The sequence below is a fragment of the Nyctibius grandis genome, chromosome 18 (genome assembly GCF_013368605.1).
Source record: "Nyctibius grandis isolate bNycGra1 chromosome 18, bNycGra1.pri, whole genome shotgun sequence".
NCBI lineage: Eukaryota > Metazoa > Chordata > Aves > Nyctibiiformes > Nyctibiidae > Nyctibius > Nyctibius grandis.
In genome coordinates, this window is record NC_090675.1 from 4,738,435 (window position 1) to 4,860,330 (window position 121,896).

At 45.5% G+C, this 121,896-nt stretch overlaps 2 protein-coding genes across 10 annotated transcripts; both read left to right on the forward strand.

Moving 5' to 3' along the window:
* Nucleotides 1–4,085: 4,085 nt before the first annotated feature.
* On the forward strand, nt 4,086–46,049 carry GTF2IRD1 (GTF2I repeat domain containing 1). Its single transcript, XM_068415514.1, has 26 exons — nt 4,086–4,208; nt 6,235–6,376; nt 8,940–9,086; nt 12,780–12,963; nt 14,011–14,315; nt 15,301–15,390; nt 16,282–16,365; nt 17,318–17,501; nt 18,761–18,786; nt 21,373–21,493; nt 24,455–24,492; nt 25,593–25,673; nt 27,336–27,425; nt 27,978–28,031; nt 28,498–28,554; nt 29,431–29,614; nt 29,855–29,906; nt 30,108–30,162; nt 31,018–31,101; nt 32,090–32,273; nt 32,892–32,920; nt 41,708–41,785; nt 43,368–43,560; nt 44,052–44,089; nt 45,034–45,170; nt 45,877–46,049. Exons 1-26 carry the CDS (start codon nt 4,086–4,088, stop codon nt 45,949–45,951), a joined length of 2,835 nt encoding a protein of 944 aa, XP_068271615.1. The 3' UTR covers nt 45,952–46,049.
* An 11,233-nt stretch (nt 46,050–57,282) lies between these two features.
* Nucleotides 57,283–121,571, forward strand: GTF2I (general transcription factor IIi). 9 transcript variants are annotated; one of them, XM_068415974.1, is made up of 36 exons: nt 57,283–57,371; nt 62,097–62,147; nt 68,832–68,937; nt 70,347–70,485; nt 78,277–78,411; nt 78,828–79,011; nt 79,212–79,240; nt 80,417–80,465; nt 81,158–81,201; nt 82,590–82,667; nt 89,145–89,204; nt 89,979–90,035; nt 91,950–92,012; nt 93,713–93,814; nt 98,647–98,712; nt 101,695–101,878; nt 103,221–103,279; nt 103,571–103,642; nt 104,355–104,538; nt 104,866–104,924; nt 105,724–105,795; nt 106,294–106,477; nt 106,992–107,050; nt 107,794–107,877; nt 108,365–108,460; nt 109,020–109,085; nt 109,938–110,121; nt 110,721–110,773; nt 111,695–111,805; nt 112,515–112,598; nt 113,424–113,607; nt 114,742–114,770; nt 116,200–116,301; nt 117,634–117,672; nt 120,061–120,135; nt 120,490–121,571. In XM_068415974.1, the coding sequence occupies exons 3-35, from the start codon at nt 68,839–68,841 to the stop codon at nt 120,117–120,119; spliced, it is 3,069 nt and encodes a 1,022-aa protein (XP_068272075.1). In that variant the 5' UTR covers nt 57,283–57,371; nt 62,097–62,147; nt 68,832–68,838; the 3' UTR covers nt 120,120–120,135; nt 120,490–121,571. The 9 variants fall into 9 exon arrangements, with proteins under 9 accessions (XP_068272075.1, XP_068272073.1, XP_068272074.1 ...); XM_068415972.1 differs by lacking the exon at nt 62,097–62,147 and having other exon boundaries at nt 57,291–57,371; XM_068415973.1 differs by lacking the exon at nt 62,097–62,147 and having other exon boundaries at nt 57,291–57,371; nt 120,494–121,571.
* Nucleotides 121,572–121,896: the final 325 nt, after the last annotated feature.

Sequence of the window (121,896 nt, forward strand, 5' to 3'; positions counted from 1 at the left end):
CGGCAGTGGAGGTCCTTCTTCAAGCTCTGCCACGGCAGTGTGGAAACACCAGCTCGGCTTAATAAATAAGATGGTGTTGCTTCTGGTTGTGGCATGGGGCTGGAAATTGCCGTAAGGCTTGAAAAGATGAGCAGGAAGGAGGGGGACAAAAGTCAACACCACGAGCTTCCAGCACCCGTCTGCTGCGAACCGATCCCCGGCCCAGCAGGCGATGCCGGGGCTGCGCCATGCGAGCTGCTGGCTCGTGTAAACTCCCCTCTGTTTCTCCTAACTGAACCTGTTTATAATTTAAGGGATATAATAACACAGTTTTCTGCTTGGAAATTTCCTTTGGGGGGTTGTCGTTGGCTTGTTACTTTTTTTTCTTTAACTGTTTTGTTTGCTCCGAACACTTTGGAAACGGTGACGGGGCGCACGAGAGCAGGGGATGTTTATTTTGGGGAGAGGGGCTGCCCCGCGGCAGCGGCAGGGGGCTGGAGAGGGGACGGGCTGCCGCGGGCACAGGGTTGGGGGGTCCCGCGGCCGTTCTGCAGAGCTTTGGGAGCCTCCTCATGTGCCTGGTATTCCTTTGCTGCCGCCCAGGTGATTCACGAGTGAAACTCCCCCGGAGCCAAATTTATAATCTCTCCCAGGATTATAAAGGGAGGCGAGGAAGGAGGTGGCGTAAGAGCCGAGGAGGCGATGGCCCGCGCGGGCTGCCTGCCTGTGTCCCCTGCCGGCTGTAGCACGGCACCCCTGTCCCTGTGCTGCTCGTCCCATCCCCGCAGGACTAATTTGGGGCAGAGAGGAGAAACAATTAAATAATAATAAAATGAAATAATATTTTTTTTTAATATTAAAAAAAGAAAATCAATCTGCAAACGTTTGCTTTGGCCCCTTTGACAGCGGCGTGACGGTCCCTGAGTCACCCTGCGCCCCCGGGGATGGGACTCAGGGTGCGGAGGTGGGATGGGGCTGGGACCAGAGTTGAGCCCCCTCTCCCCACTGCAGGCTGGGAAGGGGAAATCAACTCCTTGGTGGGTGCCCCGGGGTGGGATTTCAGCAGGACGGGTGCGTGGAGCCCTGGGAAAGGGGTAGGATGCTCTGCACCCATCCTGCCCACCTCGCTCCCCGCCGCTGGCCCTAACTGCTGTAAGAATGGTTTACCCCAGTTTTCCTAAAGATTACTTTCCCTTTGATTAGGCAAACAACTTCAAGCCGTATGTCTTAATTTGATTTGAATAAGATGAGCGTTTGCAGTGAAGTTTTTTTCCTCCCTTTTATTCCCCCCTTTTCTAAATCCGCTGTCACTCCTCTTCGTGCCCATAACTGATTAAAAGCTTTACAGTAATATTGTCCCCCCTGTTCCTTAAAGTGCTGTTGTGTTACTTGGCTCATATTTTTATGCTGATTTTTTTTCTTGTTGAGTGATTCTCTCTTTTTCTTATTTAACTATCAGCCAGGTGAAAGGGATTATTTTTGTCCTGGTCTCCTGCAGAGCAGGGAGCAGGTAGGGAGGGGGTGCGGGGACCCTGCCCCACTTCCCACTGATGTTATCCCAGGCTTTCCCTTCGATTCCCCCTCTGGGGCCGGATCCAGCTCGTGGCTTCGCTCTCTGCAGCCAAGCGAGGAGCATCTCTTCCCCATAAGAGCCGCTTCCCGGGGGAGGCCGTGGCTGAACAGGTTGGTGCAGCTGGAACTCTCCGAGGGGCTGCGACCAGCCCCACCGAGGCAGGGACAGGCTCCAAAACGCTGCTGGAAGGCAACAAGAACATCCATGTCGTATTAGTCGTATTTAGTAATAATTAGGGCACTCAGAAATCCGTACGGGCATCAAAATAGGACTTTTTCCAAGCGAGTGCTTGTAGGGGGGTTAAGAAGGGAGAGATGCTCCTTGGACCAAGTCCTTTCCCGATGGAGCCCCCAGACAGCGGCTGGTCCCCAGACATGGGGTGCCCGGTGTCCTGCAGGCCGGGAGAGCGGCTCAGGGCTGGCATCGGCACCGCCAGCGCCTCGCTGCTCCCTGCCAGCTTCAACAAGGCACCTCTTATTAACACAGCGTCGATCAAAAGAAGGAATCTTGAATTCCCTGCGCCTGCAGGGCTGTGCGCAGGGAGCTGCGCGGGAGCTTGCCCGTGAAATGGTCCCTTGTCCATCTGTCTGTCCGTCCATCCATGCATGCCCGGGCTGGAGCAAGATGGGCCATTTCCTGCAACCCTTCGTGATGGTGAAGCTGGAGGTGCCGGGCAGAGCCCCGTCCCCAGCGTGGGGATGTCCACGGGGCTGTACCGGAGGGTGGTAGCGCCCAGGCTGCGGGACTGTGCGTTTGGTTTCCTGCTTTATTTTCCAAGCTGACACCTAGTTTTGTTTTTTTTTTTTCACCCAAGATTGTCCTGGGGGAGAGAAGCCGTCTGTCAGCTTTGTTAAGAAGTGTCGGCTGGGTGTCAGCGGGTTTTGCTGGGTGGCCATCACCGTGGCACAGCTGCGGCTGCGTCTCTCGCCGTCCAAAGGTGCCAGTGAGGCCCTGGCACAGCTCGCCCGCTGCCGTCAGCAGTGACACGGGGGGAGCTGGCCTGGAGGTCTCATCCAGAGCGATTTCTGAGATTCAGTCATTGTCGTTTATCTAACGGGGAGTTGTCTCCACTCTCCTTAGCTTGTTGCGTACCCAAATAACGGGGCTCGTTCCCAGCCCTGTGCGTGCTCAGGCACCTGCAGAGATGCCGGTGTGGGGGTGACTAGTCATTTTGGGCCAAAATCCACCATTTCCCTGGTTGCACGGGGTGGCGCGGCCCCACTTGGCGAGCAGATTCCTTCTGCTTGGACGTGGGTGCACACCGGGGCAAGAAGGTGGATTTGGGTTTTCGCTGTTGACTTTTAACCCTTGTTTTGAGCGGGGCCGAGCGGCTGCGGGTATCAGCTGGGCCGCAAATCGAGTTACGCGCAGGCAGCTTCATTCATATTCCCCAGCTCCTGCCCGTCTCGCCTCATTAGAAATTCTCCGGCCTCTTTTATCCGCTTACGGCTTCGAGCACATGATTTACGATCCGGTTCGAGTGGCTCCCGAGCGTTGCCGGCTAATTTGCCACCCTTTATTGGCAGGATTAAAGCTGGGTGGCGCGACGCTGCCCTGCGGATGGAGGGGTGATAGCTGGGAGGGACCGTGCTGGGGGGATGATGCTGGGTGCCCAGACGTGGGAGCGGGGCTATTTATGCAGGGTGAGCGCCTGCCTCAGTTTCCCCTGCAGCACCAGTGTCGCCATGGGTCATGGTGAGATGTGCGCACTGGGACACAGAGACCTGGTGCAGTTGCTGCACTTGTGGCCAGGCCCTGGCATTTTTCCCCCTTTTTTCCCCGTTTTGCAGTGTGGGATGGAGCTCCCGGGGCTCAGCTCCTTCTCGGGTGTGGGGTCCCTGCTCCTGCCTGCACGGTACCCTGGGAGCTGCGCGGCGGGATGATTTGATGATGGAGCCCCTTGCCATGAGCTGCCTCCCTTCCTCGAGATTAAGGCAGAGTATCCCGTGGCTTTGGCCCGTTTCGGTGGCACCTTTGGGTGCTGGGCTCTCCTCTTGCCCAGGGTATAGGGAGCGAGGTGCCGGAACAGCCAGCACGGTGTCCTCAGAGGGACGCATGTGTCACCCCTTGCTCACTGCTGCCCGCCGAGCTCGGGCACGGGAGCACTCCGCATCCGCTTCAGCATCGCATACTCTGGCTCGGCACGGCCGCAGCCTGCTCATCTGGCGTGTCCCACCACGTGGTCACTCCAGCGTGCCCCACGCAGTGGTGGCATCTCCCCGGGGGTGAGTCCCGAAGGCAGAGGTGACCTGGCCACTGCTGGGACGTGCAGCATCGGCCCCGAGGTTTGGTTATGGCTCAGCAGCGTCTGCAATTATGTGCCTTTAGCAGAGGAGACGTGGGGAACATGGAGCTCAGGCTGGCCCCGGCCTCTCTCCGTGCCTCAGTTTCCTCTGTGTATCCATGCCAGCATTGCGCCACAGCCCACGGCACACGCTGGTGGTGGGGCTGCACTGGCGATGCTCAGCGCCGGCTCTCCGGCAGTAACAGCGATGCATACCTCCTTTTTTTTTTTTTCTATTTTCAGGTGAATATGGCCCTGGCAGGGAAGCCTTTAGACGTGACTCTCAGCACCTCCAGAGCTGACCAGTGGAATATGGTTTTTCCCCAGAAAGACGAAATCATCACCAGCTTAGTGTCTGCCTTAGACTCCATGGTAAGAGGCTGGTGGCGTCCCCGTCCCCCTCCCTCGTTTCGCCTCCCTTTAATGGGGCTGGCTGGGAGCAGGGCTGAAGCAGGAGGGCTGTGGAGCTCGTCCCACTCCCCTCCGCTGCCAGAAAGCCCAGGGAGCTGGTGGAGCTGGGAAATAAAAATCCTCTCCCGCCCTGACAGCCGTAAGGATCATAAAGTCAGCCCAAGTTAATCTCAGATGTATATTGTTTTCCCATTAATATTTATGTTGGTATCAACCGAATGTAGAGTGGTTGGTTGTTTTTTTTTTCTTTATGTTTTACCAATGTTACCGTGAGCTTTTACACAACAGGAGAACAATGGCTTTTATCTCCGAGAACAAAGAAAATAACTTTCATATCTTTTGACGTAGAATTCCCAGTGGAAACCTTGCCTAAGTCAGCCGTGCTTACATAAACAAGATAACTGTCTGGATTAAGTCTCATGGACCAGAGCTAATCTTATTTTTAACTGTGAATGTGATCAAGAAGGGAAAGCAAGTGTGTAGTAACAAATGTCTAATGCAATGCAACCTGCTAAGTAGCCCTCCCTTTTTAAAGCCAAGTCGTATTTAATGTATTTATCTTGGATGCGTCCTCTCTACGCAGGTGGGTTTTTTTTTCACTAATACTAATTTCCTTCTCTTTAACCATCACCGCCCCGGTAAGGAGCAGGTTCCCCAGAGCTGACGCACCCCAAGCAGCTTTGATGATTTATATACATGCCATCCCATACAGCAAATCATATTATCATAGTTTGGCTTCTTAATGAATAGACATTATTCCACAGTCCTCGTTAGGTGCTGACACCAGGACCAGGGGCCCAGGCTGCTCCTGAAGTTCAGCCTTTCTCCCAGCGCTTCACCAGGACCAGGCTCCGCACCCGCCGAAGCTTAGGTGCCTGCGTGCGTGATTGATAAATAAACCACGGGGCCACATGCAAATCGCCAAAGGGGCTTAGGGTTTGCATTTGGTCTGCCTCCAAATCTCACATCCCATAGATTTTATATTCATTTTTTGAGTGTTGGGCTTTTTGAGCAAAAAACTGCCATTTGCTACTGGGTTCTTGAAAGGAGGTTTATTAAAAATATCTATTTTTGGGGATGTGATTCAATTCCTCCTTCTTGAAGAAGGTAAGCGGGAGGTAAAATGACCCAGTCTAGAGACTGGTTTAAGCCCACACAAATCAAACTTGCTGTAACTGCATGTGGGGAGCTGAAGGTAGCTGCGGGGGTTGGTCCATGGGCAGCTGCTTTCCCGATCCCTCCCCGGCTGCCAGCATCCTCCGGCCCCTCCACAGTGCCGGGGGTAGGCGACGTGTCTGACCGAGGCTGCTGATGGGAAACTGCCCCGTTTTACCCATTTCAGCCGTGACCTGGGGATAGTGTCTTCATAGCGTCGGTGCTGTAGTTATGGGAATATGTCTCAAGCTGCTGGCACTGCATTAACTATTATGATATAAAAAATAATACTAAAAACGCATATACGTGTGTATTATGTAGAGCAGGAAGCGCACGTTACGTAAACTGGATTAATGGAGGAAGTCTTTTCCATCTCTTTAATGTTTTGCATAACTGTACAAGAAGAATCGTTTGGCTAATCCAGACTTTGACCATATTAGTGTTCTGCAGCTGAAATAAGATTCCCGTGCTCCTTATTTCATTAGAGCTGGTGGAAAAAGATAAATTGTTGTTGATTGGTTTGGTCTTTTTTTTAAACAGGAATGTTTTCTTTTAAAGAAATACTATAAAATGTTTACTTTTAGGATAGGAAAAAGTGAAGTGAAATGATGGGTGAATAGTTGTTGTTTTCCAGCGAAGCATAGCTCAGCTGGATACCTTTCTGGAGCCGTAAAGTCGTCAAAGTGTTTAGAGGATGTCATCAAACCCGTGAAATTCTGACTCGAACCAGAACATTGCTTTTGATGGGAAGAAAAAAATCCCACTGGAAAATGTCAGGGGGTGCCAAGCGGGGACGCTCCCGCGGCCTCTCTGACCCGGTGCCTCCCCGCAGTGCTCGGCGCTCTCCAAGCTCAACGCGGAGGTGGCCTGCATCGCCGTCCACGAGGAGAGCGCCTTCGTGCTGGGCACCGAGAAGGGACGGGTCTTCCTCAGCGCCCGCAAGGAGCTGCAAGCCGACTTCCAGAAGTTTTGCAGTGAGTAGCCCCGTCGGCGTAGTCTTCCCCGGTGCCGAGGTTGGTTGTGGCAGCTGGGACCCCCACTGCGCACGGAGGGTTGTGGGTTGGGGGGGCACCGCGGCGCTGGCTGTCTGTGGGGCTGAGCGGTGTTTAAAGGGATGGAGGAAGCGGGTGGGAACCGTGGCTGGAGCCTCTCCTCTCCCATGGAGGGCACTGCGCACCCCGGCTCTCCTCTCCACGAGCATCGCTGGGGTGGCACGGGGCTGCATGGCTGCTCTGCTCCCCTGTGCAGAGCCCGTGGCAACACTGCCAGTGTGCTGGAGTGGCTTTTGAGGAATTAGCAGAAATGGTTTGTCCTAATGATCCCCCAGGAGCAGAGAGGCTTTCTTGGGCCAAGGCTTTTTCCCTGGTTTTGGAAAAACAGGGATGGATTTGGGAGCTGGGAGTGTTGGTTGTGGAGTTGCCTGGGTTTTTTTGAGGGGCTAACAGTGGTGAAAGGATGACTTGAGCAGGAGCTGTGGTCCCCCCGGTCTCAGATCAGAGTCACCAGGTATCGCAGGGAGGTGTGTGACTGGCAGCAGCCCTGTGCACGCTGAGGCTGGCACCCAGCCCTCTGTGCCGGCTCCCCAAAACCAGCCTGGGAGCTGAGAGGAAAGCGGGAGCTGTGCTGTGAATGGGCACCTCCATTTCTTGGACGGCACCATCCCTGGCACGCCAGCCTGCTGGGGCTGGTTGCCACACGTGTGCGGGGTGAGCCGGCACAGCTTTGCAGCAGCGGCTCCCTGCCAGGGCTCCGCTCTGCCCCTGCGTCCTGCCTGCCATGGGCAGCTGCCTGCCACCTCCACTGCACCACTCGCACCTGGGAGAGCTGCCGGTAGTTATCCTATGCTTTGGTACGTTGCATTTTGCAGGCCGGGAGATGTTTCGGGGATGTTTCCTGCGTTCACAGGCGACTGCCTCCCCTTCCCACCGGAGGTACCTGAGCCTTTAACAACAGCGGGGTGGCCAACAGGAGGGATCTCCCTCTTACGTATTAAATGCCAAATGTGCCTCCCTAGAGCTCACGATATCGATGACCATCTGCAAATCTCACTTTAAAAAATATATATACATATATCCTGGCTGGTGACCTACCGCTGTGCTGGGGCAAGGCACCCGACATTAGATCCTGATTCCCTTCTCCTTTGGTTTCATTTACACCTTTGTCAAAATGAAATGGTCACATCTGGTTGAAAGCACAAAATCTTCATGATGGGGTTCGGGCGAAGTGGCTGATGCTGGAGACAGGGTGAAACGTGATAACTCTGTCTTGAATTATAAATGGCCCAGGCTCAACTCCGCTCCATAAAGCTCTTACAACCGGCACGCAGTGGAAAGCATCCCTGGAAGTGCCTCTGATTTATGGTCGAGCTGCCCCCTTAGAAAGGATCTGAAATAATCTAAAGCAGACATCGCTGGGAGATGTAAGAAGCCTCTTATCTCTCTGGGCGCGCAGACCTCGCTTGAACACCCTACTTTATCTGAACCTCTGGCTCATCCTTTCCTGGTGCACAGGGGGACTTGACAGTGATCAGGATTAATGTCAACGGAGGAGAGTGAGCGCCCAGCCGGGAGGGAGGGTCAGGCGTAGGGCGGTGTGGATGCAGGGGGTTTTGGATGTAAAACACGCCAAAAAAGTTTTCCAGGGCCTGTTTCCCTGTGCCATGGGAGGCGTGTGGACCTTGCCAGGGGTTGCGCGGTGTTGGGTGGCTGTCCCCTTTCTTCTGTCTAGCTCTGTGGGTGCCCCGGGTGGCTCTCGCCCCCGTCCCGGTGATGTCCCAGCCACGGGCTGTTTCCACGGGAGGGATCCACAAGCTCCTCCTTGAGCACCCGGGCAGCATCCAGGGCCAGTCGCCAGCGGGAGCCTGTTGAGGATGATGAAGGAATTAGTCCTTCGCCGCCGAAAATCCCTTGCGAATCGCTTTGGATGGAACGGCAATAATGCACTTGTAGTGTTTAATTTTCTGTGCGTTTAGAGATGCAAGGAAGTCATTGCCGAAGATATGCTTTATTTGAGGTTTAATGGGGGAAATTAGCAGGAAATAGCTGGTATTACCGAGCTACGTGACGCTGAAGGGTAAAAAAGCCTCCAAGAAAGGCGGATTTTCTTTTCCTGAGAGATTGAAGGCTAAGCAGATTGAAACCAGAGAAAAGAAATGCGCTGCCCAATTAATCACAGCAGTTTTAGTGCAGCTGAGTGGGTAAAACCAGGGAAGAGGGAGACCGGCCCTGCTCCCGGCTGCGCTGCTGGCACCGCTGCCCCCGCCATGCAGGGGAAGGTGCTGGCGTGGGCACCCGGGGCACCCACCTGCCCAGGCAGAGGACTTTGCTGATGCTGTGGGGCTGACGAGGGGCCCGGCGCCCACAGGACCTCATCTTGCCTGGGGTTTGGTAGGCAGGGATGCATTCAGCCCTGGCTGAGGTTGGTGTAACCTGGCCGGCAGGATCGATTGCTTCGCAGCCGCTCGAAAGCATACATGGCATCGCCCATGAACCCTCTTCTCACCGCAGCGTCTCCCGTTTTCTCCTCTCCCCCCTGCAGGAGTCCAGCAGAGGAAGGAGCAGGACGTGGAGGCGCAGAAGAAGGCAAAGGAGTGCGGGCGAAGCGTGCTCAGGGTCTCCCCGGACCAGGGATCAGACGTGTACCTCCTCAGGAAGATGGTAGAGGAAGTGTTTGATGTGCTTTATAGTAAGAACCTTCACGCTTCCATTTGGGGATTTGGATTGCCCCCGGGGCTCGCTGAGCTGCCCGGCGCCGCCGCCGGATGCGGCTTTCGGCCCCAGCCCGGCTCCCCGGCGAGGGAGCAGGCGCCTGGCAGGGGCGACGTGGCGGGACATGCTCCTGCGTAGGGTTGGCGTTGCGTTGAGATGAGATCTGGCCACTGCTTCTTCACTTTCCAGTGCCCCAAACTGGGCAAAAAAAAAAATCCCCATGCTGGGGGGAGCATCCTTTGTCCCCCTAGACAGGGAAAGCCTCTGCCATGCCCTGAGGGTGATTCTTCAAGCAGACCTTTATCCCTGACACCGCGTCTACAGCACCTCTTTCACAAGCGCTGTGTCAGGGCTCTGCAGAGGCTCTCTCACCCCTTTCCCTGGCAAGTCTATTTAGAAGGAAAAAAGATGATTTTTCTAGCAGGCGGCCCCGCAGCCCCGGCTCCGAGAGACGAGCTGGTGCCGTTCCAGCACATGCATCATCCCCAGCAATAAAGCTTCTGCAATTAAAATGTAGATGACCATATGGCTGTTGATATGTAACCCAGTGGGTTGCAGAGCTCCCTCTGGGCCCAATCTGCGGAGGCTCGAGCGGCGGCAGCGCCTGCTTCTCGCTCGGGAGGTTCCCACTGGAGCCCCCACGGGGTGGCTGGAGGTGGCAGCCATGCTCCCGGCTCATCCCCCAGCAGCACCTACAGGGGTTGTGCTGGCTTGGGTAGGAAAAGCGAGGTTGTGTTGGGAAAACGGGGCGGTGAGCCCCAATATTCCCCCGTGCTGCTCAATGGGTTACATTAGCCCAGCGTGATGCTTTGGGGTGTTCAGGCCGTGTGGCCGGACCAGCTGCAGAACCAGGTGCTTCGCTTTCCTGGATGCGGCTCCCCGTCACCATTTGGGATTTGGAGTGAGGTACTGAGCCCTGCCGGGGCCATGCGGGTCTCCCTGAGCCCAAAGCGTGGGTGTTGCCCCTCTTTGAGTGCTGCGTTTGGGAGTGGGCCCTCCCCCACGATAGGAGGGGGATAGCGGGTGCTCCCACCAACTGCCCTGGGCTTGCGTGCAGGGTTTGCTGCTGCTGGCTGTCGTTCGGTGCTCGCCTTGCCAGCGCCTGCCACGGGCTTCACAGGCAGAAAGGGGAGATGGCATCCCTTCCCCCAGGGACAGACGGTCGCTGGGGTTTTCTGAAACCACTTAAAGGACTTGGAGGCGATATTCCCATTAACAGGGGTAATCAAATCCTCTCACTGCCTCCCAAAGGCTGCGCCTAAGTGGGAAGGAGGGAGCAGCGCAGATGAGCGAAGGGAACAGGGTGGGAGGGCATTTCAGCGCTGGCTGGATCCCCACTCTGAGCTGCAGGTCTTGTCCTGCTGCCGGGAGAGCACCTGGCTTTACAGGCCTCTTGGGAATGTGGGAATTATTCATATATGGCATACCATAAATACATAATTGCATAAAAATGCTTGAACAGGGTGCATCTGCGTGGAGGTGTGCGTACCACGCAGGCCCATCCGTTGGGATGAGTTTGGCCATGCTTTTTACCTTGTGTGTGTGGACAAGCTGGCCGGGTCCCCAGCTCAGGGTGGCCGGCATCACCACGGCCAGCGGTAGCAGCAGGAGGAGGTTGCGCATCACTGGGCTGGTGGTTTTGGCCTGGCATTGGGCATAATTCTGGCATTGGGTGTAATTCTGCGTTTGCAGCTGATTCAGTAGGATCAACTGTTTCCATCCCTGAGCTGCTGGATGGGGAAACCCGCCGGGCAGATGCTTCCCTCCCCGCGTGCCCGCCAGGAAGAGCCTCTCCTGGTTGAGTGAGGAGAAATACCACAGGAGATAGTAGGTGCCCCAGGGTGATTCTCTTCCCAACACAGAGAGGACTGTCAGAAATTAAGTTATCTTGCTTATGTTTTCTTGGGTTTTTTTATCCTTTCAGTCACTTCCCATCAACGGGGATTGGAAACAAAAAATCTTAGAAAATGCTCAGTCAAAAAGATCGCGTATTCCCTCCAGAGCCGGGTAATCTCTGCACCAACAGGATGACTGATTACCGCCGGCTTCTATTAAACAGGCATTAATGATGATTATTGTCTCTCTTTAGCTAAACCACGAGTCTCTGCACGGCAGTGCGGGGCTTGGTGAAGGTGACTTTGACAGTAACGCATTCCCCATAAAAATATGTTCGGGGAGTTGTTGAGTGTTGGGCTGATAAGGAGCCGCTGTGGGCATGGGGAGCTTCTCCGCATCATGAAGAGAGGTGATGGAGGGAAGTGGAAAGCTGCTAGAGCCGGTGCATTGGGGCAGGGAAACCATCGGTACCCTCCAGGCTTGCAGAAAATGTACTCATGGTGTTGTGGTTCAAAGGTTTGTTTTGAAAATTCTGTTATTGGCTTGATTAAAACGTTATCCATCCTGCCTATGAGGAACCTTGATGGCTCGTGCAAGTCACACGTCATTAGTTGTCACGCATTGCTTCAAAGAACATGTTGAAGAAATCACTTTTAATAAGGACGTGCTGACGGTGCCACAAGATTTCCAGGGTTTCTGTAAGACCTTTTGGTGGTGGTTTTTTTTTTAAGAAGAGATTAAAAAGAAAGGATTTTAAAGAAAATCAACAATATAAAACCCCACAGCTATTTAAAGGTCCCATAATCTCCTCTGCCTGCCCCTCAGCCTGGAGACAAAGGTCCAGACACCTTGCCATGCAGCCAGATGTTCTGCACCTGGACGCTGCCTTGCCAGACAGGTCACATTCCTGCATGGCTGTTTCTTCTGCTTCGTGCTTTCAGCACCAGCTTTATTGGTCACAGTGACTTGGGTTGGTTTCCAAAGTAATTTTTCCACAGCGAGCAGCTCATGCGTTTTGGCCATTCCTTGAAACCCTTCAGAGAGGGCTGGTTTTCCAATGGTGTCTTGCCTGGAGAGCACCATAACCATCCCTGGTTTGGGCATGTGGGCTCTTTAGGCTGGTTCAAAAAATCTCTGTGTAGCTGTGGTGCTCACTGGTTGTCTTCTGCTGCCGGGGAAGGGAAAGCAGTTTGCTCCCAACTCCTGGGGGAGTTTTTGGTGTCAGAGGTACAACAGAGCCAGCCCTGTGCAGTGGGGACACGAGGGGATTGTGCAGTCAAATGTATCAATGTTGGAGCTGCCTGTGAATGGTGGGATGGAGGGTTTTTTTCCTGTCTTTCAAAGTGCATCGAGGCTGCCTGACAGCAAGAGCAATCAAAGTACTTTCCATTCTTCCAGGAGGTAAAATAACCGACTGAAAATAAGGTTCCCAGAATATCTCAGTAAACATGAGATAAAAATCAGCGCGAGCCCTTCAGCCTCCTTTGTCGGCTCTCGGCTCCCTCCCGGCTTGCCGGCAGCCGCAGCCCTCCCTGGCACGCAGCCGGGCGCTCCCGGGGGGTGGGCTTGTGCCAAGTGACCCCAACTGAGGATTTTACTGTGCAACCCAAAAGATGAGACATCTGCTTATTGGCTTGTGTGAGCTTTTTATTAATTAACGCTTTTAGAAAGGGCTCGGAAGGCCTTGCATGCTAAGTGCAGAGGTAGGAAGCGGTTTTCTTCTCATAACGTTTCCGTTGGGATCTCTTGCTCTTGCATTTAGTCCCCAGCCCGGCTCGGCTGCGGTCAGGGATGCAGGGGTGTCCGTTGGTGTGTGACTCTGTCCTCTCCCCAGGTGAAGCCGTGGGGAAGAGCAGTGTGGTCCCTTTGCCGTACGAGAGGTTCCTGAAAGAGCCGGGCTCGCTGGCGGTGGCTGGCTTGCCCGAGGGGATCAGCTTTAAGAAACCCATGGAGTATGACGTGAAGTCCCTGATGGCCATCTTAGAGCACAGCCACAGCATCCGCTTCAGGCTAAAAAGGTAATTTTAGGGATTCCCAAGGGGCAGGAGGGCAGCGAGCCCGTGGGATGGCGGCTTTTATAACACCAGCGGGTCGCAGAGATTTCATGCGGAGCAGGCAGGAGGTCCCCTCCCATGTCCCAGCTTCTCCCCCAGACCCAGAAACCTGGGTCCAGCCATGCCAAACCCAGCCCCGTACACAGGTTCATCGATGTCAAGTGGCTCGAGACCATTTCGGACTCGCTCCTATAATAAGCACGTGTAAACATGCACATTTACTGCATCGCTTTGTGTCTGCGCCAAAATTTCCACTGCGGTAAGCTAAGTGCTTTTCTGTCTCCAGAGAGGTTTCCAGTGTAAATGCTTCAAGCTTCTTCCTAGGCTGAAATGGGGTTTTTAACACCAGACAAGGGGCAAACTCCCCATTTTGGCCATGTTTTTGCAAGGGGCTCGTCAGTTTTGGGTGTGTTTCCTCTGCGTTTGTCTGGCTGGCGGCACCTCAGATCCATTCAGAGAAATGCTGAGCGCTACCCAATACCTCCTCTGAAGACTCAGCACTTCTGGAAAATCAGGCTGAGAGAGCTAAAAGTAGGACACGCAGAATTCGAGCCGTCTGTGAGCTGCAGCCGCCTGTCTCATGAAGCACGTGGGCTTCCTCGGTCTGAAGCTCATCCTTGGGTTGACTGAGGTCCTCCTTGAACGTGCCATGGGTCCTGCGGGCTGGGACAGGCAATGGAGTCAAGTGGTTATAGTCACACAAATTGGTTTACTCCTTAAACACACCAGGCAGCTTTGCCCTAGCTCATATAAACATTTTGAACTACCCTAACACCAACCTGCTCCACTTAAAGAAGAAGAAAATGGTGCAGGTGCCTGAAGAAGCTGGAGGAGGTTGGGTGATGGCTGTAATTTCTGAAACAAAGAGCCTGGCAGCCGGTGGTGCAGCCTGTCCCACCCTCCTGGGCACAGCTCTCCTTCCCCCTCACATCCATGCTTGTCCCGGCTTAGCAGTGCCATGGACCCAAAGGAACCTGTTTTTCCCTCCTCTTCTCCCTTCCTTCCCCTCAGGCCGGCGGACGAGCCCAGCCGAGAGGCGAACCCCAGCGTCGAGTTGACTTGTACCTCCCTCACCTCCAAGGGCGGCCGAGACTCTGGTGCCAACGGCCCCATGGCCAAACCCGCCAGCCAGGAGGCCCCCTCTGCCGTCACCAATTTCTTATACGGCGTCTCGCTGCCGACCCCGATCACCGTCGACCTAAAGCAAGAGGTGTCCTCAGGCCTGCCCGGGCCGAACACAGGCGGCGAGGCGCTGCTGCCCAGGCCGGCGGGAGAGCTGAAGGTGCCTTCCTCACAGGAGTACAGCGACTGCTGTGGTAATAGCCTGGAGTTTGCTCTCAGCCGAGGGCCTGGGGCAAAGCCCACCCTGCCCCGGCGCTGGCAGGGGACAGGCCCGGGTGTTTTGGTGGTCCTCGGAGGAAAATGGCACCTTGAATACTTCAGTGTGCAGTTTTGAGCCCCTCGCTGCGAGACAGACATTGAGGTGCTGGAGCGAGTCCAGAGAAGGGCAACGAAGCTGGTGAAGGGTCTGGAGCACAAGTGTGATGAGGAGCGGCTGAGGGACCTGGGGGTGTTTAGTCTGGAGAAAAGGAGGCTGAGGGGAGACCTTATCACTCTCTACAACCGCCTGAAAGGAGGGTGTAGTGAGGTGGGGTCGGTCTCTTCTCCCAGGTAACAAGTAACAGGACGAGAGGAAACAGTGTCAAGTTGCACCAGGGAAGGTTTAGATTGGAGATCAGGAACAATTTCTTCACTGAAAGGATTATTTGGCATTGGAACAGGCTGCCCAGGGCAGTGGTGGAGTCACCATCCCTGGGGGGATTTAAAAGCCGTGTAGATGTGGTGCTGAGGGACGTGGGTTAGCGGTGGCCTTGACAGTGCTGGGTTAACGGTTGGACTCGATGATCTTAGAGGTCCTTTCCAACCAAAATGATTCTGTGATTCTGGTGCAAAGCTTGGCCCGTACGGAGATGAGTGGACCCTCCCCGCCCCGCCATGCCGCGCCACGCCGGCCCTTCTCCAGGTGCCCTCGGGGTGCTGACGGGGTGCACCTCCATTTTTGCCCTGAAACGCTGGGTGCTGTGCTGCGAGGCTGGAGGGGCAGACAGGGGGGATGATGGGGGCTCAGTCTGGCCAGGACCCTGCTGGGCTGTCACAGGTCAGGGTGCACAGAGGAGAGCCAGTGGGGTCTGGTCGGGTCGGCATCACTGGTGGCACACAGCATCCAGGGGCTTTTTCGGGTGCCCGAAGCACCAGTCAGGCTCTCATCAGCCCTTTCGCCTTGTCTCCCCTCTTGTCCAGGACAGAAATCATCGGTCTCCGGAGGTCCCCTCATCCAGAACGTGCACTCGTCCAAGCGCATCCTCTTCTCCATTGTCCACGACAAAACAGGTCTGTGTCCCACTCTGGTGTTGGAGGTGGCTGGCAGCCACCTCTTAAGGAGAGGTTTCCCCCCAGCCCCGTCTCTCCCAGCCATCCCTGTGCTCTGCGGGGACCTGGCAGTGCTGGGGGATTTTTTCCCTTTACTTGCTGCAACATCTCAGTGTCACAGCTTCACCCCCACTGGGGTCCATCTCCACGACACTCAGTCCTCGAGCAGTGCCAGCCAACTGAGAAACCCCATCCCCGCTCCGTGCATGGGGAACCGAGGCACGGCTTTGGGTGAGGCCGTTTGCCCTAGCTGCAAACAGCAAATACCTGCCGAAAGCTTGGCGTTATTGCAGAATAACTGAAACCCACTAACCCCGGTGTGATTCCGCAGCGGTGCCTGGGGGGGATCAGCAATGGGGAGGAGACTCTGCCATTTCCCCACCTCCACCCCGCCCAAGGGATATGCAACCTAAAAATGCTGACATGTTTACATCAAAACCCTCGCCTGATTGCATTACAAAAAAGAAAAAAATATGGATGGGAAAGTTGGGAAAAAGGAGCAGATGAAAAAGCTCCTTTGTGAAATGGCCGTGCCTTTCAAAGGTTCGTTCCAGGTTGAGTTTGCTCTGTCCCGGAGGGTCTTTCATTTCAGGGTTGAGAAGTTTTATGGGGTCATTTCTTAGGAATCTGCTTTGCACATGCACGGCTGCAGAGGAGGTTGCTTGGGGCTGGGGCTGGGGAAGCCCAGACCTTATGTGCCAGCCTGGCAAAATCTTCTCAGGAAGAAGGAAATCACCATTTTTAAAGCACTGAAGTCTTGTTCCTGCTTCCCAGCACTTCGCGAGAGAAAATTACATCTGCTGTGTACGAACCATATGGAAGTTCCTTATTTCTTATATTTTGTTTTGATAGATAAGTGGGACAGTTTTATAAAAGAAACTGAAGATATCAACACCCTTAGGGAGTGCGTGCAAATTCTGTTTAACAGCAGATATGGTGAGTAGGAGTTAATATCCCATTATGCATCTGCAGCGCTTGTGGTTTGCATATCATTATATAGCAATCATTTTTGTTCCCTAACACAGCAGCAGAAGCCATATGCTAGAGCTCCCTTCTCTTCCTAACACATTTAGCCCAGCAACTCCCAGTCTCTGGGTGCCTGCTGAAGGTTATGTCAATATTTCCATTTGGAGCCCCCCCGTCACTGTCGGGGAATTTATAACAGGGCTGTAAAACAGCCCTGGTTTGAAGGGTGGCACGGCGGGTCAGAGCACCCGGGCACCGCCAGCGCTGGCGGGCAAGGGGGAGCGGTGGCATGTGGCCACTTTAAATTAACACGGCAGGAAAAAAGAAGGTTGTCGTTATTGCAGCTGCTTTTTTTCACCTGTATGGTTTATGGGCATCTTTGGTGCTCCCCTTGCCACGGGCAGTGATTTTGGGTTAGTTCCTGGGCGTTTGGGCAGCTGTAAGCTCAGGGAATGGGCTGATGGGCTGGAGGTTGTCACCTGTACCATCCTCATCAGGCTGTGTGATTCCTGAGTTCTAGATGGGCTATAGGCAGGTGGGGTTGTAGATGGGCTATAGATGAGCTCTGTAACTTATAACCTGTATATGTGCTATGCAACTCGTGAGTGATACAGCTCAGCAACCTGCTGCCATCACGGGGAGGTTGGGGACGGCACATGGGCCAGCTTGTCTCTGCTTCGAGCAGCACTGGCTGCGTTTGAGTGTTTTGGAGGATGCCATCGGCTGTGTTGGCTGCTGCGTTGTCTCTCCATTGTCCCACGTCCCAGCGGTGAGCTGCTCCCGGGGCTTGCCTTTGGGAACGAGCAAAGGAGAAGAGGGCAGGAGGCACTCCTGCCTTGAGTTCAAGCCTTTACACCTTCGTTTTATCATCTGTAAAAGAAAAAACGCGTGTTTGAGTGAAAACCATGTGTTCACCTTTCAGCTGAAGCCTTGGGGTTAGACCACATGGTCCCCGTCCCGTACCGGAAAATTGCCTGCGACCCCGAGGCGGTGGAAATCATCGGCATTCCGGACAAAATACCCTTCAAAAGACCTTGCACCTATGGCGTCCCCAAACTTAAGCGGATACTGGAGGAGAGGCACAACATCCATTTCGTCATCAAAAGGTGGGTGGCGAGGAGGGCAAGGAAGAGTGTACGGCCTCGAGGGGACTTGGGGATTTAAGCTCTGTTCCCTCCATGCTCACAGGGTTTGTTTTGACACCCAAAACTCATTTTACCCTTGTTTTATGGAAAAGAGCTAAACAGCTCTTTTTTTTTCCCCCCAAACCTCTGTTTCCCATCTCTCTTCTCCCTTTTTATGAGGATGTGGCAGGACTGGCCGTGGCGTGGTCACGCCTGAACCCCGCAGCCCTGTTGTAAGTCCATGCAGACATTGCCGGGGCCACCCTAAAAGGGGACCCTCCGATCGCAGCACAGTGCTCTCTGATGGCATGTGGCGGATGGGAGCGGTGCCTCCAGCTGCGAGGAGGAGCACCCATATTCATGCCACGCGGGGATTCCCCTCCACCTTGGTTTTCGGTGATCACTTATGGGCATCCTATATATACGATGATGAGGATGTATCGCCTGCGGGCAGGGCGTTGTGTCTTGGTGTCTGCATTTGTGCTGGAGTAGGAGGAGTGAACGCTTTCCTGGTTATCTCTGTGCCGTGCAACCCCTCTTTTCTTATCCATCAGGAAAATCTGCTTTATAATATATTTATTTATTCGGTCCCTGCCTGTGCAGCGCTCATGTTGTTCCCCTGCTAGAGGTGTGAAACTACAGTGCAGAAAAACCCTGGCTAAGCCTCCCCAAGGGGGCTAAAATCACGAGCGTCAATAGGACTCGGGCATCCTAAAAGGAATTAGCTTTCCAGATAGCAGCCGGTGGAGAAGCCGCTTTGTCCCGCTCCATTCGGGCAGCACCAGGCTGGATCAGGCCCCAGGACATGCCCCTGAACACACTTTGCTCCCATGAGCAGAGTTGTGGGTGGCATCAAAAGATGCTATTCTGGAGACAGGTGACATCTGGTCAGTCGTCTATGTCATGAAGTGAAGGTCCAGCAACAGCTAATTCAGTCCCACTGTTTGTTTTGGTAAAGCCAGCCTATAGCAGCCTCATTTAATAAGTTAATTAAATTAAGAGAATGACTTATAAGCAGATTTAAAGGTGCTTTAGTTAAAAGGCATGTGCTGTAAGATTGATTGGTTGCACAACAGGCTAAAAGGCTTTTTTTTTTTTTAGCTGAAAAATTCATTCCCTTTTTTTTAGAGAATGAATAAAATTACTATTTTGACTTGGTTTAATGCTGTTCATTAATAAAACCTAAAATTCAGTCATTAGAAGCACCTATTTCTAATCCCTTTTTTTTCCTTTCCTCCTAGGATGTTTGACGAGAGAATTTTCACAGGTACGTTCTCCGTGTCCTTTGATTTATTGCCCACAAAATTGAAAGATTATCCGGAGAAGTAGAGTTGAAATAATGTCACCTGTAAGCAGCAAAAGTGCAGGACGTGTGGTTATGCTCAGGGAGGAGAAGCCTTGTCTGTCCCCTACACCCGGGCACGCTGAGATTGCCTTTGCCTGGGGTTGGTGCAAGCACTGTGCGCCCCTAAATAGTGTTTTGAAGGTTTAAGCGAGAATTCCCCGGTGCGTGAGGCTGGGCTGGCTCCCTGCGTTGGGCTGAGCTGCAGCTACAGGCAACACATGGCATGTTTCTGTGCTTTAAGAAGGAAGAAAAATCACTGCTGGGTTCCTCACTGGTAAATTATTCTTTTTTTTTTTTTTTGGCTGGGAGTTGGCAGTCATCATCCAGCCACCGTTTTTAAAAGAAGAACAACAAAAATCCATTTTTTCAGTGACAAAACCCTGGGGAGGGGGTTTCTTTGGCTTTCTTTGCCCTGTGTTTTTACTCCTTTGAGCTGGAGAAGCCAGGCTAAGTGCTTCTTGGCAAATAAACAGAGACAGGTACTGGTGCTGTCTGACCCAGCCCTCGCTCCGGCAGCTGCCCCTGTCCCACTGCCCCGATACTCGCCTGAAATACGCCACTGCACCCCAATTTATCACCGCCCAGCCCCGCTCCTGGATCACCTGGGCTTGGCTCACAAATAAAGATGTATTCTGGGGTTGTTGGGTTTTTTTTGACCCAAGCCACCAACCCTGCATGCTGGTGGCTTTCCAGACACCTTCTCCTCAGGTATCTCCACCAGCCAAATTAAGCCCTGTGGCCCCACGACCCCAAGGGTGCTCCCTGGGGATAATGATGCCAGAGCTCCTCAAAGGGGACCTCCAGCAGAGCCTGGAGGGGTCTCACCTCTATGGCGGGGGATTTCTTTATCTCCAGCCCCACTAATGGCTTTTTTTTTTCTAAAGAAAAGGATTGTTTAAGCTCTAACCCACCCCCAAGGGACGGAGCATGGAACTGTGTCTTGGGATGCTTGGATTTTCCTTGCAATTCCATCATGGTTGAACAGTATCTGGGAGGGAGGCATTGCATATGTCTGTACATGGTTGGACTTGATGATCTTAAGGGTCCTTTCCGACCAAAATGGTTCTATGATTCAAGAGCTGCTGATGGAAAGCACTGTGCTCCGAGCTCGGGGGTTACCTGGCAGGGAGGTGCAAGGGGAAATTAGGAGATGAGGAAGCAAACCCAGCAGGACTGGGGCAGATGACAGTTCCCCCTCCCCTGCCTGGTCCCTGCAGGGCTACCAGAAGCAAAACACATTAAACCTGGCTTTTTGTGATTTGCGTCAGCACAACTGACTGTGCAAAAAAAAAAGCATCTGCTGAGTCAGGAGGTGCCATTTTTGCAAAGACACTATTTTCTGAGTGGAGCTGTATTTTAAGTTGCCGACTGCAAAGTATCCCAAAGCTTCCCTGTACAGTTTTGCTCACCCTTTAATTAAAATACCCACCACTGCTAGGAAACCTATTTTTGCTGTTCCCCTGGGTAGCAGCTTCAGGCAGGCTTCGCTGCTGCAAGAACAAGATTTGGTCCATAGAAAGCACAAATTAAAAGGAGCCTTTTGGACTGTCAGTAGATAAATAGTGTCTTTAAGGCTCTATATTGCTGCTGGTCCCATTGCCAGAGCCCTGCCCTTCCTCGCAGGCTGGGGCCGAAGGGAAAAAGGCATCATGTTCCCACGGACGGGATGTGTTTTGGAAAGGGTGGGGATGTCGCGATGGCGCTTTGAGACCAGCGAAGGGCCTTTGGCAGCAGCTATTTAACAAGACACCTACGTGGTTTCTACAGCCTCGCAGCGTAATTTCATTCCCTCCTTCCCCCAGCACTAATCCTGCAGCTCTTTGCTTACCTTCCCTGCCCGATTTTCATTTCCTACCCGGCCTTCAGATCTCTCTTTTTCATCTCCAAGGTCATTGCTGAGGCTTTGTTTCAGCTCCTTTCAGGTTGCTGAGGAACAGGGAAAGAAGAGAGGAGGTTTTTCATGGTGACAGGATGCTTTTGTCCCCCTCTGCATCACTGCAGCAGAGATTTCTCCCGCTGTGTGCCGGGCTCGGAGCTGCAGGACGGGGCTCCCTGTGGCACTGCTGCTCGAGGCTTTGCCAAGCTCCTGTCCCCTCCCTTGGGACAGGGCTCTCCCCGCTTTGGGGCCTCCTCCTGCAGCACTGGTCGATGGCCCTGGCCATGCCTGGGTTTCCCGACCCTGGTCCCAACCTCTTGGCACCCTGTCTCAGCAGCCAGCCCTTTCCAGAGGTGCTCGATCCCTGGCAGGGCTTCCCAGCGCACTCTTAGTTACGCAGAGGTTTAAGGAAGTATCTTGCTATTATTTTTATGTATAAACTCAACTAAATCTGCCCCCTTCTCTTTGCAAGCAGGTTACTGTAGGAAAACCTGTCCCCCACCCCAGCCTCAGCTCTGGGACTGGGGCGGGGGGGAACAAATGGAGGTGAAAAAGCTGCATCATTGGTGTCTCTGGTTGCTAATTCTGGTTTTGTTTTTCCTTCCAAACCCACCCTGCGCACCTGGCACCAGGAAGCAAATTTACCAAAGATCCAACCAAGCTGGAGCCCTCCAGCCCCCCCGGGGAGATCTCTCCCGAGCCGCACCGCGGGGCCGTGCTGGACCTGGTGGGGACCTCTCAGGCCAACAGCAGGTAAGTGGCACTCCTGTTCCCTGGCCATCACCAAGTGACATCCCTCGGAGAGTTATTTCGGAGGCGTTAACATGCCCAGCGGGTTATTGCTGTGCTGCTGTAAGGGCGTTGCTTTCCTGCCTCTAAAAACCCACTGCGATGGTACCGCTCGCCGGCACAGGATGAGACTGAACATCCCCATGCTTTTGCGAGCCAAAATAGTGAAGTTTGGACTCATTGATTTTGTACAAAACTGATGAAATCGGGGCCGTGCCCGGGCAGGCTGGGATTATCTGCAGGAGCGATCTCCTGTGTTAAAGCGTGGCCTGAGGATTCACCCTCAGCCAGCACCGTAATGCAACATCCTGCTAATTGGATGTTACTTGTTTGTAAAGCTCACAGGGAGACTAATAGCGGATTAACAGATGTTTTAATAAAGGTGGGGTTATAGAGTTCAGCAGGGCAGGAGGCTTTTTGTGAGAGTACCTGTTTCTGGTACAACCATGCCACGAGCTAGACTGGTCTGTACCACGCTGGAAGGGCTTATGGAGTGTATAGCCCTGCTTTCCAACCCGTGCTGGGAGATCTAGAAGGTATTTTCCTCTGTGTAGTCTGTTTCCTTCATTTTTGCTTCAGCTGGTCAGAAGCAAGGTAATATTTAGCCCCAATATTTACCTTTAAAATCACTTTAAATAAGAGAAGCAGAGCAGTGTTCGTAGCAGTGTAACTGGTGCTCACGGGTGAGGCTGTGCTGCAGGGAAAGGAGCCTTTTCCCAGCCTTGCCCCGCACAAACGGCTCGGTGGTGGGTGGGTGTCCTGGTTTCACTGGGATTTGGTTTCAGTTTGTGGCCAGCCATGGTGATCAAGGCCCTCAGCAGATAAATCCAGGGCAGCTGACCCAGGCTGGCCCACAGGTGTATTCTATAGCATTGACATCAAGCTCACTATAAAAGAGAGGGTTTGCTGGGAGGAGGTGGGGTTTTTCCCTGCTCTCCTTACTTCTCCCTCTTCCTTGGTGTGATTTCTGGAACAACTTGCCAGTGCTCTGTAGATAAGTATACTTTTGTCTGTTTTGTGTTGTTGTTTATATTGATTTCTTCATTTCATTAAATCTGGTTAACTTCATCCTACAAGTATGCCTCTCCTTTTCCCAATTCCCTTCCTCATTTGGGGAAGGGACATTGGGTGAGAGAAAAACTGCTATTGTTTAGCCCTGGGTGTGGGCTAAATGAAGACATTAGGTTTACAAGCAGCAAAATGAACTTTGCTGGGATGTCCATCCTCACAGCCGTGCTGGAGGTCACTGGCTGCGGGGAGGCTCAGGAGCAGGGCTGTAGGAGCGAGGGCTCCTCAGCCTCTCCGGCACAAAGTCTTACTGCCTGGTGCTGACACCTCCACCAGCTGGGGCTGCGGACCGTGTTATGGGGTTGGTAACTTCTGCTAGTCAGGATGGGGAGATGAAACCTGGCTTGGGGATTCTCATTTTCCTGTTCATTTATTAACATTTGCAATTAGGATACCTTCAATTTTTGCAATAGAACATGCCCCTGTGCAGTTAAATTGATGTGACTGGAAACAAGGAGGTGGAAGGATGGGATATTAGGGATGTTGAGCTGGTTTCTGCAAAGCAATAGGTAGAAAACCAGCCACTCTGTGTCTGTGGGAGCATGTGGGCAGGGTGGGAGCTGAGGTTTGCTGCTGCAGAGCTCTGAGGGTGGCTGGAGGCTCGTGGTCCCCATACTGCTCTTACCAGTGCTGCACCATCCCCGTCTCACCTGCTGTGCTCCTGCTGTGGGCCAGGTAGAGGCTGCATGGTGCAACCTTCTTTAGGGTCTTTAGAGTCTTCTAAAGACGACCCTACAGGGAAAAATGGGGGTTTTAGGGGTGGTTTGTACCCAGCCGGATTCGGATCACTCTTCCCATGGTGGTGTTGTGACGAGGACCCACCTTCCACTGGTGTAAATCTGGCACAGCCTGAAGCCCCCCTCCCAGATTTCCCTAGGGAAAGGTTGACTTTGACCCAAAGTGGGAGAGTTTAAAACCCTTCCCAAGACTCCTAGGTACTATATACAGTTCTTTCTAGACCAGGGAACCTTTTTACCCATACCACATTTAGGAAGAACATTTCAAGAGCACTCCTGGCTTCCTTCGCGTTGCCTGTAGTTTGTTCTGCTGACGCTGCTGAGTGGATTTAGGCGAGCGAGAAGCGCTTTTGAACATCCCCCCCTGAGCCAAGAGGGATGTGGTGCTGGCTCAGAAGGGTTTTCCTTCCCTCTGAAGGACCAGCATTGTCAAGGAGTGTGTTTTCCAGTGCCGATCCTTAGATCATTTACTGCCAAAGTGCCGTGGTTGTTCTTGTTTAAGAAAGAGAGAGCCAGAAAGCAAACGTGTCCTGAGAATGCAAAGTAATCTCATTTGGATGCTGAACACCTTGGGTAAATTCCTGAGCATGCGAAGTTAACTGTAGACACAAGTTTGGGATAGCGCCCAGTTTTCAGGGGAGAAAAGCTTTGGGCAGAATAAATATTTACCAAATCAATTGCCTTTTTTTCCTTTCTCCCTATTTGCTTTAGCTCTGTGAGTAACCACGTTGTAATGATGCTTTATGCACTGCTCTCTGCCGCAAAGGGATGGAGTCGACCGGGTTTCGAGCTTAAAACCCCTCTTGCTTTCAGGAGCTCTCTGCTGCGGTTACATCCACCAGTGTCTAGCGGCAGGGCTGATACTGGGGGAGAGGTTGGGAGCAGGGCTTGGTTGCAGAGAAACCCGCAGACCATGGCTTTCCCTTGCAGCCACGCTGTGCTGCTGCTGGGACCGTGGGCGCAGTGTCCCTGGGGATCCCTCCGCAGCCCTCGCCTGGCATCGCAGGGGGCTGCGGTGTTTCTCTCTCCTGCCAGGATCAGTCCTACACACACAGCGGGGTTTTAAGGTCTCTCCTTGGCTGCTCTGTTACCACCTCTCTTGTCTGCCTTTCCCTTCCAGGTCCGAGAAGTGTAGTGTTTCTGAAAGCTGTGAACCAGGTGAGGAATAATTCATTTTCTCTTGCAAAATAGTGATATTGGGAGGGGGGCACTAGAGAAAGCTGCCTGCAAAGTAACTTGGGCACGTGGCACCAGTTACCTGGTTGCCCTGTGGGGCAGTTCTCTTAGGATTTTATCCCTATTTGATAGATGCAGAGATGAAGGGTCTTACCCTGTGACCCTCCAGTTGGGTCCCAAAAGTGCATAAATTGAAATAATGAGACTTAAGCACATGCTTAAATGCAATGCTAAAGGAAGTCTTCAGCCTTGGAGTTCCCTTCTCCCTAAAAGCTGCCACGATCAGGTCACCAAAAAATCAGCAGTGATGGTGCTCTGAGCACTGCAAATGAGAAGGAAACACTTTTCCCCAGGTTTAGGGGCTTGGACCCATTAAATCGCCACTGAATAGGTGAAGCTCTGCTAAGCCCCACTGTCCTGCCTGCCCAAGCTGCAAGCTGTGACTCAGCCCTTTGCAGTGAATCAGTCCCACCCTAAATGAGGAATTGATCTGGGGATAAGAGGCAGCTGGGCTGAGCACCATGTGCAGCATCGTCCTGAGGCAGGCTCTGCAGGATGGCCAGGCCAGCACGGGCTCCATGCCTGTCGGAGGTTCAAACCATGCTGTGTTTTGCCAGGGTTCAGCTGGTCATACCCTGGTGTGATGCGGCTGCGGTTGGCCGTCCCAGAGCACGGGTCTGTAGAGGGGTTTGTCCCAAACATGAGTTTGGGAGCATAAAAAATGCCAGGAGTGCCCACTGGAGACAGCTCCTCCTGCGTCCCCACCAACGCTTGTTGGTGACCCAGTTCATTTTAAGTGAAGAAAGCCAGGAAACGAGCATGTAATGAGGGCTGGTGGCCAGTTTGAGGGCACCAACAGCTCCTGCCAGCCGAGCTGTTTGCAGGGGCTATGGACACCCTTTGGGTACCTCCGTGCCATGCGCTCAATGCCACTGGGCCACTTGGCTGAAGCCTCATTGCTGCGGGATGCTCAGCTGGCACTGAAGTCATGGCTGACCATGGTTTCCCTGCCTGCGTTGGTGGACAGATGTAGCATCTCTGGTTCCTGTTGGTGATTGCCTTTTGTTGCCTTTCCCCGGTAGGTACCTCAGGAGAGCTGGGTGGGATCAGGCAGATCAAAATTGAGCCAGACGAGCTGGACATCATCCAGATCACGGTGCCAGGTAGGCGCTGGGGTACCGGCTGCTGCTGTGCAGGCAGGGCTGCTGCGTGGCATCTCGGCGTGGTGCTTTGAGAAGAGGCGTTTGTGGGGTATCTCTGGCGCGGAAGGTCCCTCCTGTGCACTGGTCTTTCTTCACTGAAAGTGATTTTAAGGGTCATATCAGGAATCAGTGGGTTTCCTGGGGGTAGTGCAGGGTGGTTTAGGGCTTGCTCTTGTTTCTCTCTCTCTCCTTCATTGCTTTTCTATGTTCCTTTCCCCTGGAGAAAGCGAGCCTGGTTTGCTGCTTTCCTTCCTGCACAGGCTTGGAGGATCCCAGGTATTGAGCATGGGATGCTTTGGATGAGGTTCTTAATTTAGAAAACCAGCCTGGTTAGGAAGGGTTCCTAAGAACAGGTTTAATATTAAGCACGTGCTGAAGACGTGTTGGAATCGGTGATGCTGATGTGTTGCCCCATGTTTCTGCCCAGAGAGGTCAGTGGCGATGGGTGGTGATGGAGATGAGCGGTTGGGTGCTGGGAGAGAGGATTTCCACTTACCTGACCTGAATAGCACACCAAACGGTAGGATGATCCTCAGGGTTTAATGAGTGGATAGTTAGCATTTTCAGTGTGCTTTACAAACATTAATTAATAATCTCACCAGAATGAGGGCAGCGACAGGGCTCCTGACATGCTCGAGGGTGAGTGATGCTGGGGACAGCAGTGAAACCTGGCCCCGCAGCCCCCTTAATACAGTTATATTTGGGGAGTCAGTCCAGAGTGGACTTAATGCATGGTTAATTTAGGGGGAGGAGGAGGAACAAGGTATAGCGGGAGATCAGACATTTTAATTTTCAACTTGGCAGCTAATGGAAGAGAAGAAAGCTAATATGTGGTGAGCTGGCAGAGTGTGTGAGGAGGAGGAGGTGTTATCACTTCTCCAGTGCCGGGTAGATCATACTTGAAGTCCAGAGCCCACCTTTTCTTACCTTGTTTGATCAGGTTCAATCAGAGGGAGTACAGCTGAGGGCAGGGAGGAGGATTAATAGCAAAGAGGTGTTCACCTGTGGGGAGAAATTGATGAAATTTGGATTATTTATCCTGCGAGGTGATGATTAAGAAGTGACCTGACTGAAGTATTTAAACCAGCTGAAGGTTTATTTAAAGCTAAATTTGGATAGCTCTTTGAGAGCTTTGGAGAGCCCAGCATTAGGGGAGACAGGTTTAAATGAAGAGGGCACACAGATTACATAAGGAGGTGTGATTTTTATAGAATCCTAGAATTTTGGAGAGGAAGGCAGCCTTAGTGCAATAATTTTACCACAGTGCAGTAGCTAAGTCAAGCAACATTAACTTTTTAAGCCAAAATTGAGTGTCTAGATGGAATTAAGCCAAGTAAATCGTTTTGAACTATTTTTGCTCTTCACTTTCCGCAGAGGTTAGGAAGAAACTTCTGCTTCTTTCCCTCGGGCTGAGAGATGGGGTGTTTCGGGGACAAGCTCTGGGTGGTCCCGGGCAGATGCACCCCGGAGCAGCTCCTGGTGCAGGGCTGTGGTGTGCGGGGCTCCCGGGAGCAGGGGACCCTTCGCTCAGCCCTTGCTGATGGGCCACGACCCTCTGAACTCTGTTTTGGGGATGGTGCCCCCATGATTGACACAAAAGCTGCCCACGGGTTTTGTCTGCAGACCGATCGCCCAGTTCAGATGAGATGCACGACCCGGTGCCCACGCACATGGCCTCGGAGGAGTCGGCCTACATCCTAGACACAGTGGCAGGTACCAGAAATGAAGCATCCAGGAGACTGCATGGGGGCACAGGAGCTCGTGTGTGTGTCAGAAATGAGTAAATACCATTTATAAGCCAAGGGGATGGAGTTGGGACCTGCTTCCAGAGTCGTGGCCTCAATCAGGTCAGCTGGGAGCTCTGAGAGACAAACTCTGGTGGCTTTTCCAGCACCCCCGCTCCTTCCCAGCCCTTCTCCAGCCCCAGCTTGCTGCAAACCCTGGCTCACGACTGGGGTGTACCCTGGGTGATTTGTGCCAGCACTGTGGCTGCCCTCACTCATGCCGAGTGCTGGGTCTGGCCTCTCCCAGGAGGCCCACGCCGAACCGGGCAGACCTCTTGGTGTAGGCGATGGGTTTGTTCCACTCATGCAGCTCCTGGCATGATGCTGCCAGCCTCAGCCTGTGCTGGGATGTGTGCTCAGAGCTTCATGAGGGGAGGGGGCGATTGGGTGACTGCAGGGGACCCGGAGACCTCCTGCTCACATCTGGTCTGTTTTTGCTGACACTGGCCACCACCAACCCTCCTCTTCCTCGCAGGGACAGAGAAAGGGTCCAGCGAGGAGTCGCAACACGAGGACAAGCAGATGGAGGGATCAGGTGAGTGTGCGATGAATCCCGAGCATCACCTGATCATTGCAAGTTTTTGGAAGGATGGATGAACACAGATATATTTCGGGTTGGATTTCCTGGGCTTCCTACCTTACCAGCAAAGCATTCAGCCTCGGAAAAGCTCAGCGCAGAAGAGCACAGCTGTGTTCCTGGGCTCTGTCCTCCTCTGTCTTGCCCGGATTTACCTTTTCCCCTATTTTTTTTCCTCATTGCTGCTAGCACAGCTCTGTGGCAGGCAAGTCACTGCCCTTCCTTGCTTGGCGATGAGCTTGCAGGCAGCTGCCAGAGGACTGGCACCAGTTTGGGAGGCATGAAGAGCGTGTGGCCAGCTCTGCCAGGGCTCAGGGGCTGCTCGCCTGCCCTGTGCATTGCTTGCCCCGGAGGCAGCTGATTTCTAAGAGCATTTCTCTTTTTCTTTTTCTTTCTTTATTTTTTTTTTTTGCAGATGGTATAGGGGACGTTTTAAGTCATTTGAGGAAACAAGTTGAAATTTTGTTCAACGCGAGATACGGTAAGATGGTCATTAACACATGTTCATCATACCGAGTGCCGGCCTCTGCTGTGGGGAGCTCCTAATTGCTCAGAAATGTCACCTACCATTTCCAAACCAGCAGCTGAGTAAAGGTGCAATCTAATTTGTTCATTTGCTGTCTGCTGGGCTTACAAATGCATTTGAAATCTCCCCGGGCCTTGTTATTGCAGCTCTTCCCCTTGGTTTCCTTGATGCCTTTTTGCTGGCTGCAGCCCAGGGATTTTTGCCGTGACCTCCAGCCTTCCTCCTGCAGAGGGAAGGACCAAAGTGTTTCCCCCCATCACTTGTATGAAATATCAGAGAGGGTTTTCCACCCAAGGTGGTCGTGGCACGGCCCAGGAAACCTGGTGGGACCCCAGTGCCAGGGGCTGGCACTCAGCGTGCTCTGCTCACCCCTTATTAGAAAGGTTATTTAACCCAGAAAAAACACCTGAGGTCACACGTGCCTTATTGGCAATATTTAGCAGAGCGAAGGGAGCCTTCACTGTGCTGGGTTGTACAGGCTGGTAGGGCACCCCCAGGCACATTCCCTGTCCCCTCATCTGGCAGAGGGATGTCCATGGAGGTCTGAACATGGGGTCCCATTGCCTCACAGAGAGGCTCTTGCAGCCTTTATAGGAAGCACTTTTGATGGTGCCACCGAAAAGCAGGCTGTGTTAATGCAGCACATGCAAAAACCAGCTCCCGGCAGCTCCCTTGGTTTGTGCCTGCCAGCATCAGGGACATCACCACCAGGCACACAGTGACAACAAACTCTCCAAAAACCTCTCCATCTCCCCACCAACTTCCTGCCTCGCTGCTGCTTTGTCCCATTGTGGAGGTCCAGCAAACTAATGAGATTTGGTCCCCACGCAGCCAAAGCCATAGGAATATCAGAGCCGGTCAAAGTTCCCTACTCCAAGTTCCTGATGTACCCCGAGGACCTGTTTGTTGTGGGCTTGCCGGAGGGCATCCTGCTACGGCGTCCCAACTGCTTTGGGATTGCAAAGCTGAAGAAGATCCTGCAAGCGAGCAACAACATCCAGTTTGTCATTAAAAGGTAAGGTGGGCAGAGTGGCCGTCCCCTTGAGGAGGATGTTCCTGCTCACTAAAGAGTCTGTCAGCATGAAAATTACTTCCAAAGTTCCCCCCTGCGTTGCAGGAGCTTTAAAATTGCGTGAGGCAGACACAGCGAGTGAGTTGTGGCTGTAGGAGTGTTGTCCTCGGGGATGCTGGAGCAGCGGGGTATTGCTGGCCGGGGAGCTCACTCGCGTACCCTCTGCTTCTCGCTATTTTCCAGACCGGAGCTGCTGGCGGAGGGCATAAAGGAGCCGGCGTCGGACAGCCCGGCAGCCAAAGGTAGGCTGCGAGACGCCCGGCAGCCGGGCCGTTAAGGGCTAGGTAGGAGAGGAGTGAGAGCGTTTTCCTACAGCGCATCTCTTGCCTTCCCTCCCCACCTTGTTTTTTGGCTGGAAACCCCCTCCTGCGTGTCCCCCCTGGCGGCACCGTGAATCCTAATTCCTCTTATGTCCCCTGTGTCAGCCGCTGGTGAGAGGGACTCGAGCGAGGCGCTGCTGGAGGACGCTGTGAAGAGACAGAGCTTCCAAGGTGAGGGCCTGGAGGCATCTGGAGGGAGTTTGAGGCAGAGCGCCTGGCCCATTGCGGGGGCTGCATAGAGCAAACAGATGTGGGAAGGGAGCGGCTGCAGGGCGTCAGGGCTCGGGGGGTTGGCAGAGGAGCAAGGCAAGGATGGGAGGGAGGAGAGGAGAGAAGGAGGTGGGGTGAGAGGATGGGAAGGACAGACAACCAGAAAACAAGACGTGCAGCTGGGGCGGGCAGTCCCGTAGGCCCAAGGAAGAGGCTCGAAGCACTCTGGATGCTCCCCTAATTAACCGGCTTTGCTTATCTCGCCGTCTAACCTTGTGGGATGCATAATTAAGTCTTCCAAGCCTCGGAGTTTGCCTTTTCTGGGGCTTTTTCCACCTGTGCGATGTTTGCACAAGCACCTCTCCTGTCCGGTGCGCACCAGCAGCCAGCACAGCGGCTCCGTGGGGGGAAGGAGCAATGGTGAGAAGGTCACGGGCTCGGGGACAAGCGCCGCCCCACTGGAGCATCCCTTTCCTTGGGCCACGGGGCCTGTGAGGGTTTGCAGAGAGGGACGGAGGCTTTTCAAAGGCTTTGGCTTTTCAGAGAGGCTTTGGAGTGCGTTTTATTTTAACGCCGGTAATTATCTCAACTGAATCTTCGATTTCATGCAGCTTTTATTCTTAGCAAACAGGCGGGGAAAAAAAAAAACATATTTCTGTTTAGATTATTTTTTAAGGACTTTGAATGGCCCACTCCAGAGATTAGCTAATTGCAAGATAAGGACTTTCCTATAATTAGAAAATGGCATTACTTAAAAGTCACAGAGTGCCTTTTAATTTACCAGCAGAAGTCCATAATTGTTTCTTTATTTTACAGAAAATTATGATGCCAGGCTTTCCAGAATAGACATTGCTAACACGCTGCGGGAACAAGTCCAGGACCTGTTCAATAAGAAATACGGTGAGAAACCAGGGTGGGAGCTGGTTTTATTCCCCCTTATCCCTCCTGAATTTTTTGCTCCCTATCCCTCTCCTCCCGATTCCTCCTTGCCAGGTACTTTCTCTCGTGTCCCCCTCAAGTGCCCGGCACCTTGTGGGGCCGGGGAGGGGCCAGTGGCTCTGGGAATTGGTGCTCTTTGCTGCGGGCGCTTGCTGTGTAGGTGGCTCCTGTGCAGCACAGGGCAGCCCATGATGGAGAGCGTGCCACAGCCCTTCCTGCTGCTGGCCCTCCCTGGCCACGGTTTGGTTTTTCTTTTAACCCTCCCTCCATGAAGAGCAACGATGGTAAATTCATTAGCAGAGAATTGCGGAGCAGTGGGAGCGCAGGGGGTGGCGGGAGGTTGGGGAAGGAATAAGGAGGGGCCATAGTGAGCACTCGCAGGAGTGTTGGGAGTTGAGATCATGTTTCTCCTGTCCCCAGGGCACCTACCCGGGCTCTCCAGGGCACCCCCATAGACTGCCTGCCCCAGCATCTGTTCTTTATCAAGCAAGGCACAGAAATGCTGTTATCCCCGCTTTCTAGGCAGGGATAAGACTTGTGCAGGTTCCCAGGCACCTGCAAGAGCAGTTATTTGCAAGGAAATGTGTAGCCTTGGTTCTGCAGCCAGACCTCAGAGAGGGAACGTGCCCATGGAGTTGTCTCCAAATAATGAAACAAAGAGCAGCGGCTGTCCAGCCCTTCCACTGCACCACATGGGCATCATCGTACGGGACAGTGCCTCTCCTCGGCCCCACAGCTCTGCTGCGTGCTCGTGGCTGTCTTGGGACCCCTCCACTCCCGTTGTGGAGGTGGCCTGAAAATGTTGGTCCTTGATCTAACGTTTGACGTGCTGCCTTGAGCAGCCTGCCCACGCCGCGCCGTGCTTTGGCGGGGCCAGGGATGGAGCCAGAGCCGCGGTAGAAATGGCATCCCTGGCATCCCTCTGGCTTACTGCTTGCTTCTCTCCCAGGTGAGGCCTTGGGGATTAAATACCCCGTGCAAGTGCCATACAAGCGGATCAAGAGCAATCCGGGGTCGGTGATTATAGAGGGGCTGCCCCCCGGGATCCCCTTCAGGAAGCCGTGCACCTTCGGCTCGCAGAACCTGGAGAGGATATTGGCCGTGGCCGATAAAATCAAATTCACCGTGACGAGGTACGTGGCAAGAGGTGTCAGCCACCCTGCCAAGCAAGAGGGGGAGAGGAGGGAGCCGACCTAAATGCACCCCCGGCTCTGCCAGCCCCATTGGGGCAGGGCTGTCAATACTGTAAATGCCTCCAGCCCCTGAGACAGCAATTAAGGGTGGCAGCTAATGGTTCGACAGAAAGGAGGGGACCGTCAAATAGAGACTCCTGCTCTTTCCTCCTGTCCACTGCCTGGGGAGGTGGTGAGGAAGGTGCTGGCAGGAGAAAACGGTGCTCGGTGCGATGGTTGTGTGGGCAGAGAAATCCCAGCCCCTTTTCTAGGAGGCTTGAGACAGGAGAAACGTTGAGTGGTTTATTGGTGGTGAAAGGCAGCACTGGGGGTCCCGCGGCGCTCGGAGAGGTGCCGGGCACCGGCCATTTGTGAGGGGCCCTGCGGGTTTTGCAGTCAAAGGGGATGGACACAAGCGCAGAGCTCCTGCCGCTCCCTCCCGAGTTGTGGCACAGCGTGCGAAGGCCAGGCTGATCCCTAACGCTCCCTGGGCTGCGGGAGGGTGCTTGGTCCAGGTGTGTTGGCTTCCCCGTGGCCAGTCTTGGAAAATCAATCTCCTTTTTTCCTTATTTTTTACAGGCCTTTTCAAGGACTCATCCCCAAACCCGGTAAGAGATTATGCCTTTTTGCCTAAGCAGTGCATTGGCCAAGTGTTTGGTGGTGGTCAGGGGGTTGTAACCCATGGATGGTGCGCAATAACTTTATCAGCTGGAGGAAGGTTGCCCCTCACTTTACTTTCCTGGGCTTCCCACTTCGGTTTTGTTGTTGTTTGGTGCATTTGCTGCAGTTCCCCTGACCGAGACAGCTGGCCTCAGCATCACCCATCGGTGCTGCCGCTGTTGCCTTGAAATGACGGTGTTTTTCAAGAGCTAATCTAGGGCAGGGATCTGCGTTCTGTATTTAAGAAAGCACCTGCTTTCTTAAGTGTTTTCTTAAAATAAATAAGTGTTGCAATGAGCTGGCTGGTTCGGTGGTGAGGGAGGGTCACGGGAAGGGGGTGGTTAACTACAGGGTCTGCATCGGGCTGCAGCAGCGTGGCAGTGAATGCCCTCTCCGGCCTGTGGGCATCCTGCGTGCGGATATACGGGGGGAGACGTGGGAGAGGGGAGGACGGGGTGTCTGGGCTGCGCTCTGCACCCAGCTGCAGAAATCCCCATCACGGAGCCGCGTCCTTCCCCGTGCATCGCTGTGGCAGCTCTGTTGCTTCTAGGCTGCCCAGAAAAGAGAGCTGCCCTCAGAAACGTGGGTAAAAACCTGTCTCGGTTTTAAATGTCTGTAATTACAACTGTTGGAAGAGCACAGATGGGTGCAAAAAACATTGTCGTCTTTATTGATGGCTTCCCATTTTCTTGGCTAGCCTCCATGGGGATGGCACAATTTAGGGAAGACAAATATGACAGAGAGGAAAACATTTATGTGCCCTTATTGGGAACAGCAAAAAGGTGGTAGACGCCCGAGAGGGCTCTGACAAAAGGCGAGCTGGCTGAGGAATTCAACCCAGGGCACGGTCCCTGTCTTGATCCTCTGCATCCCCGTGTATGGCCCAGCCGAGTTGATGGGGAGGTCTCACAAGAGGTCCGCAGGCTTTGGGATTACACTTCCAGTCTTTCAGTCCTAAGCAGCAAGGTGCTGGCTCGACCTTACACGAGCCTTGGGTGAAATGCAGGTTTTGCAGAACTCTGGGTTTCCAGAGTTACATGGCTGTAATGCCGGAGCGAGCCGAGGATGTATCCGCTCCTCCAGCCGCATCTTGTCTTCCCGTTCCTCCGCCGTAATCGGTGTAATTACGTTAAGAGACGCTGATCTGACACAAATCACACCATTAACAAAGGAGCACATCAGAAGGCAAATACTTCACCCTGCCAGCTGGCTTGGAAACGCAGCCTGATAGATAGAGATGTAGAGGAAATTGATTTTCTTTTCGATGCACAATGTTTTTTTTTCCTCCCTTCTCCAGCTGAACGCTCCCACCACGGGCTAGCCCGTGCTAGCACAAACCCAAAGGCATATTTTATTCTGTTTATTGTGGTACCCGAGCGGGCTCGGGAGGAGGTCGCAGCATCCCTGCCAGCCTCGGGGCTTCGTGCCCTCTCCTCTCACAGGAGTTTTAAATGAGAGCAGTCGCAGGTGAGGGGTTTTCTTACTTGACATCTCAATTTGTTATGGGCTATTTCATATATTTGCTAAATCTTCGGAGACAATTACAGGATTTAGAATTATTTCCTAGTAGTTAGACTACCACCGGAATGTCTTCTTGAGAAAAAGGCTGTTTGTATTTTGCCCCCCAAAAAAATCCCTGTTGACAGCAATTAACCTCTCCTCTGCTTTTCCACCCCATTACACCAAAGCGGATGGTGGTAACACAGCGGTACGTTCACTGCCTTGGCTTTGATCGCTTTTCATCTGCCTTAACAAAATTAATGATTTCCAACTAGCCATAGATCATTAAAAATTTAAATTTAAGAGTGTTCTCTTTACCTCAGTCTTGTGTAGTAAAATGCCACGTAAAATGAAGGGCAGCAGCAGAAGTGCGTGCTTGGCATTAAAACAAAATCGATGAAAATCACTTTTATTTCGCAGAGGAGCGTTAAAATGAAAGCAATAGTTACTCCCAAGCAGGATGGCATTGCAAAGGTGTCTAAAAGCTGGAAAGCCTAGGAGATGACTGTATAAATATATGGGAGCTTATGTTTTTTGTGGATCATTTAGGTCAAAAATTATATGAAAAGTACACGTTTTAAGGGAAAAATGGAAATTTAACATTCTTTTTTTTCTTTTAAATCATATTGGGGTGATTTTAGTTGCTTTTAGGTTAAATTATGGGGTTTAATTTGCTTTAAACAAGTTGTGCACCTCCTGCATTGCAAAGAGCATCCCAGATAACTGCAGGACCATGGAGGACCGGCCTCCTTACCTCTCTCTTTGGGGGACACCCATTTCTTTAAGTGCGACAGAAACAGATAAAAGGATTTCAATATAATCTGAGCACCAAGTGTGCTTTTTTTCTCAAGATTATCTGTAATTTCTCTGTTGAGATGGTCTCTCCCCACAATGGGTCGCAGTGGAGGGAGGGGGAGGCTGCCAGTGCAGAGGTGGCTGGGGGGCATGCGTGCCTGCAGGGATGCTGTTTGCAGAAGAAGGTGGGTTTTTTTGGGGGCAATGAGGCTGTTTTTGGAAAAACAAAGCCAGTGGTGCTCCCCAGTGCCCGGAGGAGGTCAGTGGCAGCAACCCCCTTCTGCCTTTGCAGCCTTTCGATGGTGGGACATGGCCCTGAGGTCACTGGTGCCTCTGCCAGCGCTTCACTGGCGTGGCTCCCCGGGGGCTTGGACCCAGGAGCACAACCCTCCTGGCATCCAGAGATTTTCCTTTTGATTTCCAATTTTTTTTGTCCCCACCGCTGGTATCTGCTCTGCGACAAACACCTTCAAACCCCCTTTTTCAAAGCAGAACAATCTCTCAGCATTAAAACAGAAGTGAGCGAGCAGGGGTGAAGCTCCAGCGCTATAAACACAGCACTTATCCTTTCTTGTTCTTTTCCTGAGGCACAGAGCTACAAAACAGGCTTAATTTGAGCCTTTGAAAAAAAAAAAAAATATCCAGCAGAAGTAATGTAGCACACACACACAAAATCTTTCTGTATGTTAATTTTTATGTGCTTTGATTGAAAATGTACACCAGCTCCATCTGTCCTATTCCCCAAACTCCCTACCACCCTGATAGATTATTTCCCATACTCCAATTAATAAAGTAGGGCAGGCAGTGTTCTTTAATTAAAAAAACCACACATCCAGGCATCCTTTTTATATATGTATTTTTTTAAATCACAAGAGCACAATCCTCCTCAAGACTTTGATGAGATGTGCCTCGCCTTGGAAACTCCTAGCAAGAAAAAAAAGAAAAGAGAGAAGTGCTTGATGGGGCGGTGATGGGAGCTGAGCACATCATGCTCCATCACCAGGTTGCTTTTCACAGTCCGTGCCCCTCTCCCTTCACCCCCCAGCCCTGACTTTTAACCCCCACGGGAGCAGCTGGATTATTTTTCCTTCTGATCCGTCTTCCTGTTATCCGGGTTGAATTATTTTTTAGTGTTCAGCTGGTCAGCGTTTCTAGTCTGAAGGTGAGAATTCAAGCAGGTAGTGTGAATAGCTGTGGAGCTTCAAAGCCTGTTTATAAGCATCTCCATGATTCCAGTCACCTTTTTCTTTGTCTATTTTGTGTCTCCTTTTCCCTTTCGCCTGCGTGCGTGGCGTCCTCGTGCTGATGAGAAGACAGAACCGTTGCCCAGCTCATCCCAGCCCTTGTGTTTGCTTTGCCCTTGCCTCCCTCCTGCTCCCTGCCAGCCTCATATCCCGCTGTGTCCTTCAGAGACCCCAAAACCCCCTGTTTTTCAGGGTGCTCAGCACATGGTGAGGTGGGTGCCGTTCCATCCCGGCTGTGGTCCGGCACTTTGGGATGCGCTCTGTACCTCGCAGCGCAGCGGCCAGGAGCCTGGTGGGATGCCTGCCGTGGTTAAGGCTGAGCAGCACATGTGGGTTACCAGGACAAAAAACTTTAATTATCTTTCTTAATCAGTGTGATTTCGTAATGGCACCTTGAAATCTTCACCTGAAATATTGAAAATGCCTTTGAGTTGCTGCCCACCAAATGAAATGCTTCTGAAACCTTTTCTGATCCATATGGGGAAGATGCTGCTGTGGGCTCCTCTCCCTCGCTGCCTGCCTGCGCTCCTGCCCATGCTCCTGCCTGCGTTCCTCCTTGACGGGAGCTATGCCAGGACCTCGTTCCCTCCTGCCTTGGACTCTAGCTTGGCTTTCCCTGCACCGACGTGACCCCTCTGCATCTCTCCTCCTTTACATTGTATATTTGCCTAAACATTTGGTGTGGTGGGTGCTGCCCGCAGGGTGCCCACGGGGGCAGGGTGTGTGTCACCCTGCGATTTGGGGGACCAGGTGATGGGCAGCATCACTTATTTCCCGGCTGGGTCTGGCAGGGAGCGGCCGTACTGCAGCCGCCAGCCGCTTATGGCAGGATCTGACGCCTGCAGCCCCGGCGGCTCAGCACCCCGGCTCACCGCGGTCTGCACAGAAACGAGGGCACCTGCAGCTGCCCTGGGCAAAACCCTGTGTTTTTCTCTTTTTCTGTTCCTTTGGTGCTGCTGAATCGAAGGGTTTCTGCTTTCCTGAGCCCGCTTGAGATGTTTGATGCGTATTTTGAGCTCCTTCAGATTGCTCGTATCTCTGCTCAGCAGATCTGGACGCACACCCCTGCCCTCGCCCCCCAGCCCCTCCCATTTGCTGGTGCCCATGTGCTGCAGTTTGGCAGAAAGAGCCTCCCCACTGAGCCCCTTCCTCACCCTGGTGCCATGACCCGCAGCCCCCGTTCCCCACCCCGCCGGCTCTCCCCGGGGCTCCTGGCTTCGGCGTGATGAGCCGCCTCATTTCTCCTCTGGCCCATTGTGCACATCCTGGCCCTAGCCCTGTCGCTGCTGCTTTTCCCCAGGAAATTCGTTTCTTTTTGATATCGCTCATCAGTTTGGAGTCGGTGGCAAGTGCCAGCCTCTCCTTCGGGATCCCTTTTTCTCGTGTTTTCCCCCGTTGCTGCAGAACTGACACAATTTCCCTGTTTGCTTTTCATCTGCTTTAACCTCAGGTTTTTTTTTTTTTTTACTCCTCCGGCACAGCCACGCAGCACAACTGCTGCTGCTTTGCCACGTGCCGTAAACGCTGCAATTCGGCCTCGCATCCCTGGGCACGTGTGGACCTTGAGCTGCTCAGGAGCGTGGCAGAGCTCAAGGGATGCTCGCGGGCTCAGGCATATCCCAACACAGGTCCCTGGTGTGCCCGCTCAGCTCACCGGGCAGTTATTTAGCTACTGAAAGCATCTCTGTGCCAAGGGGCCTCGGGACCGGAGGAATTTTAAGCTGCTAGGGACAGCGTTATCCTGGGTTTTGCTTTTGTTTGTGACCAAGAAACCAAGCTGCAGCACTCATGGCTCTCTTTTTCTTTCTCTCTCTCTTTTTTTTTTTGTCTTCCGTTAACTTGCGCTGTAGCCCCTAGACGGATAACATCATTGGAAAAAGCCTACGCTGCCTTGAATGGTACGTAGCTCAGTTGATGCATCGTAGATGGTAGCAGACAAGAAATGCACTTGCGTTTTAATATGGGAATGAAAATGTCTTAAACCCCCAAATTTCAGGTATTTTTTTTTTCCTCTCTGCTCTCTTTCCCTGTGATACCAAGAACTGAATGATGCAGGATGTGTTTAACAGTATTTTATTGTTGTTATTAATCCTCTCTGCATTTCCAAGCACCGTTGCTGCAGTCCCTGAGCATCAGTGCTGGTTCTGCTCCAAACAAACCAACCTGCCACATTATCCTCAGCTCATTCGTGTGTCATTGTCCATTCACAAGGAGAGCTTGCACAGATTTGGGTTCGGGGTTTTTTGCTTTGCTTTAACACATGCTCTGGGCCAGGGTTGGTGTGTAGTCATGTAGGCTCCAGGGATTTAACATATATACTAATTTCCAGGAGTAAAGAAGAGCTCTCCTGCCTGTGTCTGCAGCAGGGCACAGCGTTATCTCCGGCAGATCCAGCTTTGTTCCCATCAGCTGGGATTCTGGCTGCATGTCTAGATGTTAATTGCCTGCTCCCGCAAGTTTATAGCTCCGCTTTGAAAACATGCATATGTTGAGCTAATTCTAACTGTATTTAAACCTGAGTTACTGTGGAACAGCCTGAGTACAGTCAGTGGTTTACTCCGGATTTACGCAAGGGTGTAACTGAATTGCACCCATTGAAGCTGGAAGGCGAGGAGGTGTGTGTTTATCCTCTTAAGCTTCAGGGCCAGATCCTGCCCGCTGTAAGCACGCCGATTGCCTGGCTGAGCATTTCTTTGACACGACGGGGATTGCCTGAAGAAGGGACCTGAGCTGCTTTCCCGGCGGGATGTGTTGGGTGGTGGCTGTTTCCACAATGGAACAGGCATCATGCTGGGTGTTTGGATAACGGGAGGTTGTCACTCCAAGCGTGGTGGCCGGGCGGAGGACATGCATTGCCTGGAGCAGCACCCCGGGATGTGGCACGGGGAGGAGGAAGGCTCCACTGGGTACCCTGCCCGGCCATGCCGCAGCTATGCACGTGGCATCGTGAACCCAGACAAGCCATTCCTTATCCATGGGACACCTTGGATTTGGTTTCGTTGTGGTTTTTTGAAGTTACTAGAAGAATAGGCGGTGTTTTGGATTGTGTTGCCCAACAACAGACACCTGAACCCCCTTTTTAGTAACAACTAGATATGACTTGGTGGTTCTAAAAGAAACATTGAGCTCTGACAAGTCCTATTGGAAAAGAGCAAATAGTGCTTTAAAAATACAACCACTTTGTATGTAAGTGGCCATGGAGAGAGTGGGGCTCCTCGCTTCGCACAAGCAGGATTGGGCAAAAAAATAAGTCAATCGAGTGGCTATTTTTTTTAATTTAAAAATATATATACAATTGATAGCACAGAGCTGAAGCCAGCTGCATGCATAAACCTGCTTTATGGGAAGGACTCAGCACACCCCTGGGGTGTCAGTGGCTTCCTTTCAATTATTTCCCAAACCCAGACATCTAAATTCAAAGGTAGATGGAGATCCCTCTTGGCCGGAGCTGCCTGGGGACAGAGGGCCAGGTCCCTGGGGAGCGGTGCCACCAGCCAGAGCCTCCTCTCTGGCTTCTCTGTTATGCATGCTCAGTTCCAGGTTTTTCATGGCATTTGTTGGTGTCCTTGGATGGGAATTTGTGAGCCCTGCCCACCGCAAAGTGGAAAGAAACCCCTTGGGATCTTGTTTCTTGCACTCGGGTCGCTCGGGGCATGAGTGGAAAGGAAAGAGCTGCTGCGGTTTTTAGTCCCAGAGAATTAAATGAGTGAGAACACTTAATTTTGGTGTTTCTTTGTCTGCTACCATCTACACATCCATATGGGTGTGTATATACAGCCCAGAAACTGAGCATCGATGACAAGGAAGTCACAGAGGGAGCCCACAGGGTTTGCCCCCACCGGCCTGCCGCAGCCTCGGGAGCGGCACCGCGAGGCAGGGTCTTGGGTCTTGAAATCAGAGCTCCTTGGTGACATTTCTTTGATTTTCTCCTATTTTATTTTGGTTTTGCATCCCTTTCAGGCTGCTTTGTTGCTATTTCTGGATTTGAAGCGCGACGTGGCCCTGAGGTTCCTTCACAGAAATTTCTCCCTTTTTTTTTTCCTAGTTATATCCAGACAAAACTGTTGTTTCCCAGGTGGAGAAGAGGGTTTTTTGAGGCCGTAGCCTGCAGTAGTAGGGTGCAGAGATTTAAGGGTGGCAGCTTCTCTCCAGCACCCTTGGCAGCAGGGCGGCCCAAGGTGTGTGATCTCTGCTGGAGGTGCTGAGCGCCAGGCTCTGGGCCCCGTGCAGGGAGGCAGGGACTCGCATCAGGTTTTCAGCTTGGGTTTAAAACAAAAAGTACAAGCCACGTGGTTGTGTAAAACCAAAATCGAAATCATGTGATTGCTCAAAATCAGATTAAATAGCTGCAGACCAGGGGCAGAGGATGCTGGGGTCCCTCCTGCTGACGTTTGCAGAGCTCACCTTGATGTTTTAAAGAACCATCCTGGATTCCCACCCTGTGGCGTGGCAGCCTGGATGAAAAAGCGTGCCTTGAGTACGGTGAGGCTCATGGTGGTGATGCCTCTGTGCACGGCAGAGGAGGCCCCACCGAGCCAGCCCCGTGCTGGAGGGGTGATCCCGGCGAGAGGCAGATAAGGTTCGTTTACTCAGTGCTTTATACCTGCGGGGTGAAAAAGCATCAAAGGGGGCTGGTACTGACCCCAGTTGTTTTTCCTGGAGCCCCCTGAGGATGCTGAATAGCTGAGGGAAAAATCTACTGACATAGGCACGTTGTTTGAAATGAGAGAACGGAGGAGAAACTGTTTGGCACGATGAGGATAATTAAAAAAGCTAGTAAAGCCAAGCTGATTATATGGCATATTATAAAACAATACTGTACTTAGGAGCCCAGCTATAAAAGTGCTATCTCATTCCTTGATATCACTTGTGGGAGCATTCGTGGCACTGAGGGCCTGAGTCTCTGTTGCTTTGCATATTTTGCAGTCATTTACAGCACCGCAAAGTGGATGTAAAATGCTCTCAGCCATGGCAGCGTGTGGAAAATGCAGATTTGGCAGCATTTTATAGCTACTTTGCACGGTTCCAAAATGCGACGCAAGGTGCAAGCTCAGAGCAGCCGCCTCTGAGGTGTCCCCACACTGCGCTGGGGCAGGAGGACAGAGACACTGTCACACGTTGTGACAGTGGGATGGGTTTGCCAGGGGCTCAGAAAGAAACGGGGTATTTTATTCCTTGTCCTTTTTTGCTTTGCAGATGAGGACGATGCCAACAGGCTCGGAGAGAAGGTGATTCTCCGAGAGCAAGTGAAAGAGCTTTTCAATGAAAAATACGGTGAGTCTCTCGTCTGCACGCCTCGCCAGGCGGGTTTGTTTTTGCTGACAGCAGCCGTAGTTAAAATTAATTCGACTGAAGGCCTCTATTTATAGGCCGAGCGCCGGCAGTCTGCTGCAGCACAGGTTTCGTCCCACTGCTTCACGTTACAGCCTGTCCCCAGGGACGTTGCCATGTCTCGCTCCTGGCAGGTGGGACCGTGACCTTCTTGTTGACAGCTCATCCTTGGCGAGGGGAGGGAGGTTGGAAAAAGGCAGCCGAGGAGCAGGATTTGTTCACTCTGGCATCAGCTTTTGATGCATTTTTAACACGTCCTGAGCCAGCGTGAGCTGTGGTGTGTGCGCTCAGCGTGCCTGCCCTGTGCCCTGCTCTGCCTGCCGGGCTGGCAGCAAGGCTGGAGCCGCAGCCCAACACGGGACACGGCTGGGGAAAAGCTTACTGGAGCCACAGTGGAAAAGGAGGCCAGGAGACTGAAGAAGATTGGAAAATGCCATTTGCTGGCTCCTTGTGCTGGCCAGCAAACCTGACCTTCCCCCCGTTGCTGGGAAAAGGCACAGCAGGAATAACAGGCAGGTGGGGGGATGCCGCAGGATGCACGGCAGGATGCACGGCTGTGTGCTGCCTTGGGGGTGGATTTACCCCCTCGGAGGTGCCAGCGTATGGGCACAGCTCCCCGGGGAGGCTGGTGCCCGTGCTTTGAGCATCCCCATCTGCCCCGGCTCAGCAGCCCTCACCCCATGGCGGGGCTGAGCCCACAGGAGATCCCTAAATCCCTGTGTTCCCATGGACCTGGCACGGTTTATGGAGCACAAGATGTCAGGTGGGCTCTAGGGATGAACTCCCTGCAAGGAATGCCAGAAATGTGTCTGAGGGATGGCTCACACCTTCAGGTTTGGGGGCTGCAGAGGCACGAGGCGAGGGCAGGCTCTTACAATCAGGACCAGCACAGGAGGGAGGGATGTTCACACCTCCCCACTGTGCAGGAACTAAAGGGGTACCCAGAGAGGTGGGCAGCAGGTTTAAATTGTGCAGAAGGAAGTACTTTTAATGCAGCAAGGGATTAAAATGTGGTATTTCACTGCTATAGGATGTGGTATTTCACTGCTATAGGATGTTGTGGAGGCCAAAGGGATAAAGTGATTAAAAACCGGGCAGGAGCAATGTGGTGACCCCCAAAACTGCTGACAGCCAGAGCCGAGAGGAGACAGGCAAATCTCTCCCATTTGCCCTCTCTCCTGGGCTTCCTCCCACGCTGCTGCTGCTGGCCCAGCCGCGGGCTGGTACAAGCGTGGTGATGGGTATGCTCTGCACGGAGCAGAGGTGGGTGTGCCAGTGCTGGTGCTGTGAAACAGCCCTCACCTGAGGCTCCTGGCAGGATTCTAAATGAAGGCTAACAGAGCAGGCAATAAACTGGGCAGGCAGACATGTAATGGGCTGGGTGGGACATGGCTGCAGCAAAGGTCGGGCATCATGGCAGCTGTGGCTTCCCCAAGTCCTCCCAGGGCTCTTGGTCCTTCAGTTGGTTGGATCCGGAGCTCTGCGGGGTAAAGCCGGTGCGTTGTCCTCTGCTCTGCTGTTACAGGGGAGGCTCTGGGCTTGAACCGGCCCGTCATGGTGCCCTATAAACTCATCAGGGACAGTCCTGATGCTGTGGAGGTTACCGGGCTGCCAGATGATATCCCGTTCAGAAACCCCAATACCTACGACATCCATCGGCTGGAGAAGATCCTGAAGGCACGGGAGAGCATCCGGATGGTGATTATAAACCAGCTCCAGTAAGTTCCCCCAGCTCTGCGACCGTGGAAGGTTTCTGTTCATTAAGCGTTGCCCTTGCTTCTCCAGCCGCGAGCGGGGTAAGTCACCGCGGGGCCACCGGAGTGGGGCCATGCCACCACGTACCCGCAGAGGACCCGCTCCATCCCCAGCATCCACTGTCCTGTGCTGCAGGGAGGTGTTTGGCCACGAGTGGGCACAGCGAAGCCTCAGTAGGGCTGGTTTATCCCCTCTTCCTTGTGCAGTTTGAGATGATGATGCTGGGAAGGGACACGGCATGGGGCAGATAACAGGATGGCTGAGAAACCCAGCTGAGTTATTTGGGGTTGCTTCCCTCTGGGGAGCGGTGGGGAGGCTCCGTGTCCTATCTCCGCACAGGTGGGTGTTGGAGGAGGCAGCTCGGGGTCAGGGTGTGGGCTGTGTCCCAGCACAGGCACGTCGGGGAGAAACGCTGGGGTCCCGCCGGCTCTGACCCTGCTTGTCTCTTACACAGGCCGTTTGCCGAAATCTGCACTGAGGCCAAACAGACAGGTAAGGGGAGGGCTAAGAAATAACCGAGGCTTTCCCTGCCCTGCGGCAGGGAGAACATAGGGGCAAAACGGATGGGCATCGTGGGGAGGCCTTCGAACCTCCCACGTCCCCCAGGGGAGGTGGGGGAGCAGATCCTGCCTGGGGAAAGTCAGGCTCAGCATCTGTTCAGGAGCAAACCATCCTCTTAGAGGGCTGCACTTCTGAGAGCTGGGGAGAGACTGGGCTGTTAGACTCAAACTTTCAGCCTGTTCTGGAGGATCTGATTATCCCTTTCCCGTTAGCAATTTACTCACCATGAGTAATTTATTCACTGCTTAAAGCCCTTAATTTGAGCCATCGTTTAGCAGTTGAGCTTCTAAGGAAACAAGGTTTCTGTGATCGCTGCGAATGCGTTTCTCTTTCTGTCCCATTCTCCCCAATAAATATCATCCAGTTTTAATCAAATGTGTCAGAATTAGCAGTCCCAGAGATAATTAAGATCCTATTAGTTTTATGGAAATAGGTGGCTGGGTAGAGGAGAGAGATACGGCAAGCAAGAGCATCCTGCAACCTGATGTAAAGAGAGATGCATGAGAAACTTCATATATGCAGATATATATGGGTACATCATATGTGCAGATATATATGGACATATCCTCATCAGAGCTGGCACCTTCACAGCCCCAAAGCATCCAGCATGGACACAAGTCTGTAGGATATCAGGCTCTGCAAGTGCTGGAGTTTGGGATTTGCCTGTTTTGAGGATTTTCATGGCCGGTGCCTGAGGAAAGCTAGGAGCTCCACGCCAGGTCGTGGAGGCCAAGCCCGCGTCACCAACGGTGGCACAGGGGATCACCACGGGGGGATGCTGAGCGGGGGCAAGGTCGGAGTGGCAGGATGGGTCCCCGCATTTAGGGGCCACTCGCAGGGCTCAGACACCTCATGGCTTCCCTCTCTCCCTGCAGAGAAAGACACCAGCGTTCCCAAAAGGAAGCGGAAGAGGATCTCTGAAGGGAACTCGGTATCTTCCTCTTCCTCATCTTCCTCTTCCTCCTCTTCCAATATGGAGTCTACATCATCAACAAATCAGATCTCACTTGTGGTAAAGCCTTCCAAATATTAGGGGGGTTACTGCCTACCTATCTTTCTGCTTCAGGATGCTGCTCTCCTCGAACCGCCACCACCTCCCTCCGCCTGACAAACACTATAAAGTGTGATGTAAAATGGCACCAGCAGGTTTGGCGAAGGAGGGGACGCACCTTTGGGGCTCCCTTTTTCCTGCCGGGTTTGTCTGGAGGAGGTCAGCGGAGCAAAGCACCCGCCGCCCCTCTGGGCTCTCCCGCATCCATCCTGCCGAGTGCCTCGGGGGGATGCTCAGCGTTACTGGGAGCCGCACCTGAGACAGGCTCGAGCAAATCCCCCGACCCCACTGGGTTAAAACATGGGTGCTCCGGCATCGCCTTGGCCCCATGGTGCCTCTCAGCAGGACCCGGTGGTTCCCCTGTGATCTGGGCTGTGCCGGGCTCTGCTCCGGCTCCGTCCCGGGAGCGATGCGGAGCTCCGGCATGCAGCGAAACTGCAAAAATAGGAAACGAAATCAGGGAGATGCATCCAACTGTGCTCCCTCAGGGCCTGGCTTTGGTTGTGGATGATACCAAATGCTTTTTAGAAAAAAAAAAAAAAAAAGGCAAGAGAAATATAAACGTAGAAGGTTTTTTTCATAACATGTCAGAGATCTGATGTGTGCATGGTTTTGTGTTGTGTCCTAACAGAGACTTTTGCCTTCTTTTTCTCTCCCTCTCTTTCAGCAATGGCCCATGAACATGTACATGTTAGACTATGGTGGTCTAAACGTCCAGATCCCAGGACCTATTAACTATTAGACCTCAATACCGAATAAGAACCTCAAATGAAAGAATAAATAAATAAATGTAATTTATGTAAAAAGTGTATATTCCAATATGTATCAATGCCTTTTAGTTTTTCCAATGATTTTTACACTATATTCCTGCCATCAAGGCCTTTTTAAATAAAAATAAAAAGTGTTGCCTTGCTCTTAAAAGTACTTATTTTATTACGTATATTATTGATAAATAGCATTTATAGCTAAGAGTAAGTGCAGGAGGGCACCCCCAGACAGATCTTGTCATGCTTTGGCTGCTCAATAAAATCCTTAGTGTCACCAGTGCTTGAAACCAAGAGGTTTGACACGTTTTAATACTTCATTTAATTTAGATCAAAGGTGTAAAAATTTATGGGCAGAGCTGCAGGAGGAGTGGTACCAAACTGCAGCGGTGACAGACAAGGGAACCGGCCCTTACGAGCACCGGAGACCTGCGCCCGCGAGTCCCGTTGGCTCTGGAGCAGAAGCGGGTTTGGATTAAGCAGGAAGGAGGTTTCAGGCCCCCAAGAAGCGAGATCCCCCCAAGCCCTCTCGGGTCCGGCCGCCTGCCACCCCAGAGCTGGAAAGGCACAGGAGCAATTTCGGTTGCCTGCGTTTAACCAGCTTCTGAACCAGGAAAAGATTTTCATCCGGTGAAGTTCTTCCCTGTTTCTGATTTTCTAAGAGGCTTTTGCCTTATTGGGGGGAAGGTCCCACAGTAAGTACGGGCTGATCCCACCGCTGCTCCACAGGTTCCACAGTGCTGGGCCAAGAGCTGCGAGTGTCATCGCTGAGAGCGTCCAGGGGAGCCCCTGGGCTTCTCCGCGTGCCCTGGGCAGCTTCGCCCCATGTAAGAAGCAACCCAGTACATTGAGGGATATTATTTGAAATTCCTGCGGTTTTACTTCCATTCCACTTGTAGAGTTTGGCAGCAGAAGCTGATGGTGCCGACCACTATTTCCAACCACCACACGTATTTGTGCTCTGTGTCCGCTGAGAGCCGCGCACGGGTGAGACGCAGCGGGAGCTAATGCCAGCGTGAGGGCAGCGTGAGAAGCCAATGAGAAGAAACATCCTGGCTTGTGTGTAGGTAAATGCAGCCCAGCAGGAACCACCCGTGAATCAACATGCCCTGGGGCTTGTGGCTTTGGTGTCATCCCAAGCAGCAACACCCAATGTCACTGTGGAGTGACCATGCTGAGTGCCCCTCCAGGCTGCGGGAAGGGTCACAGGCTTTTCATGGAGCAAACCTGCCCCAAAAGCAGCAGCCGTGGTCTGCTGGAGCGGGGACGGTAGCAGACACAGGATCCAAGTCACTCGTGACAGCGTTTCCGAGTGCAATGTGCTGCTTTCTTTTTTTTACAGGTTTTGGTCCTTGTCTTTTCAGGCCACAGGAGGGTTTTGATGGTGGGTAGAAGTGTTTCAAGGGAGCTGCAGTTTTATTTCCTGGCTCTGGACTTGCATTTGCTGTGGAGTTAGATGCAAATGATCACGTGAGATAATAAAAGCCCAAACAAATGTAGGAGATGGCACAAAGGCGGCAGCAGAAAGAAGGGCAAGGATCTGTCTCAGTGACCCCAATTAGAAATACAGTTTGACATCTGAGCAGTTGGCATCAAAATCTGAAGTCTTTCATGTTTCTGCCTGATGCTCAATCCTGTGGCATCTCCAATTAGGAAACAAAGAAACAGGATTCAAAGGTAAAAATACAATTTTCTCTTCACAAATGTCCGAAAGGGGCTTATTCACAGATCAAACCCCCTTGAGTAGGTGTCTCCTAAGTGGGCACACTCATTATAGTTTGACTTTTCTCTTTTTTTGCCGTAAAAAAAATAAAGGTCTGATGCCGTGGCATTGAAGGCAGCGGCACAGTTCAGTAATGAGGGGAGATGTCTGAGGCTGCCCCAGCTCTGCTGCCGGTCCCGGCGTCCCACGAACATGCCGGCGGTGGCGGGGAGGTTGCTCGCAGGGTGCAGGGCTGGAGCGCCGCGCCCTGCACGGGGCCCTAATTACTGCTGCTGAAAGGCGGGGGTGAAGGCAGGCAGTGGAGGTAAATTAGGGCACGGGAGCTACGCTGGGGACTAAGGATTTGGTTCAGAAAGCCAAATGTGATTGCGAAGGCTGTAAATGCGAAGAGGGAATGGAAGCTGAGCAAGGGGGCAGCGTAGGGCGCTTTCCCTGCCCTGCCTCTCCCCCAGCCGGCATCCCCGGCTCAGAGCTGGTTAGCAACGTGGGCCAGGGGAAGGCTGGCTGTGCCCTGGGCTCAGGTTTTCTTCCCCAAGTTTCTTGATCCGTGAATTGGAGCTCTGCGTGCCCCCAGCCCCGCGCACCAAAGGGCAGCTCATGCCCTGCGCCGTCTGCTCGGCCGGGAAGCTCCGCGGCTGCCTGGCACCTCCAGTATCCCCAGGCTGGGTTTTGAGGCTGCTGGGTTCTGGTAAAAGATACATTTTGGGGAGTGAACAGCAGTAATTCCAGCTGTAATTTCAGGGAGTTTCAGGGCGACGACATCCACTTTTCATTTTCTGTGGCTGGGGTGGGAAACTCCCACCCTCGGTGCCTGCATCTGCTCGTGACCCAGGAGCGCTGACCCTTCCCACCGTGGAAAAATGACAGGTCTTGCTTCGTTACTGTTTTCCCTCAGCTGTAATTCTCGCAGCTTCCCTAATCTCGATCCTGCAGTTGCAGGGTATTTTTATACCCAGTTTTTGTGTATAACATGATTATCTGCTGAATGGGATCCGCTCCATTACAATTAGATGAGTGAAGATGCAGATCTTAACACTTGAGCCATGTTCCTCATTTATTACTTTTCAAAGACTTTGGTGGGGGTTTTTTTGTTGTTTATGTGTTTACAAATCCAATAACAATCCTCATTAAGAGTTGCAAAACATGAAGCCATTTTGATCCCAGGCAGATGGCAGCTAAATGGAGTTTAATTAAAGAATGAGAGCTTTGATTCAAATCATTTTTAAAAAATATAGTGCACCGAGATGCTGGAGAACAGCATAAACAGCATCTGGGCTTTTGTTCAGAAGCCCGAAGGCATTTGCGAGGAAACACTTTGCAAACCCTTTCGGAGCAATCACGGGTTGTTGGCAGTGGCTCGACAGGCCGGCGCGGTTGGCTGGGTGCGTGTGGGAGCCTCCTTCCCCTGATGCCACAGCCAGGCTGGGAAACTAATAATGCAGCCAAGCGCCAGGTCTTGCTTCCTTCTTTGGGTGTTTTTTTAATTTTTATTGGCTGATGCCAAAGTAAGACTTGATTTGAGATACAATCAAGTTTCGGGCTGTTCTCCAGCAGTCGTTACACCCCACCCCTCCCCGCAGTAACCAGCCCCTTCCAGCAGCGTGGCTAGTGTATACATTACCTATAGTCCTTTGTAGCCTATACAGTTTATAGCATGTTGCTTATCAAAGGCTAAAGCTAATGAAATGGGAGGTGTCGTGGGAGGCTCCGTCCCGGGGGTGCCAAGGCTCGACTGCCCCAGGAGCTCCCGGGAGGCTCCGGCTGGGGCTCAGCGCATTCCCGCAGGTCAAACCCCATGTGCCTGCCCCGCTGTAGCAGGGTTTAAAGCCCATTGTGTGCCGGTGTGCTGGACGGTGCGAGGGAGCAGACTGCCTGGCGGATGCTTTTCCGTACCGGAATTTTCTGTGGTCCCAGTAAGGAGCAGACACAGGTTTCTGTGTGGGCTCTTTCTCCAGCACCGCGGGCACCGGAGCCTTCCCAGTGGTGGCAGCCTCTTGACAGCGCAGTGACTTTTATTTATTTCGTGTGTCTGCAAGTTGTGTCACCTTCAGCCATGGTTTTCCTTCCCCCATATATCGTGTGTGTGTGTGTATATATATATATATATATATATATAAAACTTGTATCTCTCTCCTCCCCATATAACTTGTATCTAACATATAACTTGGGCTTTGCCATTTCTTGGATTATGTTCTCTGGTTAACGGCTCAAACCCCTTTCAGTTTAAATTTGTAATCCTATTGATTAGGATTACCTAATCCAGAGAAAGAAACTCCACTGATGTGCCTGTGCTGCTGGACGGGAGAGCTGTGGGCAGCGATGACGCTGGAGGCTCCGGGGTCAATCGGGGGGATGGAGCCGTGGTGCTGTAATTCATGAAGACACTGCCAGTGGAGTAGCTCAGTCTTTTGTTAAACGAACGTATTAAACAGCTGTCTTAGACTCAGATGAACAGGTCCGTGGGGTATAAAGGCAGATTGATGTAGCTGAACTGAACTGGCGCGCTCTCAAGCGAAGATTAACGTCTTTTCATGAGTGGGGTTTTTTGAGGGGTGATGTTTAAGTGGAATGAATCTCTGTAAGCCATCGTTAAAGTTATTTATTATTTTTTTCCCCGATAAGATTATGAAATGGGCACTCCTAGAAGGGACGGGCTGAATCCCCAGCAAGACCATTCATCTTACTAAAATGGCTTCATGTTCCTCATGGCAGGGGCTGGGATTTCATCGCTGCCTGCGGGATTTGGAGACACAGGGCTGCGGCACATGCGCTGCTGTCGGCAGGCTCAGCGAGCAGGCAGCTCTGCTGCTTCACCCTATTCTGCTAGTGGCAAATGGTGGCAGAGAAGACTGATGGACATCTGCCCTGGTAGCAGCTGTGTGGTCACAGGAGGGTAACGAGGCTCCTCATTAACCTGCACATTAACACCTCTGAGAAGGGCCTGGCAGGAGGTTTTTAAGGGAAAAAGGAAGAGGGGAAGGGTGCTGGGAATGGTTCATCAAGGATCAGGGAGGCATCTGTGCAGCAGGATGCCGTGGAAATTTGTGTGGGCTGAAGGAGAGGCTGGAGAAGTAACTTGGAAGGAAGATCTGTTGAGGGCTACCAAGCTGGCAAATGCCATCAAGTGTGGGAACCTCCCCAAAATAGCTGGTGTCTGGGTGAGTACTTGGGGAAAGCGTTGCCTGTGCTTGTCCTGTTCCCTTCTCAGGCCACCTGTGCACAACCACAGTAGCGTCCACCTCTGCTGTGACCCAGCCCCGCAGCCTGAGCGAGCATGGCCGTGCCTGTGTAACCCAGGGCTTGCTCTGGGGAAGTGCTCTTGGTAGGGAGGCATGTTTCATGGAGGCTTCCTGCTCTTCTTGGTGCTCTGGACACACAGCTGTGAAAGTATGTGCAGATCTGCCCCATGATTCTGTTCCTGGGGTTTGGAAGAGCTGGGAGGTCGCAGGTGACCTGTGCTGGGGAAAGCAGTGAGGACTCCTTCGGTCTTGCCTTTCAGCTCTCATTTGGTTTTCTCTGACAAAATCAACACAACTGATTTCCAAACAGGTGAGGAGAACGAGGAACAACCACCACTGCCGCATGCAGCACCATCGCTGCTTTGCTATGTGGTGGCACAGGATTTCTTCTCTCTCATAAAGATACTCCATTGGCTTGCCAGCTTGGAAACCTCCAGCCCTAGGATAGACCTTGGCAGTGCTGGTGTCAGTCTGTGGAGAGCTGGCTGCAGGCTCAAGGTCTTATAAAGGATTAAAAAATCCTCAGGACAGAGGTGCATCTGACTTGTTGATGGGAGAGAGCTTCCTCGCAGTTGCTCTACTGATTTTAATGGCTCATTTTAAGCTGCTGGTTATGTTGCTGATGTCTGCATCAGTAAATCTGTCTTCTGTTGCAACCGGGACAAAAACAGACCCTCTTCTTCACACCCAAATGTCGATAGACCTGAGCGCAGAATAATTGGAGATAAGGATGTAATCGGCTGATTATGTTTAGAAGTGCTAATAGATCTGCAGGCGTATAAGTGATAGTGACAGCCGACTGTGTTCAGCCAAAAATAAATAAGGAGGCCCGGTGTTTGCCTCGGAAAGCCTCTGCGGAGGATGGCACTGATGTGTGAGAAAGCTCCTGTGTGGAGCGCTGACATGCCAGGCACCTCCCTGGGAATGTCACCTCTCGGGGATGGACGGTGGTTTTGTTGGGATTTTTTTACTTTTTTATAACCCCCTTTTTTTCAGTTTAGCTGCCAATGAAATTGTTCTGTAACGTAAAGCAAAAACACTCCCAAACTCCTTTCTTCTAGAAATGTGGGTTGAGTAGAAAGGTCTGTCTTCTTTAATTGCAGACAAGAATCCCTTTTCAGCCTCCAGTGTTGTGGGTATTCGTATCAAATATGTAGCTGCCCAAATTGCTGGTCTGTTTGTCAATGGCTTGATGTAGGCTCCGTAAATTACGCTGGCAAAGATGTCTTGGTGAGGAGCATGGAAGGGGGGAAGAAAACCCCCCCCAGAAAAAAACAACCCAAAAACCCCCTCTTGGATGATAAAGAATCGCTGGCAAACTCCCAATCTAATTTCCTCCTAATAGCAAAAAAATAGTTTAAGTGTATTTGAGGGATTGGCTGAATGCACAAGGCACAAGCACTGCTGGCTTCTGCATCACTCGGAGATCTTTGTTATAGAGCTGAATTAACTTGCAGTGCTCTCACACTAGACCTGAACCATCGCGGCTCGTGTTTGCTCGCTCCGTCCTCTCTGCGGCCCCGCTCTGTTTGCAGTGCCGGGCTGGAGCGGCCCCAGGAGCGCCCGATGGGATGCTGGCACCTCTCCTGCTCTGCCATCTTGTGCACAACCCTCTCGGCTTTCATCTTAGAAACGCTCGGTCCCCGGCTGGTACGGCTGGGAGGAAAACTTGGGAAGCACAAGCTGACGCAGCAATGTCTGTAGGAGCCTGCGAGTGCAGCGACTGTTTTGAGACATGAATAATTACTCAGCAGCCACTGATACATTTAATGTCCCCATTAACGATGCTCATTGAGCTCATCGAGCATCTTATTGCACAGATTTACCGGGCCTTTTCAAAGCGTCAACTTCTTTTGTGCTGTGAGTAGATGCGTTTAGGGGTCCCCATGACCTATTGCTGGCACCCGCAATTTTGGCTAGCATGTCGAGTTGGGTTTTTTTATTCCTGATCTTTGGAAAAATGCATATTTACTGTCACTGTAACCTTCTGTCACAAAAGGTGAATTATTTTTAAATGCTTCCTTCTTCTTTTGAAGAGTTACAGTACACAAGCCAGTGCAGAATTCCTGCCTGCTCTACAGTCTTGAAAAATGATGGTAATAGAAAGCTCTTGATTTAAGATCCTCACTCTGGGAGGATGTGGAGGGGAGAGCCGAGGCATTGTCATATATCCTTCCTTGCTAAACTTCTCAGAACATCCTTAACAGAGGGCAGAGCAGTAAATGACAGGAGAAAACAGTGCCTGTGCTTTTACTAGCCAAATATTTGTACTGCTTATGTGTTCACCAGCCTTATCACATGCGCCGTGTTCAAAGGAAAAATACAGGATGTCCTTATTTACTATTTAACGGAAAAGGAGCTTTGTGAAAGCAAACTGCAGAGGAATCTAGACAACCAGAGCAAAGGAAAACTGGTAAAGGAGCATGAAATAAGCTTATCTGTGCTGGAAAAATGTGGACTGCTGTAGTCTTGTTCTGGTCCATCATCACTACTGTTCTCTGACACAAAGAGCATGTTGCTCTTTGGGCTGTAGTGGGCTGTACTGGTTTGGGAGTTGCAATTAAAAAAATAATTTGGGAGAAGGAAGGAGATTATATTTACGTATAAAAGACATGGTGCCCAGTGGGGAACTATGAACCCTGCGCTCTGAGGGTCTGACAGATTTGCACATAGCTTCCAGACACTGCAGGCTGACTTCTGCACAACATATAAAAGACAATATAATTCTGCGTTATTTGTTTGGTTTTTTTTTTTCTGAGAGGTTGTGGCTTCCTCCCTCCTCTCCCTCTGCACTCACCCTCTAGTCAAAGTTGTATATGTGAATCCTGGAACTAAACCACTTTTTGAGAAAGAGATGGTGAAACACCAAGTAAAGGCTGGCAAGCTGAGGCATGTATCCTGTGCTGGACAAAGATAAGGCAATAGTGGGGGGAAGAATCAGGATTGGATCCGACACCCCCCCCCCCCCGACATGTGAAGTTTTGCAGGGGTTTTGAAGTTTTCCTGCCGGGAAAAGCAGGTGTACGGTGATCAGCGTAACACCGGTTGGTTTCTACTCGCCCTCACCCCTTCATGTATTTTTATATTTCAACAGGCGTACGCTAAGGTTTTCAGACTCTCAGATGTTAGATGGAAGTTGTCAAGGATATTTTGATTTACCCATAGAAACTTCAAGGGCAAGTTGCCTGAAATCCCCTATGCTGTGCTTAGCTTGAGGTTAACTTTGTAAGGTCTGGCATGTAGTGAAGCAAAGCCTTCTGATAAAGACAGCCTAGCACTTGTGAGCGCTAAAGAGAATAATGCATGTTGCTGGGGTTGAAACAGAATAATTCCCCAAACTAATGAGTAAGTAAAAAAAAAAAAATATTGTATGTATTGGTCTCAATTTCTTTTCAGAAGACTACGAGCTTGAAATGGAATTTATCTTTTTTTTTTTAAATGATGATAAAAATACCTCTGAATTCAACTCCCCTCTTCCAACATTTTTGGTTTCACAGTCATTTCTCTTCTTAAACCAGAGAGCCAGTTTTCTTGTCTTGTAGTCTTGTGAAAATCTTGTTCAGTCTGTAGTTGATGCCCAGCTGGTTAACTAGTAGAGGGAAAAGCAAAGTGATACAAAATACTTTAAACCAAGGAATTTAGATCAAAATATTTTCTGCCAGAAGATTGATTCTTGAATTTTAAACCTAGAAAGAATATCAAGATTAACTGGTCAGATGTTACATAGAACAGTCAGTTCAGGAATCTGCTGGTAAAAGTCCACCGAGGCTGTGCATTATCTAGAAGGAAAGCTGTTTGAGTTTCCAGGCTCTGAGCTGATGGAGACGTTCTCGTGGTCTACGGTAATATGTTACAGTTGTTAATTACTCTAGCTACTAAACCCATGCAAGTTATTTCCAGTCTGAGCATTTATTTACAACACCCAGCGAATGTCTCCGATGGATTTAGAAGCCTTAAGGAACTAATTTTTCAGTTAGTCATCTTGTAACCACAATGGGTAAACATTATTCCACATGAAGCATGACTTAAGTTCGCTCTCTGACTTCAGTTAACTCCTAGGTTTTATCCAGCTCCAGAGCTCACGTGGCTGGACCAGGTAGTAAAGAGGGATACATAAGAGTGGGAAGAATCTTGTCCCAGACAAATACCGAATTTCTGCTCTTCCGAAGACCCCCGTGGTAGCAAATGAGCCACGGCAACAACGGCCCTACCAGCAGGAAGCAGCTGCCACGTATGACTCTCAAAATAAATTGTGACGTGATGCTGTGTAACCAAAAGGCATCTTCTCTGCGACCAGGAATAGCCTGTACCTGCAGGACAAGGGTCTGGATGCAGCCTCCAAACGATGTCCTGGCAATGAGCTTCCATTTCTGAGGCAGGTAAAACTCCTCCCATCTTCCAGGAGGATTTACTTGAGGAATTTTTGGATGGTGTGTACTTAGGACATCTAAATCTGTATGAACTGGTCAGTACGGGCTGTGTGTGCAGTAAGGAACAGCTGACAGATGACAGCATGCCGGTACCATGGAGTGATGCCTTCCACTAAAAATGCCATCTAAACAGCAAAGGGAGCTGACACATTGAGAAATAGTTGTGGCCATGTAGGAAGATTTGGTGTCCCCTGTGCTGCAGTCCTTCACCAGAGGTTATGCCTTGCCCTGCACAGGCTTTGCAAGAAGGAACCACCCAAGTGCCGCAGGGTGAAACCCTCTGGTTTAGGTTAAGGTGGTGATTAAAGTGGGTGGTGGCTTTTTTTTTTTTTTTTGGTCTGTTGGGTTTTTTGGAGTGTTTTAGTGGTGTTTTTTTGGTGTTTTTTTTTGCTAGGCCACTGTGGAATGCTTCTGTCTCCTTTCCCACAGTGTAAATGATGAGAACAGTCACGTCCAGCTAAACACCGGCAAGCAACCACCAAGAGCCGCAACATCTTGAATCACTCTGACCATTTGCTCGGGGGATGCTGGTCAGCGTTGGCAGATGGGTGGTTTTGGCACAAAGTCCGTAGCCTCAACAGCGATGGTATGGGAATGGCCAAAGCGTCTCCCACAGGGTCCTTTCCCAGCAGAGAGCTTCTGAGCTTTGTTCCTGGCTTTGATTTCTATTTATTGCACCTAGGAGGAAGCAGAATGCTTTCAACTAAGCACGCTTCTGTTTCCTTTACAAATGAGATTTACTTGCAATCAAGGAGTTCGGTGGTTCCTCTTGACCAACTCTCAACACACCCTTAGCATTTTTAAAATACCACAAAGAAGTTTATATACATTGTAACAATCCTATACACACTATAAACAAAATGTTGATCTTTATAAAAATGATCGTTTGATTTAAAAACTAGCTATTTTAACAGCACTCAGTTTTTTGATTTGGAGCAAATTTTAACATGCAACTTTTCCCTTTGAATGGAAAGTTTTCTATCCATATTTACCGCATTGAACCTAAATTCAAAGGAAAATAACAGTGATGTCAACTAAAACCGATGCGTTCCTGTGTGACATGATCTAGGCAATCCTGCTCCGGCAGGGGGATTGGACTAGATGATCTTTCGAGGTCCCTTCCAATCCCTGACATTCTGTGATTCTGGGATTTGCCTGGTTATGCTCAGGGAAATAGATCTCATAGATGGTATCCATTAGGCCGAGCACCTTTGGGGAAAAGCAATAACCTGACTTGCAGCAACAGGTAGATTATTTTGCTATGAAGTTCTTTATTAAACCAAAAGCAGTGTTGCTGCTCGCGGGAGGCAGTTGCCTCCAATGTTGGTTCTGCAGAACCTGGGAGCAGCTCTGGGTGTTAAACCTGGCTGATTTTTGGAGAAAGGGAAGGAACGCGGCAGAGGCCGAGGGCTCTGCGAGGGCCCAGCCGGCCGGGCAGCACCGCGCTCCGCAGCCGCACCGGCGCCGGGTGGAAGCACCCGCTGGCTCCGACCTCCGGAGGCGTTTTCGGGGCTTTGCTGATCCGGCGAGTGCGGCGGCCCCTCCGCCGCGGAAGGGCGAGCTGAGGCGGGGAGGCTCCGCGGGGCAGCCGGGAGCTCCCCTCGCTCCCCCACTCAGCACAGGGCTCCGGCCACCCCTCCCGGCGCGGGGCCCGGCGGGAGCCGCAGTCCGCCGTCATCCCCTCGGCCCGGCCCGGCCGCCGCCATCGAACTACAGTTCCCGGCGGCCCCCGCGAGGGTGGCGCCTGCGCGGCCGGGGCTCCCCGAACAAAAAGCCTCCCCCGGCCCGGCCCGGCCCTGCCTTCCCCGGCGCGGCGCTGGGCTCGGCCCGACACCGCGAGGGGGACCACGGGGTCGCGCGGCGGCCGGGCCCACCGCCCCGCCAGCCGCTGAGAGGCCGCGGGGAAACCGCCTCCCGGCAGCGGGGCTCTGCCGCAGCCCGGCCTTCCCCCGCGGCGCCTCCTCGTCTCCAGCCAGCGGGACCGGGCTGTCCGCGCCCGGCGGCGGGTGAGTAGGAGGGCGGGAGGGGGCCTCGCCGGTACGAGGGACGGGACTGTTATCCCGCGGATCCCTGAGGGGAGGGCTCGCCCTCCCTCAGCCTGGGACGGCTGTGGGGCGGAGGGGCCGCAGCCCCCGGGCCGCAGGGGAGCTCCCGCCGCCAGGCCGCGGGCGGAGCCGGCGTCCGGCTGTCCCGGGGGGAGGGGGCGCCCCCTCCTCAGCGCCGCGCGCGGGGGGGCGGGACTCAGCGCCCTTCACCGCCGCCTCCCCCGGGACCCCGCCAGATCAGAGGAAGAGGGGGAGCGGGGGAGGGCGCTGCCACTGTGCCGTCGACTCCTATTGGCTGGCGGGGCGGTGCGCACGTGCCGGAGCCCTGCACGTGGCGGCGGCGATTGGGCGCGGGCGGGGAGGGGCGGGGCGGGGTATGCAAAGGAGCGGCGGGGGCGGGGGGGCACCCCCGGGGCGGGGGTTTCCTGTGCCGTGAGGGGGTCGTGGCCGGCCGGGGGGACGCGGCTCCTGCCGCCATGGCGGGGCCGGGCTTCCCTCGGGGCGGGGGGCTGGTGAGCGTTTGGGATGGGAAGCGTCCCCGGGGACGGTGCAGAGCTGTGTAGGCCGCGGTGCCCGAGCCCTGAGGGGAGAGCAGGCGGCAGAGCTCAGGTGAGGAGCGCCTGAGGGGACGGAGTGTCCAGAGAAGGGCAGCGGAGCTGGTGAAGGGTCTGGAGCACGAGTGTGATGAGGAGAGGCTGAGGGACCTGGGGGTGTTTAGCCTGGAGAAAAGGAGGCTGAGGGGAGACCTTATCGCTCTCTACAACTGCCTGAAAGGAGGGTGTAGCGAGGTGGGGTCGGTCTCTTCTCCCAGGTAACAAGTGACAGAACGAGAGGAAACGGCCTCAAGTTGTGCCAGGGAAGGTTTAGATTGGAGATCAGGAAAAATTTATTCACTTGAAGGGGTTGTCAAGCCTTGGAACAGGCTGCCCAGGGCAGTGGTGGAGTCCCCATCCCTGGAGGGATTTAAAAGCCGTGTAGATGTGGTGCTGAGGGACATGGGTTAGTGGTGGGCTTGACAGTGCTGGGTTAACGGTTGGACTCGATGATCTTAAAGGTCCTTTCCAACCAAAACGATTCTGTGATTCTATGACAGGCAGTCAGCAGAATGATTGTTATTTGTTTTTGTAAAATCTAGAGGTGTTTAGATATTTTCACCTTCTATACACAAGGCAGCTGAACTGTGAATTCAGTCTATCGCTTCAGTGTCACCCCGCAGGTGTCAAATCTGCACCCCGTCAGCTGTCAGGGGAGCAGCGATAGGGGAGCAGAGCTCAGCAGCGAGACCCGGGAGCACGCCGCTGCAAAGCGCTTGGTTCGGGCAGGGATTCAGCAAAGGTGGGTTTGTGCACAGTAAAGCAGCTGGCAGTGAAGAATTGTTACAGAAGTCTCTCAGCCTGATGTTTAAGGGAGGTTGACATAAAATCATACACCTGTCTGGGTGTGTAACATAACCTCTCTCTCTTGGATTCATGACAATGTTTTTAATCATCACAATGTTTTGGGTATCACCTGTTGTGTTTCCACTTCTTTATTTGCAGGCTGCTTTGGCCAAAGGCTTTGTGTGTAAGTTGCTTGAGAGAAACATCTGCGCAGTGGTTGTTTAATGAGTGCAACCATCCCCTTGTAAGCTAATCATGTGGCTGAATTGTTGTCAGTATGTACAAATCTGTGGGTTAATATCTCACACTAAGGAGCAACTTTTAGACTATGTTTTTAAACGTACCTAATATTTGTTTTTGCTTGTCTAATTCTGCAATTAAAATATCAAAACCCTATAACACGTATTAAAAAAAAACAAAAACCAAAAACAAAAAGCAAGGCTTGTAAATCCATTAGGTAAATTAGATGGCATAAATGTTTTCCCCTATATGGCTTGGTAAGAGGCTACTGGCAGCTCTTTGTCTTACCCATCAGGACATGACAGGCTTTTCGGAGAAGTTTGATTGAAACTCATGTTCCTCTGGAAAGGCTGTAAATTCCTAATTTTTCAACAAAAAGTTACTGACACATTCCCCAGCTCTTGCTTATGGAATTGACTCTTACATCATCTCAGATCCTGTCTGGAAAGAAGCTTTTAATAGGATTGACATAAATGCTTTGATTCACGGAAAAACACATGTAATTGATTCCATGGAAATCGGTGTTCTGGTTCATTTGGTTAAATGCAATAATAGGAATGAGGGAGAGCGATGCAGAGAGAATTAAGTGACCAAATGGAGGGGACTGATGACTGCTGCAGAGTGATGGGGTGATTAGTTTCTCGGGTTTCATGGGGTGCTCTGATGTGTGCAGTGGTGGGCAGCAGCACGCTGGTGCGGACCCAGGGCAGTTCACTGCATGAAGCTACTGTGCAAAGGTGTGCGCTTCAGATACCAGCTATAAACCAACTGGATGTTTTTTTTCAAGGTGTGAAAACACTACTGAGTGTTTAGTGTCAGTTTAGATCTTTGTGGGAACCCTGGAGCGATTAAAGGGGTTTTGTTTGCCCTTAAATTGATTTGAGGCTTTTGTTTCCTGTGATCATTGCAGTATGACATAGAAATCCAAAGGACCATCTTGCACTAGCAAGGACAGCAATTTCTCACTCTGGAAAATGTGCCAGCACTAGTTTTGTTATAATTAAATAAATACCAGTAGAGTTTAGACTAATTCACTTCTCAAATATTATGTGCAAGTGTTGATGGACACACAGAACTAAAGTAATTGTTACTCAACATGATCATCATGTTGACTAAGTAAATATAATTACGTTGGTAAAGACAGAAGTTATCAGATGGTCAGGACTGTTGTGATTAATATTTCATTTTGTTTACATGGTTTCACTGTAATTCACAGTGCTAGGTGCTGCAGTAGGACGCTGTGTACTTAAAAACTAAAAAACTAAGTGAATTGTTCTGCGAGTCTGTCTGGCTCTAATACAGAAATGGAGTTTCTAATGGTTTCTTAACTACTCCAAACTGGGTAATATGTGCACTTTTGTATAATTGCCCTGTGAGGTATATAGTTACATACTGCGTTTTCATTTTATGTAAAATTTTGTGATTATATGTTGGTCTATACTGGATCTTTAAAAATAGTGAAAATCAAATTTAAATACCTGTTTGCAAACATTATGCAGACTTATGAATGAGAGAAATCAGATGTGCTTTTAAAATAATAGTTTTTGGAATCGTGTTTTACTTTTTTAATGGTTCTTAAGAGTGGCAGAGGTAGTTGGCGTCTAGGCTGGCTAAAAAGTCATCGAATGTTGCTAAGTATCATAAAAGTACGTAGAAAAATGGGAAATAATCATTACTGGTTTTAGGGGGGGTCTCACAGCTGTGTAATGAACCATGCCACCCTGCCCCCAGCAAAATGCTGCTGGTTTCGTGTAACTTTGTGCTGCCTAGGTGCTATTGGGTGTGCTGAGCACCAGGTGTTTCCCCTTGGAGCTTGGTTTGTTAGGGGCCCTTGCTCTCTTTCCCGACTGCCTTTGGTTGCTGACCTTCTGCTCGGCTGCCCTTGGAGAAAAAAAAATGGAAGCTTGAATCAGTGAGCACTACAGTAGGGATTTGGGGCACTGTGTTGGTTTACAGCGAGATCGTATTCCTCCATGGCGTGATTCTCGGAATGGCTTCATTAATTAGAGTGGGACGTGGTGCCGTAAGTAGTGCTGCTCGTGTGTTTTGTTGGGGTAAGCCCTGATGTGAAACACTCGGTGCTGCGTCTTGTTGATTCTGCTGCTGCGAGTCAAATCCCTGTGGTGGGAGTTGGACTGAAATGGCGACAGCAAACGTCCCAGCTGCCGTGTGTAATGGGTCACTGTTGCTGCGCTTGTAATGGTGTCGGGTGTGAATGGCAAGAGCGTGCTTGCCAGGGGACCCGCTCCACGGTGAAACTGGTGAGTGCCGTGTCTGTATTCCTGGTGTCTCGGACTAGAAAGCGATAGAGCATCAGATTAAGGAGATAAACACAATTTTTAGTGACAAAGGAGCAAGAAGGTTGACTTTGATCATGACGTGCACTTTTGCTGAATCAGCTGCTCTGCTGCTCCAGGTAAGAGGCTGGAAAAAAGGCAACAGGGATACTTCAGGGTGTATGTGTGGAGGGGAGAGGGGCAGAGCCTCCCTGGTACGTTAAGGCTTCTTCAGGGCTACTCTGCTGTCCTTGAGAGTTATTTTTATTCATTTTTAGGGGGGAGTTGTATCCTGGGTTCAGTCTTAGCTAAGAGCTGACCTTGTATATGTACATGACGCTGCTCTCTAGTTAATGAGTCCAGGTTTGTACCTCCAAAGGAGCCAACTTCTGTCTGGAAGAGCTGACAGTAATCAGAAGAGATAAACCCAAATGGGTTTGAGTTGACTAAATGCACTCTTGTGTCTCCACATTGTTTTTCCTTCCTGTTCGTGATGTCGGGAAGCTTCACCTTCTTGGTTTTGGTGTAGGCGGTAAGCAGAGTAAAACTCTGCCAGACCTGCCTCTGCATCTTTGCTTTGGATTGAGCTGGCTCTGAACATCTAGAGCTGCTTTTGCTTGGTGTGGTCCAGCAGTGTTTGTGTTTCAGAACAGGCTGGTCCTCCACACAGGTAACATGGAGGTTGCTCATCCGAATTGATTCGTAATCCACATGCACCAGATGCAGATGGTGAAGAACTAGCAATGTTTTTGTGCAGGAACTCCCAGATCCTTTGCTTCTGTTTCTCTTAGGCTATGGCTGGTGAAAATACTTCCTTTCAAAAGAGTTGCATTTATCTGAAGGTAGGGATGTCACCCAGTTTGAGCACCCTTGCTGTTAAGCTTGTGTTTCCGCTATGCATGAGCAGTCTGTTGGTTGGAAAGAGCTGAAAATTGTTGCTTATAGAGTATTTGTATAATTTTACGATGAACAATGACATGTCATAACAAGGAAAATAGATCATCCGAACGGGATTGCATAGGTCAGCTATGAACAGACGCCGGAGGGTGAAGGTGAGAATCTCCCAACCCTGTGTGCACTGCGGCTAGGGTGGATGTGTTACAGAAAAAACAGTGGTGGTAGGTTTGCATCCCAACAGGGTTTCTGTGCTAGGTTAGCTAAGAACCGTCAGACTTGGCTTCCTCTGAAACACAGGATCACTGAACCAAACTGTCGGAAAAATAACAGATTTTTTTAGCCAAGATCTGTTTAAAAATATTCATTTGCACTTAACAGCTTGTGAGTATTAATCTGTACAGTTTGGAAAGAACCAACTTCTGTCCTTTGTCAGAAGGCCAATATTTGGGCAGAGTTCAATATGCTGAAATTGTGTCTTTGCCCAGAAGGCAAGGAAGCCAAGGGGTGAAAGCTGCAACAGCCGAGCAGCAGTCTAGCTTCATTAGATTTTTTTTTTTTTTAATGGTATATTTTGTTATGTTCCTTCTTGTTCCAGCTTTGTAATGAAATGCGTGCTTTTGTACTCTGCTAGAATAACTTTTTCCCCCCAGATCTCAAAAGTGGCCCATGGGGATCTAGCAGGAGCTGGACTTCTTTCCCTTAGGGAGCAGCAAATCTTCAGTGGTGTGTAAGGATGAGCTCACACAAACTCATTCCCAGCTGTGTGGTGGCGTTCTCGGGAGTCACGTTCTTTTTCGTCAGGGTGGCAGGATTTGTTTTAGTGTTTGTAATGCTAGGTGAGGGGTTAGCAGAGAGAAGTATGCTTTGGCATTGTCACAGTTTAAAGCTGGGCCAGCTATTAAACCTGTGGCAGATGCTCTCTGTTATCCCCCCCTCCCCCCAAAGGGAAAGGGAAAGGGAAAAGGGAGAGAGACTTCCGGGTTGGAAAGTTAAAACAGTTTTAATAAACTATAATAATGAAAAAGAGTATAATAACAATAATAGAAATAATCAAATATATACAAATATATATACAAAACCAAGATTGAGCTCCCCTGAAGTCAGCCACGTCACCACCGGCACTGCAGGGCAGGCTCCGGGAAGGCCCAGGCTGGGCCTAGCGACGGTTGAGAGCTGGATTCAGGGATGCACGGATCGGGATCGGGGGCAGCAGGAAAACAGTCGGAGTCCTCCTTGGACACCGGCCATAGCAGAAAGAGAGCGAGACCCTCGTGATCCCCCCCCTTTATACCGAGAATGACGTGTATGGGATGGAATACCTTCATTGGTCAATTTTGGGTCACCTGTCCTGTCCGCTCCCCCCTGCAGCTGCGACCCCCCTTCGGCTCTTCACTTGTAAGCAGTGAGGAATTCAGCAGTGACCTTGGTTTCTCTAAGAACGAGTACAGCAGGAGCCTTTCTGCACAACATCCCTACTGGTGCCTCAGCGATAACTACAAACTTCGAGCGTTATCAGTCCTGGAAGCAGACACTGTCTGCAAAACATGCAGTTAGTTTCAGAAAGTGCAGTTACTTAGAGGAGACTTAGCTGAAAGTAAAAATCACTGAAAGGAAAAATTGGCCTGGTTTAGGCCAAACCAGGACAGGCATCCACAGCTGCTTTTCTGGAGAGCAACAGACAATGGTTAGATGCATCATTTTGGGAATACCTGCTGGCATTACGTCTGCTGAAGAAGTTTTAAAAACGTATTGCTATTGCTTATTAAGACTCTTCTCTAAGAAATGTATATTCCATTATTTTTCCCCCTAATTTTCCGTGTGTATTCTTTACATGCTTAAATAACAGTTTTTCTTCATAAAGTGTAATTATTTTTTTGCATTTGCTTTTTTGTGTGTCTGACAAGCAACTACTAGAGAGAGTATCCGTTACTGGTGGATTATCAAGATTGGCATGTCTGCCCCTGTACTGAGTGCAGGGGAGGTGGCAAGTAACTGTGTCTTGTGGTTTTGTTCTCTCTTACCTTGAGTATTTCTATTTTTTGGTTCTTAGAAGTCAGCAAGAAACACGTGGAGTGAGATACATGTCGGTTTGATTTGGCTTTCTGAAAAGCTACTGGTTTTGGTCTTTTTTTTCCCTTGTAAAATGAAAATCCAGAGGGTTTTTAGCTCTGAAATTTTTTTCTCTCCCCCATCCCAGTGGGGAGTAGTGAGCGAGCGACTGTGTGGGGTTTAGTTGCCAGCTGGGGTTAAACCACAGCCAGGAATGGCTAAATGCCACCTCCTCAGTACTCTACCAGTGTATTTTGCAAGGCTTTGTTCATTGTTACAAGCCTTTGCTTGGGCAGAGAGTCATCTTGGCACAGTTAAACTGAAGGATTTATAGGTAATTATAACTAATATTAACTGATCTGGAAGTTCTTTTTTAGCAATATGTGATTAAGATTAATAGATATAAGTGGTACTCTGGCAGCCAGCTTATAATTGTTCCAAGGATGGTTTTTAAATTGGCCTTTTTGTGTAGCACATTGGTAATGGGTAAGGTGTTACACTTTATTCAAGGCTTTGCACTGGGGATTTACATTGGGCAGTGGTGTTGTCATGCGCTTTCTAAGGGCTGGATCTTGGAAAGGCAGCCAGGTTCGTTAGATCCACTGAACCATAGCCTGCTCTTTCCAATAATAAACACTGTCCCAGTGGTATAGATAAGGGTAGTGGAGAAAACTGTTGTTTGAAAGGGAGAAACTGGTGAAATGTAGGGGGTGGGAAATCTTTCCTGTCTGACTTTGCTGTCAGTCGGGTAGGAAAAAATATTCTTGTACTGCAATGGTGCAACAGGATGTCTCTTGAATCTGTGTTAAACACTGACCTGACACCATGCCAACTGGTTAAAGAATGGGTATCCTAAAAATACAAGGCACTATGACTTTATACTTTGGAAAGACTCTTCCAAATGTTATTAGAAGAGTAGTCCAGTGATAACCTAACCCAACTCCTGATCCCAATTCTGAGATATTGAGGCTGTGGCCTCATGTGCAGCAGCAAGGTAGCTTAGGATGTGCTGTCCTCTCCGTTAGCCAGGACAGCTGTTTGTGGTTTGTGCAGTGAATTGAACTGGGACCTGGTCCAGTTGAAACGGTTGAGGGCCCCAAGAACAAAGAGGATGTTGTAAATACCTTAGACATTCGACTAACCTAGTTATATAAATAAACAAAGGGAGCCTTTTTTTAAATTTAGATGGGTATATCTCACTTCAGACAACTGGGCCTTGAAAAGATAGTTTCTAATTAGGATGGCTGTATTTCACTTCAGACAACTTGGCCTTGGGACAACAGAGGCACAGAAACCTAAAGATAAGGGAGTTGCAACAGCTGCCTTGAAGGACACAGCCTACGTGACCTACGTGATCCCTGGACTGAGTTTGCGCAGAAGCAGGGGTCAGTTAGCGAACACAGCGAGGAAGACTATAAGCCTTCATCTGAAGACCCCTGACGACCACCAGAGAAAACGACTGCGCATGCGGAACGGACATTTACATATATTAATGAGTTCCAGGAAATCTCATGACTATGCAAATGAGTTATTGGGAATCTTATGACTATGTATAACTTTATGGTATATAATCTCTGAAAATCTGCAAAATCGGCGGAGCACTCATGGTGGATAATCCCCAGTGCTGCCCAGCGCTGCAATAAAGAATGCCTGCTTAATAACACACTCTGGTGTTACTGAGTTTTCTTTCGGACTCCTTACCCAGCCGCACCTAGCTTCCCACTTCGGTGAGGAAAGTTAGAAAGCGAGGGGGTTTGGAGATCTCCGATTTTTTTTTTGTATCACAGTGGAGCACTTCTCCTTCCCGTTCCCTCGACAAGCTCCCTGACTTGATTCGCTGTGTGCCTGTGGATCAGAAATCACCTTCCAGGGACGTGAGCGACTCTGCATGGGGGAGACAGCGTGAGCTGGCACTGCTCTGATGTGCTTGTGCATCTACAGCCTTCAAATGTTCGCTAGAATTTCCTTGGTCTGTTTTCTGGACAAGGTACCTCTGCAAAATAGAAAACAAATTTACTCGTTTTCACATAGCCTGATTTTTCACCTAGAATGGGGGTAGGTGTGTATGTTTGTGCCACTGCTAGCCTGGGAGGTGTTGAACAGATGCAGAACTGTATCAGACAGTGAGTAGAGACATGGGAGAAAGGCAAAATGTGTAGTTATATTCTCTTTAATCATTAATATTGGATTGTTAAGGTTTTGTTTTAAAAAGTCTGAAAGCTGTCATGTTTAAAATCACTGTCAGCATCTCAATGCTAAACGAGTTCCAAAGATGAGCTGGAGAACTCTATTAGGTATCAAAAATCATGGCTTAATGAAGATTGATTTATTTACGTCACATCATAATCTCCCTTTTCCCTCTGGTATTCCACAAGCAATAAAATGCCCCTCTTCATCTGGAGGATAACCCCATCAGCCTCTGCCTCCCCATCCCCAGCTGATCCTCTCTCAGTTCACTGAAGCAGTCAACATCATTCAACAGTTGTTATTGCTTTACATTCGCTCTTGAAGTTTACTTCATCTCCTTTTCCAGACCCAACGCAGGACCTGTTTGCCTGCTCAGTGTAGCAGGTGCCGATGTTCAAACCTCTCATTACTGGCATCCTCAAACAGATGGTGACGATGCCACTGCCACTTAATCCATAACACCAGTTTAAAGCTGTTTAAACCTTGCTGCCCTATGTCTGGAGAGCCAGAAAGCTGCTGTGGGTCTGTTGTGAGCTTGCAGTGTTGCTAGCTTTTTTTTCCCCCCCTCCCCTCCAATTTGCAAGTCTGAAGTGCTCTAAGTCCTATCAAAAGAACAACACAGTGGTATTTTTTCCAATGTAAGCATGTATTAATACATGCGATGGTTATTTGTGCTGCCCTGACTCGTCTGCACATCTAATGGGATACACGTCACCTTTGAAAACTTGAGCCACGTCGTGTGTCCAGGTTCTACACGGAGCAGCAAGCTGTCTCATCGAGCTGTTGTGAAATGTCTCGTTTATCTGAGCTATCTTGACTTTTAGGTGATTTTTCTCAAGACCTGCGCATGGAGCTGTAACAGCTAAATCTCTACCAGTTCTTTCTTCCTCCAGGCATATCAGGTTATTGCTTTAGATACGTGTAAACTTAACAAGTTGCAACACTCCAATACAAAAATGTGCTCTTAGCAGCTGCTGAAACTTCATTCTCAATGTATTCATTCTTGTATAGACAATTCTGCCAGCAGAAGCATAAACAAGTCCTGATTATTTCTTATGTCTTAAATAAGCTGAAAGTCTCCTGAATGACATACAGAAAATAGGTTTAAATCTCTTTTTTTGTGTCACTGCTGAAATTCAGTTTTTAATTTTAGCACCTTAATTAGGACTACTTAGCTTTGGAGTTAATCCTACGACTGAAGAATACGTGAAACGGTGAGGGGGGCCCCAAGAGCAAGGGGGATGTTGTAGATACCTTAATTACTCAACTATGTGGGTGCTCAACTAAACAAAGGGAAGCCTTTACAATTTGGAGAGTGGTAATGGCTGTAAGATAAGGAGGCTCCAGGATGTTCTCACTTCAGATGGCTGGGCCTTGGGATGGGCGGATGCACAGGAAGATGGAGATAAAGGAATTGCAACAGCCACCTCAAAGGACGTGGCCTACGTGATCCCCGGGCAGAGTGTGCGCAGAAGCAGGGGTCAGTCAGCGAACACAGCGAGGAAGACTACTGGCCTTCATCTGAAGACCCCTGACGACCACCAGGGAAAACGACTGCACATGCGAACGGACACTTGCATATCTCATGGCTATGTAAATGAGTTCTCGGAAATCCTATGACTATGTATAACTTTATGGTATGTATTCTCTGAAAATTTGCCAAACCGGTGGAGCACTCATGGTGGATAATCCCCAGTGCTGCCCAGCGCTGCAATAAAGAATGCCTGCTTCATGACACACTCTGGTGTTACTGAGTTTTCTTTCGGACTCCTTCCCAGCCGCACTGAGCTTCCCACTTCGGTGAGGAAAGTTAGAAAGCAAGGGGGTTTGGAGAGCTCCGATTTTTGTATCATATGTGAATAAAAATGTCATGTTCTGGTTACTGATACTGTAGTCTCTGAGGCCATGATTTTGGGGCAGGGTGGTGGTGGTTTGTTTTGAGCTAGGCCATGATAATTACAGGAAGGATTGTTCTAATATTAGTGTCATAACTATGATTTGCCATCTCTTTTCTGTACATTAATGCCAGTGTTTTTTGCTGTGTTTATCAAGACTGCTGGAGTTGCAAACATGCTTAAAAAGAAAAATTGATGTAAATTCAGCTAATCAATTCATATGCATCTTTCTAGGCACAAAGGGTTTGTGGTCTAGTCAGGGCACAACATTTTAACTTTTGCACATTTAGCTCCAGCTTTGGATGAAACAGCAGGAAGCATGAAAGAAGAGTGAGCACTTCCTCCTGTTACTTTACCTGTATGTTTGCTTGCTTGTGTGTGTGGTGGGGTGTGTTGTGGTTTCTTGAATATTTCTTTTTCTTTGCTTGCGTAAGAGAGGTTTTAATTTTCTTGCACTGTTGTGTGTATCTGAACAGGTTTTTTTATTTCATTTTATAGGAGGAAAATGGCCCAAACTACTGCACCAGCAACGTCCGTCCATGATGAGGACTCCTCTGAAAGCAGAATGGTGGTTTCGTTCCTCATGTCAGCACTTGAGTCAATGGTTAGTAGAGAAGTTAAGCAACTGCGTCAACTCCCTCTTGGCACGTGCAAGATTACACCGATATCTTGCCTGCTTCTGGGGAGCAGGAAAGGTGTAATGTTATATCTTTACCTTATCGTGTGCTGTCCAACCTGCTGTGACTCTGTCTCTTTCCTTGTGGAAAATCATGGTAACAGTCTTCTTAACAGTCATCTTGTTTCTTCTTGTGGTGTGGTTATTTTATAAATTATTTTGTCAAATAAACAAATGGGAAATATTTTTTGATTGCTCAGGTAGAGCATGGTAGAAAGGCAAGAGTATGTTCTGGTCTTTGTCATCTGTAATATAGAGTGAATAAACGGTCTTGAGGCTAATGCCTTGTCCTCAGCTGCTGTAGCAATTCAACAAAACTTGTTCAGATGATATTTTACTTTTTTTAAGTTGGCATATCACCTGTTCTGTAGAAGTTATTTAATCATTGTGTGGTGGGGTTTAAGGTGGGACAGGGCTGTGAGTGGAAATGCCTGTCCCGTTTCCTTAAAGTTGAGGCACTGTCAAAGATTTGATTCTTTAAAATTGTTTTCTTAAATGATAAGCAAAACCAAAAATTTTCTTTTTAGCAAAGAAACTTTGAATGGGATGGCTATATGATAATTGATTGCAAACCTTTTTTCCCAATGGGTATATTTGGTTCCTAAAGGCTTTGTGTCACTTTTTCCTGGCATGCTGCAGTTGTCGGTGTCTTTAGAGGTTGTGGCAAACTCTGATCTGAGTTTCTAGGAGAAAATTGACTTTTTGTGATCACTTCTTGATGATCTCACTGATTTTCTTAGGATCTTTGCTCTCTCCTTGCACCGCAGGCTTCCTGCCTTACTTCTTTGCCAGAAATTTCTCCCAGCAGAACACACATAGGTGTTCACAAGGAAGGTACAGTCCTTCCGCTCGGGAGGAATTCACCGGAGCCAGAGCACAGCAGGCAGGATGAGGCAGACTGCAGGCAGCCTTCCTGCTTGCAACCACACCTTTCTGAACAGAACAAGATGTGTGAGAAGTGTGCTGTGAATGAACAAAACTCCTGTACTCTGTTGAAAGTTGGAGTAAGACACTCAACATGATTATCTAACAGGGAAGTGATAATTTCACATGGATTGATGTCATAAATAATTTTAATTAAAAACAGTGAAATCTGAGTCTAGACAAGGCCTTAATTTCACTAATGCATCTACAATGCCTTTAAGATTACTGATGAAAAGCACTCCAGATGTATAAATTATCCTTTACTAATGGCTGATGTTATGTTACTCGCAGTACCTTCTGAAGGGTTGATGCTGGCAGCAGAAGTAATAACTATTTTACATGATACCACATACATTTCTATTCACTGTACTCTTAACTATGGTAATAAAAGCTTTTTGTTTTTCTTTTTATAGTGTAAAGAACTGGCCAAGTCCAAGGCGGAAGTTGCCTGTATTGCTGTATATGAAACAGATGTGTTTGTAGTTGGAACTGAGAGAGGAAGAGCCTTTGTCAATTCTAGGAAAGATTTTCAGAAGGATTTTGTTAAATACTGTAAGTTTCAATGTTGTATTTTTGTATTTCACAAGCTGCTTAATGTGATTGCATAATCCTAATAACTTTGGACAGCAAAGTTCTGTATGTCATGGCTACATGCTAAAATTATATTGACTGTGGCAAAACTAGCTGTTTAAGAACTTAAAAATGATCAGTAACAGTGGTCTTGTTTGGAGTGTTATTTCAACTGTGGCTGGAAATGTTCATTTTTTCTTTACGTGACAAACTAGTACAATAAGAAGTATTAGACTGTCCACCCTCACAATATCCTGCATTTCCTAGTGCATGTTAATTTCTTTGTATCCTCTCCTCCAAGCCTTTTTTCCATTCATGAAGGCTGTGCAAGACATGGAACGGGTAGTGGACTACTTCTGTCAGCTCAGATGGTCCTGGTTCTTCAGATCACTTTGTGCCTTACTAAAGCAGATGCACGTTTTTGACAAGATAGTGTTTTTTATGTAGCTTTTTTATATCACTTATTTAGTAGACAGAAATATGTATCTATACCATAATGACTTAAAATTACATCTGCATGTCACGGTTTAAAGCTGGGCTGGCGATTAAACCTGTGGCAGATGCCCTCTGTTATCCCCCCCCCCCTCCCCCCAGAGGGAAAGGGAAAAGGGAGAGAGACTTCTGGGTTGGAAAATTAAAACAGTTTTAATAAACTATAATAATGAAAAAAAAAGTATAATAATAATAATAGAAATAATCAAATATATACAAATATATATACAAAACCAAGATTGAGCTCCCCTGAAGTCAGCCACGTCACCACCGGCACTGCAGGGCAGGCTCCGGGAAGGCCCAGCCTGGGCCTAGCGACGGTCGAGAGCTGGATTCAGGAACGCACGGATCGGGATCGGGGGCAGCAGGAAAACAGACGGAGTCCTCCCTGGACACCGGCCATAGCAGAAAGAGAGCGAGACCCTCGTGATCCCCCCCCTTTATACCAAGAATGACATGTATGGGATGGAATACCCTCGTTGGTCAATTTTGGGTCACCTGCCCTGTCCGCTCCCCTCTGCAGCTGCGACCCCCCCTTCGGCTCTTCACTCGTAAGCAATGAGGAATTCAGCAGTGACCTTGGTTTCTCTCAAGAATAAGTACAGCAAGAGCCTTTCTGCACAACATCCCTACCGGTGCCTCAGTGATAACTACAAACTTCGAGCGTTATCAGTCCTGGAAGCAGACACTGTCTGCAAAAACATGCAGTTAGTTAGAGGAGACTTAGCTGAAAGTAAAAATCACTGAAAGGAAAATCGGCCTGGTTTAGGCCAAACCAGGACACTGCATTACTTTGGTACTCCTTTAAGTACATCTAGAGTATGGGTTTAGTTTAATTTAATTTTTATAGTAAAACAGTGGAACTTTTGTGTTCATAAAACATGATCCATTGAGTACAGGACAGTATTTTTAGGAGTTAGGTTCCAAAGATTCAGTGACACTCTGGGGGAATGTTGATGTGCTCATTTAGGAAAGCTTTGTTGATGGAAACTGCTTAATCAATAACGAAATGTACCTTTACCTGCTAAGGGAAAGGGAGAAGATGCAGGTCAAAAGCAGGGTATGAGAAGAATCAGTCTGGAGGGGAGTTTAAAAGCAACAGCTGTAAAATGTTCTGGCTTGACTAGTTAAATACTACTTGGAAAGCAACTAAGTTTAATCTGTAGCAGAAACATTTGCTCCTAAAAGTGCTTTTGCTGCTAGCTAAAATTCTCATGGAGGTTTTGTTTTGAGGTCATTTGTTTGTGGTGGGGCTCTGTATTTTTGCCACTGTCCTACTCGCTTAGACAGTGACTCTCTCTGCGCACAAGTATATTTACTCTAAGAAAAGTCACCACAATGTTGCATTGTAACAGATAACTGGTCTCAAAATGCAGAATTACAAACCTCACGGAGGAATCAAGTATAAGATGAACCAATTCCTTTTTGTTTTTTTACAGAGGCAGTCTTCTGATACTGGTATTTATGAAAACTGTTAGCTGAAAAAGGGGGGGGCAGAGTTCAGTTTTTCATCTGATTTCTTTTTTTTTGTTGTTGTTGTTCTTAAACGACTTAGGAGGTCCTAGATACTTTCTTTTATTGCCAGTACAGTGGTATCATGGGCCCTGATATACTGGAGACTTTGTATACTGGGCACACCTATTGGTAGGGAGGTTGAAATAACTGGGATTTGATGTTTGATCTCCCTGGCTGGGTCTGTATTTCTGTTTCTGTACCGTGGGAAGCACTGGCTCCTTATCCATGCTTGTGTTCGACTGTATCGGACGTGGTTTCTATAGGTATGTGCATGTGTTTAAATCTTGCATTAGTTCTGATAATCCTGATCCTTTGCTTTATTCCAACATAATGAATAAAGCAGGAGCATAATTTAGTGGGCTAAATTGATGGAATGTATATGTGAGGTTTATGAAGGAAGTAGCATGTACGCTTTCAAGCAGTATAGGGCTGATAAACGTGACAGCGGTTCAGTGAAAGCAGCGCTGACGTTTGGGTTTCCTGTGGCTTTCATTCATAACGACTTTCACCAACATGGGCTCCCTAATGCCTAGCTGCAGGGGAAGGAGGAGCCCTGCGCATATCTCATATACCCTATTACCTTAAGAAAACGTATTAGAAACAGATTATAGCAATGCTTTTTTTAATGGTTGTGTGGTAAGTGTTGGAGAACCAGTCAACAGGCATTAATTATTTAAAATTGGGTCAGATAATATATTCTTCTGAACTGTGCTTAATTAAGGCTGTAAGCCCTGTGTTACAGTGAAATGGTATGTTTCAGTTGATGTAGAACTGCACGTGCTTGTACACGTTAACATGTAACTTGGGTAACCTGCAGCGTCAGTTATTCTAAGCCTGTGTAAATTTGTGTTGTACATGAGAAGAATATATTCTTTGAGTGCCTGCTTGTATTCAGAATACGGACAAGCATGGATACCTGTGCGCTGTAAGCAATCAAAGTCATACATGTCTTGCCCTGCCAGTATATCTTTGTTTTAGTTGCTGTTCCCTGCTGAAGTGTATTGTGTGGTCCTCAGTTCCTCTTGGATGGCCTTGGCACGATGAAGTGCCTCTTTGCTCTCTGGATTGCTGTGGAGTTGTGGGTTATCAGCCATCCTGAACAGACTTATTCCTGGGGTGTCTCAAGAATGCTGTTCCCTTCATGTATTCATCTTTGCCATCTTGGCAGTTTCCCCTGAGGTTTGGTCAAGGTTTAGTATCAGCTCTGTGGAATTCATTCCCATTTGAGTGGAGATGGAGGTGGTTTATAAAACAAACAAACAAGAAACCCAGAAGAGGCCTCATCATCGCCAGGTTGTATTTGCCTGTTGGAAGTGAACTTTCAGAAGAGCTTCCTGACTCAAACACCTTTTTGGTCATCTGCTCTGGACTTTGAAAGAGATTTACCCAGCATTGTGTGTTCCATCCCATCTGCCAAGGAGCTGGTTGTTCTCCAAGAATCTCAGTTGTCTCTGCTAGCATTTCCACGGGTACCGGCTGTTGCACCATCGGTATGTAGGTCGCACGGAAGCATAATCCTGCTAGTTCTGCAACTTTCTGTCAGCTCTCCCAGTCATGCTGCTTTTTCTTTCTTTGGTGCCAGGGCTTTGGGCTCACTTGCCTGAGGTGGGGCCATCTTGCATCTGCGGATGGTTCATCTTGGATGATAGGTCCTTTATTTTTAGGAGCCTTTGTTTTCCTTCTGGTGGCCTCAAGTTTCCACACTGATCTTAATAATGCATCTGGTATGGGCCAGAGTTTACCTTCAAGTCCTGCTAGAGACTTTGGCCCAGCGTCTTTCATTCTTCTTGCCTGTACCTCCATGTCTATCCAGCCACAGGTTGCAAGAACTCCTTGTAGCTTCAAGAATGCTCAGAATTTGAGTGTTTTTAATGGGCACAGCTGTTCCTCCTGCTCGTGGTGAATGAATGACACACAATGCTCCAAAGACCTCATGGGAAAGATAGCTCAGCTTTGGCTCCTCAGTATCTTTGCTACATGGATTACTGTTCCTTTTTGGATATCCTCCATCATCTGCAGGCAAGTAAAATGAGTCTTCCCATAAACTAGGCTACTGTGGACCTGCTTGCAGATCTGTGGCTAGGCTTCTGTCTCATTGAATCCTTCTGGTGTTTGAGTGAATAGAAATGTCAGGTTTTCTGGGGAGTTCTCCTTCTGACATTGTGCTCCCTCATCTCTTTGACTTTGTAACTAATTTAATGCTTCAGCAGTTTAGAGGGGGGTGGAAAAAGCAAACTATGCATTTTCAAAGCCTCTGCTACGCAGTTAGACACAAGTTATTTTTAAAGAGTTTTATAAGATCACTTTCTGCCCCCCTTCCTTAGGGGTGCTTCCTTTGCTTCCATCGTCTGCCCCTCTGGCTCCATGGATGTGTCAGGAACGGAGACTCTTGCAGGTCGTGTGCCAGTCCGGATGCCTGTTCTTTCCAGCACCATTAGCTTTAGCCGTGCCTTGCCTAGCTCAGAGCTCCATGCTATTTTTCTGGGTTTATTTCAGATTTGGGTAACTGGCCTCTTTTACAGCCTTATTAGAGATAGGTTGCTTGGCTTGATTGTTAGAAACCTTTCCTGTTCTGTCTCTGCCTAGCCCGTTAAGGGGTATAAAGCTGACAGCTAGTTTAAAAAACTTGCTAAGAAAGTTCAGTCACATTTCGGTGGGGACCACCCATCTTGTTCCCTCAGAGTCACAAACAAAAAGAAAATTACTGTAGATAGCTGATCTTTTTGAAATTCCCTGGCTTCTAAATTCTGCCTCAGGTGATTTGCTTTTCTTGTGGTTTAAGTGATCCTTTGATAATCATAAAATGATTTTTCTTTAATTTGAGGTTATTGTCCAATTTCCTGAACTGTAAAACTTGATGGCCTTAAAAAGGTCACAGATGAACTGGGCGGATGCATCATAAAACAAAGCAAGACGCTTTTAACTACACATGCATTTACTTTCCCTCTTTCATTGCTCATAGTTATTTTCAGAGAGTAATTTTCCTTAAGCACAAATGATAAAATATATGTACGTGAGTGTTGACACACAGTAATAGTTGCTGTTAAGTTGCCTCTCAGAGTGTCTGCATAGGGGTGACATTCATACTTTTATAATTACTTCTTAGCTTTCTGTACCTGGGGGATTAAAAACCACCTGATAAAAAAACCTTCTGCTGTTGTTAAGATGCCTTATGTACCATGGGACAGCTCTTTTGCTAGAGCAGTGTTGAGCTCCATCAGCTTCAGATACTGAATCCCCCCAGCTTTTCTCTGTTGTTTGTGTAGCATCTCATCTTCAGGTCACATTTGAGATGTGGACAGTGCTGGTTTTGTCACTTGGCTGCAGCGTGACCCAGCGGAGCGTGCTCTGCTCCGCAGGTGAAATGCAGCCTGCCTCCTCCAAACAGCAGCTTTCCCCTTCCCTCTGAGTCGGCTGCTTTGAAGACAGACGCGCTTTATGGCCTGTTTTACTCTGCTGCACTCAGACCATGCTTCAGAATAGGTGTTGTGTAACTCTGCTGAGCTGTAATTCTCTTCGTCAATTCATAAGCAGAACAGCATCTTTTTAAGGCAGGAAACTGGAGAGTCTGCCCATACAGAGATCAGGGTGTAGCTGTCTTAATTGCCGGCATGCAACAAGAAAAAATTACCTGATTAAAATTTGATTGTTTCAAGTATTCCATTTTTTGTTCCATCACAAAAATTTTTGTGAGAGCTTTTTTTTTAAAAAAAAAATTTTAAAGCAATCTGTTCATTTTGTAATATATTCATTTTATAAGGATGGTGACAGCTGGGAGGTTCCTTTTCAAGCCAAGTGGTAGGCTGGACTGTCAAACCCAGTGTGCTGCTGATTAGGACAGGTAAGAGGGAAGGTTGTTCAGAATAACCAAAACACCTGGATAGCACAAGAAGATAAGAGACACTCAGCCGTGTACAGACTCTCAGTGCAAGATGAGGATTGTTAGGAGCTGGTTCATAGTAATCCTGCTGAATCCAGAACAACTTTTGCAGAGTAACTGGACTAATCCTGCAGTGTACTCCCAGCAGTGTAGAATGCAATTCTTTTACCATATAACTGTTCCTAACCCTTCCTGAGCCATTTACCCTGTAAATACAGCCCCCCATCCCTCTTCCCCTCCAGATCTTGTTGCACATGCCCCAGGCATCCCCTGTCCCAGACGTAGCCTGAATCCTGCTGGGTGGTCTCGTAATTATGGCAAGAGCTTCCATGGAGCCTGTAAGTTGTGTAGCCTCCAACAAGTGGAGATGTGTCCGTCAGTGCTGCCAGGAGGAGCTGAAGGGCTTCTAGGTTTGATCAGTTGTGCAGAGCTCTTCTAAAGCTTACTGTCTTTGAGACTTGATCTTGTTTGTCAGACTTGATTGAAACTGGCCAACAAACCTGGGAGAGATTAGGGAGGCAGATTCATAATGTGGGCTCAAGAAAATGGGTAAAAATCATGTAAGGATAAAAATCATGTAATAAAAAACAGCGATAAGGGTTTCTTCTAGTTAAGAAGGAAAATTTCTGTCTTTTTATCTGTTTTTCATTTTAATGGGAAGTGAGCAGTGTCATCATCTTATTTTTGTTTTGCTTATTATTTTTAGAAAGTGTGGGTACATTTTTGAGAAGCTACTGGCAGTAAAGGCGTTTTCAGTGAATCAGTCTCTCATGTGGGAAGAAACCACCTAAAAAGCAACATTGCCTGTAGCTATAAATGGAAACTGATGTCCCTTACCCCCCAAGTCTCCAGACAAACCTTATCAACTGTCATTAACAAGCCCCTGTGTGATGGGTAAATAATAATATTCCATTTTTGCATTATTTATGTGTTATGGTAGGCCCTGTCATATTGCAGAGAAAGCAAAAGTTTCAGGCCTGAAGAGCTGGAGAGCTAAATGTCGCGTGGAGGTGACTTTCCAGGGCACAAAGCAGACGTGTGATCTGTAGAGGAAGGAGGAGGTTCTCTTTTAAATAAAGATATGAGTTTTTAAGATGATAAATGCATTTTTACTAGAAGCATTGCTGCTTCAGTTCATTTCACAACTGATTTGTAACCAGTTGTTCAAACTGATGTTTGTTTTCTTGTATTAGCCTAGAATTATGATGCCGGCAGTACTGGTAATGCAAATTGCAGCGTTTCAGACTTACCACTGGGCTTGCTCATGGTGAAGTCATGGCACAACTTCAGCGGTGATCATTCTCTTGCACACAGACACATAGATCTCCTTGCTCTTTCAAATGCAGGATCTCTCTGTTGTTTTCCCATATTTTTGCTAGGTGATTCTCAGTAAATCTTTGCAATAACTGAATGATAAGAAAGGAAGGCTGCCACCCGAAACAATAATTTCCGTTTGCTTTTTAATATTGAAAGCATTGTTATTCCCTCGCTCCTTTTGCAATGACTTTTGCTCAGAGACTAGAACAAGGTGTAGGGCTCAAAACTTCTCTGTTCTGCATGATGATGTCCTGAGATTAATAGTGTTTTCTACCTCCTCATGACAAAAAACCCTACTTGAATGTGTCTCTTAATTCATCATTCTCGCAACTCAGAGGGTGATATTTACAAAGGTTGTAAGGAGGATATAATAATTTTGGTGTAAATTTAAATTTACTCATTGCTTATGTACATAGATAAGTGCATTTGCTTCTAAGGTAAATAAGTGCTTATGACTTTCTGGCAGGAATCCTTCCTGGGTATCTCTAGTCTAAACTAGAGGGACTAGGTACTGGGAATTCTAATAACTTATTATTTATTTTTGTCTTGTTTTTATAAATAACTGGCAGGTGTTAGAGAAGAGGAGAGGGCTGCAGAACTGCAGAAAACAAAGACTATACCGCCTGTAAACAGACTGACAGTGGATGTTGTGGAACTGGAAGCTCTCAGAAAGTCTGTGGAGGACTTTTTCTGCTTTTGCTATGGTGGGTGCTTTAAAGTCTTCAAAATAGCTGTTCTGGATCTCTAAATTTTTATTCCAGTTGGGAGGGAAGTACTGCATGATCTTAACCTTCCAGCTATACTGCTGTTAAGCTGGTAAGTTTAACTTTTTTAGTAGCGAATTCTAAAACATACACATATATTGGATAGTTTTCTTCTTGTGTCTTGTGGGATGTGATTTCAGATGATTGAACAGCACAGTCCATTTAGTTTTGTTTCAAGAAAGCCTCTGCATCTCAGTGGGTTCCAGCACATGTTAGTACAAGCAGTACTTGGTTTCCTGTAGATTTGCATCTGCACCTTGCTTTTGCTCCGGTCATCTCCACAGGTTTTATGAGGGACTCATCCTCTTGCTAACTTGCACGCTCTTGACCTCATAACTATCTTCTTTTTTTCCTAGGTAAAGCTTTAGGAAAGTCAACAGTGGTACCTGTGCCATATGAGAAGATTCAGAGGGACCAGTCTGCTGTGGTAGTGCAGGGCCTGCCTGAAGGACTTGCGTTCAAACATCCGGCAAATTACGATGTTTCAACCCTGAAATGGATTTTGGAAAACAAGTCAGGGATCTCATTTATCATCAAAAGGTTACATGCTCTCTCTTGTGCTGGTCTGTCCACTTTGGTTTTGTACTGAAATTAAGTTCAATTAATTTTAATTTTTAATTAAACAGATTGCAGCCTGTTTCTCTTTAAACAGGAGTGCTCTCTCTAACGTTATATGACCAAGTACGTAACGATGTCTTTGCTAAAGCTGTGGGTTTTTTTTTTTCTGTGTTTCCACACAGGCCTTTCCTAGAGCCAAAGAAACACCTAGGTAAGTCACTACTTACTCAGACTAAACAGAAACAGATTAGAATTTGAGATTAGATAGTAATATAGATGGAAGATTTGGTCATGTGGATAAAGTGGCAAACTTTGCAGAAATTCCCAGACTATGAGTTGCCTTGCTTATGGAACTATAACCTTTTCCTTTATGCGTTCTGCCAGGAGCAACTAATTAGAGATAAAATTTGTTCTGTTGTGTTCTTCATCCTTTTACCGAATTTAAATTTAATGTGAATTGGATAGTATCCTAGGGAAAGGAGCAGTAAACTGATGGACTGCATTACATTTTTAGAAGCTGCCAAAACTTTGCAGTGCTCTATGTTCCAATACATAGCTGATTTTGGCACTTATATCTAATTTTTAAAATTGATTTAATCTTCTGAAGTGGCTAGGTGGTGTAGTTCCTATGAAAGCCTCTACATAAGAAAAAAATCTGAGCTAGAGTGAGTTTTTTAAAACTCCGCAAAGATTCACTTCTAGCTTAGAAGAAATCCCTTGTCCTGTTCCTTTCATGGGATCATGTTGCTTTACTTGCAAAATCTGTATGTGTGAGGATTTTCTTATGCAGAGGATGAAGCAATCTGTATAGGAATGTAGTCAAAAAAGAAAAGTTTTACTTTCTCAGGTGGAACAGCCAGAAGTTGATGATGGATTAGTAAAATTAGAAATGTGTTGCCTGTGCCCAGTAAGAAGACTAGAGAGTGGGAAATTACAGAGATTCTAGTAATAATATATGGCTGTTGAAAATGGAAGGCAGGTTTTCAGTGTGGTCAATAACATTCTAAAAACATAATCTATTTGTGTCTAGCTGTAATTTAGGGCTAAGCTGAATCTTTATAAAACTATCCATTTCCTTTTGGCAGAGTTTAGGTGAAAGATTTGTTTAGCTTTGTTTCACAAGATTTTCACTTGGCATCATGGAAGAGAGCAGTGAAAAGCATGGTGAAATGCACATTTGAAGTGATTTTATATTGGTGTTGCTTTATAGATTAATAAAGCAGTTTACGAGATTTTTCCCTCTGTGTATCTGTGAACACAGAAAATATGCACATATGCTTGTAAAATGTGAGCAGGTTTTTGCTTCATGAAATCAATGTTACGTTTTTCAATTTATGTTTAAGGTAAATGGAGTACAGGGAATTCAAAGATTGTCTTTTACTTTCAGGAGCTCATATGACAGATCCTTCACATTCAATTATACCTCCAGGTGGAAGGTGAATTTAAAATAATGTCATTTTTTTGTATCAGCTATTTATTTTTGTATCATTTATCTTTCTCTTAATGTGCTTTTTCTGTCCAGCTGACCTTTGGATAACTTTTGCTTGCCTAGGGTTATAAAAAGTATGATGCTGAATTTTCTCATTCTTTTGACTATCATTTGTGGGGAAACTGTTACAAATTAAACAGATGGCAAAGTTTGATTAGCCCGATGAGTGTTCTTAATTCACAGTCTGTCAGTCAGGGAAAAGTTTGTCATGTTTTATGATGCAGCAGCGATGGGGAACAGATGTAATGTTGCTACCTTCCCCCTCCTCAATTAAAAAAACTAAAATAAGGTGTTTTTTTGCTAGTAAATGAAGAGATTATATCTGGAATAAATAAAAAATTGGTTAATGTGAAAACAGGGATCAGTTTTCTGTGCTTCTGAGTTTGCTTCTCATTAAATGGTAAATAAGCTTTGAATATTGAATGTGTCCTGAAAATGTAGGGATAGGAGATTCCTGGCATTTCCCTTGAGCTAAATCAGATGAGCCAAGATGCAGTTTTTTACTTTTGTGTTCCTAGTTGGAAGAAAATACTGGGAGATCGATTTTTACTTGATAATTTGTAAAGCTTGAGGAACTTTCCAGAAATGTGATATCTGGTTTTTATAATGTCAACATGCTTGATTTGTTTATTTTTGTAGTTGTCCTCCTATTCAAGTGAAAACAGAACCAAATGAGGATTCTGGTATGTCCAAAATTTTGCCCTTATTTGCAAAAAAATGGTCAGTTTATGTTCAGAAGGCTAAATTTAAGCAAAGATAGGAATCTCCAAGAAAAAAGCAGCAAAAAGCCATCCTTTGTGAGAAGGAAAAACTTATTTCCTTGAAATTGTCCACTTTTCACTTGGAGTTTTTATCAAGTATTGAACTTTAGCCAAATGTTTTCCCTTTCTAGAAGGAGGAGATTTGTAAAATTTTGCAGACAAAAATAATTTCTCTTTGTAAATAGTTTAGTTTTAAGTGGAGAAGAAGAAAATCCTTTGGTTTTTATTTTGTTCTTATTCAAGATCACTTTATCCATAATGAGGAGAGGAAAACTCGGTTGGTTTGTTAATATTACAGACATTCTGACATTTTCAGTATTTTAGTTTGCTAGCTAAAATGGAAATAAATAGCAAAATGTGTTATTGATTGTTAAAAAAATGCCCAAGCATTCCTAAGTTCCCCTGCAGGTAGGACATGATCCTGCAAGGTGCTGTGACCTGCAGCAGAGCAATGCTTTGGTGTATGCTTTGAGATAAAGGCGTGAATAATCCCATTAAAGCCAATGAGACGGCAGGTGTGCTTAGAGATAAGCTGGTGACTTTCCCTTTTGTTAGGTTGGGCCACACTGCTCAGCATTTGGTATAAGAATTAAGTTTTTATATTTAATCCAGGTTTTTTGCTCTAGTTCTTTGTGCTTCACAACTTTAAACTCGTGGTTTGGGAACCCGTCATGGTTAATGTTTAGCTTAACGTACGCGAAGAGTTAACTTGAGGTTTTTGTCAAGTCAGTCTCGGACTCTTTGCAGTGCTCCTTTCTAGGCATTTTAAGTAATTCTCCTTTTGTTGGAATGGTTTGGAAACATTTTAGGGAATGCTGTGAAGGCTTATGGAGGGGAGATTTCACTTGAGGGAAGCCAAGAGCAGCTGAGGATCTTTGTTGTTGCTCCATCAGCAGCACAGTTTGATGCAGACTGTATCTGAACTTGGCTGTACAGAGGAGTGAGCAGGAGTAGGTCTAGAAGTACTTTCAGCACAATGAGTGTTAAAATATATATATTTTTTTTAACTGTGCTAGGGAGCAAAAAGGAAGGAGACCATTCTTTTTAATTCTTCAGATCCGAGATAGCATTTGCAAGGATGCCTAGTTTGTAGGGAAGCATTTTATTCTGAATCCCTTCTGACAGTGACCAAACTGAAACATAAAACTGTGCTCAACGGTTGTTTAGTGTCTCAGCACCTGAAAATATTTTTTTCTTTTTTTTTTTGAATAGAGACTAGTGAGGATCTTGGGGGGTGTTTTGTTTGTTTGTTTTTTTAAGAATCTGGTTATTATTAGTTTCCATATTTGATTCCTTTGTTGCTTCTACAGGGATTTCTTTGGAAATGGCAACAGCAACAGTGAAGGAGGAATCAGATGATCCTGACTACTATCAATGTAATATTCCAGGTAATGATACTAACTTTTGTATGTGCTTATCTTATGAAAGAGTTGATTGCTTGGGTGTTGCTCGCGCTGTGCCTCTCTTTTTACTTATTCTTGGTCATTAAGCGTGCAATTACGCAGCTCTGTTAGGATACAACATTTTCACGCTGGCTATCATTTAAGTTATTCTGAAGAATACCAAAAGAGCTAAAGTACAACTTCAGCATAGCCATTTGTATGTGTTTGGGTTGAATGAGAAATTCCAGGGGTCTTTTGAACTTCTTGGTTTTTTTTTTTCTGAGGGTCCACTATGCAAGCTCTAATTCCAGTGACCTCTTTAAACCATAATAATGATGCTGTCTAGAGCACTGCTTGAATCTTTTCTTTAGTTTAAAGTTTCAGTAACTTTTATACTCTATCAATCACTTTTCTTGTATGGAATGACCAATATATGTCAAAATTGTATCAAAAGTTTTATTTATATAGACAATGTGTAACAACATTCGTGAGGTCCATGTCTCGGGCTCTGTGTGTGTTTTAAGGTATCTCTCAGTTGTTTTGCCTCGTCTCTACGTCTCCAGTTAATACTGCATGTTAACCTCAGCTAGGAGTGGAAAAAAAGAAATAATTCTTTCTGTAGGTTGAAATGAACAGTAATTAAGAAGTCGTGATTATAAATGGCAATATAAAATAACTAGAACCCTAAATTTATTATTTCAGCCTGTTTGCATTTGTTGTTAGGTTAATTGAGCAGTGCAAAGGAGCACAGGCAAGCTGCTATGCATCTCTGAAGGACAGCTGCATGTTCAACAGTGAAGTGCAAAACAGCACATCCTTTCATTTTGTAATATCATATATTATTGGGATAACATTTTTGTGTGTGTTTAGACACAAAGCTTGAGATTATTTTCTAATGTGTCTTCATAACTAACTACAGGGTTGTAGAATCAATATTCTCATACTGGCACGTCTCAAGTAATGTACGAGCACTGTTCAGAGAGATCTTAACTGTACAGCATAGCAAAATGTCACCACTTAAGTTCAGAATTTGAAAGGTGAATTCTCTGGTGTTAGGATTATCTTTTCCATGTATTTGTACATTGCGTAGCTTCAGGGGATGGAGGGGTTTACAGGCACAATGTAATTTAGAAAAAATATATACTTTTTTGGAGACAACCTGATCACTGTTCCTTCCAAAGCCAAGTCTTGTCATCTTTTTGCATTTCAGCCCCTCGTGGCTTTCCATTTCATGCATGAAAACAATGTCAGAAATTGGCCAGCAGCCCGAAATGCAATCCAATGCCATTTGAAGAGAGTCAGTACTGAAATCGCTTCCTTACAAAATAGTAACCCATTGTGCTGCAGCGTGTTTGTCTGAGCTATAAAATCCCGCTTATACAGCGTACTTCCATAGTAAAGTCTAAGCAATGTGGATTTGAGGGGCAGAGAGGGGGAATTCTGTTGTCTTTTACAGAACTCTAAATCTTCTGATTGGTGAAGAGCAATATGTATCTTTTTCAGATAAAATGGTGCTCGATCAATAACTCCTCTTTTCCCCACTCCCAGTGTAGTCCTTCAAACTCGCGTTTAAAATGAGGCAAAACTGAATGTACTGGTAGAAGGGATGGGGTGCTGTGAGCTACAAGAGATGTTACCACGTCATGTCATGCCACCTTACCTGGAGTAAAGCAGCTTCCCCTTTTTTTCTTCGAGTTGTTACTGCTCAGATTCAAGCCAAACTTTGTATGAAGTGCAGAGAGCTATAAATTCAAGAGGCATGTAGGTATGTGCATGATGGTGCCGTGCAGAGAAGTGAACCGTGGAGAAGTACAGTTATCCCGAGGTGTGTTCCTGAGGGATGACGAGAGTCTGCCCAAGCATTGCCGTTGTAGAGACGTGCTGCAAAATAAGGAAAATGGCTAGGGTCATAGTTTTCAATAAAAACACCCTACAGCAAAAGCTGGGCTTATCGATTTATGAGAAGAAACAACTTAACTGTTAGAGAACAGCAATGTGCCTGGGGCTTCCTAGAGAAAATGATTTACTGATGAAATTTCACTGTTGTTTTTCTCTGAGCGTTTGTTTCCTCTCACAAACTCATAATGCTGACCAAAGTGCTGTGTGCCTTGGTGGTGCACAAAATTCTCCTGTTAATGAAACAGGGAAAATTATACATGTAGGTGGACGTTCTTTTAATCTCTTATTATCTTGTAGTAGGTTGCAGCATTTGGATGTCGCCATGAGTTAATACTGAATTACTAAATTTAGAAATGTTTTAGCAGTACGCTGTAAGAAGACTGAGAAATAGGGACTTTAGCCTTCAGAAACTTTATGTGGGTGTTTTGACAGAGTATCAGGGGCAATTTTCCATCAGTGGGCACCAGCAGTATGGCAGTGGGTGTTTTTTTCCGGTATCCTGGACAAATGTGAAGGTCGCTGCAGTGTCAAATGCTTTGAGTGACATCAAAGACAACCTGTGCTGGAAGAAAAGTCCAGATTTTGACTGTTGATGACATGAGGGAAAAGATTGTGCAGAGATCTGCAGGACTAAATAACACATACTGGGGCATTCCAGCTATGACAGTTAATATTCCTGCATATACCTTATCTGTGAGTACCAGTTATTATGGCTCTTATGAAAAGAAATGTTAGCTAAAATGCTGTTTCTTACTTTAGGGGTCGAAATGTGATTTAGTCCTTGAAATGTGGATGGTAGTCTTAGATTAAGCATATTACTATGCTGTGGGAATAGATCTGATTCCATGGCTGTTGCAGGACTGACATTCGTTTCAGCCTGAGCTGTGGACCAGCTGGGTATGTGCAAGGCCTGATCCTAAAGCCAAGTAGGAGGGCGTGTGTTCTGTACTGTGTTAATGCAAATACACCTCTGCGCCTGTAAATCCTCCTGGCTTCTATACCATCTTCCTTGCATTCAGAGGACTGTTCAGCTGATGCATAAATGTATTGTAAAGTAACAGACGCATCTTGGCTTCTTACTAGAAGGCTGTCTGCAAGACCCAGGCTATCTTGAAGACTTGTCATGGAAAGAATGAGGTCAAAATAACATCAGTGCCAGAATGAGAGCAGCTCTGAATCAATTAAGAGAATAGAATTAAGAGCTGTACTTTTCTTTTTTTTTTCCCAATGTACAAAGAAGCAGGAATACGTTAAGAAAATTCCTTGGGGATATGTACCATCCTCAATCCTCTTCATCAGCACAGAATAAAACAAGGCTTTTTGGAGAGATAGCCCACGCAGAACTGAGTAACTTGCTGACTAAGGACCAAACACTTCCTGAAAAAGGCATGTTATCCCGTGAATTTTGTGGATGAGTCTTCAGTTAGCACTGACGCCTCGAAGTTAAAACAAAGTTCTGGAAGCAGAAGGAAAAGCTTGTAAACAATGTGTCCTGTGAATTGGCTGGTCCAGCTTATAAACCGCTGTCTAATGAATGTCTAATAAACCGCTGACTGGTTTAGCTTATAAACAACTTTGAGTGAGTAAACAACTGCCTAATATCTCTTCTGCCTAAAGCACCATGTGGTTGAACAGTGCTATCAGTTTTGGAATTTCTGAAAATGCTAGAGTGAGGCAGTTAAAATACAGGACATTCATCCAAAAGCAAATGAGATTGAAGATATCTTCAGCTGGGAAAAAAAAGCCCAAAATGGGAAAGTAAACTGTGCTTTTACTCTCAGTCTGGAACATTGAAAGTCATTAATGTCTTTTAGTGTGTCTCTAACAACAAAATATTTCTCCTTTGGAGATCTCCCAGAATGCTAGAAGTAATGTCCATTTTAATGGGGCTAAAACTGTAAAGCTAGGCTGGCACTACTCTAACCTCCGTAATGTGAGACTCAGTGTGTAGGTATTATCTTAAACCAAGAAATTCCAGAGAAAATACTGAGAAAACAAGGCAGCATGATGTTGTGCTTCCTAAAGGCATTCCGGTTATTACCCTGGTGATTACATATTGTTCATGTTGCTGCCATCTGTGTAGCGAATAAAAGACCAAAAAAATGAGCATCGCTGACGATGCTAATCCATGAGATGATAAATCCGTTGCTTCTGCCAAGAGGCACAGGGTTGGCTGTGTAGTATTAAGCCATAATCCATTAGAAACTGAGGCTGAGGGATTTTAACTCAGTGTAAGTAAATGGTTTTACCACCGTGCTCGGTTTTTGCTTTTCTTAGCAATGGGATGTGTATGTATCTGCCTGTAATGCGCGTGAATGTAGTAAAGTGGAAACATATCTGCTTTTTTTAATATCTCCTGGTGGTAGAACTTTCAGAATTCTTTTAAATTTCATTTTCTAGTCTTTACTAAATTAAGCTAGCAGAATATATTGTTTTACACTTTTTAATTTCTGAAACAATTTTTTCATACGGATTTTTCCTCTGTCAATGCTTCCATAGTATGAAAAAAAAGCTTCAATTTTCATAAAATAATCTGTGTGGGTCACTTAAAAATCTGGTGGCTTTACTACATGTACTGTAGGTTTTATTGACATTAAAGATGAGGGGATTGAATTCTCTGTGCTTAATCCAGGGTCTGTAAGCCTAGTAAGTCTGTCTCTCTAACTAGAGAAATCTTTCTTCAAGTTTGAACATGTCGAAGACTCCTATTTTTCCTTTTTTATTTGTGTCACAGCATATATTTGGCATGAAGATAATGCAATATAGAGACTATTGCAGAATGTGTAGGTAAAACAGTCCTGTCAGGATTTCTGAATTAAGGAATAAACATGAAAATATGTAGTTATGATAGGATATTTGCTTATAATGGGATGCGTGCTTCTGTGTGTCAGTGCGTTATGAATTATAATAACTGCATGTTCAGAAGAGTTCTTAGGAAATGACACTCCTGCCTGGCTGCATACACTGAATATGCTTATTTAAATAAAAGCAAATTTAGCCATGGAGACGTTTTCCAGCACACTCAGGGAGGCTGTGTTCTATTCCCACTCACCCGTAACAGCTGTAAATCACACTATTTTGGTGAGAATTTCTTCTCGTGTGCCCTAGAGCACCACCAGTGACTCTGGCTTCTGCCTTGCTCCTTTTCTTCCCCGCTGCTTTTTCCCGTCCTTGGACTTTGGTCTCATCTGTGCCAGTACCACTCTTCCTGGAGCCGTGTTTTGAACCAAATCGGGGAGCTCCTCTGAGTTAAAAAAACAAGTAGAAAAAAACCTCAAACACCCTCCCAGCAAAGAAAAAGTGTCAGGAGTGGGTTAAAGCAGCACTTACTGAAAGAAATGCGTGTAAAACAAAGAACCTTGTATAGGTTCTTCACTTAAAATCCTGTTAATTTAAAAATCCCTTTGAAAATTTGAGCAATCAAATTAGGCAGAACTATCTCAAACTAGCATTAATGTAACCACCTAATAGTAGTGATTTTCTTCTAAAAATCTAATGCCTAAATATTAATTTTCTTGAATAACTCATAGTATTTGATACTGTGTACGTACTTTCAGTTGACTGAAATATTCTTTGATTGTGACAACAATATTTTCTATCTTGCTGTGTGTATGAAATGATGAGTTAAAAATCTTCCACTTGCCTTAGTAGTTAACAGTTGCTTTTTCTTTTGTGAAGCTATTCATATTAGTTATTGATACACTTTTAAACCTACCTCTAAAGAGCCATAATTCCTGGGGAGCTATATGATCTTCTGCAGATTGCTTTTGCAAATGAGCAGAGAAATGCTTTGATTTATGCAGAACAATTAGTCCAATCCTTCAGTTCCAGATAGTCCTGTACATTCCCATGTGCCTCACATAGGCTAGTTTTATATACCTGTGCTATTTCTGTGGTACAGAGTGATCTCTCGCTCAGTGTGAAGCCATTTGTTCTGTAAACAGTTCACTCTTTCCACGGAACCACAAGAGTGCCAAAGCGTTAAGCAGTAGGATTTTAGGGGTGTTAATTTTAAGTGTCATTTGTGTGCTGCTTTCTGCAACAGCCTTTTTAAAGCAGTCTGTATATAGCCATCAAAAGAGCTGTTGTGATGAAAAGCAAACAACCTTGAAGTGTCGTAAATTATTTTAATCTCTCTGAATTTGTCTGTTTAATGTAGGTAGAAGTTTTAAAGTCAAAAAGGACTCCCTAGGAATACAAATTTTAACAAACGGGGAAAAGATTTAGCTGATTAAAAATTCATTGCAAAAAGGCAGAACCATCAACATTTCATGTTTTAAAATCAGTTTAACACCAAAAAAAATTGAAAACCTGCTGTTCTGCATGAGTCTGACTGTTCAGTAGTCCAAGGGATGCACATCCCTGCCATTATCCTCTCAACATTTTCACTCTGTTGAACTGGATGAGAAAGGATTTACAGATTTTTAATATTTCACACAGTCTTTCCTAAGTGCAACGTTACAGAAAGTATGAACTGAGCATATGATAGATGAAGTTAAGAGTTATTTGGCCAATGCCTCTATGGACTGGAAAAATGGGTGTGTTGTGAGACACAATTTAAAAGCCGTTCTCTTTGTTCCCAAGCAGGCCCTTCGAAAACATCAGAGATGGATGAAAAAATTGCTCGTGCAAAAAGTCACACAGGTAGATCTTTTAGTTGTACTTTTCTCACATCTGTTTTGGAAATTGAATGTGTGAGTTTTACTTTTCAGGGCTCTGCTTCCTTGATTTGAAGTAAGAGTTAGGGTATTGGAACATAAGCTTCAACAGAAATGAAAATTTCCGTTGCCTTAATTTTCAGGTGTCCAAGTAGAGAGACATATAGAGGGGCATCTTATTTCTTTATTTTCTAAATTCGAAAAGGAGCATCAGGTTGAACACTAAAGTATTAGTAATTTGTGCAAGTCGATATGTTTCTCATGAAATTCAGTCTGTTTCATAATTGGTCATAAAGTTTTAATAAACTTCTGCTTAGATATTATGACTATAATTTGACCATTTCTTTCTTTCAGCTGTGTGTGAGGTGAATGGGTATATACAGAACAAAGTATGTGGAAAGTCTGTGTTTAGCGGAAGGAGTTTCCTTCCTGTAACTGAAGGATATCTGAAATAAATTTACTCCAAAACTGTACTTTTTTTTCCAGCTCCTTACAGGCTGTATTAAAAATACTGTTTTGCCCATTTGCAAACACTAGAAAATACTAATCTGCGTTTCAACCTGTGAATTTCTTTATAAGGTCAGAGTGCTCCTACTGTCCTGAATTTCAGATTCAGAAGTTGAGCCTTCTGTGTGTTGTTCATGTGAACATTATAGTTCTGGATTTTTCACTTGCGAAAATCCTTGCTTGAAAAGTCAATGTTTTAAGTTCCTTTTGTATTTTTATTATGGTATGTTTTTTACTTTATATTTGTCTAAAGGAAGCCACCAGAGTTCCGATTGCAGAGAAGGAACAGATGTGGAAATACCGGCAGAAGGTTAGAGATATGAAATGCTTTTCATGAGAATAACTTAACATTGTTGGGTATTTTTTTTACACCAATATTTGAAAAGATGGCACCTTAATTAAAGTTGTACATCTTCTCCAACCGTTCTTTTTCACAGTTTCACGAGGCTGGCTTTTGGGGTTTTTGTTTTGTTTTGCTTTTAATCTCCCGAATCATGCCACTCTGTGGCTTACTAGAAGCAAGCTGTGATGAGAGTCATCTTTTAAATCATAAATTGCATTTGTAAGGTGCTTGTCAGCCAACATTTAATGCTTTGACATGATGTTAAAAGTACATCATTCTGCAACTAGTTTCATTTTAAGCACCAGAGGTCTTAGTGAGATTGGATGAGTGGGGAGCATGATGTGGATGAAATTCAGCAATCAAAGTTAAGGTTACGTGCATCAAGAGAAGTTGTTTTAAACTGAATGCAATCACATTTGAGAAACTGGAGACAGTGCCACTGAATGCCATTTAGAACTGTGAAGGCAGCTGCTGCTTAGGAGCTGTGTGTATTTACCTAATTACCTGATGGAAAGAAGTGCTTGGAGACCAAAAAATACCTAGCGACAATAATACTTTGTTTAAAAAGATTTACTTTAGTGTTTAAACCAGTTGGTTTAATATGACTTCAGAAGAAACGTCCCATCTGGGAGTTTTCTTCCAGAACTTTGTTACCTTCTGCTTTGACGTTTTTGCATGTTTCTCTTAATCATGACTATTTCTCAGGGATTTGGTACTGGACTAGATGGACCATTTGCCAGTCTTTGTGACTGTTCTTAGATTTCTAAAAATCGTATTTCTTTTATTTTTTGTTTTAAACTTTTCTGATACTCTCAAAAAAGTTTCTAAATGATCAGTTGATGATGTGATAGTTATTTTTATGACCATACTTCATGTTCACATCTACTAAAAGATCATTTTCTCCTAGTTCTTTCCTTTTGTTGTGCTTTGCATTTGCTAATTACCTACCCAGCACTCACTCTGAATTCGATCAAAACACCATACTGTGTTTTCCATGAACTAGACAATATATTGACATTGTTCGAATATACTCCAATTAAGGTGCCTCAGTAGATACTGCTGAATCTCTTACTATATCTCTGCTATACACAACATCATGTGAAGAGCTGTGGAAAGGGGAGATTCCTTCAGACTTGCTCCCAAAGTGATATCATACTTCCAGCTTACAGAGATCTGAAATAAAATGCTCTTCAAAATGCCCAAGCGCAGCATTACTCTGCCAGCATAATTAAATTATATTCCTTCATACACTGCTACTTAGTTTTGAAATAGTTTCCAATATAATTATCTTCACTTTTTTTAATGTTACTGCAGTTAAATGCAAATTACTCTTTCTCCCACCAAATATTGATAGACCTAATCCTGTTGATTATGTTGGTGCAGACTGCCCCAATGAAAGCATTGTGATTATGAATTTCCCTCTCATTTTTCACTGTTGGCCTTGCAGCCTGTTATGGAAATCATTCTAGTGCAACAGCTATGAGTCTGTGTAAATGATAAAGAAATATATCATCTGTAGGGGCACACAGCCTTTGTTTATATTTTCAATAATCCTTGATAACAAGGGGAAAAATATTTATGATGGTATTAATCCTATTAAGCCAAGAATAAGGAATTTCCTCCTGTCATTAACGCCAAGTCTGCACTGCTGCACACGCAGTTTAGCAAGTATAATCCCCACCTCCTTACCCTTGTCTAGAATTGCTTAAAGGCTTATGGCAAAGTGTCTTTGCTTCTCTTTTTGTTGCACGCTGAGAATGCAAAATGTTTCAGTGAGCCAGGGGGGCTTCTTTGACAAGTGTTTAATACAAAATCACTGAGTGTTTGGTTAAAAATCTTTTCTGTGTCCATCATTCAGCAGTCCTGGTTTTTCCCTTTCAGATTCCTCCCAGCATGCCCCTTCAGAAACAAGTGAGGATCCTGAGGTCGAGGTCACCATCGAAGGTTAGTTCTCCAGTTCATTGATTTCAGTCTGTTGGACATTTTTAGGTCCAAAAAATGGTTTACAATGCCTGCATTACTTGGCACTGAATAAATAGGATTATATGCCAGTGTTGACTGCAGTTTGAATCATGCACTGCTTGGTAAACATATCTAGTCCAGAAGTTTTATAAAACCACAGCATACTGAAGCATCTTGGACTTACTGGGATGGTTTTGAAATGATGCGTGACAGAGATTTGCGTCTTTCACATATTTTTCAAGCATTGGTAGTAAAGAATACTTATTAAACAGCTATTAATTTAGATTTTAAAATGATTTTACAACATTCATTCTGAAGAACACGTTTTATAAGCACACTGTAATTACATAAAACTTCTAGTTAACACTAGCTTCTGGGAAGAATTGTACCATAACAGAAATTATATGTTACAGGTGGTGTAAGTGAAGCTTCAATTTATTTGTCTAATATTGATAAATATGAGATAAAAACCTTTATACTTATCACCTTCCTTTCTCATCTAAATGGCACTAAAACCAGTAACCAGTATCCATGTTGTTTTCATGCTAGGATGTTGATTGGAGGTCAGCTGTATGTATTGTATTTGTGAATTACATGTCCTGTTAACTGCTTTAAAACACTCCTGAGATTGGCTTTTGCAATGCTTGCTTCTGGAGTGGGTAAGATTAAGAACACCAAATTAGCAATTTAGAAACGAGGCAATGCATTTTTAGGACAAAGGTGACGCTTCTGGCATTACTTTCACCTTTTTCTAACCCAGCAGTAAAATAATTCTTACATTACCTCAACAGAAAAGGTAGTAAGAGAATAGTCACTAAGTTCTGTGTGTATGTAAAGGCTGTTACCACAAAAGTAAAAATGCTTTGAAAGTTTTCTCTAACAGAATGTAGTACAACTGCATAGGTGAGGGAGATATCAATATGTAATATTATTCTTCCTAAGTAAACTCTACCCCTGCTGATCTGGGCAGATGCTATTCTGTATGTGAAATTAATTTTCTTTGTCTGCTTTAACCATTTCTTTTCTCTAAGGTTGCAGGTATTGGTAATTGAACAGTCTTAAGACTCATTAACTGGGAGGGAAGGTAGTGTTTTGGTTTGGGAACTGACTGGATAAGTAGCAGCTCACTGAAAAACACCTGGGGTTTGCAGTTTTCCCCCTCTGTCTGTTGGTGTGTGTTTGAGGTAGGGCTGACCCATTAAATGAATTTCAGTTACGTCCATCAGTTTTACTTTGGTTTGAGACTGGTTGTAGCACCTTTGAGCTCTTCAAGATAAAACTCAAGTACTGTGTTTCAAGACTTATTAGTGGAAGGATACTTCCAATTAGATAAAAAATGTAGTCTATGTCTGCACAATTTATTTCCTAATTTCTTTTGCTGTTGCGTGGTCATTTTATGGTCATGAGATGTTTCAGAACACAATATTGTTTTCCATAGGCAGTATGGAAGAAGCTTTGCTTTTTGTTATCTTATGCCTTGTGCTGGCTCTCTTACGGAAATTGTTCCTACCCAGGCCAGAAGCTTTCTAAAGTTACTCAGATAAGTAGTTCACTGTGAAATTTGATGCCCTGATAAAGCACAGTTCAATACTTGCATTAGAGCTTTGAAATTCAAAGCGGTTCCAATGTTGCACATGAGTTCTCTGGACATTAAAACAGTGACATTTTTGTGTTTCTTTAAGATGATGATGACTACTTGCCCCCTAACAAGAAACCGAAGAACACAGAGTCAGCTAATGAAGCTGCCAATACTGGGAGAAGAAAAGTGAGAGAGTTCAATTTTGGTAAGATAAAAATTAAAGATTATTTTTTCTATCTGCTTTGTTTTATAAAAAGGTATTAGACAATTTCACACTGCAGGAGTGAGACACACCGGTGTGAGTATTCGTTTAAGAGTCATGGGCTCTTTGTAGATGTATTGCAGCAGTATAATCATCATTGTATCTCTATTGTTTCTCATAATTCAAACAGACCATCTAAATAGACATGGCAAATAATTTAATAAAATAAAAATAAGTCTAGATTTTTATAAGCTGATTTTTTGGACAAGATGATCAGACTGAATTCACTAGCGTACTGAATTGTGGCAAACCTGAGGTTAGGAGCCTGTCTAGCAGCTGGTCTTTCTTAAGACATTTTGTGAACAACGAATGTGTGCTGAAGGGAGGCACATTTGGGAAGGTAACCAAATGACTCTGTTATGGTGAGTAGCCTGCCTTCGTCCCTGCAGACACACAAAAAGTTGGGGTCTTTTTGGTAGTGTTCTTTCATGATACCTTACGTAAAGTTCTCACTGCAGAAGTGCATCCACACACTGTAGTTATTCTGGTCTAAAATACTTCCTATGGGATTTGTCGCAGTCCCATAGCTCTCCTTTATTTCTTGTTTTGGTTTGGTTTCTGGGCATATATCCTGTGAATCTGTGTACTTCTATAAGGTGCTGTGCAATCAGGAATAGGTCCTTTGGCAGAGTGTTTGAGGTGTTTATTAGGAATGCTGGGATTTGAGGTCAATTGAAAAATCCCCATGGAACCTCTTCTGACATCTGCTTTGAGTGAAACGGGATATTTCATGCTAATTTCAGCAAAAATGAGTAAAACATTGTTGAGAGCTTTATTCTCAAAAGATCATTAATGCTAATAGGCAGTTCCACATGTAGCATTAGTTAGTTTTGGTTGAGTCAGGAGAAGATAATGGCAACATTAGTAGAGGAGAAAATTGAGCAGTTAATACTGGAGAAGTTTTTGCTAGATTATATTCCCTTAGTGGAAAGCAGCTTTGTTTTGCCAAACTGACCTGTTTGGCAGGCCAGCAGCATTTGAAGGGAATAAACAGTGATGTTGACTAGACATGAAGAGCAAAGGTAATAAAATATTAGGATGATAAAAGTTTCAGTTGAGCTTGCACTGTTGAAACAGCAGTTAAAGAACATCTCCCAGCTTACCTGTTCACTGTTGCTCCTGTGTTGACTTGGTAGATTCTGTTCTCAAGAAAACTTTGCTCTTAACTACCTGCTGTGCAGTTAGATTAGTGTTTTGCAGCTCACGAGTTATTCAGAGATCTTTATTCCTGGGCTTCCTTAATTGTATTGAGGTTATTGCCCCTCATATTCACTTGTGGGGTTCACCTACAGAAAGTGGTATTTCTCTATGGTACTGCAAGGTCTGGTTAAAACACAAAATGAATGTGAGAAACTGTGAAGAAATAGACTTTGTCTGCTGTAATAAAAAAAGAGCAGCTGTTGGTAGTTGCAGTGCCACTGTTGGGACATTTCAGAAGACTTTGCACCTTTGTCTAATGAAGTCTAATATTAGATAATTGGACAGGAGAAAGGAGGTGTTTAATTCCATCATGAATAGCTGCAGGATGGCAAAGGTGCATGCACTCAGAAGGCTGGAAAGGAGGTATAGATGCTTGAGAGAGAAATCTGTCTCATCTGATAAGGTCTTTCAGTATTTTACATAACACTGATGAGATCCAGATGTTTGATAGCTGTGAGCTGGAGAGACTTCCTGTATGTCTTGATTGAGTCAGAGGTCAGGTGCCCCAAGTGGCCCAAGAAACAGGGTGAATAATGTACTGTGCTCTTAGTTTCATGCAAACAGGAAGGACAAACTGGAAAAAACAGAATAATTGTAGCCATGGGGAGGAATGAAAAGTGTCTGGTAAAATGCTTGATAGAAATCATCTTTGGGAAGGGAGGGTGGATTTCAAAATTATTTCTGAAGCAACCATTTAATGTTAAAAATATCTTTGCTGAAAGGAACTGACATTGTCAGTGAAGATCTTTTCCCACAACTTTTTTTGCTTTCTTAGAGATTTTATCAAAAGCTCAGAAGCGTCAAGTTGTGTCTTGCAGTTGTGTCATACCGTTTTAGTAGAAAAAAAGTCCCCTTAGCTGTTGTCTCACTGTGACAGTGATGGAAAGTGTGTATAGTTTTTCCCTGTTTTGACATGCCGTTGAACACAGGCTTTGCCAGCCTGCAGCATGCTTAGTCTTGCTGTGTGTTTTCCATTTTATTTCCCCACGGAGTCCTGTGTGGCATGTTGATGGGAATAGGAATGTGCTTAGTACCTGAGCATCATCTGCTGTGTGCTGTGCAGGTTGCCCCTGGTATAGTGGATGTTATCGGGAGCAGAGAATGGGGTGAATTGAAGAGACTGTGGACGGGCTGGGGAAGTTTTCAGGATTGTTATTTGATTGGGATAGTGTTCCCCATGTATCAGAAGGTGTGTGGATAGGAACGGAAGGAAACCACCACTTACCTTGGTGCCTATGGGAAAACTAAACTGATACGCAGAGTGATTACCAAATCAAAATACTCAGCTTAGCTTTGTGGTATTTCTTCAATTTTGCTACGCAAGCATGAAGTGTGTGAGAAAACAATGTTTTTACAGTAATTGGTCTGAATCCAAGGGGTTAATGCTTACAATCTGATTAAACATCATGCCAGATACCTGATAACCCCTGAATTTTCAAATATCTCTCTAGCCTAACTTGGCAATTTACTCATAAATACAAAAGTAGCTAAAAAAACCTGTATGCCAATCAAAATGTGAGCCAGTTTATGATTTTTCTATTTTCTATTCTCTGTGTATCCTCCATTCCAAATAAACATGCCTGTATTGTGGTGTATTTGATTACTAATCCCTGTAGTGTTTCCCTTGGAGGGAGAGGGGCACAGAAGTAGTTGCTTGAAAAGATCCACATGGAATATTTGGCCAGTGATTGTGGTGTTCGATAACTGAGAAAAATGAAGCCTTGACAAGTTAATGGCTCATGTAGGAACACTCTTGTGAGCGTGCTAACAAGCAGAGGGGAGACCAGGCTGGGTGGGAGCAGCTTCTCCTAAAATTGTAGCAACAACCAATATTCAGAACAGTATTATTTATATACTTTTATATGGTTGCTTTGTAATATGGTATGACATTCTTTCTGGCCATTCTCCCTGTGATGAAGACCAGCCTGAGTATTAGAGGAGATTGTTTGCTGAGTCTGCCTCAGAGCTTGCTGAACTGAAGGGATCTCAACTCTGTGACACTTTCCGCTGGGTTACAATCTGGAGTTACACAGGTGCCTTTCAAAACCCTTGTCCCAGCACTGCCCGTGTATGTTCACCAGCTCTGTGGAGTAAAGCAGGGTTTCACCTTTAGGACAGTAAATTCTGACTCGTATTTTCCTGACTCTTACTGGTAAAGCTACTGTTAATCCATTGTTCTGTAGGTCAACAAAAAATGCAGTCGGTGGTCATGCCAGATTCACAAAGAGCTTCATCTGGCTATACATCTGCAGTTAATGGGGGAAATATTACAAGGTTGTAGTGACACAGGAATACAAAACATTGAGCTCAAGACATGTTTATCAGCTAAGAAGCTATGCACTACAGAATAGCAGTAAAAAGAGTGGCAGAAGCAATTATATAGACTTGTCCACAAGGATGTTATTTCAAAATATAAACAGGTTAATTGATGTAGGTGATATGCCAGGTAACTAGAATGAAGAGTTTGTGTGTGGATGCAAGGCAGCATGCCAGAACACCCTTTCCCCTCTAAACAAGGTCTTATTCTTGCCCACATCTGAAGCATGCTGTCCTCTTGATATCCATGAAATTACATTAAAAAAATATAAGCTTAAACATGGCCACCAAAGTTGTGTACATTGGTCTGAGAATGAATTTTTAAACCCCTTTTGATACAGACTCAAAATTTAATCCTCAGTCTTGTCTGATGTAAGAGTCTTTTGACAACTGGAAGTGTAACAGCTTGAATGGCCTCATTTTTTGACCCCTGTAGTTACTAGATCCATGTCCTTGGTGTAAGAAATAAGCTGTAAGTATACTTGTTTAGTAACTCGTTCTTAAAAGGCCAACCAGCATCTGGTACCATCTACAAAAGAGTTGTGGCATTTTCCTAAAAGCATTGAGATAGTACAAAAGGCTGTGAAAACATGTGCTGTCTGTCGCAGGCAGAAAATTAGATGTTAAAATTCTGCTGTTTAATCCAGCTCTCCATGGAACACACGATTGGATTTGGATAACGTCTGTCTTGCAGCCTGTATCTTCTTTCAGACATAGGATTTATAGGGATGTTTTGCAACATCAAGACTTGGAGAAATACTGGATTAAGGTAGAGGATGGCACGATGCCTCCTGACCCAGATAGTTGTACAGATTTGTGCCAAAACAACTTCATGTACTCGCTGTAAGCTTTATCAAGCTTCACTAATTAAGCTTTTCAGCGCCCGGGTTTAGGTAACTGTCAACAGCGGCTGCAAACTGACTTTACCCGTGATGGCAGTGAGAGCTGCTGACCAAGCTGTCAAAGAGAAACCATTTTTGGAAGTTACTTTAGCCTGGTTTATGTTTTGTTTGTTTTTTTTAAAAAACTTGATTTAACATCTGTACAAGTTTTGGAGGTAATCTTAAACATTTTATTCTATCCTTTTTCTTTCTGAATACATCCATATATTTTTAAGGTACAGCCTATACTGTACTCCACAGGCAGCCGTATGCAAGTGAGCAGCAAAAGCACACTGCGTATTTCAGCGGTAACATAGATTTTACAAGAGATTCTCAGTTCTGTTTGTAGTCTGACATGTCCTCCTCTTTTCTTTGCAGAGAAATGGAATGCGCGAATTACAGACTTGAGAAAGCAAGTTGAAGAGCTGTTTGAAAAAAAATACGGTATGTGTTACACTCCTTTCCAAACAATTGCCTCCAGTCCTTTGACACCATAAATCACAGCTCTTTGGCATGCATCTTGTTGTTGGCTCAGGAGCACACCAGTACTGACAGCACCAAAAGGTTAAATATTAGAAGACTTAAAACTGGAGAAAGAAGCTTTTGTGATTAGCAGAGTAATTTCAAAATTGGGCGCCTGTGTTTGGCACCTAAGTGCGAAACTTGATTTTGTTTTTTAGTTGTGCTCAGTTTCCTGGAGCTCCAACGTGCTCATGTCTTGGGCACCCACATTTGAGAGAGCTGGCCTTTTTCCTGTAATTACCTTAAGTGAAATAATCTTTTTAAATGGCTCTGGGAGAGCTTACCGGTGATTGATTGTTCCTCTCTGATTATGATTGATTTGCAGTGAAGCAACAATTCTGTGTTAATGGTTCTTGGAGAGAAAAAGCAGCACACGTGTTAGACTTCAGAATTTGTCTCCAGGTGCTGCACCTAGACATATTTTGTGTCCACATATCACAGACTAAAATAGCATCAGCAAAAATTTCAAAATAAATGGTGGTGCTCCTCTGCTGTGGAAAGTGGAAGTGCTTTCAGAATGGACCTTGTGATTTGGAGTTATTACATGTTTTGGGTGTGACTATCATCTGACATTTAAACAGCCCACTGAAAGCAACTCACACCAAGTAAAAACAGTTCAGAACCTGATTTGCAGTATTTTAATTGCTCTAGGAAGGAGCATCATTCTTGGTGAATTGCTTTAATTTTGGTTTGGATATTTGCACATAGCCAGCCTAAAAATCTCCTGTGGAGTCTGTTGAATATGGAGCTATTCCTGACTTTCCATAGCAGGCCATATGGTATTAAATTATCCCCCTTTTCCCTCTGGATGACAACATTTCGTTGATTCACAAACCAATTCCATATCAGATTCCATCTATATGGGCATGCAATTTCCCGTTCACTGAAATGAATTATAGATGTCCAGAATTCCCAGACTGCTCCTCAGATTTGTTGGCTTCTGGAGCTCCAAAGTGTTTTAACAATGTCAGTCAGTGTCATCCATCACAACCGACATGTCTGAAAATACATTTATTTTTGTGTTTGGATGTAAACTAAATGGGATTACTTTTTATAGTGTAAATACAAGATAGTGGCTCACAAATACAGACTAATTTATAAAAATGAAACCTATATTCAATAGGATTTCTATGCAAAAATGTGTAAGGTTCCAAATCTAAGAAGCCTCACTGCAGACTGCGATGCTGACCGTGTTCTTAGGCTGTCTGAAGATATTTGCTAAAACATTTGCTGATTTAAGCGAAATAGAGACTCTCACTCATAAAAACTTACCTGTTGTTACTTACTTATTTAAACAAACAGGATTTTTGTTACTCTGAAGCTATTCTTACTTGAAGCTGTGTAGTGATGTAGATTTTGGTGACGTTCTTGATCTTTTTTTCTGCGGCTAACTGTGGTTCACAAACGCTTGTTTCCATCTGAAGCTCCTCTGCTGGGTTTGTTACGCTTTTCACCACTTGCCATAGCAGCCTCCAGGGCTGAGAATAATTTTTTACATTTCTCGGAAGAGGTATATGACTGCAGTAAAAATCTACTTTAATGAAGGACTGGCGTGATAAATGGAGCTCCTTTGACACAAGTTTGAATAGGTTTTCTTTAGTCTATTTGCTAAGAGTCATCTTCAGGTTCGTGACCCTCTCTGTACATATCTGTTTTTTGTGTCCAGTTTTGGGCATCTTATATTTGGCAGTTGAAACCAAGTCTAGCTGAAACACAGTTCTCACAGCTTTCTAAAATTTTGGTAGTTGGTTCTCATCAGAATATAAGACTAAGATACGTACAGTATTTTCAAAGCTTCCCTGGTTTGTGATAAACATGCCTAGAACTGTTCTTCTTCCAAGTGGCTGAAAGAGTATGTTATCCGAATGCATTTACAACCTAAATTTGGTTTATTGCTTTTAAGAACTTGTGAGTTAATGTGAGCATTTTGTATACACTGATGTCTGAACCACGAGCCGCTTTCACGTTACATTAAGTTGCTTAAAAAGGTGCCCTGAGTAGTTTTGCTTTCAGAAACCCTGCCACAACATCACTGTACTCTAATTTGGCCTTAGCTTGGCCTTTCTCTCCTCAAATAATTTTTTGCATCTAATTTCCATAGCAAAACAACAGAATGTACCAAACTATTTGCTGACCAGTCAGATGGTAATAGAGAATTCTTGTTGCATGGCCTACAAAATTAATGTGCCCTTGTGAGTATAAAGAAATCAGCCCTCTTAGTATTTGCAAACTGTCGTGCCATTCTCCAGTATTTGCCAGCCTGATAGATATATTGATATGATTACGGTCCTCAAACTTAAAGAAATACATTGGAGGTTGTTTTCCAGCTGTGGGTGAATCTGTTATTTGCTTTTCCTTTGCTTCAAAGATTTCATTAGTAGAGCCATGCTTTTTTCAACCGTGTTAGAAATGTATTGTTTATTTCACTATTCCTTGGATTTCTAAAATATGTCGAAGCTGTAATGCTTCAAGGCATTAATGACTCTTGTAACCCAATAGTAATAACAAATAATAATAATCAGAGCTAATGAACTGAAACATGCTTGGTTTATAATTAAGTCTAGATAATTTCATCTTTCAAATTGTGTTATTAAACAAAACCAAAATGCTGTGAAACTTCACTGTAACAGGTGCACTGTCTGTTATTAAATGTTTACAGATTGAAGGGAAAAGAGAAGAATCTGCATATGTATGCAGGTCTGCAGCTTGTTTACTGTGAATTAGAGTGATTTTGCTATAAAACAAAAACAAACCCCCACAAATATGAATGCTTGCATGTTTAAATGTGCAGAAGGGGTTATTGCCTGTCTGCTAATTGTAATGTTTTTCAGAGTGACATCAAACAGATCATCTGAGTAGAGCCACAAGCTAGTCTAGTGTTTTTATTCTCCTTTTTCCTTAAAGCTCAAGCTATAAAAGCAAAAGGTCCAGTGTCTATCCCATACCCACTCTTCCAGTCACATGTGGAAGATTTGTATGTGGAAGGGCTGCCAGAAGGAATTCCGTTCAGGCGGCCATCCACGTACGGCATTCCCCGTCTTGAGAGGATACTTCTAGCAAAGGAGCGGATCCGGTTTGTGATTAAAAAGTAAGGAATTCTGCATTTTTGTCCCTGTGTTACTCATTGTTTTCTGCTGGCTCCACCCTGCTTCATTTTATCTTCAAGAATTTCTAAAACTGATTTCTGCTGACACGTTCTTTTGCAGTACTGATGAGGAATTTTTTGTTCATGTTCACTCTGATAAATTCAGCCTATCAGATCACCAGAGCACCACAGTGGTGGCTGACATCTGGACACATCATCTCAATATTAGGCTTCTTATCATGGGCAGATTGCTTTGTAGTGTTTTAATCTCTGCGGCTGTAATACATGTTGAAAGCCATTGATTTGGGGATGTTTTATGCTATCTGAGGATCCTAGCAGAGCACTTTGAGATCCAGCACTACGTGTGTGACTGTGGCAGACCGATGCGCAGCTTTGGTAGCGGGTGGATATTTACCTTTTATAGCTTGGTGCAGCACTTGAGACAGATGTGATGTTTCACACCACAGATGGGCATTTACAGTTTAAATGAAGCTTCTGTGAGTAGCAGCTGACGTTTTACTATTGTTCAGTGGCATAGGGCCTAATCCAAGGGGTTTCGAAGTGGATAGGAACCTGCTGATCACAGTGGGTGGGCTCAGAGTTGGTGGTAGTGACAGCCCATGCCTCTGTGCATGCCGCCTTTAGCACGGATGCTGATTTCTCAAATTTCAGAGGTATTTAAATGTTCAGTTTCCGTCAACCTAACGCTTGCAGATAACCAGAGGAAGAAGTGTAGATCTACCTTTTGGCTCACTTAAAATCAGACACTATGTGTAGATTTTAACATTTATGCAATGCTGCCACCTGCTCTTCTCAAATTTGCCTTCGTTGTTGACAGTAATTAATTTATGCTGTTCATTGGTTTTGCAATGTGTAACCAGAGCAGCTCAAAAGCCAGCTCAGCTCTGTGAGAAATGTCAGAATTTTAAAATTTTTTTGTTGTTCTAATATGGATAAAATTAGATGTATTTGGGAAACAGAAATGTCTGCTTTGAGATTTTCATTTTTAAAGGTTAAATTTTCAGTTTGGATCTTTGTTTCTGATGAAGTGCATCTTAGATCTCAGAGATAATTTTAATGTAATCTGTATGTTACCATGAAATGTTGTGGCTCAGGTGGATATGGGTATTGGGCATGGAAAATGGTTTTGTCAGTAGGGTTCCAACCAGCTCTTATAATACTTTGATGTTAGTTAGAATTTAATATTGGGGATTGTGATGTCCCCTCTTAGTTTTTCTTTTTTCCCTGATCCTTCAGTGGTAACTTGAGGCTGTAACTGTAGGCTGTAACTTCTGATTTATCAAAGTGTATCTCACTGTTGAAGCATGTATCTTAAATCTTTTAGGCATGAGCTTTTGAATTCGACACGAGAAGATGTACCATTAGACAAACCAGTTGCAGGAGGTAGGTCTTCAAATGTATGAGTTGCACAAGTACAGTATGCTTTCCTATTTGTCAGTCTTAGTGGTGGCTACCATTTGCTTTTACTAATAACACATTGCAAATAATTCCTCTCGTTTTGAATTTTTAGTTAATTTTCTTAGTTCCAAGTTGAATCCTTACCTCTTCTGCATAGTATTTCCTGGGTTACCTGAAAATGCAGGATGGTTATGCCTGCTATAAACTGAGTGACTGAAAGTATAACCAAAATAATTAGGGAATGTTGTCTTTGTTCTGTGTCACTCTCAAATACAGTGAAAGAGGAGTGGTATGCCAGAATCACCAAACTGAGAAAGATGGTAGATCAACTCTTCTGTAAAAAGTTTGGTGAGTACAGTATTATTATTTTCTTTTCTTTTATGGCTTTGTATTTCTTGAAGGTTACTTTCATTATTTCCTTTGAATGTCTACATGAATGAGACCTTTGAGCAGTTTTTTCAAATATTTAAAATCCTGGCAGTTGAGTGAAAAAGAATGTGTTACTCTACTGCTTATACAATAAGGTAAATTCGTAGTTCAAAAAAAATCTATAAATCTTACATGCACAGCTCTTCTAATTGCTCTCAATTCCTTCCTATTTGTATTTTTTCTTCCTTTGATGGTGAATAAACCAACCATTTATTTATTTATATGCATTGCAGTACCATTAAAATTAGTATTGGAACGTTTCTGGGTGAATTTTTATGCTCTCTCCAATATAAAAAAAAAAATAGTCAACTTCATAAGAGCTAGAATAAAATGTTGCATGATGCTCTATAATAGATGAAAAACTTTGGATAAAACCACTGTATTATGCCACAGTGAGGAACCCAGTAATCTTCAGTCCAGCATTGTGACTGCCCATATCAGCACGATACAATATGATACATTTTTATGTTCTTGATGTGCTGAGACTTAGACTCTTGGTTTTAGGTATCCTGCATTGTCCCAGGTTCTAAGGTCATGGTTGTAACAGCCTGAAGATTGGGTAGCTTAGCTAGCTTTTAATAAAGGTTGGTGGCCAGACCGTCCAGTTACTGGATGTATTTTGTTCTAACAGCTGAGGCCTTGGGGAGCACTGAGCCAAAAGCTGTTCCATACCAGAAATTTGAGGCCCACCCTACTGACCTCTATGTTGAAGGGCTGCCAGAGAACATCCCCTTTAGGAGTCCCTCCTGGTACGGAATCCCTCGCCTTGAAAAAATAATTCAAGTGGGCAACAGAATAAAATTTGTGATCAAGAGGTAAGTGTTTGTTCTAATGCCTAAACATGTTGGGGTTTGGGTTTTTTTTAAGAAAGAGGCCAAACAAACACCCTTTGTGTAATCAAGCACTTGGTTTAATTAAGTCATGAAGCATTCGGTCTCTAGTTACCAAATAGGCAGATTAAATATTTTGCAAATACCCACTTTATAATGCAGTCCAGACAAGTCTTTCCAAGTATATGTGTGTCATTTTCACAAGCGTGAAACACATAACAGAAAAATCCAAACTTTTCAATTCATGTCATAATAAGTACTAGTATTTCATTTATGTCAAGAATGGACAGATTATTTGTTTTCTGGTTGCAGGCCGGAGCTGCTAACTGTCACTTCAACCGAAGTTATTCAACCCAGATCGAACACCCCAGGTAAGACAGGTGCTGTCTCCAAGTGGGAATGGAAGGTTTTGGTGGGGACACAAATTTGGGTCCCTGCAACATTTTTCAAGAGAAAGCTAAGAAGCTAGAAATAAACAAGGTCAGGTAATTTGTTAGTCAAAAATACGATTCAGAAACAAAATATTTCTGCATAGCTTCTTTCACGTGTGCTTTCCACAACTCTGAATGGTATTAGCTCAGTAGCAGTTAATTGTTCTTTGTGGGTTATGATGGAAACTAGTTAATTATGCTGTTTGTCAGAAAAGGAGTGCTTTTTATTGCTGCTAGTGTCCTTTGCTTTCTTCTCCACCTAAGCTACAAATTGTCTGCACTGGCTAGCACTCCTATAGTTGACTTTTATTTGTAATAGAGGACAAGACCGAAGATTATTTTTTTTTTATGCCAGTCAAAATGTTTAGCAAAGCACTCTTTCCTTTTTCATCTTCTCTTCTAAAGAGTGTTACTCTTATGCACTATGATTAATTCCAACTTTGTAAGAACCACTATAATAATTCCTTCCTGCATCTCAAGACTGTGAAGAACAAGTTCTCCCACTTGAGGCAATGTTTGAAATTTGTAGCTACATTTGAACAGATTTTCCATTATGTAGAGGGAATTACGTATATCGTTTAAGCTGCAATTAATAATCATTACTCATTGTGTGTCCTTGCCTACTCAGATGTGATTGTGTTGATAGTTTACAAGTTGTTGTGTCGAAAGAAATGTGTTCAAAGGTACCTCTTTATCTAGAACTGGGTAACACTGACATATATCCATTCCTGGTTTTCAGTCAAAGAAGATTGGAACATCAGGATCACAAAGCTAAGAAAGCAAGTAGAAGAGATATTTAATATGAAGTTTGGTAAGTTGTATGTTAAAAGAACTGGTTTATAACGCCACTGTGTTTTAAAACTCATCTGTAAAACAAGTTTTAAATTTTACTGTACTGAATTAAACATCAGAAACCTGCTAGGACAGATGGAAATCTTGACTCCTTTTACCTACTTTCTACTGACTCTTCCCTATAGCTGACATAAATGACTTTATAACAACATCCTAGGCCATAGTTTTTCCAGTTGTGTGACAGAGATGATATGTGCACAAAAAGCTTTTGGATTAAAAAAATTCTCAGAAGAAAATATTAGGCACTGCAGACTTCGATGTTATCTGTAACAAGATTGACAAAGTCCCCATTTGCAGTTATTCTACAGAAAATAATGGAAAATCTATTTAAATATTTCTCTTGAGTTTTTTAATTATCTCTGAGTAGCAGAGCTTCTGTAAGCCAAGCTTCTTAAAATCATTTGAGAGAAAATACCACCCATTTAAGTGTGTAAACTATCATTAAATCTATTTCCAGGCCAAGCTCTGGGGCTTTCAGAGGCAGTGAAAGTTCCCTATCCTGTATTTGAATCAAACCCTGAGTACTTGCACGTCGAAGGCTTGCCAGAAGGAATCCCCTTCCGGAGTCCCACATGGTTTGGAATTCCACGCCTTGAAAGAATTGTCCGTGGCAGTGGCAAAATCAAATTTGTTGTTAAAAAGTGGGTTTGTAATTCAGTTATTTTTGCTTCTGATTTTGGACTTGTTTGATTTTTCTTCCCAGAAACTTTAGGCTTTAAATGCTACCTAAATTCTGTTTCCATTAAACAGAAAGAACATTTTGCATGTATGTTTTATCTCATAAAAGGATATACCTTCCTTATTAAATTTATATAGATTTATAAATTGCGTGTTTCATGCATCAAGGATCTAGGGGGAAAAAGTCCTTGTACCTGAAAGCTTTTTTACTTCTTTTTTGGTTTTTTTTTTCTTCTTTTTATTTTTTTTTGCTTGAAATAAACCCAGAAGAAAATTATAGAGTAGAAAATGTAGCTCTATGGGTTTTTTTTTTTTCTGTGGTTATAGTAGATGGAGAGTCACCCATGCTTCTGGAAGAATTTTATTATAGAGAACTGCTGTTAGGTGTATTTGAACTCAGCTGAATTCCGAAAAACACTTTGCTGCATTTTTTCTTGCATGTATAGTTGATTGGATTGTATTCTGTTCAACTTTTAGGCCTGAGCTTGTCACTTCCTATTTGCCTCCAGGACTGGCTAGTAAAATAAACACTAAAGGTAAATAATTAAGTATTATTTGCTGCCATCAATTCATAATACTTGCTTTCTGCTCCCTTAGCAAACTGAGATACCTTTGTGATTGAAAAATATGGGTGTTGCAAACAAAAGGCATTACTTAAGATGACCTAGTATAGTAGCCTCTAAATCTGCTATTATTTGAAAAAGTTACTCAAAAAATAAATTTATCTACTTTTTTTTTTGCTTAAGACTTTTCCCATACAGAAAATGGAATTTACCCAATTTCTACAACTTTTATTTTGCTATTAATGGCGTAAAACATATTTCACAGAATCATAGAATGGTGATGACAGAATCACAGAATTTAACTTATAGCTGTGGACTGAAATAAATAACAATGAAGTTTCTTAAGAAAATAATAAAAAAGAAAGTCTTTTATGTTGTCTATTAAAAACTCACAAGTTAATAATTTTGTTATTTAGATAATAAAAAAGTACCAAAGCTGTTCCTCACACATAAAACAATGAAGTCTTCTGCTCTGAATTAGTGGAGTGAAAATTTAGGTGTGATACCTGCCTGGTTCAAGAGTACTAAACCTGCTTTTTGAGGCTGTGAGCATCACTGTATTGTTCAGACTTTACAAAGCAGACTGCACAAAGTACAGACACAAGTGATTCAATCTGTTGGAATTTTCAGAATACGGCTGGTTCTTTTCATTAGCTGTGCAGGGTATAGATTATAGAGGGTTTGTGCATTACACCTTGTATTGTATTCACTTCCAGCAATGAGTCAGAAGAGTTCAAAAAGGTCACGAAGTCCTGCAGGCAATTCAAAGGTTCCAGAGATTGAAGTTACTGTTGAAGAAGGTATGGAAGAAATATTATTAAATATTCTTCTAATGTTGTTCTATTCTTCTAATGTTTCCTTCTGTTCTTCTCAGTTTTCATAGCCCATGATTAACTTTTACATGCACCTGATATACCAAACTCAGTGTCATTTCAGGGCTCCAGATGCATTTCAATATAGAGACAGTTTTATTTTTTGTTTCTGAATAATACTGGATTCTGTGCAGGTGATGGTTATGTAAAATGTTGGAGTTTGACAGCTTGCTTGGGCCTTTTATTCCAAGCAGATGTGTGGGAACTGATGTAGTCCTCAGCAGATAAATGACAGATGTGAGCAATAGTATCAAATGCTTAAATACAACCCTAGAAGAACTTCTTAAGGGTTTTTTAATTCTACTCTTGATTCAGAAGTTAAGTTTTCTCTAGCAATGGAGTTTGATATGTTGTTCTTTTTGTATGACGGCTTGCTTCTGCTCTCTGCATGTAGGTATGTAATGTCTTTTTACAGGTCCTAATAAACCACAAACAACAGATGTTCGAACTAATTCTCAAACCAATGGGTCCAATATGAGTTTCAAGCCACGAGGAAGAGAGTTTTCTTTTGGTAAATATTGTGGGAATTAGCAGATAAGTAAATAATTACATGTGCAGCTACAAGTAAACTGGTTTAGGAGTTGCTGCTGATCACTGTCAGAAATAAAATGCTGAGCTAGATGGACATTTAATCTTACCCACTGAAGCTGAAACTGTGATAGAGTTTATAGTTCTCAAGAGAGAGGCATGCGTTTCAGGGCTGTGTCACTGAACATACGAAGAACTTTCTGCCTCTATTTTCTGTGCTGGTTCAGATGAGGAAATTTTATGCTGCCTGATACTGTAAATTTGGATCGCTCTTGGATTAATTTCAGTTTTCATTGCCCTGGCTTTCTCTAGGAGCAGTATCTTTCAAAGCTTTAGGAAAATGAGGATTGATGTGGATATAGGTTTAGACTGCAGCAAAATGTTTCAGTGCCATTTGCAGAATGAAAGCCATTTTGCGCATTTTACTGTCAGAGTAAATGGTTATCAAGCATAATAATTTATTAAACATTTATTAAAATATTCTTCAAGGACTGATTCATTGTCTGAATGTTGATTTAATTCTTCCAATTTCCTCCTGGCAGAGGCGTGGAATGCCAAAATTACTGACTTAAAGCAGAAAGTTGAAAATCTTTTTAATGAAAAATGTGGTAAGTTTCTCGATTCTTTTTTTACTGAGATGTCTTTGTTATGAACATGCAGTTAGACATATGAGAGAGATGTTCACACATTTATTCCAAAGGCCCTGCAATCCTTGTGTACTCTAGGCAACTTCTCATTTGAGTTCATTCTTGCATAGGTTGCTTGCAATTCTGTGTTACATTTTCACTAGTTATTTTATTTGGGTTTGGAAATGGAGAAGTTGTGGTTGGATTACTGCTTCTTTAATGACCCAGAGACATAGTGACTCCACATCCTGGCACATCTTTTTAAGCTTTCTTCACTCTGCTTATGAATGGGACTTTGTATGACTTCAGCCTCTGCATGACTTGATACGTTACGGGTGGTATCTGGAGAGATGTGCTCCATCATATCCCAGCGCTTCTTCTAGTGCAGGCTGTTTGGAAGCTAATGACTTTTGGAAGTAATGACTTCTCATTACTCTTCTGAGTGTGGTTTTTGGAACAAGAGCACTAATCTCACCTGCCCTTGGTGCTGTTCTCTAGCAGAGACAGAGACAGAATGCGTTACCTGTAACAAAGTGGAGTACAAATGGCATAGTGTTGTATGCAGACCAAGCCAGTGGCATGAGCTGTCTGCAAATGATTAATTTTCAACTGCAAATTATGATCAGATTTACTGCAACAGGATGAGTTATATTTGAGACTGTTAATTTTCTTCATGCCTACTCATAGCTGTCACAAAAAAAGGCAAAGCCTGCTGATTCCACCTAATCTAGTATGTATGTGCCAACTGTTATATATAGTTTATACCTGAGGTTTTCCTTTTTATATACACGTCAGTTATCTACCTGGCAACTTATTTGCTCTCTTGCATTTCAGGGGAAGCGCTGGGGCTGACCGAACCAGTGAAGGTGCCATTTGCATTGTTTGAATCTTTCCCGGAGGTTTTCTATGTGGAAGGACTACCCGAGGGGGTGCCGTTCCGCCGACCTTCTACTTTTGGAATTCCAAGACTAGAAAAGATCCTGAGAAACAAATCAAAGATAAAATTCATTATTAAAAAGTAAGACTGCCATACGTCTTTGATAATCCATTCTATGAGAATTGAAATGTAGACCAAAAAATGAAACTGTGTTGCCAAGTTGCTAAATTACTCTGTAAAATACACACTGGAATATTTTTAGTAGATGAGGAAACGATCAGAAAGTTCTTGTGGAGGTGGAGCAAGATATAGTAATCTCTTCTTGTTCTGAAAGACACTCATGACCTATTTTTGGAGGAAGAGCAAGTCCAGATTTCTTAGCCCATTTCAGTTATCCCATCACTGATTTAGTTCCTACTGCGTGGAGCGATTATGGGTTACTCATAAAACTTGCTGGCAGTGTACTAAGAGCTGAGAAGTGGAGATTCATATATTGGGGGTTGTAAGAATTTATTTTTTGTGTCTACAATAGGCTTAGATACCCATGTGCCAGTGTAGAAACAGTGGCAAGAGAAGTTGTGGAGCCTCTCAGCCGTTGCATTTATGGCTGTCTGGCTGAGAGGAATATAGCATTTATGATAACAGTTTCTGTCTTTAATGAATTAATATTAGAAAATTGCATTTTCTTTAATGTTGATGAATGTACTTTTATTATTCAATAATGTTCAATCTGTTTGCAGGCCTGAGATGTTTGAGGCAGCTGTTAAGGAAAGTTCTGCTAGAAGTCCCCAAAGTAAGTCTTGCAACTGCTTAACGTTCTAGATAATGGTCACTTTCAAGCATTAAATACAGATCAGGAGAGCTGCATGGTGTTAACAAATCCCCGAAAGATTCATTCTAGCTTGATGTTGGTTGGTTTGTTTACTTGTTTGTTTTTAAGATGAGAAAAGCACTTGCCATTTCCGGTTTAAATATAGCTTTAGCAAGGGAGTGTTCATTTTTTTTTAAGTTATTCACAATAATCATGCCTCTAATATATTCTTCACTACCTTTATCAAAATGTGACAAGTAATGTGTGATTCACAGAAGTAATTCAAGTCTAGAGATAAATTATTTTCTCCTAATACTTAGGTCATGTAAATGACAAGTGCTGCACAGACAGGAGGGCAGATAGCCAGTAGGAAATTGTGTCAGGCAGGTCATGGATTAACTGTCTTGAGTCATATTATTATCTGTAACTATGGGCTGACAAAACTCTGCTGAAGTTGAACTATGCTAGTTGTGCCACCGGACAGTGTGGCTCACAAATATAACTAAGGGATTTCTTTTGTGAGTGTAGGCAGTGAACACATGGATCAGTAGGTGTTACTGAATTAACTGCAAGTGCTATGATTTTTCTGTTAATAAAAATACTAAAATACATGCTCCACATACTCTTTTTTCCCTTTTCTTAATAATATTTTTAGAAAACCAGCTAGGTAAAGGTTAACATTATCTTTAATCTAGCTCTTTCTCTTCTTGGTTGGGAAAGACAGAGTAGTGTGTACCTTCAATAAGCATGTCTCCTTGGAAGCTGCTCCCATTTTAAAAATGGAACTGGGTATGCTTTGAAAACGTTGCAAATATCTGTTATTTTGCAATATTTTCTTTATATATGACATTCAAGATTTTGAGTTCTCTACAAATGTTTTTAAATTCATTATCTTACTTTTAGGAAAAAATAATTCATCTAATATAGCTAATACAGCAAGCACCACAACAAACACAGTGGTGAACACCGCTGCAGGTGTAGAAGATCTTAACATCATTCAAGTAACTATACCGGGTGTGTATGCTGTCTGGTTTCACATCATACTATTTGTGCTCATATTCTTCATGACATCTGTTTAGTCTCATTAAGTTTTTTCTACAGTCAAGCTGGTTCACTGAAATACAAGTACAGTCAATAATGAGCATAAATTAGCATTCTGGTTTTGCTGAGATATTAAATATTTTCCAACACTCATGAAATATCTATTTGGTGACATCTCTACAATATTCTTGGTCCAGCCCCTAGTTAAGAAGTATCCACATTTTTCCCTTTTTTCTCATGCAATAAATTAAATATTGATTTGCAGTTTTCATGGCAACTTCAAGAGATCAGTATTTAGACTGAATTGAATAACTGTGACTGAACTACTTTGTCTTACCACTGATTGCATGGTCACTTTGCTTTTACCTTTCCCCACCATTATATGTACTGTATGAAAATAAAATGTAATTCGTGGTTTTAGATTAAGTTTACAAAAACATCTCTAGACAGTAAATCTAATGTTGTTATGTAAATACTTTGAAGCTTCTCACAGATTTCTAAAGAACCATTTATTTTTGTGTATTTCTACAATTCTGTGTTACTGCTAGAACTAGGAACAGAGGCAGCGCCTGTTTTGAAGCACTCGGGTGTACCTGCTTTGAGTAAACATGCAATGCTAAACAAGCTTCAGGGGGAAAAAAAATCTGCATAATTCTGATGCTATTCTAACGATTTCTTCCAGATGATGAAAGTGAGCGGCTGTCAAAAGTAGAAAAGGCCAGACAACTGAGAGAGCAAGTAAATGATCTTTTTAGCCGGAAATTTGGTAATTGCTTCTTACTCCCCATTTTTACATAGGTGTGAATGCAATTAATGTTCATATTGAAGTTACTGAATCATCACAGTGGATGATATATATGATCATTAAAATGAACAAATTTGGGAATTGTATATGAATGTTGTGCTTTGACTTCAAAAAGAATCTTTTATAAGTGATGTAGGTTGTTTGGTGTTCTAAACAAAAAATCCCAAGAGTATAGATTGCTTTATGTTCCCACCCCCCCCACCTTCCTGTTTCTTTCTGTGTAATCGTGGATGAAATATTTATTTTGCCAGCAATCCATGGATTCTTCTTAGGGCTTCATAGTCCTGACTGCTAAATACTTGGGACTAGAGTAATTTTAAAAATGCAACTTAACCTTTTTGCTGGGTATAGTTTGTTTTTTTCACTTTGTATTTGCATTGTACAGCAATAATAGCCTGAGGTTTTTTTATCTGAAATTCCTTCACTAGTGCTGTGTTGAATTGCTTTTCATGGCATTGCAGGAAACACTTTGTTTTCCTTCATGTAGCTATTTCCTTAGATATCCTGTTCTATACCTTTTTTGAGTAAAAACAGAATCTAGGCTCTTTATATGGTACACTGTCAGAGTCGAGTTGTAACTAATACTCTCGTAGTGATGTTCATGAGTGTAATCCAAAACATCTATTTCTAACACTGTAATGGTTCCCCTGTCAAGTGCATTTTCATAGTTTCAGATCTGATGGAAAGGTCGGCTTTGCATTTAGTTTCTTAATTGTCTGAGGACTTTTTCTTCAATGTAACCATAAATATGTAGACTTGAAAACCAACATGACCTCTCTCACCTAGGTGAAGCCGTTGGTATGAATTTTCCTGTGAAAGTCCCGTACAGAAAAATCACTATCAACCCTGGCTGTGTGGTGGTGGATGGGATGCCTCCCGGCGTGGTGTTCAAAGCTCCCAGTTATCTGGAGATCAGCTCAATGAGGAAGATCTTGGAATCAGCAGAGTTTATCAAATTTACTGTCGTCCGGTATGTAGCTGCTGTTGATTAGGCTGTACAGATGTTGTGAGGACAGCCCTGTAGCTTGAATAAATTGAGGTTCGAAAGAATAGAAGTTGCAGTACATCTTTAAATAGCAGAAGATGTTGGCTTTTTTGGAAACAATATGTCAAGTCAAATGAAGCTCAGATGTTCATAGCATGAACGAAGACGGTAACTCTTTGGAGGACATGTCCAATTTAGTATGACAAAGGGCATATTATTAATACTGCATATTACAGCAAGCTGTCTTTTGAGTTGAAATCTATTCATGTTATATAACAGTCCTGAAGTGTTGTGGGCCTCGCTCTCCCATTTATCAGATCAAGCTGTGAGACGGGTCCAGAGCTTGTTGGCTCTTGACAGTAAATAATATGTTTGTAGTAGTGTTAATATTAATATTTAAATATTTCAGTTGTGTTCAAATTCCTGAGTTAAGGTAAGCTCTTTGATAAATGTTTTGGTTTTTTTTTCCTGCAAAATGAGTTTATCTACAATATTTAAAAATACAATATTGTCCAATTACAATATAAGCGAATTTTATTTGTATGTGTATATTTGCGTAGCTGTATACACACACATGAATACAAAGTGTATTTATATGCATGAAGCAGAATAGATGAAACTTTGGAATCATACTCAGAAGGAGTTCAGGAATTGAAAATAAAAATTTACCGGTTTATGTAACTCTTTGAATCATAGACTGCTTCACAGGAGTCTGAAAGTTTCAATTTATCTTTGGATAGAGAGAAGTTTCTTAAATATATTTTACTAAGGGGTCTGAATTCTCGACCCCTAATCATGAAGACTTCTAACTGAAAGGACTTTTGCTTGATACATTTTATTTAATTGAGCTCTGCAGAAGAGATGACTGGGTTGTTAATTAGCTGTGCCTGAGGGGGAAGGGTTTAGATCTTTCTGCGTATGTTACTGTTCAAAATGCTCGTGAACAAACCACGGCGCCCAAGAGCTGCTATGACGGTTCCTTCTGTTTTCTTTGACTTTCTGTTCATTTTTTAGCATGATCTCTGTCACAAACCATTAGGTGAGGCTGCCTGGGGCGGGAGACCTCATGCAGGATATTTTAGAATCAGTAATTTTTTTTTTTTTTTTTTTTTTTTACAGACCATTTCCAGGACTTGTGATTAACAATCGTAAGTATTTATGAAACACTGATGGCAAATGTATTTTTGTAACTTACCGAGATTCGTTTTCTATATTTTGGCTTAGTGGCAAAGGCTCCACAGTGGCTACGTTCTATGTATGACTCTCTTGTCTGTGTCTGTCTCATTAAAATCTCCTGACTAAACATGCACGTGCAATTAAATTGAGAGCAGTGTGATAAATTAACAGAACAGTATAAGATCAGCATTAACTTTGATATGAAAATGCAAGATACTGATTTTGTATTTTTCAGCTGCAGAGTCCCAAAGAGATTTAGGACCTGACTGAGCAACAGGCTTACATGGGAGTGCCTACATTTTAGTTTGGATCCATCGCAGTAGCAGTTAGTAAGCAAGAACGTTCCAGTAACTGCACAGCCATATTCTAGTGAAAAATTCTGCATTCTGCTGAAACTGTAACAGTTTAGAGAGGCAGAGTGTAATTACCTGAAGTGCCGTGGCCAGTTTGGCCATGTTAATGAAATCGTTTCGGGGGCAAAAAAAAAGTCTTAGTATTTTCAGTTGCCTAAAATAATTGTGACCTGTTTTTTTAGATCTTATATAAGACAAAAAACCCTCCAAAACCCTGTCATTAGTGTCCCTTGTGTCATGTTCTTTCTGAGCCAATGTCAGATTAGAAATTCAGAGGCCAGATTAACCTGCTGTCGTTAGTTTGGCCCTACCCAACCTGAGCCTTAGCGACCCAGTGTTCGATCATTTGCATCCAGCCACCAGTATATTCCAGCTAACACGCTGAGGTCTATGAACTGCAAGTATGGAGTGTTCTCAGGAAGATATTAGAGCTAGTAACTCACACTGACCAGCTCACCAGTCCTAGGCACACCTTCTTAGGTGGGAAAGAGATCCCTTTGTAAGAGGGAACCTTCCAGGCAGATAAATGTTTAATAGCATTTCCAGAGAATAGAATTAGAAATGGAAGAATCTGTTAAACTGTTGTCCATCCAGCATAACTTTCAGTGTGTGTGGGACTGAGGCTGGCTAATATACTGAATGAAAACAACATAGATATCTAGTCATCTCCCATCACTGCAGGATCAGATTGGTCATTGAACATGTGATTTTTATGCAGTATATGTCCATTAATGATGATCAAAGTTATCTAATATTGATAGATACTGAGGTGAATGATTGAGCCTACTGCTTAATGTAGGTATGATGCTTTATTCTTGTTCTGAAGAATGTGTGAGAACTTGCAAGGCGATTTTTGGTGCTTGCAGGCAAGAGACGGAATGTTTATTCTGTAATAAAAAATATTGAACTTCAGCTCAATCACAAGTGTTAGTAACCTGTTCATGCGACAAGTTTCAGGATTTGCAGATTCAAGAAGTAAGATTGCCCTTGTGTTACATGTGGGACCATTTTCATTGTGAAGTTAAACAGTGATCATGTCTAATCTTAGAGCTGATGGAAAAAGCTGAAGCAGAAGCACCACCAACAGCACCAGCAGCAGCACCAGTACTACCAGGTGATGCAGAGTGTGACGCCTGTCCTTGCAGAAGGGGTAGGGTGTGGAGTTCTCGATCTTACTGACAGATAATATTAGTAGTCATGTCCTGGGTATGCTCTGCTCATGATGAGCCACTTTATTTTGACAGATGGTGTGTGATGGTGACTTTTTATAGCTGTTAAATATTAATAAATTAATAGGAAGAGCCATTGCTTCCTTCAAGCTGTGTCATTGGCATGTTCCTTGATTTGATTTTTGCAGATGATGAGTGAGCTGAAAAGAAGAATTAGTAGGGGCAATATATGAAGCCAATTCAGTATCCATTTATTGATGTCTGCTCAACTCAAAGTATGTGTGTGTCTGCGCCAGATAGATGTTCAGCCAAGTTAGGTTTGCCTGTGTAACATATAAGGACCTAGAACGGGGTCTTCATGGAGCTTCTACCCACTGCACAGCTCTGTAACCCATGCTAGACTGTGTCTAGACTGCACCACACATCTATTGTAATCTGAATGGAGAACTTCGCTTTATGCTATGAGTAGCTAAAGTAAATGTAGTTGAGCAACTTCCTTCTGACCCAATAGAGTTTCTAAATGTTCACAGACCTTTTAAAAATGTGTATCCCAAGTTGGTGTAGTGTGGGAAGGACTTTTGCAATTGACTGAGTAAACTGTTACTCAAAGAAACTAGGAAACTAAGGGAAAACATTCGATAAACATTTTAAGAGGCACTTATATGATAGGCATAATGATAAAGGAAACTACTGGCTCCTCTGTTCGCGTGGGAAGGGAGAGAAACAGCTGTTGATGGTCAGTGACCTTACCTTAGTCAATCTGTCCTTAACTTTAAAAGGTTAAATGGCTTTCCCAGCACCTGTCCATCTATAATCCATCAGCATAGATAACAAAAATCATTATGGAAATGAAACATAACTTTTGCCCTCTATTCTGCACCTTCCCACTCTCCCCCAAAATACACATGCTCGCCATTGATGGCAATACTAACCAGAAGTGGTGACTTCTTTTTAAAATACGTTTTATATTTAATTGTTTTCAGTAAAGCTGGTTCAAACTTGGTATATTCTGTGCAAGTGCACGTTATGTTCTCCTAGGACTTGGTGATATGTCTCCATAGTGAACTATACTGGGAAGGGAAAGTGTTAGGTAGTGTAACGTAATAAATGTTTGGGTATTTTTTATATTTTGCTGCAGACTATAGAAAGTTACACACATTTATCTCAGACAAAGATATTTGAGTCTGATCATAAGAGGAAAAAATGAGGTGCTTTTTTTTGGGGAAAATGTAATTTCCCTAATTGTTCTAAGATACTTATCTGATTCATATTATTGAAACCATATTCATTTGACTATATTTTTTTCATTTAAGAGCCAGCTGAACCAAGCCGAATAGGAGTATCTGTAGGAGGTAAGTGTTTGTCTTCAGTTATTATCAACAAATACTTTTAAGTCATTTTGAACAAAGTTGCATCCTTTTTTTAAAGGAGGCAGGTCAATCCAAACAAAAAAAAGGGGCTTTTATTGGTTCCCAGAAAATTTTTTCGTCTCTATTAATATGCTGCATCATATGAAAATACTCTGCAGCAAAAGTTGTTGTTCAAATAATTTTACAAAGGAGTTTTATGAATTGTTGTTTTTGGTTGGTGAGTCATGACTATATATAGGCTTTGAGCGATTGCTCATATCCTGAGCGAAGCATCTAGTTATTCAACGCAGTAGTTTCCACAATTTATGCAAGTGAATGATTGCCATCATCAGGAAATTTGAATGCCATATTGGCCTGAATATACTGTGAGGGTGTGTTGCGGAGGGCGAATGGTGGTGTTCTCCCACAACCTAAGCTCTGAAAAACATCCAGCTTTCCTGTTGTCCAAGAGTATACTTGAGTTGTATCTTTTTCAGATGTTGAGGTATGTGAGACCAGGGTGGCTGTAGGTCTTCTACCCGCCCTGTACTTTTGCATATGGTCTTGAAGCATTAGGAATACTGAATTGACCTGAGAAATAGGATGCTGGTGTCTGCTCTGTGCTCTGGTCCTGCAAATGATGCCTCTGCTATAGCCCCAGCTTGTCAGCATGGCCCTGTACAGCTGTGGCTGCCTCTGGCGTGGCTGGTGTAGAGGATCTGAGGCGCTGTGACAGTTGGGGGTGCTGACTTCGTGACAGGTAGTCCTGAGAGGGGCTCTGATGTGTTGGTAGCAGCTTGACAGCGACGTAGCCAGCAACTCTGGGATGGAGGCTGCTGTGCATCAGCCCTTGTCATCTTAAAACGCTCAGCTTGAGTTCGTTCCCTAATGCTGCTTAGATTCCCCCAGGAGAGAAAGCAGCAAATCTCAACAAACATTCCCATTCTTCTGTACCCTTTTCCAGTCTCCATTGCTTCAGTTTCCCTTGTTTATGATACCTAAACAGTGTGGGATCGCTGAAATTGTTAGATGATGGAGGAGAGAGACCGTTGTTTCTGAATACCTTTATGTGGAGGAAATCTAGCTATGGGCCTTCAAAGTGATGGTTTTGAAGAAGTAGACAAATGTGTGTTTAAATTTTTCATCCAGAATTCTATTCAGACCCAGTTACCAGAGGAATGATCTTGAGAAAAGGCATGCAATTGCTAAAGAACTCAAGATCACTTCAGAACTAGGCTGGAAGGAATGAAATGATCATCTGGTGAAATGGCTTGGCTTTGTAGTGATGAATCAGCCTAGCCCCAAACCTTCCAAACAACTTCAGTGAAAAAACAATTTCCTTCCAACATCATGTTCTTTGTTTATAAAAAGAACAAAATCGGACTCCGTGTCATATAGGTAGCACTGTACAGGCACGAGACTTCTTTGATTTACCTCCAAGTGAGCCTGTGAACAAGAAAAAGCAAAGATTTTGTAATGAAGTCTCCTGGAAATGAAAAAAAATTGTATCAAAAGATGATGAATACTTTAGCCAACAAGATAAAATTTCTTTATCTCTTTTTTTTAAGCATAATCATAATGCCTTTCTATGTGATACTGTGCATTGAAGAAGAAAAATCAGCTAGGGTCAAAATTTGTTTTGGACAGATTGAAATATAATAATGCAAAAGCCGGTATCAAGTTGAGAAGAGCAGCAGGAAAAGAAAATACGAAAAACAGTGAGTGCTGCGAAGGCAAGGGTTTGTGCAATGAATGTTAATTTAATAACTAACCCAGAAGGCAAGACTTGAGCACAAGTAGGTTCAGACGTTGTTAGCTGGCTTTGGAAGAGAGTGTCTTAAAAAATGTGAAGCAGTGGTCATGCCTGAGGTATTTGAAGTCACAGGCTACAGACTTACCTGTGAGGGTTTGAAAAGCTTCACCCCGCGTTGTGTATCTGATGAGGTGGATGGAGGAAGGAATGGCGCTGGGGATTGACAAAGAGGAGGGCAAAGGACTGAAGAGTGCACACCAAAACAGTGACATACGTGACATTTTTTCACTAGTTGTATGTTGTTTCCTTTTTGGATTAAGTTCATTTCTTGCCCAGTGAGTATTTCGGCTACATAAAAAGCATTTTAAAGTTGCATACACTTCTAATATCAATTTCTATTTCTGCTCTTTAAAAAAATAGAGTTCTCTAAGATCCCAGGCTGCTTTACATTGAAGTGAATGTGGTAATTTCCGCAGAATTAGATTTTTGTGAATACGTTTTTATTTACCATTAATAGTTTAAAATGAAAAATGAATGCTTTTCATATTTCCGTAATTTTTTACTTAAGTACACCACCACCAACAAAACTGGTTGAGAAGTTTCCTCTTTTTCTTCATCTATTACTGCTTTTTCCACAGATACTACAGAAATAGAAGAAAATCCTCAAATAAAGCAAGAACCAGACCCAACGTGGTAGACCTCATCAATACTGGGTAAGAGAATTTAGTGCTTCTTGAAGTCAACGCCTGTCAAGGAATAACACGTTTATATTTTGGGGTGGGAAGAAGAGGACTGAGATACAGGACAATTTGGTGCTGTGGTGGTCTGGATTTTTGAATGCCTTAGGCCATTCACTGAATTTATACTAAAGCAAATATTTGATCTAAATTCTTACAGAGACCACTCAAGCACACATTTAATCTCATATTTATTGAGAGCAATATTCAGCTTCTGCATGCTTTCTGAATCTAGGCCTAAAGAACTCGAAAAGGTAACGCAAACTGCTCGTATTTGTGATAAGATACAGAGCTGCAATGAAACTAACTCGCTTTTGTAATTTTTCTTAGCTAGTCAGAAGCTTCCAGTTCTGAGAAGAGCCTGCTGGGACTGTCTTGAGCTGTGTAATATAACTGTATAAGAGAAGTACCTTCTATACAAACCCTTTTTGTACTTTTAGATAGAAATGTCTACTTTTTCAGCAGTTCTGTGAATTGACTTAAAGCGAAGAATGACTTTAGATTTGGAATGGCTGGTTTTACTTTGGAATATATTATAAGGACTAAAATCAATGCAGCAATGCTGGGGAGATGACAAGGATTAAAATCAACAGGGACTTAACAGAGGCTGTCTACATTTCCCAGTAAAGCTGAATTTCACTGTACCTGAATGCATCTCAGCTTTTGTAATGAAGAAAAATTCCTGCAATTAGTTCAGTTCGTTAGTTTTACTTTGGGGGGGAAAAACAATCATTCATATTTGGTTCTTACTCCTTTAATGGCTGATTGGACAATAGTGTTTGATCTAATTTTTCCTATGATATCTATCACAATTCATATGTTTTTCATAAATAAAAGATAAACTGGTTCACTTGACCGTTAGTACGCATTAATGAGATGGACTGTGAAATGGTCAGTATTTCAGTGTGTGGATTAGGAACCAATTTAAATTAAACCCTGTTATAGTTTGTTCCATTAATTCAAAGCAGTAAGTGCATGTTTTATCAGAATATCACATGGTTTATATGTGATGGGTCTGGTCTTGCAGTCCTAACATAGGCAAAAGTCGCATGGACCTCTGAGAGCGCTTTTCTCCTGAAGGCCGTGGGGAAGTGCCCTTCTGTTCGTCTAGAACTAGTTATGGAACGTATGCTACGAGCTGCTGTAAGCCCTACTATGTCAAAAGTTAAGTCCTCTATAGTCCTGGTTACGCCCCGCATTATGTAAGAGACTCATGTATGCATTTTTTTTTTTTAAGTTTCACAAACAAGAAGTGATGTAAAGTTCTGGCTATATGATAATCTCTATAGACAAGATACAGATTATTGTAAAGGTTTCTCTTTAACTGGCATGAGTTTGGGATGACTGCATTAAGCACAAATGGTAAACCTTATTCCCAGATTAAGAAATAAAGACCTTTCTGGTGGTTTTCATGACTGTCTATGCAGTATGCGTTTACATATTTTACAACAAAGGAAGTTCTAGCAGTAATTCTGTAGGCAGGCAGAACATGCTGTAACATAGTTACTCATTCCAGTGAAGGGAGTAAGTTCCAGTCATGCCTTTCAGACAGAAATCCAGCTCCGGGTGGGTGAGGTGGTTGTTATCTTCAAGGAAAATTTTGAAGCCTTAAATTCAATTGGATACAGTGTCTGTTCCTTGGGAGCAACTTGAAATTCAGCAGATGAGTTCAGAGCAGCACATCTCTGTCATTCTGGAGGCCAGGGAGAGCTGTAGGACGGGTGCTTGTGTTTTCAT

Coding starts and splice junctions, on each gene's coding strand:
- GTF2IRD1 (XM_068415514.1), top strand. CDS start 4,086: ATGGCCCTGGCAGGGAAGCCTTTAGACGTGACTCTCAGCACCTCCAGA. Junction 17,502..18,760: donor ATCCATTTCGTCATCAAAAG/GTGGGTGGCGAG, acceptor CTTTCCTCCTAG/GATGTTTGACGAGAGAATTT. Junction 41,786..43,367: donor GCTTTTCAATGAAAAATACG/GTGAGTCTCTCG, acceptor CTGCTGTTACAG/GGGAGGCTCTGGGCTTGAAC.
- GTF2I (XM_068415974.1), top strand. CDS start 68,839: ATGGCCCAAACTACTGCACCAGCAACGTCCGTCCATGATGAGGACTCC. Junction 98,713..101,694: donor GCTGTTTGAAAAAAAATACG/GTATGTGTTACA, acceptor TTTTCCTTAAAG/CTCAAGCTATAAAAGCAAAA. Junction 113,608..114,741: donor ATCAAATTTACTGTCGTCCG/GTATGTAGCTGC, acceptor TTTTTTTTACAG/ACCATTTCCAGGACTTGTGA.